At 46.2% G+C, this 125,561-nt stretch overlaps 1 protein-coding gene across 2 annotated transcripts; it reads left to right on the top strand.

Moving 5' to 3' along the window:
* Positions 1 to 12,130: 12,130 nt before the first annotated feature.
* Positions 12,131 to 95,056, top strand: LOC143767236 (uncharacterized). Of its 2 annotated transcripts, XM_077255421.1 has the most exons (8): positions 12,131 to 12,236; positions 73,473 to 73,555; positions 74,513 to 74,662; positions 74,792 to 74,971; positions 75,054 to 75,177; positions 75,261 to 75,358; positions 83,429 to 83,519; positions 91,692 to 95,056. In XM_077255421.1, the coding sequence occupies exons 3-8, from the start codon at positions 74,585 to 74,587 to the stop codon at positions 93,209 to 93,211; spliced, it is 2,091 nt and encodes a 696-aa protein (XP_077111536.1). In that variant the 5' UTR covers positions 12,131 to 12,236; positions 73,473 to 73,555; positions 74,513 to 74,584; the 3' UTR covers positions 93,212 to 95,056. The 2 variants fall into 2 exon arrangements, with proteins under 2 accessions (XP_077111536.1, XP_077111535.1); XM_077255420.1 differs by lacking the exons at positions 12,131 to 12,236; positions 73,473 to 73,555 and adding an exon at positions 74,270 to 74,307.
* The last annotated feature ends 30,505 nt before the right edge of the window (positions 95,057 to 125,561 follow it).

Genomic DNA, 125,561 nt, shown 5'->3' with positions numbered 1-125,561 from the left:
TGGCGAAAAAGATAAATTTTGTATTTTCAGGGAGGGTTGTAAATTATTGTTTTCTCTTAGACTCTGCTCATCTGGGAATGAGACTCAGCGGGTAGAGATTATTATCTCCTTACTTAGGAAAGGACCCAATCTTGAGCTTTCTCGCTGCCCCCTACTGCCCCTGAATGGATGTCGGTAAATAGGTTCTTTGAGGCCCTAGGACTTATCTATGATGAACCGGACCGTGTCAGGTTGGCAGAGGACACTTTTATGGGTCTGGTTCAGGGAAAGTGCTCAGCCGAGTGGTACAGCTCCGAGTTCCGTCGATGGTCCAGTGAGGTGTCCTGGGATGACTCCGTACTGAGATGTCAGTTCAGGAGTGGACTGTTGGATTATCTGAAGGAAGCTCTGGCTCTCCATCCTCCCAGCTCATTGGAGGATGCTATGATTCATGCTAGAGGCATGGATCGAAGGCTGCGGGAGAGAGGTGTTACACAGCAAGAGGTTCTGTTTCTCCCTGCTGGTCCTGTTGTTTTGCCTCCGTTTGAACCTATGGAGGTGAAGGCCGCCAACCTCGAGGAGAATAAGAGGAGGCGGCGACGTGTAGGAAATCTGTTTTTTTACTGCGGAGATCCCAGACATTGGAAAAAGGACTGCCCCTACTGTCCACTGACTACCAAGGCTGAGTCTGGGTGATTGTCATGGAAGTCACCCAGACTCTCAGTACCTTTTTCTGCAGTTTCAAAAATTTTGTTGGAAGTTGAACTTTGTTGAGGGAGTGGCTCCACCCCCACTTCTGCCTTCATGGAATACGGGTCGTCCATGAACTATATTGACTCTGACTTGGTATCCAAGTGTAAGTTAGGGACAGTTAGGCTGGAGACTCCTATTCATATTTTTGCCATTGACAAAACACCTCTGGCTAAGAATGTCATCAAATTTGTTTCAGAGGAGTTATTCCTTAAAGTTAGTTCCCTGCACCAGGAACGTATTTCTTGTTTTGTTATGGACAATCTGCTTACGGGACTGGTGTTGGGGTGCCCCTTACTACAATTACATAATTCTGTGATAAACTGGGAATCTCGGGACATTGTTAAATGGGGTCCTAATTGTCGTAGAAATGGCCTCACTACTGTACTTGTGTCATCTGTCAGTCTGGAGGGTATTCCTGTGTACCTGAAGGACTTTGAGGATGTGTTCTCTGATTCGATTGTGCTGTTGATCTTGTTCCCGGTGCCAAATTACCCAAAGCCCATCTGTGCAACCTTTCCTGCCCTGAACGGGCCGCTATGAAAGAGTATATCTCTGAAAGTCTCCGTAAAGGGCACATTCGGCAAACTGTCTCTCCTGTGGCGGCGGGGTTCTATTTTGTGAAGAAAAAGGATGGTGGTTTACGGCCATGCCTTGATTTGCAAGAACTGAATAAAATCACTATAAGAAACACTTATCCCCTCCCACGTATACCCGATTTGTACAATCAATTGTTGGGGCAAGGTGGTTCACTAAGTTGGACCTCAGGGGAGCATACAATCTCATCCGTATGCGTGAGGGGGATGAGTGGAAAACTGCATTTCTCACCTCTGAGGGTTTGTTTGAGAATTTGGTTATACCCTTTGGCCTGACTAACGTGCCATCAGTGTTCCAGAATTTCACGCTTTCTCAGATTTTATTGGGTGTTTCATTGTAGTTTATTTGGATGACCTTCTCATAAATTCTTCTGACAAACAGTCACATAAGCCTCCTCCGGGCGGTTCTTCTGAGGCCTAGGGAGAACTCATTATTTGCTAAACCAGAGAAGTGTTCATTTTTTGCTCAAGAATTATCCTTCCTTGGGGTCATTTTGTCTGCAGAGGGGTTTTGCGTGGACCCTAAGAAGGTACAGGCTATTGTGGATTGGGTGCAACCCAGAGATCTTCACCGTTTTCTGGGTTTCGCTAATTATTATAGAAGATTCATTAAGGGGTTTTCTCCGGTGGTCAAACCCTTCACTGGTTTAACTCGCAAGGGGGCTGATCTCAAGAATTGGTTAGCTCCAGCTGTGGCGACATTTTCTTCCTTAAAGAACTGTTTCATGTTCCACTGTAATGGTTCAACCTGATTTGTCTAAACCATTTATCGTACAGGTGGATGCCTCAGAGGTGGGAGTGGGGGTCTTTGTTGTCTCAGGGGCCCACCACGTTGACTAACTTAAGACCCTGTGCCTTCTTTTCGAGAAAATTTTCCTCTGCTGAGAGGAATTATGACGTGGGTAACCGGGAGCTATTGGCCATTAAATTGGCGTTTGAAGAATGGAAGCATTTTTTGGAGGAGGCTGTCCATCGTATTACTGTCATTACTGATAACAAGAACCTGTTTTACATCGAGTCCGACAAACTTTTAACCCCGAGACAGGCAAGGTGGTCACTTTTTTTTCCCCTATTTCAGTTTTCTATTACATTCAGACCGGGGTCCAAGAATGTGAAGGCTGATGCTTTGTCTCGTAGCCTAGATCCAATATCACCTCCTAAACCTCCTTCCTCCATTCTTCAGCGTGGAGTGGTGGTGGCTGCAGTGTCCTCGGCATTGGAACGGGAGATTCATGAGGCCCAATCTCTTGCTCCTTAGTCCATACCTGATAAAAAGCTCTTTGTTCCTGTTCAGTATCGATTAAGGGTGCTTTGGGAGTTCCATGACTCGGTTCTGAGTGGGCATCCTAAAATCTCAGTTCTTGGGATCATGGGGTCAGACCCCAAAGATTGGAAAGTTCTCAGGATAGGAGATTACTTGGGGTAATCCATTTAAATGGGTTTTCCAATATGTTTTTATTTTCCCATAGAAAAACTAAAAATAATAAGCCAGTATTGACTCTCCCAAAGACCAATTTTGCCTCTCCGAGAACAGGACAGGAGAAGTGGTACTGTGCAGTGTATATATACAGGACAGGAGGAGTGGTACTGTGCAGTGAATATATAAAGGACAGGAGGAGTGGTACTGTGCAGTGTGTATATATAGGACAGGAGAAGTGGTACTGTGCAGTGTATGTGTGTATATATATATATATATATATATATATATATATATATATATATATATATATATATATATATATATATATATATATATACACACACACAGGACAGGAGGAGTGGTACTGTGCAGTGTATATATATATATATATATATATACAGGACAGGAGGAGTGGTACTGTGGAGTGTATATATACAGAAATGGAGAAGTGGTACTGTGCAGTGTATATATACAGGACAGGAGAAGTGGTACTGTGCAGTGTATATATACAGGACAGGAGAAGTGGTACTGTGCAGTGTATATATACAGGACAGGAGACGCACTGTGCAGTGTATATATACAGAACAGGAGGCGTACTGTGCAGTGCATATACAACACAGGAGTGGTACTGTGCAGTGTACATATAGAGGACAGGAGGAGTGGTACTGTGCAGAGTATATATAAAGCACAGGAGGAGTGGTACTGTGCAGTGTATATATACAGGACAGGATGACTGGTAATAATAATGTAATAATATAATAATCTTTATTTATATAGCGCCAACATATTCCGCAGCGTTTTACAGTTTAACAGCTTCAAACACAACAGTCATAAGTAACAATGTTAACAATACAATAATTAAAGCAACACAAGATGACCCTGCATGTGAGAGCTTACAATCTACAATGAGGAGGGCATATACAAAGTACAGGTGTGTATTTACAATGATGTATTTACAACAATGGCCCAGCCATCTTCAGGGAGTGGGGGATAGATGGAAGTAGTGAAAGGGCTGCACCAGGGGCGTAACTACCGCGGTCGCAGGGGTCGCAATTGCGACGGGGCCCGCAGTGCTTAGGGGCCCACCCAGTCCAGCAGACTGGGCGGGCTCCTAAGAACTCTAAGCTACAAAATGGGCCGCCGGCCCTTTAAATAATTCTTCCTTACAGGCCCTGCTGCGCGTGCACTCGCGATCACGGGTGGGACTGCACTTGACCCGCAGCAGAGCCCCTCCACCGCAGAGAGCCGCACACCACTACTATAGCTGCCACTGCTCTGTGCGCACAGGACCTGTGATGAGGTCACAGGAGGGGAGGAGTTGGAGTCACATGATCAAGGGCTTCCGTGTAGTGCAGGACAGTAGTGCAGTGCTGTTTGTCATCGTGCTGGAGGGTAAGCTTTTGTGTGAGGTCAGGAGGGGTTTGGGTGGATGTAGCAGAGCAGTGTGTGTATGAGGTGTACAGAGCGGAGCCGTGTGTGTATGAGGTGTACGGAGCGGAGCCGTGTGTGTATGAGGTGTACGGAGCGGAGCCGGGTGTGTATGAGGTGTACGGAGCGGAGCCGGGTGTGTATGAGGTGTACGGAGCGGAGCCGGGTGTGTATGAGGTGTACGGAGCAGAGCCGGGTGTGCATGAGGTGTACGGAGCAGAGCCGGGTGTGCATGAGGTGTACGGAGCAGAGCCGGGTGTGTATGAGGTGTACGGAGCGGAGCCGGGTGTGTATGAGGTGTACGGAGCAGAGCCGGGTGTGTATGAGGTGTACGGAGCAGAGCCGGGTGTGTATGAGGTGTACGGAGCGGAGCCGGGTGTGTATGAGGTGTACGAAGCGGAGCCGGGTGTGTATGAGGTGTACGGAGCGGAGCCGGGTGTGTATGAGGTGTACGGAGCAGAGCCGGGTGTGCATGAGGTGTACGGAGCAGAGCCGGGTGTGCATGAGGTGTACGGAGCGGAGCCGGGTGTGCATGAGGTGTACGGAGCGGAGCCGGGTGTGTATGAGGTGTACGGAGCGGAGCCGGGTGTGTATGAGGTGTACGGAGCAGAGCCGGGTGTGTATGAGGTGTACGGAGCAGAGCCGGGTGTGCATGAGGTGTACGGAGCAGAGCCGGGTGTGTATGAGGTGTACGGAGCAGAGCCGGGTGTGTATGAGGTGTACGGAGCAGAGCCGGGTGTGTATGAGGTGTACGGAGCAGAGCCGGGTGTGCATGAGGTGTACGGAGCGGAGCCGGGTGTGCATGAGGTGTACGGAGCGGAGCCGGGTGTGCACGAGGTGTACGGAGCGGAGCCGGGTGTGTACGAGGTGTACGGAGCGGAGCCGGGTGTGTACGAGGTGTACGGAGCGGAGCCGGGTGTGTACGAGGTGTACGGAGCGGAGCCGGGTGTGTACGAGGTGTACGGAGCGGAGCCGGGTGTGTACGAGGTGTACGGAGCGGAGCCGGGTGTGTACGAGGTGTACGGAGCGGAGCCGGGTGTGTACGAGGTGTACGGAGCGGAGCCGTGTGTGTACGAGGTGTACGGAGCGGAGCCGTGTGTGTACGAGGTGTACGGAGCGGAGCCGTGTGTGTACGAGGTGTACGGAGCGGAGCCGTGTGTGTACGAGGTGTACGGAGCGGAGCCGTGTGTGTACGAGGTGTACGGAGCGGAGCCGTGTGTGTACGAGGTGTACGGAGCGGAGCCGGGTGTGTACGAGGTGTACGGAGCGGAGCCGGGTGTGTACGGAGCGGAGTCGGGTGTGTACGAGGTGTCGCATCTCTGCTTCAGGAAAATGGCCGCCGCGATCTCCATCTGGGCACGCGCGGCATCCTGCGGCCATTTTCCTGAAGCCGCGGCCAGCAGAGCGCCGCTTCTGCGCACGCGCGGCCAAAGGAAGATGGCCGCCCCCACGATCACCAATGAAATGTCGCACATCACGCTATTTTCACTCCCCTGTGCAGTGGATTCGGGACCTTGGGCATGCGCACACCACTACGCCACCAACGGAAAACTAAGCAAGATCTGGGGGAAGACACCACGCCCATCTGACCAGACCAGCCTGATTGACAGGCGAAAACGACTACTTTGGTAACGTATTTCGGCAGCATAGGTGGGGAATCGGGGTCCACAAAATACACTATTGCAATGCACAGCTCAGGCCCTATTTAACAGTATTTTTATCTCATACGGAAAAAACGGGGTGACAGGTGCCCTTTAAGAGAAAGCCAAAATAAACCCGGGACAGAAGGCGAGAGCAGGGGGGAGGTGCGGGACAGAGCCGCTTTAGGCTAGTTTCACACTAGCGTTAACTGCAATACGTCGCAAATGCGTCGTTTTGCCGAAAATACGCATCCAGCAAAAGTTCTTGCTGGATACGTTTTTTCGTCATAGACTAACATTAGCGACGCATTTGCGACGCATTGCCAAACGTTGCGGCCGTTTTGCGACGCTTGGGCGTGTGGTAGTGGACCGTCGGGAGAAAAAAACCTTACATGTAACGTTTTTTGCTCCCGACGGTCCACTTTTTCCGACCGCGCATGCGCGGCCGGGACTCCGCCCCCACCTCCCCGCACCTCACAATGGGGCAGCGGATGCGTGGGAAAAATGCATCCGCTGCCCCCGTTGTGCGGCGGAGACCACGCTAGCGTCAGGAACCTCGGCCCGACGCACAGCGACGGGTTGTTCCCGACGCTAGTGTGAAACTAGCCTTAGTCAGGAGAAGCTGAGGAGCTGCAGCCGGTTTACATCAGCCACCCCTGTACCAGAGAGGAGATTGTGAGTTGTGTATATGAGCTGGTATCTCTGGTGTGTGTGTGTGTGTGTGTGTGTGGTATCTGTAGTGTGTGTGTGATATCTGTAGTATGATGTGTGTGTGTGTGTGTGATATCTGTAGTGTGTGTATGTGTGTGTGTGTGTGATATCTGTAGTGTGTGTGTGTGTGTGTTATCTGTAGTGTGTGTGTGTGTGATATCTGTAGTATGATGTGTGTGTGTGTGTGATATCTGTGTGTGTGTGATATCTGTAGTGTGTGTATGTGTGTGTGTGTGTGTGTGATATCTGTAGTGTGTGTGTGTGTGATATCTGTAGTATGATGTGTGTGTGTGTGATATCTGTGTGTGTGTGTGTGTGTGTGTGTGTGATATCTGTAGTGTGTGTGTGTGTGTGTGATATCTGTAGTATGATGTGTGTGTGTGTGATATCTGTATGTGTGTGTGATATCTGTAGTGTGTGTGTGTGATAACTGTAGTATGTGTGTGATATCTGTAATATGATGTGTGTGTGATATCTGTAGTGTGTGTAATAACTGATGTGTGTGTGTGTGTGATATCTGTAGTGTGTGTATGTGTGTGTGTGATATCTGTAGTGTGTGTGTGTGTGATATCTGTAGTATGTCTGTGTGTGTGTGTGATATCTGTAGTGTGTGTGTGTGTGATAACTGTAGTATGTGTGTGATATCTGTAATATGATGTGTGTGTGATATCTGTAGTGTGTGTAATAACTGATGTGTGTGTGTGTGTGTGTGATATCTGTAGTATGATGTGTGTGTGTGTGATATCTGTAGTGTGTGTGTGATATCTGTAGTATGTGTGTGTGTGAGGCAGCGGCGTAACTACTACGGTCGCAGCTGCAAGCGGCTCTGGCAGGTCAGGGGGCCGTGAGTCCCCTTGAGCCTGTCTCCCTTATGCTTGTGTCCCCATGTGCCAGTCTCCCTTGCCCATTAGTCCCTGTGTGTCCCCATGTGCCTGTCTCCCTTGTCCCCTTATGCTTGTGTCCCTTGTCCCCGTGTGCCAGTCTCCCTTGCCCATTAGTCCCTGTGTGTCCCCTTGAGCCTGTCTCCCTTATGCTTGTGTCCCCGTGTGCCAGTCTCCCTTGCCCATTAGTCCCTGTGTGTCCCCATGTGCCTGTCTCCTATGTCCCCTTGTGCTTGTGTCAGTCTCCTTTGTCCCCTTGTGCTTGTGTCAGTCTCCTTTGCCCACTAGTCCCTGTGTGTCAGTCTCCCTTTCCCACTTGTCCCTGTGTGTCCCCTTGTGCTTGTATCCCTTGTCCCCTTGTGTCAGTCTCTTGCTCACTAGTCCCTATGTGTCCCCTTGTGCCTGTCTCCCTTGTCCCCTTGTGCTTGTCCCTTGTCCCCGTGTGTCAGTCTCCCTTGCCCACTTGTGTCAGTCTCCCTTGCCCACTAGACCCCTTGTATCCTTCTCCCCTGCCTCCTAGCCCCCATGTGTCCCCTAGTGCCTGTCTTCCTTGCCCCCTTGTTCCCTCTCCTCTGCCCCCTCGTCACCATTTGCTCGTGTCTTTGTCACTGCCCCTGTATGGAGGGGCTGCATTATACTATGAGGGGGGCTGCATTGTATTCTATGGGGCTTACATTGAATTTTATGGCGGGGGGGGCCCCATTTGGAAGTTCGGACCGGGGCCCATAACTTTGTAGTTACGCCACTGGGCTGCACACAAACAATATAACTGATTAGGGAACATGATAGGCCGCTCTGAACAAATGTGTTTTGAGGGAGCGCCTAAAACTATGCAAATTGTGGATGGTACTAATTTCTTGGGGTAGAGCATTCCAGAGGATTGGTGCAGCACGGGAGAAGTCTTGGAGTTGGGAGTGGGAGGTACGGATTAGGGCAGAGGTTAGTCTAAATTCATTTGCAGAGCGCAGAGGTCGGTTAGGCCGATAGAGAGAAACGAGGGAGGAGATGTAAGGGGGTGCCGCACTGTGAAGAGCTTTGTGGGTGAGAACAAGTACTTTGAATTGTATCCTGTAATGAATGGGCAGCCAGTGTAATGACTGGCGAAGAGCGGACACGTTTGAGTAGACAACCCTGGCTGCTGCATTAAGGATAGACTGGAGAGGGGAAAGTCGAGTGAGGGGAAGGCCAATTAATAGAGCGTTGCAGTAGTCCAGGCGGGAGTGGCTGAGGGCGACAGTGAGGGTTTTTGTTGTTTCTATAGTGAGAAAAGGGCGGATTCTAGAGATGTTCTTTAGGTGTAAGCGGCATGAGCAGGCAAGAGATTGTATATGGTATGTGAAGGAGAGATCGGAGTCAAACATAACACCCAGACAGCACGCCTGCTGCCGGGGTGTTATTATGGTGCCACCCACGGAGAGGGAAACGTCAGGTTTAGGGAGGTTAGTAGATGGTGGGAGCAGAAGAAGTTCAGTTTTGGAGAGGTTGAATTTCAGATAGAGAGCGGACATGATGTCAGAGACTGCGGACAGACAGTCAGTGGTGTTCTGTAGTACAGCAGGAGTAAGGCGAAGGGATGACGTGTATAGTTGTGTGTCATCGGCATAAAGATGGTACTGAAAACCAAATCTGCTGATGGTCTGTCCAATTGGAGCCGTGTAGAGGGAGAAGAGATGGGGGCCAAGGACTGAGCCCTGGGTTACCCCGACAGTGAGAGGAAGAGGAGATGAAGTGGAGCCAGAGAACAAAACACTGAAGGAGCGGTCAGAAAGATAGGAGGAGAACCAGGAGAGAGCAGTGTCCTTAATGCCAAGTGACTGGAGCCTAGAGAGTAAGAGAGGGTGGTCAACAGTGTCGAAAGCTGCAGAAAGATCGAGAAGAATGAGCAGAGTGGTCACCGTTACATTTTGCCGTCAGAAGGTCGTTGGTCACTTTGATGAGTGCAGTTTCTGTCGAGTGTAGGGGGCGGAAGCCGGACTGTGAAGGGTCTATGAGGGAGTGACTGGAGAGGTAACGAGTAAGGCGTGAGTAGACTAGGCTCTCCAAGAGTTTAGAGATGAAGGGGAGGTTGGAGACTGGTCTGTAGTTATTTGTGCAGGATGGGTCGAGGGCAGGTTTCTTTAGTAACGGAGTAATGATAGGGTGTTTGAAGGAGGACAGGAAAATGCCTGAGGAGAGGGAGAGATTAAAGATTGTAGTTAGATGAGTAGTGATGACTGGAGAGAGAGACTGGAGGAGATGAGAGGAAATGGGGTCGGTAGTGCATGTAGTCGGACGAGAAGAAGAGAGGAGCCTGGAGACTTCTGTGATGGGATCAAATGAGGAGAGTGAGCCAGGGGAGATGCAGGGAGGGATGGGAGTCACTGACCTTGGTGATTGGGAGCGGATTTCCTGACAGATATTGTCTATTTTCTCTATAAAGTGGGAGGCCAGGTCATCAGCACAAATGTCTGTGATGGGCTTGAGCTTTTGGCCTGAGGAGGGAGTGAAAGGTGTCAAAGTTTCTTGGGGTTGTTGGATAGTGAGATCAGAGTGGTGAAGTAGGTCTGTTTGGCGATGAGAAGGGCAGAGTTATAGGTTTTTAACATAAATTTGAAGTGTATGAAGTCTTCTGGTGTGCGAGTTTTCCTCCATAAGCCTTCAGCACTCCTAGAGCATCGCTGGAGAAATCGGGTTTGCGATGTGAGCCAGGGCTGTTTTACTCTGTGCTTGGAGGTTCTGAGGGTGAGAGGAGCTACTTGGTCTTGGGTGGTTCTAAGAGTGTCATTGTAGTGATGTACCTGAAATTACCATTCAGGGTGCTTGCTGACACACAGAAAATCATTGCAAAATACTAAGACATTCAGGATCCAGGGAGAGCTGGGGATATTCACTGCATACCATTCAGGGTGCTTGCTGACACACAGAAAATCATTGCAAAATACTAAGACTTTCAGGATCCAGGGAGAGCTGGGGATATTCACTGCATACCATTCAGGGTGCTTGCTGACACACAGAAAATCATTGCTAAATACTAAGACATTCAGGATCCAGGGAGAGCTGGGGATATTCACTGCATACTATTCAGGGTGCTTGCTGACACACAGAAAATCATTGCTAAATACTAAGACATTCAGGATCCAGGGAGAGCTGGGGATATTCACTGCATACCATTCAGGGTGCTTGCTGACACACAGAAAATCATTGCTAAATACTAAGACATTCAGGATCCAGGGAGAGCTGGGGATATTCACTGCATACCATTCAGGGTGCTTGCTGACACACAGAAAATCATTGCAAAATACTAAGACTTTCAGGATCCAGGGAGAGCTGGGGATATTCACTGCATACCATTCAGGGTGCTTGCTGACACACAGAAAATCATTGCTAAATACTAAGACATTCAGGATCCAGGGAGAGCTGGGGATATTCACTGCATACTATTCAGGGTGCTTGCTGACACACAGAAAATCATTGCTAAATACTAAGACATTCAGGATCCAGGGAGAGCTGGGGATATTCACTGCATACCATTCAGGGTGCTTGCTGACACACAGAAAATCATTGCTAAATACTAAGGGTACTGTCACACAGTGCAATTTTGATCGCTACGACGGTACGATTCGTGACGTTCTAGCGATATCGTTACGATATCGCAGTGTCTGACACGCAGCAGCGATCAGGGACCCTGCTGAGAATCATACGTCGTAGCAGATCGTTTGAAACTATCTTTCGTCGCTGGATCTCCCGCTGTCATCGCTGGATCGTTGTGTGTGACAGCGATCCATAACCAGGGTAAACATCGGGTTACTAAGCGCAGGGCCGCGCTTAGTAACCCGATGTTTACCATGGTTACCAGCGTAAAAGTAAAAAAAAACAAACCGTACATACTCACCATCTGATGTCTGTCAGGTCCCTTGCAGTCTGCTTCCCGCTCTGACTGTGAGCGCCGGCCGGAAAGTGAGAGCAGATCACAGCGGTGACGTCACCGCTGCGCTCTGCCCTCACTGTACGGCTGCACTCAGTCAGAGCGGGAAGCAGACTGCAAGGGACCTGACAGACATCAGATGGTGAGTATGTACGGTTTGTTTTTTTTTACTTTTACGCTGGTAACCATGGTAAACATCGGGTTACTAAGCGCGGCCCTGCGCTTAGTAACCCGATGTTTACCCTGGTTACCAGCGAACCTCGGCATCGCTCCAGCGCCGTGATTGCAAAGTGTGACCGCAGTCTACGACGCTGGAGCGATAATCATACGACGCTGCGACGTCACGGATCGTGCCGTCGTAGCGACGAAAATTGCACGGTGTGACAGTACCCTAAGACTTTCAGGATCCAGGGAGAGCTGGGGATATTCACTGCATACCATTCAGGGTGCTTGCTGACACACAGAAAATCATTGCTAAATACTAAGACATTCAGGATCCAGGGAGAGCTGGGGATATTCACTGCATACCATTCAGGGTGCTTGCTGACACACAGAAAATCATTGCAAAATACTCAGACATTCAGGATCCAGGGAGAGCTGGGGATATTCACTGCATACCTGTGTGAAGAGAGGAGAGGAGATGATATTAGTTCTTTGCCATGGAATAACTGCTATAACTTAATGCTTTGCTGAATGCGTGCAACCCCACACATGCGTGCACCCCTAAGAATGAATCTAAATTAATAGGCCCCCAGTGCAGGGAGAGGACAGCGGGATTATGGGAGCTGGTTAGTTATAAATTAGGGTCAGCTGCTCAACACATCCTGGTGTGGATAGATGATCAAAGATGCAGTCCTGATAACATCTCTATATTAAAACCTCTTCTGTGATAAGCATCTACAGAGACCCCCCCCTGGAGCTACAACAGTGAGTACTGAAAACCATGTAACTGATAATGAATCCTAGCAAAGGAGTTGAATGACATGAAATTACCATTCAGGGTGCTTGCTGACAGAAAATCATTGCAAAATACTAAGACATTCAGGATCCATAAGAAATGTTATTCTTACACTCAGTTTTGCACTTGCAATCTCTCTTCTGGATCTCTCCATACCTCTGGGTAAAGGCTGCCAACACGGTTCAAAGAATCCACATCACCAGTGAGTTTTGTGTTTTGTCTGTTTATGTCCGTATGAGAGTTGAAGAATAGAGTATTAAGATGATAATTGTTATCTGTATTATTTGTCAATATCCTAATTGGTTATGTATTTGTTTAGTGTGTGTGTGTGTAATACAGAGCTGGGATAGGCTCTGTGCAGTGTTGTTGTTTTGGTCATTTTGGATTGGCAGTACATTATATGATGCTGTATTTTGTTTAAGGCCGTGGTTTTTGTTGTTTGGCCTTAAAGTGCTTTCAGAGTGTCAGTGGACACTGCTGCAGTTTTATTTATATAGAGTTGTGTTAATTCCAAAGTGCAAAATAGGCAGGCTGTGTGAACCTTGTATGTATGTCTATGAGCACCTCTGAATGAGATGAGAGGTGAGTAAATGAGTATAAAGGATAAATAAATAAATCCCTCCCTGATTGATGAGGGGTTCCATTAGGTGTGGTCCTCTGTATGTGACAGAAGACATTATTCAACTCAGTTTGAGCTGAATTAGGTGGAGTGATTGAGGTAAGGGATTTTCTTCTTGTAAAAATCAACTGAAAAGTGAAAGGAAAAAACAATCCCTGAATGAGCACGTATGAATGAATGATCACATAAGTATCATTACTTATCTAACTGTTGTTGAAGGTCCAGGATGAATGAATTGTGGATATTTTTAATGTACATTTAATTTACATCTGAGATTCAGTGAAACCCGTGTTAAATATGGTTTGACATTGGATAGGTTTCTATATGTGTTTTGGCCGGACGCGGTCAGGATCAGCTTATTCAAGTTATGCAATGATCTGCCTGAATAGAGAAACTGTTTTTAATTCCGAGAGGATGAATGTTTTGTAGAGATTAAGTCTGAAAACTGCTGCATTCCGTTTCTGTGTGGAAGACACCAAGCTCTTATCTGTGGTTAATACCTGATGGGAAGGGGAAGAAGCAAATCGCTGCGCGAATTGCTTGTGATTTCTCCTCTCTGTGCTGTGTGCCAGAGGAAGGGGGGCATGGAGCTGTGCATATTATGTCCTTGGTTTAGTACGTGCTGGGAGATTTGTGTTTAAAGCAATAGTACTGTATGTATTGAAGTAGAAAGAAATATTGTAAGTTGAAAGTGAAAAGAACTGTGCCTAGTTTTAGAAGGAAACTTGTAAGTGATTGTTTGGTTATCAGTGTGATTGAAAGATTGGTAAAAAGATTCTCCTGCTTCAAGTGAGTGATTGATATAGCAAATTGAGGATCAACGGAGGAGGTAGCCAACTGCACTGCTGATGTAGTAGGTGAGAGGCCTAACATATCTGGGCCTTCTTGCTACAGTCAGCTGGTGTTTGTTGCGGGTGAGAGGCAAGAAAAGCCTTCCCGCTCCATGGAGCTGAGCTGAAAGGTTAGAGGCTTAACACAGCTGGGCCTTCCTTTTCTAGCCAGTTGATCTAACGGGTGAGAGGCAGTTTTTAGCCTTCCCGTTACATCCTGTAGGTCTACCGGGAGAGAGGCAAGAAAAGCCTTCCCTCTAAATCTTGACACTCGCTCTGACTTGCTACGTGTGGCCACCCGTAGATGGTAAGGCACACTAAAAAGGGCATTTGCAGAATAAAGGTGAGCTGTCTGAGGAATAAGTTGAAGCCATGGGCAACTTGTTCTGTGTGTGCAGTCAGTGCCCCAATGGGATCCGCTATACAGATTGAAAAAGGAAGGAGTGAATGATGTGAAACCAATATTGAAAAAGGCAAAAATGCCAGTGAGTGGATGTTTGGATGTTCAAAAAGGCACAGACAAAGGAGGAAAATAGCAAGTGAATAAATGGCGTCTGAGAGAGTGCAGCAGGATGGAAGTAAGGTGTATTATGAATGTTTTAATGCTTAAAAGTCCGACTATGACTGACACATTACTGCTATGGTCATACCTTTGTATAACCAGAGACTCAGACAAGACAGATTTCTAAACACTTTGGTCAGACAAACCCAGGCTGGAGAAATACTTGTATGATCCGTGCTGCAACCCGACCTAAGAGAATTGCACTGAATCCTGTCCAGACAAGATCACATGTAGTGACATAAGAAGCTGACACAGGATAGTGGGTAGTGGGGACATAAACTTTTGGGAGTAAGCTGACAGTAATCCATCCTTTTGGGAAGGAGCTGTAGACCAGCATGTCATGTCACCCCCAACCGGTCATCTAGTCACCCCCACCACCAGAGAACCAACCACATCAGGTAGGGTAAGACAGATACAGGAGTATTATCTCTGGAGGCCCTCTGACTAGCTAGCTATGCTAAAACAATTGGCTGACCCTAAGAACCAACCTTTCCCATTTTACAGACAAATGACGACAATATGATAGACGTGAAGTGCACCTGAGCAGACCTAGAGAGTTGGTGAGCACAAAAGCAGGTGACGTACTAGGACGCAAATTAAGACTTTTACAGATGTGACAAAAGGAGAGTGTAGAGATGTACTTTGGACAGTTACAGCTGAAATGGGCAGACATGGGGTACAGTCCCATAAACCCACTTGATGTTAAAATATTGGTAAATACATTCATTGACGGTATGACCAAAGGCTTACGAGACACAGTACAGACAGCCAGACCAGAATGGAGAAATGTAGATCCAAAAGACCTGAAGGTTCCTAAAGTAGTTGAACAAACTAGGACAATAAGACGACGTGTCATGTATGCTGGAGTACAAGGAAAACAGTAGAGACGTAGTAAGGGACCTAAGGACTTAGAAACAGTAAAGTGCTGGAATTGTGGAGAAAATGGACACTCAGACCAATCTTCCACCTTCTTCACCTCCAGACTAGGAAACTGACAACCCAGTGACAAATGTGTGCCCTGTTCTTGTCCCCTCCGGACCTGGTCCTGCCTTGATGACCACCATACCAATGCGGGGAGGGAAAGAGATAGAATTCTTAATTGACACTGGGGCAGCTGGAACTGTGGTACACAAAGATTTGATAATGCCAGACATGATTACTGACGAGACTGTGGAACGCGTGAGGGTAGAGGGACACGCGACTGAAGCCCCTATGACTAAACAAATAAGACTAGAATCACGAAACAGCCAAGAGGTGCTTACAAACTTATTGTTAGTGACAATACCCCTATAAATTTGCTGGGAGCAGATGTGTTGAGTGCTATCCAGGCCACCATACAGTACTCTCCTGAGGGTATTACAGTCACAAGTACCTTTCATTTTAAGCACTTGGGGCAGAGGGACGCCAGGGTCTTCCACGTGCATATTATACCACAGGTAAATCATGCCCAATTATAGTTACATTTAATTCCATTCATTTGCCCGTTTAGTAGTTTTCCTTACACAAGATGGTATAGTTACCGTGTATTTCTAGGTTGTCTTCATATGATATATAGTTTTTTAGCCATTCATTATATTGGCTCAAACCATAGTCACTGTTTATTTGTCTTTTCCACTTCTTATGCCTTATCGCAAGCAACTGGCATTGATATTTGGTATTTTTCAAATCCCTTCTTTTGTATTTGGAACTGTTAGTTATGAATTTATATAGGGCTGCTACTTTCTTAGAATAAGCTTGTGCTTTGCTGTGGCCTATGACATTGTGCTCCCCCATTTTATGACTCAGCACATTTCGTAATTATATATATATATTTTAATATATATAATTTTCTTTTGGTAACATATTTTGTGAATCAAATTTAGTTCTTAAGGGGTACTCTACCCAATCAAATATGGGTGTAAATAATATTTGGACATTAATGTGTGATTTATATAAACACTTGTGTAATATTGCAGAACTGGTGTATATGGCAAGAGTAGTGAAAGTAGTACCTGACACCAGAATGTCTGAGGACGGGGAAAAGAGTCAGGTAACAGACACCGTTTGGGCAAGGGGAAGATCTGATGTGGGTTGGCTGCCCATTCCCCCTGTCATGATAAATTAAAAGAAGGAACCACTCCTCTTCGGTTAAAGCAATACCCCTTAAGTCTAGTCAAATCAATGGCCCTGAGCAGGGATATTTAAGAGTATATAAAGGCAGGGGTTCTAGTGCAGAGATCTTCTCCCTGCAACAACCCTTTGTATCCCATTAAGAAAAAAAAGGACCCAAGGGTTCCCCTGACACTTACAGAATAGTTCATGACTAACGGGCTATTAATGATGTTACAGTGAGTGTGACCTCAATTGTCCCTAATACATTCACCGTACGGTCACTGATCCCAGCTACATCAAAATGTTTCACAATCACTGATTTGGCAAATGCATTCTTCACCTCCTCCACAGATTGTACTGCTACAGTACGTGGATGACCTCCTGCTCTGCTGCCCGGACCAGATGTCCTTGCTGTGGCTTTTTAGCAGAAAAGAGTTGCAGAGTCTCACGTGACAAACTACAGTATTACAAACAAAAGGTGACATTTTTAGGCCACAATATTGCTAAAGGTACAAGACGCCTGATTAAAAGGAAAAAAAAAAAACAGGCAGTGCTGACAAAACAGCAAAGAGGAAAACAGAGACCGATAGCTTTCTACTCAGCACAATTAGACCCAGTGATTAGAGGGTCTCCTACGTGTGTCCGTGCTGTAAGAGCTGCTGTATTACAGCTAGGCATGTGAGCTCACACTGACTTTTTCTTTTGACAATTTGTTCCCCACATGAAATTAATGCCATATTCGTACAAGTTCAACTAAAACACCTGTCTATGGCTAGACAGGTCACACTTGAATGTGCTCAAATACTAATTCCTGAATACGTCACCCTCAAAAGATATAATATTCTGAATCCAGTCACTCATCTGCCTGTGGATTCAGAAAAGGGGGAATTTGGTGACAGTGTTGGCAGATGGGAAAGAAAAAAAAAAAGAGTACTTTGGTGACATGACGCACGAACATGACTGCATAGGAACTGATGAGTCAGGAGACAGTGGGTTTTACACATGTTCATGGAAAAAAAAACCTGTTCCTAATGCATATTTTGAGGTTTTTATTTTTGTAGATGGCTCCAGATACCACCAGGATGGGTGGTTCTACACTGGATATGCAGTAGTATCCTCACATGAGGTAATCCAAGCTCAACCACTCCCTCCTCACATGTCAGTGCAGGAGGCAGAGTTGAAGGCACTCACTGAGGCGTGTAGAGCTGCTGCAGGTAAAGTCGCTAATATTTACACAGATTCGTATTGTGCATGGGTAATATCCCATGATTATTGCCCTATCTGGAGAACTCAAACAAGGAATACGCACCACCAAGAACCATAAGTTAAAAAGTATACAGCTTTATTGAGAGATAAATATATAAAATTACAAGGGATGTAGCAGGGGTTAGCCAAAACAGGTGTAGAAACACAGAGAGGCCAGGCAACGAGCAGGCATGTATCTTTACAGATTAATGAAATTGCTCCAAAGTGTGTCAACTCCCCCGGAAGAAGGCTTGAGCGCCGAAACGCGCGTAGGGGACGGTGGGCTACACAGGGCTCCAGGCTTATCCAGGTAATACAACATGACTGGTTGATTTTTATCTTGAAACTTTTTGGTGGCGTTCTCAGAGGTGTTTACAGCCCCTCTGTTGCCCTTGATTGTTCCGTGGCGTGCACCTAATTTTTGGGTTGTATAATTATAATTATGAATTGACACACTTTGGAGCAATTTCATTAATCTGTAAAGATACATGCCTGCTCGTTGCCTGGCCTCTCTGTGTTTCTACACCTGTTTTGGCTAACCCCTGCTACATCCCTTGTAATTTTATATATTTATCTCTCAATAAAGCTGTATACTTTTTAACTTATGGTTCTTGGTGGTGCGTATTCCTTGTTTGAGTTCCGTCTATCTTTGCACTGAACCTTATCCTTATTGTTTCCACATTTATTATTGTGATGTGGATATTGGCCTTGTGTATATAGGCCCTATCTGGAGAAGCAGAATGTTTCTTACATCAGCCAATAAGCCCATTAAAAATGCAGAGCTGGTGAAACAATTAGTGGAGGCATTGACGTTACCAGTCCAGGTTGGCATCGTCAAGGTAAAAGCACACACGGACGGTGACTCTGTGGAGGTAGAGGGCAACAGAAGGGCGGACGAGGCTGCTAAAGTAGCAGCAAGGCAGCCTAGGGAGCAGTGGACGGTGGCAGGGAGTCAGCGTATTCCAGCCACACTGAGCCTAGATGTCCTGAAATCCCTCCAGCTGCCCAAACAGAGAAGGAACATGGGGAGAATGGGAGCTGAGCTGAACTCAAAAGAAGTTTTGGGAGAATAAGGATAAATTGTATATACCAAGGTCCCTGTTCCTAATTATGGCGCAAGCAACAGATGGCCCCACTCACACCTTAAAATGTCACATGTGTCCATGGTAGATGCCTTCTGGATCGCTCCTGGTTTCAGTTACGCAGCCGCAAAGCTAGTACAGTCATGCATCATCTGTGCACAGCACAACCCAGGTAAAACAGTAAAAATCCCTAAGAAAGCGACACCCAGGCCTCTCTACCCGTTTCAGAGACTGCAGACTGGCTACATACAGCTACCCAAGGTAGGAGTGTGTGGGAAAAAAAGAGGGATTTTTGGTACTTACCGTAAAATCTCTTTCTTTTAGCCTTCATTGGGGTACACAGGACAACCATGGGTGTATGCTGCTGCTGCTAGGAGGCTGACACTATGCAAAAAAAGGAAAAGGCGTAGCTTCTCCCTCTCAGTATACACCCACCGACAGGCACCAAGTACTGTTGTGAATTCCGCTCTTGGGCTCCCTCCGGTGGTTGTAAGTGGCACTTTTGTGAGTTCTGCTCTTGGGCTCCCTCCGGTGGTTTTGAGTGGAATGGCTGCTTCTTGGATTTAGCATCAGCAGCTGCTTCCACTGATCGTCTTTCTGGCTCGGCTATTTTAGTCTGGCCTTATCCCTCAGTCAATGCCAGTTGTCAATTGTTCCTGCTTGGAGTCACAGCTCTTTTGGATTTCCCTGACACTCTGACCAGTTCAGCAAAGATAAGTCCTTGCTTGTCCTTTTGCAGTCCACTTGTTGTGGACTTAATTGTTCAGCTTATTCTATGTTTTTCTCTTAGTCCAGCTTATCAGTATGGATCTATTCAGCTAAGCTGGAAGCTCTGGGCAGCAGATTTTGCCCTCCACACCTTTAGTCAGGTGTGGAGATTTTTACATTCTCTGCGGTGGACTTTTTCTAGTTTTTACTACTGACCGCACAGTGTTCTGTCCTGTACTATCTGTCTAGCTAGAATTGGCCTCCTTTGCTACATCTTGTTTCATTCTACATATGTCATTTCCCTCTTCACTCACAGTCATTATTTGTGGGGGGCTGTCTATCCTTTGGGAATTTTCTCTGAGGCAAGATAGCTTTCCTGTTTCTACCTTTAGGGGTAGTTAGCTCTTAGGCTGTGACGAGGTGTCTAGGGAGTGACAGGAACATCCCACGGCTACTTCTAGTGTTGTGTTAAGATCAGGAACTGCGGTCAGTATAGTTACCACCTGCTCAGAGCTCGTCGCATGTCGTTCCTAAATCACCAGTCCATAACAAAGTACCTCAGTTAGTGCAAAAAGCAGTAGGAGAAGCGACAGAACTCATAATAGTAAAAGTACCAACTAAGCTAGGGCCTCCAGGCCCTAAACACGGTACCAGAACAAATAAGTAGGGAGGGTGCTGTGTCCCCCAATGAAGGCTCCAAGAAAGAGATTTTACGGTAAGTACCAAAAATCCCTCTTTCTTTATCGCTTCATTGGGGGACACAGGACAACCATGGGACATCCAAAAGCAGTCCCGGAACAGGGTGGGTAGAAAAGAAATGAGAAAAGGTCTTAGGTCGGCTGGTGTGCGACCGCCGCCTGCAGTACCTTCCTACCAAGACCTGCATCGGACGAGGCTTGGGTATGAACCGGGTAGAACCTCGTAAACGTGTGCAAACACGACCAGGTTGCGGCCTTGCAAACTTGCAAGGCGGGAGCCTGGTGGCGAACAGCCCAAGAAGCTCCGACAGCTCTGGTGGAGTGAGCTCGCACCCCCGAAGGAGGACGTGCCTCATGAAGACGGTACGATTCTGAAATTGCCGAGCGAATCCAGCGGGAGATAGTGGATTTAGACGCTTGAAGGCCCTTCTGACGACCCTCGGAAACAACAAAGAGAGAATCGAATTGACGAAAGGGAGCGGTTCTAGAAAGATAGACCCGAATGGCCCTGACCACGTCAAGCTTGTGAATGGACTTCTGCAAAGGATGAGCCGGAGAAGGGCAAAATCATGGAAGGACTATGTCCTCGTTGATGTGGAAAGCCGAGACCACCTTGGGAAGGAATTTGGGAACCGGTCTAAGAACGACCTTATCCTGATGAAGAATCAGGAAGGGGGAACGGCATGACAGGGCTGCCAACTCGGAGACCCTCCTGATAGATGAAATGGCAATGAAGAAGGCGACCTTCCAAGAGAGAAGGGAAAAGGGCACGTCCTGAAGAGGCTCAAAGGGGGCAGCCTGAAGAGCACCAAGGACCAGGTTAAGGTCCTAAGGATCCAAAGTAGGACGGAAGGGAGGGGCGATATGCGCAACTCCCTGTAGAAATGTCCTAACCCGGTGAATGGAGGAAAGGTCACTATGGAAGAGGATCGACAGAGCGGACACTTGTCCCTTGAGTGTGCTTAGGGATAGGCCCGAACCGATACCAGACTGGAGGAAACCGAGGAGATCCGGAAAAGAAAAGGAAATTGGAAAAAACTTCATTAGTTTCACCCCCCCAGAAGAACACTTTCCAGTACCTATGGTAGATACGGGAAGACACCGGTTTTCTGGCTCTGATCATGGTCTGTATGACCTGGGGAGAGAGACCAGAGTTCTTCAAGACTGCGGCCTCAATGGCCCTGGCATTAAACTCAGCGACTGAGAACTCTGGTGGTAGAGAGGTCCCTGCGAGAGGAGGTCTGGCCGATCCGGGAGTCTCCAAGGAGTATCGGCAAGCATATTTACGAGCTCAGCGTACCACGGCCGCCTTGGCCAGTCCGGTGCTATCAGTATGACTGGAATCCCTTCCAACTTGATCTTCTTTACCACCCTTGGAATCAAGGGGAGGGGAGGGAACAGGTAGGGAAACTGAAACTGGGACCATGGAATTACCAGAGCGTCGTGGCCGATGGCAAGAGGGTCCCGGGATCTGGTGACAAACTGAGGGACCTTGTGGTTCATCTGGGACGCCATAAGGTCGACGTCCGGCGTACCCCAGCGAAGGCAAATTTGTTCGAAAACTGCGGGATGGAGAGACCACTCGCCCACTGCTAGACCCTGGCGACTGAGGAAGTCAGCTGCCCAGTTTTCGACCCCGGGGATATGAACGGCTGATATGGCCGGAACGTGGCGTTCCGCCCACCAAAGGGTCTTTGCCGTTTCTGCCATTACTTGGCCGCTGCGAGTGCTGCCCTGGTGGTTTAAGTATGCCACGGCCGTGGCGTTGTCTGACTGGATGAGGACGGGGAGACCCGTCAGAAGAGACTGCCAGTGTATTAGCGCAAGGAAGATTGCCCTGATCTCCAGAAGGTTGATGGGAAGAAGAGCTTCCTGGGTGGTCCAACGGCCATGAGCAGTGTGATGTCAGAAAACTGCTCCCCAAACGAGTAGGCTGGCATCGGTAGTGATGACCTGCCATTGAAGGGGAAGCAATTATATTCCTCTCAGGAGAGAGGAGGACAGCGTCCACCAGGTTAGGGACTGCCAAACCTGGGGAGGAAGGTGGATGGGGCGGTCCAGGGAATCCAAAGACCTGTTCCAGGTGGATAGGAGGAATAGCTGGAGAGGGCGAGTGTGGAACTGGGTGAAGGGAACAGCCTCCATGGAGGCCACCATCTTCCCCAGGACTCCCATGCAGAACCGAAGCGACCGGGGAGCTGGGCGTTTGAGCAGACGGACCGCTTTGAGGAGAATTGAGAACTTTTCCTCTGGGAGAAGGACCCGAGCTAAGTTCGTGTTGAACACCATGCCCAGAAAGGACAGTCGTTGGGACGGAATCAGGGAGGACTTGTTCCGGTTGATAATCCAGCTGAGACGGGTTAGGGTGTCCAGAGAGACCTGGAGACTCTGAGCACAGTCTAGACGAGAGGACCCCTTGATCAACAGATCGTCCAGGTAGGGGATAACGAGAATCCCCCTGGAACGAAGGAGGGCCATGACCGCCGCCATGATTTTGGTGAAAACCCTGGGGGCCGACGCTAAACCGAAAGGGAAAGCCGTGAATTGGTAATGATTGTCTTCAATTGCGAGGGAATCTCTGATGCCGTACACAGATGGGGACCTGAAGGTACGCATCTTGAAAGTCGACCCAGCAGAGGAACTCCCCGGGTTCCATGGCGGTGATCACTGACCGCAGGGATTCCATCCTGAAGTGGCGAGGTCAGACGTGGCCATTCAGAAGCTTCAAATCCGGGATAGGGCGGAGAGACCCGTCCTTCTTTGGGACTACAAAAAGGTTCGAGTAGAACCCGGAAAAACGTTCTTCAGAAGGAACGGGAAGTACAACTCCGGCGGCAACCAGAGACGCCACGGCTTGGAGCAAACCGGGTAAATGGGACGGTTGTTTCGGGGGACGAGAGAGAAAGAAGCGATTTTCCGGGAGGGTAGAAAATTCAATCTTGTACCCGGAGGTAAAAATGTCTCTAACCCAGGCATCGCTGATCACTGACAGCAAGGTGTCTTTGAAGAGAAGAAGCCTGCCTCCCACCCTGGGAATATAAAATAAACCTGGCACTCAACTTGTGGAGAATCTCTTTTGAATTTATTGACAAAAGAGAAGCTCAATAAATTCAAAAGAGATTCTCCACAAGTTGAGTGCCGGGTTTATTTTATATTTACATAAGGTGTGGGATCCTACCCGGGCACCCTCACGGGGTAGTGCATACGGTTCTTTCTCTTCCCATTCCCACCCTGGGAAGACTCCCAGGTGGGGCGACCCGTCACTTGGAACGGTATCTGTTGGAAAGAGGTCCGGACTGCCTGGGGGGAGGAGCCCTGAACCTCCACATGGGAGCTGGCTTGTAAGAGGGTTTTGCGATGAGGAATCTGAGGCTGCAAGCGGCCGAAATGGACGAAATGTCCGAGGACCCTTTGAGTTAAAGAAGCGTTTTGGCTTGGGCAGGGGGAGAGAGGTACTCTTGCCACCAGTCGCGTCAGAGATAATTTGATCCAGACGAGCACCAAAAAGCCTGGAACCTTGAAATGCTAAGTTGGTGAGAGACTTTTTGGAGGTAGCATCTGCATTCCATGCTTTCAGCCAAAGAATGCGGCGAATAGCGACAATGTTGCTGCTTGCCCTGGCCGAACAGGCTGCTGCATCTAGGGAGGCAGTGAGAAGGTATTTTCCTGCGTGGTTAATCTGGTCTGCGAGGTCAGCCAGCTCGGTAGGGGAGGCCGAAGCCAGATTGCCCCAGCGGAGAATCTTGGCCCAGGCAGAGATGGCCTTAGCCACCCAGGTGGAAGCGAAGCTGAGACAGAGGGAAGCACCCGCTGCCTCGAAAGCTGACTTGACCAGTGCCTCAATCTGTCTGTCCGATGCGTCCTTAAGTGACACGCCATCCGGTAAGGAGAGAGCCGTCTTGGAAGAAAGACGGGAGATCGGCGGATCGACCTTGGGAGACTCATCCCACTTAGAAAGAAGGTTGGCGCTAAAGGGATAGAGCACGTCGAGATGTTTTCTACCCGAAAAACGCTTTTCAGGATGTTCCCAGTGTTTAGACAGTGTAGACTCAAACTCATCATGGAGAGGGACGCTTCACCCGCTTAAAAGAAACAGGGGAATCCTGGGGAGAAGCCTTGTCTTGTTTTAGTTTGAGGATTTGCGAGATAGCCGAAATAAGACTATCTACGACAGCCTGCATGCTAGAAGTCTGGTCTGAATCAGAGTCAGAACCAGACTGGGAATCCACATCAGACGCAATGTCCTCCTCCGAAGAGGGGAATTGGGAGGAGGAGAGCAGTTTGAGCGCTGCGGAGGGACCCAGAGAACTAGATGAAGAGCCAGAAAGAGTCCTCTTTCTAGAGCGGCTGACTGATTTGTCTCCCTGAGGTTCAGGGTCAGGTGCGACCGACTCGCCATGGGGGACGGTCGGAGCAATGGTGGCTGTAGGTAGCTGTGGAAGACGTTCAAGCGCCTGGACCAGGGACTGAGACACCTTAGTCAAATCAGAGACCGACTGTGAGATAGCAACGGCCCACTCAGGGGGAGGGGGAGGGCCCCCATCCCGAGAGTCAGAAGCTTCCTGCGGGGTAGACATGGCAGGAGGACTGCAGGACTGGCAGAGAGGCGACGATTGGCCTACTGACAACTTTATCTTACAACGAGCACAGGAAGGGAGGCTCCAGAAGAGTTGAACATAAGGAGATTCTGCAGCGCTATACTACAAAAAAGACTAAGGGGCCTATATAACGTCGCAATCCTACCACACCACAGAGCAGAGTTATCTGTGTCCCCAACGCGCGATTCTCCTGTGCACGGAGCTGCAGAGACAGGAAGTGCCAGCGGTGAAGAAGGGGCGGAGCTGTGCTGTGAGAATAAGCCAAGGCTCCTGATAGGGCCGTGCCAAAAGGGAAGGGCGTGCCCGAGATGTAAGAGCCATCCTGAGTGGAGGAGGAAAAGAGCGCCCGAAGAGGGGGCGTGGCCGGCCGCGGCGGTGAAAACGAAAGTAAAAAAGCCGGGACTTTGTGTCAGGGAGAGTGTTATAGCAAATTTGTCTCGGGGTGAATTTAACCCCCTGTGTATATGCTGTGTCCGTTCCCAATTATTATCAGATGAGATATATTGAGCGCTCAAGAAAGAATGAATTCTGACACAAGGTGACAGTCTAACATTCCATCTCTGGAACTTTATTTCTTGATACATCGTTTTTTATAAAAGCGTATAAAAGGGAGTGGTTAGTAAATTAACATACAATTTAGCTATTATTTCATTGGCTGACTGAGTACATAATGCATTTAACTGAGTACATGGCATCTTCGAGCTATGGTCTACCTAGCAACAAGCTGATTTTGCACTCTCGGAAACATCTGTCACCCTTGTCCTGCTAGTCAGCAACATTCTGGGACATTAGTTTCGAATCATCTGCTTTAACTTCCCGTTTTTCTGGCGATCTAGACATAGCAGAAAGTCCCGAGGTCCGTCTTGCCTAACTCATGTGATTAAATTTGAGCAATTGATCATAAAGTAGCTGAATATATTTGCTTTTTATGTAAGGACATGATTTAAAGGGGTATACATGCAAGTGAAATCTACATGATATATATTTCTATCACAAGCCCCCCTTAGATATCACTTGCCCTAATCCTAGCCTCCTGTCCCAAAGCGCTGCAACTCTTTTGTGCTGCTGGCGAACTGACATATACCTAACGCACATGCCCTACACCGTACAGACGTTTCGCAAATGGGCGATCAGGAGATCTGTCCCTAAAGGGGGGTAGAAGCATGCATAGTCTCATATTGGCGAAGTTCTCCAATCAGTTCCACATATTCATCCTCATAGGGGTTGGAGGAGCCGTCAGGTGGGTGAATCTGGATTCGGATAGGTTCGTCCAGGAGGAGATGTGGCATCAGGTTTGTGGTTTCCTTGACTGTCTTTTCCATCATCCTGTGGATACAAGGGATTACGCAGCAACCAGAAATTATCACAAGAACAAAAATAACAAGTATGGCTGCCCCAATCTGTGCTAACAACCTTTGCCACCCACTCATCCATCCAAAGTACTGGTCCCAAGGATCTTTCACTCCTGAGTTTTGTTTCAATTCCTCTGATAGCTCGGTGAGTTTCTGTATCGCCACCATGACTTTACCATTGGGACCAGTATTTTCTGGGATGTAGGTGCAACAGGTGTCTTTGATCATTTTACAAACACCTCCTTTTTCAGCTAGAATCATGTCTAGGGCCATCCTATTCTGGAATGCCATGATGGAAGTGGGGCCCAACTGGATTGCCAGACCTTTTGGAGCATCTCGGGTGTAGTTAACAAATCTCTGCTGGTTGTAATACACATAATTTATCCAATCAACATTTTTGTTCACAGTTATTATTGGCAACAATGACTCAAATCCTGCCTTGACCTGGTCCCTGGCTTTAAATTCATCAGGTACCCCCCTAGGCACACCTACGGTGTCTATATAAACATGTGGATCAAAACTGCCTTTTGGGGCACTTGCCCGCTTTGGTCTGCTTACTGCAGTACTGGGTGAGGACTCATGGGTGTAGGGAAACAGATGGAAGGGCATCAGAATTTTCGCCAGTGCACATTGGCCTACCCAAACACCTTCCAGTCTACTACGTATCTTCATATCACCACAGATCCAGTATATGTCACCTAGGGAAACCACATGATTAATTAGGTTGTCAGTGGTGGTACTGTACTCTGAGCAGAACCCCTTAGTGAAGTTTTTTACATCCCTGTCAGCCCCTGTGCGTGTGTAACAAGTGTAATTACCAGGGTATATTGTTATTCCAGTCCTTGGGGGGGTGTCTTTAGTCATGAGTGGGTACTTAGACTTCCAGTGTTCACAGGATGCAGAATGAGATGAGTTAGTGTATATGCTGAGGAAACAGGCCTGCTGGGATTCTGGGATGTCAAGTGGCACTGTGCCCAGATGGGGTCTGGCTCCAGCACATGCATAACAGCCACTCCCATTATGCTGTTGGGCTGTGTATCTTACCCACTCTAGCCAGTAATTGGTTTCAGAGAACCCAGTCTCTACTGCTAAAGTCTCCTCATAGGTCGGGTCTGTCAGTACCATTACATTACTAGGGGTCTCCTGAGTCACATTGTGCTTGTCGGCTACATTTGCCAGCTTGAATTTTCCTGAGTACTGCACAGGGGGTTTGCGTTCACCACTTGGAGGTGTACTGCTCATTATATAAGTACCGGCATCACCTGGGGAGGGGTTTTCAATGCTAAGTATGAGTCGGTTGCATTCCCCCCTGGTGCTGCACCCTTTCCTGAAGGCCTGCTTTGTTAGGCGCATACTTGCCATCTTTATCTTTTCTGTTTAGGGCTGATGGGGGTTTGTATCCCCAACTGTCACCAGTGTTCCATGCTGCCGCTCCCCAGTATTCACATTTGTCTCCCCAATATTTATCTGCAACACAAATATACTGAGTCCCATGACCCAAGCTGTCCAGCAGTGTGGGTGGGCAGTGTACCACATCACAGTAATCAAACAGGTATGTAATTATATGTGCTGATGTATCAAACCAGAAAATGGTGTAGTCCTCATCCTTGGTGATCTCCCCTCCCAGAGGTGGGGCACGTGGAGCTTCTGCCCCCAGGATATGTATCACACAGAGGATATACAGGATCATTCTGGCTTTGGCGTATCTTCTGGTACGGGAGCCTTCTTGCAATGGGATGCGTGGATCCAAGTGGGTTTTTCCTCTAGTTTCACAGAGGTTGGTGTTGTCAGCAGCACTTGGAAGGGACCGTCAAATCTGGGGTCGAGTGTTCTCCTCACGAACTTCTTTACCAACACCCAGTCTCCTGGTTTCAGGGAGTGCGTACCGGGTACTGCTTCTGGATCTGGTAATGAAGAGAAAACTCGAGAATGGACATCAGCTAGTTTTTTGGACAGTTGAATTACATAAGCAGACAAAGTATCATATTGCATTGCCAACTGCTGAGGGAAGAATACCCCTAACCTAGGGCTGGACCCAAACAGAATCTCATGTGGTGACAGCTTTTCTGGGCCCCGGGGAGTGTGCCTTACACTAAACAGTGCAATGGGAAGGGTTTCGTGCCATGATTTGCGTGCCTCTTGGGCAACTTTCAACATCCTGTTCTTAAGTGTCCCATTTAGTCTTTCTACTTTCCCGCTACTCTGAGGGTGATAGGGAGTGTGTAGGCCTAAGTCTGACCCTACTGCTGACCAGATCTCCCTTGTGAGGTTTGCTGTGAATGCGTGACCCTGATCCCTCTCTATCACTTCTGGGACCCCGTATCTGCACACGATCTCTGAGAGCAGCTTCTTTGCAGTAGTCTTTGCTGACTGATTCCTCACTGTGAAAGCTTCTGGCCATCCTGAAAACCAATCCACGACCACAAGGGCATATTCGAAACCTCCACTTGGCGGCATCTGGATGTGGTCTATCTGGATCCTCTGGAAGGGGTATAGTGGTCTGGCAAGATGATGGGTGGGAACCTTCTCCATTCTTCCAGGGTTGCATTTGCCGCAGGTCAGACAGCTGCTTGCGAACTTGGCTGTTAGGGTGGAGATCCCTGGAGCGAACCAGTAAGCACCAATCAGATCATTCATCTTTGTCTTTGATCTGTGCGTGGGCCCATGTGCCCACTGGACCACCATAGGGTACATGCTTCGGGGTAAACAGGGTTTATAGTCCATTGAGTATACCCTTCCTTCTTGATGTGTTGCACCCTTCCGCATCCAACTCTCCTTCTCCTCCTTTGGAGCTTGCTCTTGCAACTTCTTGAATAGATTCCAAGACGTCATCTCATCTGGTGTCTTGTCCTCAGTTGCCACGTAGTAGCCGTCCGGCTCTACGACTTCTCCCACTTCTCCGCATTGTCTTCCTTTGGCGGCTTCTTTGGCTGCCATATCGGCCATGTTGTTGCCCCGTGCCTCTACTGTGTTCAGCTTTCCATGCGCTTTGTCTTTCAGTACTGCCACCATTTTTGGAAGTTGAAGTGCGCTCAGCAGGTCCTTAATGGCTCCATGATGCTTCAAGGTTGTTCCGCTTGCTGTGATGAAGTCTCTTGCAGCCCAGATGGGTCCAAAGTCGTGTGCTATGCCATGCGAGTACCTTGAATCGGTGTATATGTTCGCAGTTTAGCCTTCGTCAGTGCTATTAGTTCTGCTTCCTGGGCTGACAGGCTAGGCGGCAGACTTCTGGACCACAGGATTTCTTGATTGCTGGTCACTGCACATCCCGTGTGGAATCTTCCTTCATCATCTGCAAATCTGGAGCCATCTACGTAGAGGATCAACTCTGGGTTGGTCAGCGGCTCTTCTGCCACATTGGGTAGTCCTGCTGTTTCCTGTTGCATGATACTGAAGCAGTCATGGTCATCTGTCCGGAGCAAATCCAGATCCTTGTGGAAGGTATCGTGCAGATTTTGATCTGAGGGGTCCGTATTCGTATCCCCCCTTGGGAGTGGGAGTAGAGTGGCCGGATTGAGGACTGTACATCTGGAGATGGTGACGTTGTCAGACAGTAGTAGGGAGCACTGCAGGCGAAGATGTCTTGCGGTAGAGAGATGTTTTGGCTGGGTTTGGTTGAGAATTGCTGAGATGTCATGTGGAGCCAGGATTTCCAGTGGATGTCCAAGAATGATGTCAGCAGTCTTGTCCAGGAGGGCGTGTGCTGCAAATACTGCTCTCATGCAGGAGGGGGCTCCCCTTGCAACTGGATCCAGGCGAGCTGAGAAGTACATAAATCCCAAAAGAAAAAATGGAGTATAAGTCCAGGCCTTTTTGTAAAAAGGATATATCAAATAACTTTTTATTAAGCAATTTACATATACATATAACAACAAAAAATAATGAAAAAGCAATTCAGTAAAGGAACACAATTAGAAACACTGAAAAGACAGTGATATCCCTAAGGTACAACTGCAATAATATAACGTATAAGGTGCAAAAAATAGTGCAAGTCACAGGTTCAGTGTAAGATAGGGGCAACGGGTACCTATAATAAACCCTATAGTAGGGCTGCCATCAGGATAATCAGCGGGTACCGTGCACCAGATACCCCAACCCGCGCCCTCCAATCTTACCCATCATGCAGAGTACCGGGGGTCACCGTCCACGCCCCAGCTGAGAAGTAGCCTAGAGGTCTCTGTCTTCCCCCGTGAGTCTGTGTCAGGACTCCAGTAGCATGGCCTTCTTTCTCCATCAGGTAGAGACGGAATAGCTTCTTGTAGTCAGGTAGGCCTAGTGCTGGCGCTGAGACTACAGAGTCTTTTAGCTTTTTGAACGAACTGAAGGCCACATCTGTTAGCAGGAACGAGGTTGCATTCACGCAGTCATACAGAGGTTGCATTAGGACTGAGGCATCAGGGATCCAGGCTCTGCAATATGAAACTAGACCAAGGAAAGCTTGTAGCCCCTTTGGAGTTGTTGGAGGAGCCATCTCCTCCACTGTGGTCTTCCGATCATCTGTCAGGTGTTTCGTCTGGTGAGCAATGCAGTGCCCAAGGAATGTAACTCGCTTCAGACACCACTGGACTTTGTTCTTTGAGACCTTGCAGCGCTGTTCCGCCAGGTAGAGTAAGAGAGACACGGAATGTGTTTTACACGTGTCAAAGTCAACTGCACAGAGGAGTAGATTGTCCACGTATTGTAGCAGGGTCACTTCTGCATGTTCTGTGATCCAGTTGGCGAGAACTGTGGACATTGCTTTGGTGAATTGTGAGGGGCTGTTCTGGGCCCCCTGGGGCATCACCGCCCATGTGTACTGTGCCCCCTGATGCATGAAGGCAAACAGGAACTGATCGTCCGGATGGAGGGGAACACTGAAGAAAGCATTAGCCAGGTCGATCACCGTGAACACTGTTGCTGTGGAAGGCACATTTGAGAGCAGAGTGTGCGGATTCGGCACAATTGGAGTTTCAAACACTGTAGCGTCATTCACAGCTCTTAGGTCATGTACCTGTCTGAACTTGGCTGGCTCTCCTTTTACAGTCTTTTTCTTGATGGGGAAAAGCGGGGTATTGCAAGGAGGGGTGCAAGGGACAACGACCCCTATTTCCAGAAACACCTTCAATTGGTCTGAGACAGCTTGACTCTGGGCGATAGACAAGGGATACTGGGCCTTACGAGGATATGGAGTGCCTGGCTTGAGTGATACCCGCACCGGGGCAACTTGAAGTTTTCCCACATCTTGGGGTCCCTTGGACCATAGACTTTCTGGTACTACGTCCAGTACCTCCTTGGGTAGGCCTTCATCGGTTGCCTGAGGTTCCTGTAGGGCCGCCAGCATCACTGACTCTTCCTGGGTCAAAGGTGAAGAAAGGGTCACGGTCCCATCTTCCTGGAACACTATGGTTGCTTTCAGTTTTTGTAGTAGGTCCGCCCCCAGCAGGTTGAGTGGGCAGGTTCTCGACACCACAAACTGGGATAGGATAGAGTGTCCTGGCTGAGTGCACACGCTCAGAGGCTTTGTAAGCTGAGAATGTCTGACTTGACCATCAATGCCTACGCAAGACACAGAGGATTCTGATAGGCAGGTAGGGTCAGGGAGTTCCACATGTCTCATCACACTTCTGGCTGCACCAGTGTCCACAAGAAAAGATCTGACAACGCCATCCACTTCCAGGGTAATTTGAGGGGTTGGTCCTGCTGATGGGGTTTTGCATGGCAGGAGCGTGGTATCTTGCGGACCTGGCTTGCCCCTGTCCTATGGACGGGGTACTTCACTGTTTACTTCGGGGATCCTTTGGCTTGCTCTTCTGGGCAGGGTAGTTGGTGCTTTGCACTGATTTCGGTAATGGCCCAATTTGCCGCAGTTGTAACACCTGACACCTCTTCTGTATTGTGGTGTCTCTTCAGGGTCTACGGCCACCATAAGGGGTGTTGTCTTCCGCACTCCTGGTTGGGACTCGATCCCTTTGGCTACTGTGAGAAGGATGTCCATTGCTATTGACCTGTACTCGGGCCTAGCCACTATCAGTGGCTTCCTGATTGGCTCTCTGAGTCCATGCACAAAGGCCTGCGCCAACATTTGCCTGTGTATCTGGTCATGAATGGTGAAGCCAAGGTCCTGGAAGACCTGCATTACTCTGCCATGAAACTTCTCCACAGACTCTGTCTTCTCCTGACTCATGTCGTGTAAGCTGAGGGCCTGTCCGGCCAGCCTGCCTTTGGCCCACTCTCTGAGTTGTTCAATCAGCTTAGGCCCTGACTTCCAGGCATGTACATCTAGGTCTGCTGCAAGCTTGAAATGTTCCTTCATGATTGGCCAGAAAGCATCACCTGCCTTTATCTCCATCACAGCCCACAGATCATTCCAGGTGGCTGCATATGTGCGCTGGTTCTGCTGCATTCTTCTGTAGAATGGCATGGGGTGCATCTCTGGATCTGGAAGATTGTTGAGGATGCTGGTCACCTGATTTGGGGTTAAGTGCACATAGTGTAAAGGTGGTGCTTCTATCTGCCCCTGTCTTCTGGGTGCCTGTGGGTTCTTCTTTCTAGTGCTGGGCAGCATGTATGAAGTCCCTTCTTCGTCTTCATCAGAGGAATTGTTGTGATATTGTGTACTGGGGTCATGCAGTGGCTGATGGGTGGTTCTGGGAATTGCCTTTTTGCGAGAAGATGTCTCTCCACCCTGCTGAAACTGCAGAGGATTATAGTTCCATTGTGGTGTGAATGTTGGCTGCTCTGACCGGGGATACTGATCATCATCAGATGGTGGTGCCTGTGACCTCCCCCCTGTCCCCGGACCTGAGCTGCCTGCTGCTGGCTGAGGGGTGCTTTCTGCTGGGGGATCTCCACCTTCCTCCCCTGATAACATGACTGGTAGAGGCTGAACTGTATTTGGCACATAGAATGTTCCTTGTGCGGTGAGCACCGGATACAGAGAGACCACACTGCCCGAATCTGGCATCCGCCCAGCCGGCAACAAAGCAGGAGAAGGAGAGTGTGAAACAGGAGGAGATGCATGGTGCAGAGGAAGAGAGGGAAATAGAGATGTAAGGTGCGCAGAAGGTGGGGGTGAGGAGTGAGAGAGAGAGAGAGAAGGAAGCAAAGGGTGTGGTGGAAGAGAAGGGGGAGAGCATGAAGAGTGTGAAGAAGAGGGTGGGTGTGATGTAAGAGGAGGGGGAGAGCGTGAAGAGTGTGAAGAAGAGGGTGGGTGTGGTGGAAGAGGAGGAGGAGATGAGGGAGTAGAAGGACGGGGTGTGGAGTAATGAAGAGGAGGGGAAAGAGGAGGAGAGAGAGGAGGGGAAAGAGGAGGAGAGAGAGGAGGGGAAAGAGGAGGAGAGAGAGGAGGGGAAAGAGGAGGAGGAGAGAGAGGAGGGGAAAGAGGAGGAGAGAGAGGAGGAGAAAGAGGAGGAAGAGAGAGAGGAGGAGAGGAGAAAGATGGCAGAGAAAGACAAGGAGAGAACTCCTTCCTCTTTAATGTAGGCCGAGACGGCATCGCCAGAGCAACAGTGCCATCTCCCTGCACAACGGTTGGGCGGGGCGCACTACACACTGAGCAAGTCTCCCTGTACAATGGATTCTGTTGGGAGCAGACTGTACATACCCAATATTTTTCATCCCCATATGGGGGAGGTGCTGATGGTTTGACACCTTTCCCCACTTTGTACACATAAAAATCACTTCCTGACTCTTTCACATAACGTTCAGTGCTTCCCAAACGATTTAAATCTGTAGCCACTTTATACCATGCTGCTGCAGCAGACAGCAAATCAGTGTCAACTAGCTTCCCTTTCTTCCTTTTCAGAACATCATGCCACTCTGCAGCTTGAAGCCTGCCTCCCTGATGGATTTCCCATACTTTCATGAGCTGCTTGTAATTCTTCACATATTTTACACCTTTGTGCTCTGCCACGATCTGGGGGGCCGTTTTCTCATCAGGGAGCAAAAGGCTCTCCTGGCGCTTGGCCACTTTATTCCCCATTGCAAAAAGGAAAATGAAAAACACAATAAAAAAGACCTCTAGGAGGTACGTATATAAAAGCACGAAAAATAAAAGAAAAAACACACTTTCAAAAAATTGATGTAAAAAATTGAGACCAGAATTAAAAAAAACCATCAGAAAAACTCAAAATCTTTATACAAAAAAGGAAAGTATATATATATATATATATATATAAAAAAAAAACTATTCCTTTTTAAACAAAGAAAAAGGTAAAAAGACAGAAGAGAAAACTTTTTGGAAGAAAAAAAAAATTTGGAGAAAAGAAAAAGAAAACCTAAATAATACCAAAAACTTTACTTTAATAAAAACTTAGAACAAAAATCTTCAAATGACTAAAAGACAGATATATATATATATACACACACTGTATATTCTCCCCTCTGCGCTCAACGCAGTCAGAGACACACTTCCCCTTTCTAATACTGTAATATTATAATATGCAATGTCACTAAAATCACGTATCTGAAAACACGTATGTCACAACAAAAATGATAAGTACTATTTAATTTCGCTTTTTCTTCGGATAAATGCTATACCCTAGCTAGACTTCAAAAAGAAAAAGAAAAAAACAGTTGTGACAGTGTGATTTACCATGCATATTTCTCTGTCTAGAAAAAGGGGAAGTGAACAGGGAAGAGAGAGAGAGAAAAAAAAACAACTCAATTTTTCAACATTATAATTGTATGCACTTAAGCAACATTAACATGACATTTAGATACGAAAAAGACGTCCAGGAGAAATATCGATAAGCCCTCTTTATTATTCTGTGACACGTGCTGGCCGTTCTGGGAACAGACAATTATCAATCGCACTTGGCACGCATATGCCGGAAATCTACCACCCTCCGATCCGGTCGTCCTGACTGGCCGCCGGCTACGGGAATCTGTGGCAGCCCTCAAAGCTATCACCATCCGAGCCTGGAACCTGGAGCCACCTGCTCCGGAACTACCTGTTCCTTTCCTCTTGCACGGGAATCTGTGATAGCTTATTCAGCGATTTGACCTCCTGCCATCTGTTACCCAGAAACCACAAGCGTAAGCAGTCACTTTCCTTTTCCTCTCCTGGATCTCACACAAACAGAACAGATACACGGCACACAGCAGACACTTAAATCCCAGGGTTTGGATTAGAGGTATGGACCTTTTACGTCACCTGGGACTTGCGGCTACACTTGACAGGCTAAAGGTACAGACCCGGACTGGGCACAGGGGACATTCAGGTAAGATGACAGAATTTTCTTACCTTACTCTGATGGAGCTGCAGTCTCCGCCCCTTGCGCCGAGGCCGCAGCCGGCACCCTCGTCCTTCCGGTCAGAAATGTCCCCGATATCTTCGTCCTGCCCCACGTTGGGCGCCACCTGTTATAGCAAATTTGGCTCGGGGTGAATTTAACCCCCTGTGTGTATGCTGTGTCCGTTCCCAATTATTATCAGATGAGATATATTGAGCGCTCAAGAAAGAATGAATTCTGACACAAGGTGACAGTCTAACATTCCATCTCTGGAACTTTATTTCTTGATACATCGTTTTTTATAAAAGCGTATAAAAGGGAGTGGTTAGTAAATTAACATACAATTTAGCTATTATTTCATTGGCTGACTGAGTACATAATGCATTTAACTGAGTACATGGCATCTTTGAGCTATGGTCTACCTAGCAACAAGCTGATTTTGCACTCTCGGAAACATCTGTCACCCTTGTCCTGCTAGTCAGCAACATTCTGGGACATTAGTTTCGAATCATCTGCTTTAACTTCCCGTTTTTCTGGCGATCTAGACATAGCAGAAAGTCCCGAGGTCCGTCTTGCCTAACTCATGTGATTAAATTGAGCAATTGAGCAATTGATCATAAAGTAGCTGAATATATTTGCTTTTTATGTAAGGACATGATTTAAAGGGGTATACATGCAAGTGAAATCTACATGATATATATTTCTATCACAAGAGAGCGCTGCACATCTAGTCAGGGGAGTACTGCTGTGGTAAGGCTGAAGCGCTTGGTACCTGCATATCCGGTTCCACGGTAGCGTGGGGAGAGAGGATCGTCCAGGGGCCCATTGAGAGAGGGGTCGCTGGATACAGAATCCTTCATCCAGAAGACGGCCTCGACCCCAAAGACAAGGGGGAGGGTCACCGCTGGTGACCACCATCTTCCTCTCAGCCCACTCCGAGGAGAGGGGTGAGGGGGACTGTTTGGCAAGGACCGCCACCATATAGACCCTGGAGCACCTGGGAGGGTGACAGGGGATAATGTCCTGCTGGCGGTCTGAGAGCTGCGATGCGGACGACACCACACTGCTCGCTCAGCCGTCCTCCTGGGGAGGCAGGGTGGGAGATTTCACCCTGAATCCCTGAATGCTGTATCTGAAAAAGAAAGCCAAATCGTTAATAAAAACAACAAAACCTGTAAAGGAATTCAAGGTTAGCAGTGGATCTGAAGATCCAGGTCCGCCTCCTACAGACACTAAGCACAAACTGAGGTACTTGGTGCCTGTCGGTGGGTGTATACTGAGAGGGAGGAGCTACGCCTTTTCCTTTTTTTGCATAGTGTCAGCCTCCTAGCAGCAGCAGCATACACCCATGGATGTCCTGTGTCCCCCAATGAAGCGATAAAGAAAATGTCCTAGTATGTGTAGATCTCTTCTCTGGTTGGCTGGAAGCCTATCCGGTAAAATGTGCAAATGCTAAAGTGACTGCAGACAAACTGATGAAAGAACTGATCTGCATGTATGGTGTCCCAGAAACAATAGAGAGCGATAGGGACACACAGTTCACGGGAAAAATAATGAAGGAAGTCATGCTGGCCCTGGGAGTACAGCAAGCATATCATGCACCATATAGACAACAAAGTAGTGGGAAAGTGGAAAGACTAAATGGGACACTTAAACAGAAAATTCAAAGGCCATGGCAGACACAGGAAAGAGCAAGGTAGAGTGCTTGTCTCTTGCACTCTTTCTAGTCAGACACACTCCAAAGAGAAAGACAAAAATAGGAAAAAAGGAAAAAATGGGAAGAAAATAAGTCAGCTCACCAATCCCTCAACAGTGCAATGATGTCCACGCACGGAGCCGCCTTGGTCAAGGGCGTAGTCCAGAGCCAGCAATGAAAAAGAAAAAATCTCCAGCATGGATCTTCTAAAAGTCAATTTATTAGAAACACTTTAAAATGCAAACATTTGCAAAAAAAGAGATGGGGGTCCCAGGTGGTCAACGCTGACGCGTTTCGACCATCAGGTCTTAGTCATGGCATGAAAATGGAACCACATATTAACATTTTATACCACCTGGGACTCCCATCTCTCTTTTTTTGCAAATGTTTGCATTTTAAAGAGAAAGACAGGCTCGTCTCCTTTTGAAGTCCTGTTTGGCAGTTTGCCAAAGGCTGGTCTGTACTTCCCACAGGTGCTACAAATGCCACACGGTGCTATGACAGCCCATGTCCAGGCCTTGCAGAAAAGACTTAATGTGGTGCATAAACATGTGTTTTCATCCATTCCAGATCCTAATGCCAGTGCAGACATACATCAGCTGAACGCAGGTGATTGGGTGGTCATACACAGACACGTGAGAAGGAGCCTAGACCCATGGTTTGACGGCCCATTTTAAAGTCCAGCTGACCACATTCACCTCAGGGAAACTTGAGGGAAAGCCCACCTGGATCCATGCCAGTCACTGCAAAAAGATCTTTTCACTAGCAGAAAGACTGTTGTTCTAATCACCTTGTTGGCAGTGGTAGGATGTTTGCACCTTACAGAGACACTGGATAAACTTTTAAATGTTGACAAGGACAACAAACTTAATCAACATCTTGTTTTTCTCATAAAAGACGCGGAAGGACAAAAACTGCTGGACTGTTGGATCTGTGCACACAGCCCAGTATCTGCAAGGACTATGCTGTACTTAGCCTTACCCCAGGAGCCAAGGAAGGTATTAACACCACATTGCACACAATGAGACTTAGACTCAGATTTTCTTGGTTCCTTGAGGCTCTTAATAAGATTAATACAATAGAGAGACTCTTTTTTAAATCCAGCCAATTGGCTTAGCGGCCTAGAGGGATGGATTATTTTTGGTATTTTACAGACTTGTACGCAAATTTTGTTGCTTTGCTTATTGTTTTATGTGGCCGTAAAAGCGCTAATATATGTATTACCTAAGGCTGAACCTTCTGTAGTGTATCATAGGCCCCGTATGGCCACTGCTGATGGGGAGGTGAGTGTCCACACTGAGGGTGGATAGGCGAAGCAGGTAGAAAGCCCCCTTTTGGGTACTAGACTCATGAGACAGTAGCTCCATTGTGGACATCACCTGATCCTGTGGCAAAGGTTGTACCATTTACAAAAGGGGGAAATTGATATAGAAGGGTTAATGGTTTGCCTTTAAGTGCCTTTTATCTTTAATTGCTAGAATTACTAGAATCTGTTGACGCAGTAGTCTGATGGTCTCCTGTTGTGAATTCTGCTCTTGGGCTCCCTCCGGTGGTTATAAGTGGTACTGCTGCTCCTTTGGATCTCAGCAGTCATCAGGTGTTTCCACTTATTACCAATTCTGACTGGGCTATTTAGTCTGGCTAGATCCTTTAGTCAGTGCCAGTTGTCCATTGTTTTTGGAGGATTCACATCTCAGCCTGGTTTCTTCTGCTATGCTGTTCAAATCTACAAAGATAAGTTCTGGCCTTGTTTTTGCAGTCCACATGCTGTGGGCTTTATAGTTCAGTGCATTTCTATGTTTTTTCTTGTCCAGATTTTTCTGTGTAAGGATTTATTCAGCTAAGTTGGAATCTCTGGAGATGCAGAAATACCCTCCATATCTTTAGTTAGATGTGGAGATTTTGTATCTTCTGTGGTGGATATTTTCTAGTCTTTTAATACTGACCGCATAGTACTCTGTCCTGTCCTTTCTATTTTAGCTAGAGTGGCCTCCTTTGCTAAATTCTGTTTTCAGTCTGCGTATGTTATTTCACTCCTCTCTCACAGTCAATATTTGTGAGGGGCTGACTATCCTTTGGGAATTTTCTCTGAGGCAAGATAGTTTTCCCGTTTCTATCTTTAGGGGTATTTTAGTCCTCCGGCTGTGTCGAGGTGTCTAGGCCGTGGTACATCCCATGGCTACTTCTAGTTGCGGTGTTAAGTTCAGGGCCTACTGTCAGTATAGGTACCACCTTCTCCAGAGTACGTCTCATGCTGCTCCTAGGCCAACAGTTCATAACAGTACAACTGGCCCACAAAGAGTTAAATGCATCTCAAAAGAAGGGAAGAAAAGTGCTGAGCCATTTTTTTTTCTGTAGCCTGTTTTGTCTTTTCTTCCCCCTTTGCCTCTGGGTGGTGCAGGAGTTTGGCGCTGGCATGGATGTTCAGGGATTGGCTTCTCGTGTGGATCAACTTGCTGCAAGAGTACAGGGTATTTCCAATTATATTGTTGAGACTCCGGTTTTAGAGCCTAGAATTCCAACTCCTGATTTGTTTTTTGGGGACAGGTCCACATTTTTGAGCTTTAAAAATAACTGTAAACTGTTTTTTGCTCTGAAACCACGTTCCTCTGGCGATTCCATTCAGCAGGTTAAAATTGTCATCTCTCTGCTGCGTGGTGATCCTCAGGATTGGGCTTTCTCCCTGGAATCTGGGAATCCGGCCTTGCTTAATGTAGACACCTTTTTTCAGGCACTAGGGTTATTGTATGATGAACCTAATTCAGTGGATCATGCAGAGAAGACCTTGTTGGCCCTGTGTCAGGGTCAAGAAGCGGCAGAATCGTATTGCCAGAAATTTCGAAAATGGTCTGTGCTGACTAAATGGAATGAGGATGCTTTGGCGGCAATTTTCAGAAAGGGTATTTCTGAAGCCGTTAAAGATGTTATGGTGGGGTTCCCCACGCCTGCTGGTATGAGTGATTCTATGTCTCTGGCCATTGAGATTGATCGGCGCTTGCGCGAGCGCAGAGTTGTCCACACTATGGCGTTGTCCTCCGAGCGGAGTCCTGAGCCTATGCAGTGTGATAGGATTTTGTCTAGAGCTGAACGACAAGGATTCAGATGTCAAAATAGGTTGTGTTTTTACTGCGGCCATTCTGCTCATGTTATTTCTGATTGCCCTAAGCGTACAAAGAGAATCGCTAGTTCAGTTACCATCAGAACTGTACAACCTAAATTTCTGTTATCTGTGACCTTGATCTGCTCGTTATCGTCATTTTTTGTCATGGCATTTGTGGATTCAGGTGCCGCTTTGAACTTAATGGACTTAGAATTTGCCAGGCGCTGTGGTTTCCCCTTGCAGCCTGTGCAGAACTGTTATGATCCCAGTGGCAGAGGATCACAGGAACTACAAGCTAAGATACTAAATATAGAACAAGCTCTAGGGAGGTGGTAGCTGAACTGACCGCAAACCTGATCCTAACCAAACACACTAAAGGTAGCCGGTGAACGTGCCTAAAATCCTGGACGTCTCGACGCAGCCTGAGGAACTAGCTACCCCTAGAGAGAAAGAAAGACCTCACTTGCCTCAAGAGAAATAACCCCAAAGATATAGGAAGCCCCCAACAAATAATAACGGTGAGGTAAGGGGAAAACACATATGTAGAAATGAAAACCGATTCAGCAAATGAGGCCCGCTAATACTAGATAGCAGAAGACAGATAGTGAACTGTGCGGTCAGTAGAAAACCCTACAAAATATCCACGCTGAGAATACAAGAACCCCCACACCAACTAACGGTGTGGGGGGAGAAACTCAGCCCCCTAGAGCAACCAGCAAGCAAGGGAATCACATATCAGCAAGCTGGACAAGAAACATATTGAACACTGATGATCAAAAATGAACAACGGAAACTTAGCTTCTCTTGAAGAGACTGGTAGCAAGGTAGTCAGAAGGAATCAGAATAGCACTGAATACATTGACAGCAGGCATTGAACTGAGAGTCCAAGTGAGCTAAATAGAGACCAACCCACATATAACGAGACAGCTGATGCCAGCCACAACCCTGCAGAAAGACAACACTCACACAGTACCACTTGTGACCACAAGAGGGAGCCCAGAAATAGAGTTCACAACAGTACCCCCCCTTGAGGAGGGAGCACCGAACCCTCATCAAGACCCCCAGGGCGATCAGGATGAGCCGCATGGAAGGCACGAACCAAATCAGCCGCATGAACATCAGAGGCGACAACCCAGGAATTATCCTCCTGACCATAGCCCTTCCACTTAACCAAATACTGAAGCCTCCGTCTAGAAATACGAGAATCCAAGATCTTCTCCACCACGTACTCCAATTCGCCCTCAACCAGCACCGGAGCCAGAGGCTCAACAGAAGGAACCACAGGCACCACATACCTCCGCAACAAAGACCTATGGAACACATTATGAATGGCAAACGATGCTGGGAGGTCCAAACGAAAAGACACCGGATTAAGGATTTCCAAAATCTTATAAGGACCGATGAAGCGAGGCTTGAATTTAGGAGAGGAGACTTTCATAGGAACAAACCGAGAAGACAGCCATACCAAATCCCCAACACGAAGTCGGGGACCCACACCGCGACGGCGGTTGGCAAAACGCTGAGCCTTCTCCTGTGACAACTTCAAATTGTCCACCACATGGTTCCAAATCTGCTGCAACCTATCCACCACAGAATCCACCCCCGGGCAGTCAGAAGGCTCAACCTGACCCGAGGAAAAACGAGGATGAAAACCAGAATTGCAGAAAAAAGGCGAAACCAAAGTAGCAGAACTAGCCCGATTATTAAGGGCAAACTCGGCCAATGGCAAAAAAGTCACCCAATCATCCTGATCAGCAGAAACAAAACATCTTAAATAAGTTTCCAACGTCTGATTAGTTCGCTCGGTTTGGCCATTCGTCTGAGGATGGAAGGCCGACGAAAAAGACAAATCAATGCCCATCTTAGCACAAAAAATCCGCCAAAATCTGCACACAAACTGGGATCCTCTGTCAGACACAATATTTTCAGGGATGCCGTGCAAGCGAACCACATTCTGAAAAAATAAAGGAACCAAATCGGAGGAGGAAGGCAACTTAGGCAAGGGCACCAAATGGACCATTTTGGAAAAACGATCACACACCACCCAGATGACAGACATTCTCTGAGATACTGGAAGATCCGAAATAAAATCCATGGAAATGTGTGTCCAAGGCCTCTTCGGGACAGGCAAAGGCAAAAGCAACCCGCTGGCACGAGAACAGCAAGGCTTAGCCCGAGCACAAATCCCACAGGACTGCACAAAGAAACGCACATCCCGCGACAAGGAAGGCCACCAGAAGGACCTAGCCACCAAATCTCTGGTACCAAAAATCCCAGGATGACCTGCGAACACCGAAGAATGAACCTCGGAAATAACTCTGCTGGTCCATCTATCTGGGACAAACAGTCTCTCTGGTGGGCAACGGTCAGGTCTATCTGCCTGAAATTTCTGCAGCACTCGTCGCAAATCTGGGGAAATGGCAGACACAATCACTCCCTCTCTGAGAATACCAGCCGGCTCTGAAACTCCTGGAGAGTCAGGCACAAAACTCCTAGAAAGAGCATCAGCCTTCACGTTCTTCGAACCAGGAAGGTACGAAACCACGAAATCGAAACGGGAGAAAAACAACGACCAACGAGCCTGTCTAGGATTCAGGCGCTTGGCAGACTTGAGATAAATCAGATTTTTGTGATCAGTCAAGACCACCACACGATGCTTAGCTCCCTCGAGCCAATGTCGCCACTCCTCAAATGCCCACTTCATGGCCAACAACTCCCGATTACCAACATCATAATTCCGCTCGGCAGGCGAAAATTTTCTTGAAAAGAAGGCACAAGGCTTCATCACAGAACAATCCGAGCCTTTCTGCGACAAAACAGCCCCTGCTCCAATCTCAGAAGCATCCACCTCGACCTGAAAAGGAAGAGAGATATCAGGCTGACATAAGACTGGAGCTGAAGAAAACTGGCGCTTCAGTTCCCGAAAGGCTTCCACGGCCACATGAGACCAATTAGTCACATCAGAACTCTTCTTGGTCAAATCCGTCAAGGGCTTAACCACGCCAGAAATATTAGCGATGAAGCGACGGTAAAAGTTAGCAAAACCCAAGAACTTCTGAAGACTCTTAACAGATGTAGGCTGAGTCCAGTCGTGAATAGCCTGGACCTTGACTGGGTCCATCTCAATAGTAGAAGGAGAAAAAATAAAACCCAAAAAGGAAACCTTCTGTACTCCGAAGAGACACTTTGAGCCCTTCACAAATAAAGCATTAGCACGCAGGACCTGAAACACCATCCTGACCTGCTTCACATGGGACTCCCAATCATCAGAAAAGACCAAAATGTCATCCAGATACACAATCATAAATTTATCCAGATATTCTCGGAATATGTCATGCATGAAGGACTGAAACACAGAAGGAGCATTAGAGAGTCCAAAAGGCATCACCAAGTACTCAAAATGGCCTTCAGGCATATTAAATGCTGTTTTCCATTCATCCCCCTGCTTAATACGCACAAGGTTATACGTACCACGAAGATCTATCTTGGTGAACCAACTGGACCCCTTAATCCGAGCAAACAGATCAGACAATAATGGCAAAGGATACTGAAATTTGACCGTGATTTTATTTAGAAGACGGTAATCTATACAAGGTCTCAGAGAACCATCCTTCTTGGCCACACAAAAAAATCCTGCACCAAGAGGGGAGGAGGATGGGCGAATATGTCCCTTCTCCAAAGACTCCTTTATATAACTCCGCATCGTGGCATGTTCTGGTATAGACAAATTAAAAAGTCGTCCCTTGGGGAACTTACTACCAGGAATCAAATTTATAGCACAATCACAATCCCTATGAGGAGGCAGGGCACCGGATCTGGGCTCATCAAATACATCCTGGTAGTCCGACAAAAATTCAGGCACCTCAGAAGGAGTAGAAGAAGCAATCGACACCAAAGGAGTATCGCCATGAATCCCCTGACAACCCCAACTTGACACAGACATAGCTTTCCAATCCAAAACTGGATTATGGGCCTGCAGCCATGGCAGACCCAAAACGACAACATCATGCAAATTATGCAGCACAAGAAAGCGAATCACCTCCTGATGTACAGGAGTCATGCACATGGTCATTTGAGTCCAATACTGAGGCTTATTCTCAGCCAATGGTGTAGCATCAATTCCCCTTAGTGGAATAGGGAATTCCAAAGGCTCCAGGACAAAACCACAACGCTTAGCAAACGACAAATCCATCAGATTCAGGGCAGTACCTGAATCCACAAAAGCCATAACCGAGTAGGATGACAAAGAACAAATTGAAGTAACAGACAAAATGAACTTAGGCTGTATATTACCAATGGTGACAGGTTTAGCAATTTTTTTTAAGCGCTTAGAGCATGCTGAGATAACATGAGTAGAATCACCACAGTAAAAGCACAACCCATTTTGACGTCTATGACTTTGTCGCTCAATTCTAGTCAGAGTTCTGTCACATTGCATTGACTCAGGTCTCTGCCCAGAAAACACCGCCAGAGGATGCGCAGATTTGCGCTCCCGCAAACGCCGATCAATCTGAATGGCCAAAGTCATTGAATCACTCAGACCTGTAGGCGTGGAGAACCCCACCATAACATTCTTAATGGCTTCAGAAAGACCTTCTCTGAAATTTGCAGCCAGGGCACACTCATTCCATTGAGTAAGCACCGACCATTTCCTAAATTTTTGACAATACACCTCTACTTCATCCTGACCTTGAGAGAGGGCCAGCAAAGCCTTTTCTGCCTGGTTCTCAAGATAAGGTTCCTCATAAAGCAGTCCAAGCGCCAGAAAAAACGCATCCACATTAAGCAATGCAGGATCTCCTGGTGCCAGAGAGAAAGCCCAATCTTGAGGGTCACCGCATAACAAGGAGATAACAATTTTAACTTGCTGAGCGGAATCACCAGAGGAACGAGGTCTCAAAGAAAGAAATAATTTACAATTATTCTTAAAATTCAGAAACCTAGATCTATCTCCAGAAAACAACTCAGGAATAGGTATCTTTGGCTCAGGGCTATGAACAACAAAATCCTGAATGTCTTGCACCCTTGCAGCAAGATGATCCACACTAGAAGTCAGACTCTGAATATCCATGTCTGCAGCTGAGCTCAAAACCACCCAGAGATTAAGGGGATGAGAGAAGCTGGACAGACTGCAGCAAAGGGAGAGGAAAAAAAAAATTGTACTCAGGACTTCTTTTATCCCACTTCTGCGAAGCATTAAACACTTTTGGGCCTGCTGTACTGTTATGATCCCAGTGGCAGAGGATCACAGGAACTACAAGCTAAGATACTAAATATAAAACAAGCTCTAGGGAGGTGGTAGCTGAACTGACCGCAAACCTGATCCTAACTAAACACACTAAAGGTAGCCGGTGAACGTGCCTAAAATCCTGGACGTCTCGAAGCAGCCTGAGGAACTAGCTACCCCTAGAGAGAAAGAAAGACCTCACTTGCCTCAAGAGAAATAACCCCAAGATATAGGAAGCTCCCAACAAATAATAACGGTGAGGTAAGGGGAAAACACATATATAGAAATGAAAACAGATTCAGCAAATGAGGCCCGCTAATACTAGATAGCAGAAGACAGATAGTGAACTGTGCGGTCAGTAGAAAACCCTACAAAATATCCACGCTGAGAATACAAGAACCCCCACACCAACTAACGGTGTGGGGGGAGAAACTCAGCCCCCTAGAGCAACCAGCAAGCAAGGGAATCACATATTAGCAAGCTGGACAAGAAACATATTGAACACTGATGATCAAAAATGAACAACGGAAACTTAGCTTCTCTTGAAGAGACTGGTAGCAAGGTAGTCAGAAGGAATCAGAATAGCACTGAATACATTGACAGCAGGCATTGAACTGAGAGTCCAAGTGAGCTAAATAGAGACCAACCCACATATAACGAGACAGCTGATGCCAGCCACAACCCTGCAGAAAGACAACACTCACACAGTACCACTTGTGACCACAAGAGGGAGCCCAGAAATAGAGTTCACAACACAGAACCCTATTCCTTTGAGGGGCATTGATGCTACACCTTTGGCTAAAAATAAACCTCAGTTTTGGACACAGCTGACCATGTGCATGGCGCCAGCCCATCAGGAAGATTGTCGTTTTCTGGTGTTGCATAATTTGCATGATGCTATTGTGCTGGGTTTTCCATGGTTACAGGTGCATAATCTGGTGTTAGATTGGAAATCTATGTCTGTGACTAGTTGGGGTTGTCAGGGGTTCATAATGACGTTCCTTTGATGTCAATTTCCTCTTCCCCCTCTTCTGAAATTCCTGAGTTTTTGTCAGATTTCCAGGATGTATTCGATGAGCCCAAGTCCAGTTCCCTACCACCGCATAGGGACTGTGATTGTGCTATTGACTTGATTCCAGGCTGTAAGTTCCCTAAGGGCCGACTTTTCAACCTGTCTGTGCCTGAACATACCGCCATGCGGAGTTATGTTAAGGAGTCTTTGGAGAAAGGGCATATTCGGCCATCTTCTTCACCATTGGGAGCGGGTTTCTTTTTTGTTGCCAAGAAGGATGGCTCCTTGAGACCCTGTATTGATTATCGCCTCTTGAATAAGATCACGGTCAAATTCCAATACCCTTTGCCTTTGCTTTCTGACTTGTTTGCTAGGATTAAGGGGGCTAGTTCATTTACTAAGATTGACCTTCAAGGGGCATATAATCTTGTTCGTATTAAGCAGGGTGACGAATGGAAAACTGCGTTTAATACGCCCGAAGGCCATTTTGAATACCTTGTGATGCCATTTGGGCTCTCTAATGCTCCATCTGTGTTTCAGTCCTTCATGCATGATATCTTCCGGAATTATCTTGATAAATTCATGATTGTATATTTGGATGATATTTTGATTTTTTCCAATGATTGGGAGTCTCATGTAAAACAGGTCAGGATGGTATTTCAGATCCTTTGTGATAATGCCTTATTTGTGAAGGGGTCTAAGTGCCTCTTTGGAGTGCAGAAGGTTTCTTTTTTGGGCTTCATTTTTTCTCCCTCATCTATAGAAATGGATCTGGTTAAGGTTCAGGCCATTCATGATTGTAGTCCATGAGCCGGGCCAGATATCGGTACCACCCGGAGTGACTAATTTTCTTTGGTATTTTTAGGTAGATGCATGTCTGTAGTTTATTTTTTGATATGATAGCCCTTACATATACGTAGCTTATTAACCCCTTCAGCCCTAGGCCTATTTGTACCCAAGTGCCTAAGCCAATCTGACCTGTGCCACTTCATGGGCTAATAACTTTGGAACGCTTTCACCTATCCAAGCCATTCTGAGATTGTTTTCTCGTGACATATTGTACTTCACGTCAGTGCTAAATGGGAGTCAATATATTTTACCTTTCTATATAAAAAAATGCTAAATATTCGGAAATTTTGGAAAAATCGGCAATTTTTTAACTTTGAAATTCTCTGCTTTTTACAAAAATACTGATACCCCCCATAATAGTTATTAATTTACACTCCCCACATGTTTACTTCATATTGGCATCATTTTGAAAATGAAACCTTATTGTTTTACGACGTAATAGGGCTTATAGTTTTATGCGCAATTTTTCACATTTACAGCAAAACCCACTTTTCAAAGGACCAAGTCACTTCTGAAGTCACTTTAAGGGGCTTACATAACAGAAACCACCCATAAATTACCCCATTTTGCAAACTACACCCCTCAAGCTGTTCAAAACTCATTTTTAAAAACTGTTAACCCTTTAGGTGTTCCACAGGAATTTTAGCAGAATGAAGGCGAAATTTCAAAATTTCATTTTTTTTCCAGATATTACATTGTAATCCAATTTTACCTGCAACCTAGCAAGGGTTAACGGCAAACCCAAACTTGGTTACCCTAATTCTGCAGTTTATAGAAACACCCCACATGTACTCGTAAACTAAAGTATGGGCACACAGCACAGCTCAACACGGAAGGAGCGCTATGTGGTTTTTGGGTGGCGGATTCACTGGAAGAAATCTAGGGGGCCATGTCACATTTGAAGGCTGCCTGAGGTACCCCCACAGTGGAAACCCCAAAAAGTGACCCTATTTTGGAAACTACACCCCCAAGGAATCTTTTAGGGGGTATAGTGACCACTTTGACCCAACCAGTGTTTCACAGTAGTTGGAAACACTTGGTTGAGAAAATGGAAAAAGTGCATTTTTTACATGAAGGTGTCATTTTAGGCTCATTTTTTTATTTTTAAGAGGTGTACCAGCAAAAAATGCACCCCACTATTTGTTCACCAATCTCTCCCGAACACAACAACACCCGATATGTTGTCGTACACTGCAGTATTGGGGAACGGCAGGCCTCGGAAGGGAAGGAGCGCCAAATGACTTTTGGAGTGCAAATTTTACTGGAAGAAATCTAGGGGGCTATGTCACATTTGAAGACACCCTGAGGTGCCCCAACACACGCACACACACTGACACATACACGTTCTGTGCTGAACAGGACTCTCCGGTCTTCTCTGCAGAGCTCCTATCTCCCTCTGTAGAGGCTGACACCTATTTCAGGATGCAGGCCTTAGAGATCTGTGTGTTGAATCCGGTGTAATCGCTGAAGGATCAGTGTCTGGAGTGATGGACGGCCGGAGGTACAACAGAGCAGTGAGACTACACAAGCTGGTCTATGAAGCACTTATGAGGCTTGCATGGAAAAACTTCCTTCCATGGCTAGAAGAAAACCATGCAAGGGACCTTCACCATCTGGATGAAACACTGAAGAACATCACAAACTTTCGCATCAGTGTGTCGCAGGGATCCTTCGAAAAGCTCTTGGATAATGAATCTTGCACACTTACCCTGAAGCTCTTTCAAGTTTATCTTGAGACCCTCAGAAATGAACAACTCTCAGCATTCTGGATGTCATACTTGGACATGGTCGAGACCATGCTGGCCCTGGTTCGAGCTTCAAGAGAAGGCAACTGGATGCTTCACCTAGGAGCAATCCGACAGATGATACCATGGTGTTTTGCCTATGACAAGGTCAACTATGCCCGATACCTAACCTATTATTATGCCACAATGTCTCGGCTGCCCATAGAACACCCAGAGGTCCATGAATACTTCATGCAAGGTGGCTTTTCGGTCCAGATCGGTAGCAAGAATCCTTTTGGACGAATTCCTGTGGACCAGACCATTGAAGAGACAATCAACAAAGACACCCAGACACCAGGGGGCACAAAAGGCTTCAGCCTCAAAGTTGGAGCTGTTTCCAGGTTCTACCTGACATCAGAGTACCGCAGTATGTACTTGAGGCAGCTGAGGGCCCTGGTAGGCCAACAATATACTGACTTCAGCCATTCAGACCTACAGGTGTCTAGGATTAGAAGAGATGAAGCCGATGTCCAATCTTTCGTTCAACTGCTGGAGACAGGTTGGGTGAACCCCTTCAACAAAGAGCATAATGGTGAACTTATCAGTTTGTCAACAGCGACTGTAGCACCACCAGATGTAGCCAAAGACCTTCAAGGGGCATACAGTATAGGAGAGGATGCATATCAAACATTCAAGGATGAGCGTTTGGGTACCGATAAGCCAACTACATTGTTTCATGACAAGATGACGAAGAACAAACTTAAAACGTTCTCTAACATCCAAATGAAGACACGCAGACAAGGTCTTGGCAAGGAGGTAATTTTGAAGGCTGACAGAAACCTATTTGGCCAGATGATACTTGTAGCTGAGAACAGAAAGCTACAAATGAGTGATGTCTTGACTCATCCCCTGGGTCCATTGCCATGGGCACTTGCCAATGGTGATGGGTCTATCCGCAAGACCAACAAGGCTGCCCTCGCAAGGGAGTTGGAGAGGAATGCTCGTCCTGCAGAAGTGATCCCCGAGCCCTCTGCAACCATCATTGATGGGATGAGCCTGGTTCAGAAACTGAAGGGAAACAATGCAACATTTGGTCAGCTAGCAGGCACAGCAATGAGTCGCGCTATCCATGAGGGTGCTAAGAGCAAGCGCATTGATATTGTCTTTGACGTCTACAAGGAGACATCCATCAAAGATACAGAAAGAGTCAACAGATATGAAGGCACAGGGATCCATTTCAAGAACATTCAACATGGGCACAACATCCAGCAGTGGAAAAAGCTTCTAAGTAGTTCCTCCAACAAGGCAAGTCTCATAAAGTTTCTGGTAGAAGAATGGAAGGCGAAACACCACAGGGAGAAGCTTGAGGAGAAGGAGCTGTATGTCACATGTGAGCAGCTCTGCTTTAAGATCACCAAAGAACAGTGGGAAGAGGCTGCTGACCTTAAGTCAAATCAAGAAGAAGCAGACACACGCCTCCTTCTCCATGCTCTTCATGCAGCAGAATCTGGTTACAAGTCGGTCATCATCACTTCGGAGGATACTGATGTCATGGTCCTGTGTCTGGGCATGTGCCACAAAATCCCATCCCACCTGTTCCAGAAATGCGGTACACAGAACCGGACAAGATTCCTGGATATCACCACTCTGAGCCGAACATTGGGAGGCAGCGTATGTGATTCATTGATTGGTATGCATGCATTTACAGGCTGTGACACCGTCAGTGCATTCGCTGGCCGTGGGAAGATGACGACACTCAAGCAGTTGAAGATGAACAAGACATACCAGGATGCCTTTCAGGAAGTTGGTCGTTCATGGGAAGTGTCTACCGAACTTTTTGAGAAGTTACAGGAAATCACCTGCCACATGTACCTGCCAACTACCCAAACAACTGAGGTAAACAGGCTCCGTTATCAGCTGTTCTGTGCCAGACGTGGAGTGGTAGAGTCAAGTCAACTCCCTCCTTGCCAGGACTGCCTTTTCATGCATGCACTGCGTGCAAACTACCAGGCTGCGATCTGGAGGAGAAGTCTGCAGAGCCAGCCATGGGTTGCAAACCCAACAGACTGCGGTTGGATGATAGATAACGACGGAAAGCTTGTTGTCAAGTGGATGCAAGGGGCACCAGCACCAGAAGCTATTATACAGCTACTGTCCTGCAAGTGTGTGCGGTCATGTGAACTTCCTCAGTGTACTTGCCTCAGCAATGGCCTGAAGTGCACAGACATGTGCAGATTACAGACATGCCAGAACAAGGGTACTGAAGACGAGCCAGTAGAACAACAGTCAGATTCAGAGTCCGATGTTGAAGATATTATGGAGTAACATATATATATATATATATATATATATATATATATATATATATATATATATATATATATATGCACATGACATGTTCAGTGTGTATTTACATAACTTGGATTAAATTTTGTTACAAATACTACATCTAGTCACTCCGGGTGGTACCGATATCGTCATATTTGGTTCTTGGCTCATGCTAAAATTCCTGTGGAACACCTAAAGGGTTAACAGTTTTTAAAAATGAGTTTTGAACAGCTTGAGGGGTGTAGTTTGCAAAATGGGGTAATTTATGGGTGGTTTCTGTTATGTAAGCCCCTTAAAGTGACTTCAGAAGTGACTTGGTCCTTTGAAAAGTGGGTTTTGCTGTAAATGTGAAAAATTGCGCATAAAACTATAAGCCCTATTACGTCGTAAAACAATAAGGTTTCATTTTCAAAATGATGCCAATATGAAGTAAACATGTGGGGAGTGTAAATTAATAACTATTATGGGGGGTATCAGTATTTTTGTAAAAAGCAGAGAATTTCAAAGTTAAAAAATTGCCGATTTTTCCAAAATTTCCGAATATTTAGCATTTTTTTATATAGAAAGGTAAAATATATTGACTCCCATTTAGCACTGACGTGAAGTACAATATGTCACGAGAAAACAATCTCAGAATGGCTTGGATAGGTGAAAGCGTTCCAAAGTTATTAGCCCATGAAGTGGCACAGGTCAGATTGGCTTAGGCACTTGGGTACAAATAGGCCTAGGGCTGAAGGGGTTAATAAGCTACGTATATGTAAGGGCTATCATATCAAAAAATAAACTACAGACATGCATCTACCTAAAAATACCAAAGAGAATTAGTCACTCCGCTTGGTACCGATATCGTCAAATTTGGTTCTTGGCTCATGGACTATTGGATTCAGCCCACATCCGTGAAGAGCCTGCAGAAATTTTGGGCTTTGCTAATTTTTATCGCCGTTTAATTGCCAACTTCTCCAGTGTGGTTAAACCCCTGACCGATTTGACGAAGAAAGGTGCTGATGTGACGAATTGTCCCTCTGCGGCTGTTTCTGCCTTTCAGGAGCTTAAACGCCGATTTACTTCTGCCCCTGTGTTGCGTCAACCGGACGTTTCTCTTCCTTTTCAGGTTGAGGTTGACGCTTCTGAGATTGGGGCAGGGGCCGTTTTGTCTCAGAGGAATTCTGATGGTTCCTTGATGAAACCGTGTACCTTCTTTTCCCGAAAGTTTTCGCCTGCGGAACGCAATTATGATGTCGGCAGTTGTTGGCTATGAAGTGGGCATTTGAGGAGTGGCGACATTGGCTTGAGGGGGCCAAGCACCGTATTGTGGTCTTGACTGATCATAAGAATCTGATTTATCTCGAGTCTGCCAAACGGCTGAATCCTAGACAGGCTCGATGGTCCCTGTTTTTCTCACGTTTGGACTTCGTGGTCTCGTATCTTCCGGGTTCTAAGAATGTTAAGGCTGATGCCCTCTCTAGGAGCTTTTTACCTGATTCTCCTGGGGTCCTTGAGCCGGTCGGCATTCTGAAGGAAGGGGTGATTCTTTCTGCCATCTCCCCTGATTTACGACGGGTTCTTCAGGAATTTCAGGCTGATAAACCTGACCTCTGTCCAGTGGGGAAACTGTTTGTTCCTGATAGATGGACTAGTAATGTGATTTCTGAGGTTCATTGTTCTGTGTTGGCTGGCCATCCTGGCATTTTGGTTGGTAGGTCCTTTTGGTGGCCTTCTTTGTCACGGGATGTGCGTTCTTTTGTGCAGTCCTGTGGGACTTGTGCGCGGGCCAAGCCTTGCTGTTTCCGCGCTAGTGGGTTGCTTTTGCCTTTGCCGGTCCCTGAGAGACCTTGGACGCATATTTCTATGGATTTTATTTCAGATCTTCCGGTTTCCCAGAGGATGTCGGTTATCTGGGTGGTTTGTGATCGGTTTTCTAAGATGGTTCATTTGGTACCTTTGCCTAAGTTGCCGTCTTCTTCTGATTTGGTTCCGTTGTTTTTTCAGCATGTGGTTCGTTTGCATGGCATTTTGGAGAATATTGTGTCCGACAGAGGTTCCCAGTTTGTTTCTAGGTTTTGGCGGGCCTTTTGTGCTAGGCTGGGCATTGATTTGTCTTTTTCTTCCGCATTTCATCCTCAGACAAATGGCCAAACCGAGCAGACTAATCAGACTTTGGAAACTTATTTGAGATGCTTTGTGTCTGCTGATCAGGATGATTGGGTGGCTTTCTTGCCATTGGCTGAGTTTGTCGTTAATAATCGGGCTAGTTCGGCTACCTTGGTTTCGCCCTTCTTTTGTAATTCTGGTTTTCATCCTCATTTTTCTTCAGGGCAGGTTGAGCCTTCTGATTGTCCTGGTGTGGATTCTGTGGTTGACAGGTTGCAGCAAATTTGGGCTCATGTGGTGGACAATTTGGTGTTGTCTCAGGAGGAGGCTCAGCGTTTTGCTAACCGCCGTCGGTGCGTTGGTTCCCGGCTTCGGGTTGGGGATTTGGTCTGCTTGTCTTCCCGTCATGTTCCTATGAAGGTTTCTTCCCCTAAGTTCAAGCCTCGGTTTATTGGTCCTTATAGGATTTCTGAGATTATCAATCCAGTGTCTTTTCGTTTGGCCCTTCCAGCCTCTTTTTCCATCCATAATGTTTTCCATAGATCTTTGTTGCGGAAATATGTGGTGCCCGTTGTTCCCTCTGTTGATCCTCCTGCCCCAGTGTTGGTTGATGGGGAGTTGGAGTATGTGGTTGAGAAGATTTTGGATTCTCGTTTTTCGAGGCGGAAGCTTCAGTATCTTGGCAAGTGGAAGGGTTATGGCCAGGAGGATAATTCTTGGGTTGTTGCCTCTGATGTTCATGCTGACGATTTGGTTCGTGCTTTTCATTTGGCTTATCCTGATCGGCCTGGGGGCTCTGGTGAGGGTTCGGTGACCCCTCCTCAAGGGGGGGTACTGTTGTGAATTCTGCTCTTGGGCTCCCCCCGGTGGTTATAAGTGGTACTGCTGCTCTTTTGGATCTCAGCAGTCATCAGGTGTTTCCACTTATTACCAATTCTGACTGGGCTATTTAGTCTGGCTAGATCCTTTAGTCAGTGCCAGTTGTCCATTGTTTTTGGAGGATTCACATCTCAGCCTGGTTTCTTCTGCTATGCTGTTCAAATCTACAAAGATAAGTTCTGGCCTTGTTTTTGCAGTCCACATGCTGTGGGCTTTATAGTTCAGTGCATTTCTATGTTTTTTCTTGTCCAGCTTTTTCTGTGTAAGGATTTATCCAGCTAAGTTGGAATCTCTGGAGATGCAGAAATACCCTCCATATCTTTAGTTAGATGTGGAGATTTTGTATCTTCTGTGGTGGATATTTTCTAGTCTTTTAATACTGACCGCATAGTACTCTGTCCTGTCCTTTCTATTTTAGCTAGAGTGGCCTCCTTTGCTAAATTCTGTTTTCAGTCTGCGTATGTTATTTCACTCCTCTCTCACAGTCAATATTTGTGGGGGGCTGACTATCCTTTGGGAATTTTCTCTGAGGCAAGATAGTTTTCCCGTTTCTATCTTTAGGGGTATTTTAGTCCTCCGGCTGTGTCGAGGTGTCTAGGCCGTGGTACATCCCATGGCTACTTCTAGTTGCGGTGTTAAGTTCAGGGCCTACTGTCAGTATAGGTACCACCTTCTCCAGAGTACGTCTCATGCTGCTCCTAGGCCAACAGTTCATAACAGTACAACTGGCCCACAAAGAGTTAAATGCATCTCAAAAGAAGGGAAGAAAAGTGCTGAGCCATTTTTTTTTCTGTAGCCTGTTTTGTCTTTTCTTCCCCCTTTGCCTCTGGGTGGTGCAGGAGTTTGGCGCTGGCATGGATGTTCAGGGATTGGCTTCTCGTGTGGATCAACTTGCTGCAAGAGTACAGGGTATTTCCAATTATCTATCTTTTATTATTACTATTACTATTTATTTATTATTCTATCTTTAGGGGTATTTTAGTCCTCCGGCTGTGTCGAGGTGTCTAGGCCGTGTTAGGTACATCCCACGGCTACTTCTAGTTGTGGTGTTAAGTTCAGGGCCTGCGGTCAGTACAGGTACCACCTTCTCCAGAGTACGTCTCATGCTGCTCCTAGGCCACCAGTTCATAACAGTCTCCTCTCAAGGAGACCTCACATCTTATCATGTATGCTTTCAATAGTCAGCCACAACATGTTATGGGTGCATGGTAAATAAAGTATGACCTTGGGTGATGGTGGGGGCTACATGAGTTACATTGAAATGCATTTGTTGTAAATGGTATAAAACATTGCCTTGGTTTTTGATATATCAGATAAAAGTGACTTGCTCACAGGATATGTGTGAGGTGTCTTTTTGTCTCCAAGTGCGCTTGTAAAATGACGGGCGTAATTCCACAATTTGGCCTCACTGGTGATCTGACGTACTGACATTGGGTCAGAAGCAAACCGCTACAACATAGTATATACAGTACGTGTATGTCATCTCCCCTGTATATAGTATATACCTGTATGTCATCTTCTGTATATAGTATATACCTGTATGTCATCGCCTGTATATAGTATATACCTGTATGTCACCTCCTGTATACAGTATATACCTGTATGTCATCTATCCTGTATATAGCATATACCTGTATGTCATCTCCTCCTGTATATAATAGCTGTATGTCATCTCCACCTGTATATAGTATATACATGTATGTCATCTCCCCTGTATATAGCATATACCTGTATGTCATCTCTTCCTATATATATAGTATATACGTGTATATCATCTCCCCTGTATATAGTATACTAGATGGTGGCCCGATTCTAACGCATCGGGTATTCTAGAATATGCATGTCCACATAGTGTATTGCCCAGCCACGTAGTATATTGCCCAGCCATGTAGTATATTGCCCAGCCACGTAGTATATTGCCCAGCCACGTAGTATATTGTCCAGCCACGTAGTATATTGCCCAGTGACGTAGTATATTGCCCAGTGACATAGTATATTGCACAGCCACATAGTATATTGCACAGCCACGTAGTATATTTCCCAGTTACGTAGTATACAGCACAGACCCAGGTAGTATATTGCACAGCGACGTAGTATACAGCACAGAGCCACGTAGTATATTGCCGTGTATGTCATCTCCCCTGTATATAGCATATACCTGTATGTCATCTCTTCCTGTATATAGTATATGCGTGTATATCATCTCCCCTGTATATAGTATACTAGATGGTGGCCCGATTCTAACACATCGGGTATTCTAGAATATGCATGTCCACGTAGTGTATTGCCCAGCCACGTAGTATATTGCCCAGCCACGTAGTATATTGCCCAGCCACGTAGTATATTGTCCAGCCACGTAGTATATTGCCCAGTGACGTAGTATATTGCCCAGTGACATAGTATATTGCACAGCCACATAGTATATTGCACAGCCACGTAGTATATTTCCCAGTTACGTAGTATACAGCACAGACCCAGGTAGTATATTGCACAGCGACGTAGTATACAGCAGAGCCACATAGTATATTGCCGTGTCACGTAGTATATTGCCCAGTCACGTAGTATATTGCCCAGCCTCGTAGTATATTGCCCAGTGACGTAGTATACAGCACAGAGCCACGTAGTATATTGCCCAGCCACGTAGTATACTGCCCAGCCATGTAGTATATTGCCCAGCGACGTAGTATATTGCCCAGTGACATAGTATACAGCACAGAGCGACGTAGTATACAGCAGAGCCATGTAGTATATTGCCCAGCCACGTATGTCACAGGTTAAAAAATAAAAAATAAACATACTCACCTTCCGAGGGGTCCCTTGTAGTTCTGTCGCCTGTGTTCGGTTCAGGCGGCAGCTTCCGGTCCCAGGGTGTGATGACTGTTGTGAAATTGGATTCTGGGCTCCCCCGGTGGCCACCTGTGGAATTGAACTTGTGTGCATCATCCCCTCTGTTCACCTGCTCCTATCAGGATGTGGGAGTCGCTATATAACCTTGCTCCTCTGTCAGTTTCTTGCCGGTCAACAATGTAATCAGAAGCCTTCTGTGCTTGTTCCTGCTACTAGACAGTTAACTCCCAGCTAAGTTGGACTTTTGTCCTTGTGTGTTTTTGCATTTTGTTCCTGTTCACAGCTGCTGTTTCGTTACTGTGTCTGGAAAGCTCTTGTGATCGGAAATTGCCACTCTGGTGTTATGAGTTAATGCTAGAGTCTTAAAGGAATTTCTGGATGGTGTTTTGATAGGGTTTTCTGCTGACCATGAAAGTGTCCTTTCTGTCTTCCTGCTATCTAGAAAGCGGACCTCGATTTTGCTAAACCTATTTTCATACTACGTTTGTCATTTCATCTAAAATCACCGCCAATATATGTGGGGGCCTCTGTCTGCCTTTTGGGAAAATTTCTCTAGAGGTGAGCCAGGACTGTCTTTTCCTCTGCTAGGATTAGGTAGTTCTCCGGCTGGCGCTGGGCATCTAGGGTTAAAAAACGTAGGCATGCTACCCGGCCACTTCTAGTTGTGCGGCAGGTTTAGTTCATGGTCAGTATAGTTTCCATCTTCCAAGAGCTAGTTCTCATATATGCTGGGCTATGTTCTCTCGCCATTGAGAATCATGACAGTTTGACCGGCCCAAAAAAGGGTTAAATTACTGGCTGAGAAAGGAGAGAAAAAAGAAGTCTGCTACAATTTTTTTTTTTTTTTTTTTCCCTCTAGTTCTGAGTGTGCTCTTAATTGAATCACTTGCTAGTCTGCCTATACTGCAGCCTTCCTCTCTTTCTCTCCTTCTAATCCTTGAATGGCTCTGTGTTCACCTGTTTCAAATGGATCTTCAGAGTGTAGCTACAGGTTTGAATAATCTCGCCACAAAGGTACAAAATTTGCAAGATTTTGTTGTTCATGCACCTATGTCTGAGCCTAGAATTCCTTTGCCTGAATTCTTCTCGGGGAATAGATCTCACTTTCAAAATTTTAAAAATAATTGCAAATTGTTTTTGTCCCTGAAGTCTCGCTCTGCCGGAGACCCTGCACAGCAGGTCAGGATTGTAATTTCCTTGCTCCGGGGCGACCCTCAAGACTGGGCTTTTGCATTGGCACCAGGGGATCCTGCGTTGCTCAATGTGGATGCATTTTTTCTGGCCTTGGGGTTGCTTTATGAGGAACCTCATTTAGAGCTTCAGGCGGAAAAGGCCTTGATGTCCTTGTCTCAGGGGCAAGATGAAGCTGAAATATACTGCCAAAAATTCCGCAAATGGTCTGTGCTTACTCAGTGGAATGAGTGCGCCCTGGCGGCGATTTTCAGAGAAGGTCTCTCTGATGCCATTAAGGATGTTATGGTGGGGTTCCCTGTGCCTGCGAGTCTGAATGAGTCCATGACGATGGCTATTCAGATCGATAGGCGTCTGCGGGAGCGCAAACCTGTGCACCATTTGGCGGTGTCTACTGAGAAAACGCCAGAAAATATGCAATGTGATAGAATTCTGTCCAGAAGCGAGCGGCAGAATTTTAGACGAAAAAATGGGTTGTGCTTCTATTGTGGTGATTCAACTCATGTTATATCAGCATGCTTTAAGCGTACTAAGAAGCCTGACAAGTCTGTTTCAATTAGCACTTTACAGTCTAAGTTTATTCTATCTGTGACCCTGATTTGTTCTTTATCATCTATTACCGCGGACGCCTATGTCGACTCTGGCGCTGCTTTGAGTCTTATGGATTGGTCCTTTGCCAAACGCTGTGGGTATGATTTGGAGCCACTGGAGGCTCCGATACCTCTGAAAGGGATTGACTCCACCCCATTGGCTAGTAATAAACCACAATACTGGACACAAGTGACTATGCGTGTTAATCCGGATCACCAGGAGGTTATTCGCTTTCTGGTGCTGTATAATCTACATGATGTTTTGGTGCTGGGATTGCCATGGCTGCAATCTCATAACCCAGTCTGTCATGATCTCTGCAGGCAGAGATCATAGCAAGCCTATAGAGGGACAAGCTCTCGGAAGATGGAACTATACTGACCATGAACTAAGCCTGCCGCGCAACTAGAAATAGCCAGGTAGCATTTCCTATTTATCGCTAGATGCCCAGCTCTGGCCTAAGACCTAAATAGCTAGCAGAGGGAAATATAAGACCTGGCTCACCTCTAGAGAAATATTTCCAAAGAAGACAGTAGCCCCCCACATATAATGACGGTGAGTTCAGATGAAACAACAAACGCAGCAGGAAAATAGTCTTAGCAAATTTGAGGTCCGCTTACTAGATAGCAGAAGACAGATAGTATACTTTCATGGTCAGCAGAAAAACACTAACAAAACACCATCCAGAGATTACCTTAAACTCTGGCATTAACTCATAACGCCAGAGTAGCAATCCCTGATCAACGAGAGCTTTCCAGACACAGTAACAAAACTTCAGCTGTGAACTGGAACAAATAGGCAAAACAAAACTAGGACAAAAGTCCAACTTATCTAGTAGTAGTCTAGAAGCAGGAACAAGCACTGAGAGGCATCAGATAACATTGTTGACCGGCAAGAAACCACCAGAGAAATGAGCTTAAATAGCGACACCCACTACTGATGGAACCAGGTGAAACAGGAAAGAGGATGACAAGTCCAATTCCACAAGCGGCCACCGGGGGAGCCCAGAATCCAAATTCACAACAGTACCCCCCCCTCAAGGAGGGGGCACCGAACCCTCACCAGATCCACCAGGGCGACCAGGATGAGCCCTATGGAAGGCACGAACAAGATCAGAAGCATGAACATCAGATGCATTGACCCAAGAATTATCCTCCTGGCCGTAACCCTTCCAGTTAACCAGATACTGGAGTTTCCGTCTGGAAACACGAGAGTCCAAAATTTTCTCCACAACGTACTCCAACTCACCCTCAACCAACACCGGAGCAGGAGGCTCAACTGAAGGTACAACAGGTACCTCATACCTGCGCAATAACGACCGATGAAAAACGTTATGAATGGAAAAGGACGCAGGGAGGTCCAAACGGAAAGAAACAGGATTAAGAATCTCCAATATTCTATAAGGGCCGATGAACCGAGGTTTAAACTTAGGAGAAGAGACCCTCATAGGGACAAAACGAGAAGACAACCACACTAAATCTCCAACACAAAGCCGAGAACCAACACGACGATGACGGTTGGCAAAACGCTGAGTCTTCTCCTGGGACAACTTCAAATTGTCCATAACCTGCCCCCAGATGTGATGCAATCTCTCCACCACCGCATCCACTCCAGGACAATCCGAGGATTCCACCTGACCGGAGGAAAATCGAGGGTGAAACCCCGAATTACAGAAAAACGGGGACACCAAGGTGGAAGAACTGGCCCGATTATTGAGGGCGAACTCTGCCAATGGCAAAAAAGCAACCCAATCATCCTGGTCAGCAGAGACAAAACACCTCAGATATGTCTCAAGGGTCTGATTAGTCCGCTCGGTCTGGCCATTAGTCTGAGGGTGAAAAGCAGATGAAAAAGACAAATCTATGCCCATCCTAGCACAGAATGCCCGCCAAAATCTAGACACAAATTGGGTACCTCTGTCAGAAACAATATTCTCAGGAATACCGTGCAATCGGACAACATTCTGAAAAAACAGAGGAACCAACTCAGAAGAAGAAGGCAACTTGGGCAGAGGAACCAAATGGACCATTTTAGAGAAACGGTCACAGACCACCCAGATGACAGACATCTTCTGGGAAACAGGCAGATCTGAAATAAAATCCATCGAGATGTGTGTCCAAGGCCTCTTAGGAATAGGCAAGGGCAACAGCAGTCCGCTAGCCCGAGAACTACAAGACTTGGCCCGAGCACAAACGTCACATGACTGCACAAAGACTCGCACATCTCGTGACAGGGAAGGCCACCAGAAGGATCTTGCCACCAAATCCCTGGTACCAAAAATTCCGGGATGACCTGCCAATGCAGAAGAATGTACCTCAGAGATGACTCTGCTGGTCCAATCATCCGGAACAAACAGTCTATCAGGCGGACAACGATCCGGTCTATCCGCCTGAAACTCTTGCAAGGACCGCCGCAGATCAGGAGAAACGGCCGACAAAATTACTCCCTCCCTAAGGATACCTGTGGGTTCAGAATTACCAGGAGAGTCCGGGTCAAAACTCCTAGAAAGGGCATCTGCCTTAACATTCTTAGAACCCGGTAGGTATGACACCACAAAATTAAAGCGAGAAAAAAATAAAGACCAGCGCGCCTGTCTAGGATTCAGGCGTCTGGCAGTCTCAAGATAAATCAAATTTTTGTGGTCAGTCAATACCACCACCTGATGCCTAGCCCCCTCGAGCCAATGGCGCCACTCCTCAAACGCCCACTTCATGGCCAAAAGCTCCCGATTCCCAACATCATAATTCCGCTCTGCGGGCGAAAATTTGCGAGAAAAGAAGGCACAAGGCCTAATGACGGAGCAGTCGGAACCTTTCTGCGACAACACTGCCCCAGCTCCGATCTCCGAAGCGTCAACCTCAACCTGAAAAGGCAGATTCACATCAGGCTGACGCAACACAGGGGCAGAGGCAAAACGGCGCTTAAGCTCCTGAAAGGCCTCTACAGCATGAGGGGACCAATTAGCAACATCAGCGCCTTGTCTGGTCAAATCAGTCAGTGGTTTAACGACATCCGAAAAACCAGCAATAAATCGGCGGTAAAAGTTGGCAAAGCCCAAAAATCTCTGAAGACCCTTAAGAGAGGAGGGCTGAGTCCAGTCACAAATAGCTTGCACCTTGACGGGATCCATCTCAATGGAAGAGGGAGAAAAAATATACCCCAAAAAGGAAATTTTCTGGACCCCAAAAACGCACTTAGACCCCTTCACACATAAAGAATTAGACCGCAGAACCTGAAAAACTCTCCTGACCTGCTGGACATGAGAGTCCCAGTCATCAGAAAAAATCAGAATATCATCCAGATATATTATCATAAATTTATCCAGAAAATCGCGGAAGATATCATGCATAAAAGACTGGAAAACTGAAGGGGCATTAGAAAGACCAAAAGGCATGACCAAATACTCAAAGTGGCCCTCGGGCGTATTAAATGCGGTCTTCCACTCATCCCCCTGCCTGATCCGCACCAAATTATACGCCCCACGAAGATCAATTTTAGAGAACCACTTAGCACCCTCTATACGAGCAAACAAATCAGTAAGCAATGGCAATGGGTATTGATACTTAACAGTGATCTTATTCAGAAGCCGATAATCAATACATGGTCTCAAAGAGCCGTCTTTTTTTGAGACAAAGAAAAACCCAGCTCCCAAGGGAGAAGAAGATGGACGAATATGTCCCTTTTCCAAAGACTCCTTTATATATTCCCGCATAGCAGCATGTTCCGGCACAGACAAATTAAACAAACGACCCTTTGGATATTTACAACCCGGTATCAAATCTATGGCACAATCGCACTCACGGTGCGGAGGTAACGACCCAAGCTTGGGTTCGTCAAAGACGTCTTGATAATCAGAGAGGAACTCAGGGACTTCAGAGGGAATGGACGACGAAATAGAAACCAAAGGTACGTCCCCATGAATACCCTTACATCCCCAGCTCAACACAGACATTGCTCTCCAGTCCAAGACTGGGTTGTGAGACTGCAACCATGGCAATCCCAGTACCAAATCGTCATGTAAATTATACAGCACCAGGAAACGAATAATCTCCTGGTGATCCGGATTGATACGCATGGTTACTTGTGTCCAGTATTGTGGTTTATTATTAGCCAATGGGGTGGAGTCAATCCCCTTCAGAGGAATAAGAGTCTCCAAAGGCTCTAAATCAAAACCACAACGATTGGCAAAGGACCAATCCATAAGACTCAGAGCGGCGCCAGAGTCAACATAGGCGTCCGTGGCAATGGATGACAAAGAGCAAATCAGGGTTACAGACAAAATAAACTTAGACTGAATGGTGCCAATGGAAACAGACTCATCAAGCCTCTTTGTACGCCTAGAGCATGCCGATATAACATGAGTAGAATCCCCACAATAGAAACACAATCCATTCTTCCGTCTAAAATTCTGTCGCTCGCTCCTGGACAGAATTCTATCACACTGCATACTTTCTGGCGTCTTTTCCATAGACACCGCCAGATGGTGCACCGGTTTGCGCTCCCGCAGACGCCTATCAATCTGAATAGCCATTGTCATGGACTCATTCAGACCTGCAGGCAAAGGGAACCCCACCATAACATCCTTAATGGCATCAGAGAGACCTTCTCTGAAAGTTGCCGCCAAGGCGCACTCATTCCACTGAGTAAGCACAGACCATTTACGGAATTTTTGGCAGAAAACTTCAGCTTCGTCTTGCCCCTGAGATAGTGCCATCAAAGTTTTTTCTGCCTGAAGTTCCAAATGAGGTTCCTCATAAAGCAAGCCCAAGGCCAGAAAAAACGCATCCACATCGCGTAACGCAGGATCCCCTGCTGGCAATGAGAAGGCCCAATCTTGAGGGTCACCCCTGAGCAAGGAAATCACAATCCTAACCTGCTGAGCAGGGTCTCCAGCTGAACGAGACTTCAGGGACAAATAAAGCTTACAATTATTTCGGAAATTCTGGAAGCTAGCTCTATTCCCTGTGAAGAACTCCGGCAAAGGAATTCTCGGCTCAGATACCGGAGCATGTACCACAAAATCTTGTAAATTTTGTACTTTCATGATGAGATTATTCAAACCCGCAGTTACACTCTGGAGATCCATTATTGTCAGGTGCACACAGAGCATACAGAGATTAGGAGGAGAGAGAGAAAAAAGACTGCAGCAAGGCAGACTGGAGGAAAAAAAAAAAAAAAAAAAAATTCCAGCAGACTTCTTATAACTCTCCTTTCTAAACCTGGGTCTTTAACACTTTAGTGGCCGGTCAAACTGTCATGATCTCTGCAGGCAGAGATCATAGCAAGCCTATAGAGGGACAAGCTCTCGGAAGATGGAACTATACTGACCATGAACTAAGCCTGCCGCGCAACTAGAAATAGCCAGGTAGCATTTCCTATTTATCGCTAGATGCCCAGCTCTGGCCTAAGACCTAAATAGCTAGCAGAGGGAAATATAAGACCTGGCTCACCTCTAGAGAAATATTTCCAAAGAAGACAGTAGCCCCCCACATATAATGACGGTGAGTTCAGATGAAACAACAAACGCAGCAGGAAAATAGTCTTAGCAAATTTGAGGTCCGCTTACTAGATAGCAGAAGACAGATAGTATACTTTCATGGTCAGCAGAAAAACACTAACAAAACACCATCCAGAGATTACCTTAAACTCTGGCATTAACTCATAACGCCAGAGTAGCAATCCCTGATCAACGAGAGCTTTCCAGACACAGTAACAAAACTTCAGCTGTGAACTGGAACAAATAGGCAAAACAAAACTAGGACAAAAGTCCAACTTATCTAGTAGTAGTCTAGAAGCAGGAACAAGCACTGAGAGGCATCAGATAACATTGTTGACCGGCAAGAAACCACCAGAGAAATGAGCTTAAATAGCGACACCCACTACTGATGGAACCAGGTGAAACAGGAAAGAGGATGACAAGTCCAATTCCACAAGCGGCCACCGGGGGAGCCCAGAATCCAAATTCACAACACCAGTCCTCGACTGGAGAGCTATGTCTGTGTTAAGCTGGGGATGTAAAGGAACTCATGGGGACGTACCTTTGGTTTCCATTTCATCATCTATTCCCTCTGAGATTCCTGAATTCTTGTCTGACTTTCGTGACGTTTTTGAAGAACCCAAGGTTGGTTCACTACCTCCGCACCGGGAGTGCGATTGTGCCATAGACTTGATTCCGGGTAGTAAATACCCTAAGGGTCGTTTATTTAATCTGTCTGTGCCTGAACACGCTGCTATGCGAGAATATATAAAGGAGTCCTTGGAAAAGGGACATATTCGTCCTTCGTCATCTCCCTTAGGAGCCGGTTTTTTCTTTGTGTCTAAGAAAGACGGCTCTTTGAGGCCGTGTATTGATTATCGACTTTTGAATAAAATCACGGTTAAATATCAATATCCGTTACCACTGCTTACTGATTTGTTTGCTCGTATAAAGGGGGCCAAGTGGTTCTCTAAGATTGATCTCCGTGGGGCGTATAATTTGGTGCGAATCAAGCAGGGGGATGAGTGGAAAACCGCATTTAATACGCCCGAGGGCCATTTTGAGTATTTGGTGATGCCTTTTGGTCTTTCAAATGCCCCTTCAGTCTTCCAGTCCTTTATGCATGACATTTTCCGCGATTATTTGGATAAATTTATGATTGTGTATCTGGATGATATTCTGATTTTTTCGGATGACTGGGACTCTCATGTCCAGCAGGTCAGGAGGGTTTTTCAGGTTTTGCGGTCTAATTCCTTGTGTGTGAAGGGTTCTAAGTGTGTTTTTGGGGTTCAAAAGATTTCTTTCTTGGGATACATTTTTTCCCCCTCTTCCATCGAGATGGATCCTGTCAAGGTTCAGGCTATTGGTGATTGGACGCAACCCTCTTCTCTTAAGAGTCTTCAGAAATTTTTGGGCTTTGCTAACTTTTATCGTCGATTTATTGCTGGTTTTTCTGATGTTGTTAAACCATTGACTGATTTGACTAAGAAGGGTGCTGATGTTGCTGATTGGTCCCCTGATGCTGTGGAGGCCTTTCGGGAGCTCAAGCGCCGCTTTTCTTCCGCCCCAGTGTTGCGTCAGCCTGATGTTGCTCTTCCTTTTCAGGTTGAGGTTGACGCTTCTGAAATCGGAGCTGGGGCGGTGTTGTCGCAGAGAAGTTCCGACTGCTCCGTGATGAGACCTTGTGCTTTTTTTTCCCGTAAATTTTCGCCCGCCGAGCGGAATTATGATATTGGGAATCGGGAGCTTTTGGCCATGAAGTGGGCTTTTGAGGAGTGGCGTCACTGGCTTGAGGGGGCCAGACATCAGGTGGTGGTATTGACTGACCACAAAAATTTAATTTACCTTGAGTCTGCCAGGCGCCTGAATCCTAGACAGGCGCGCTGGTCGTTGTTTTTCTCTCGGTTTAATTTTGTGGTGTCGTACCTACCGGGTTCTAAGAATGTTAAGGCGGATGCCCTTTCTAGGAGTTTTGAGCCTGACTCCCCTGGTAATTCTGAGCCCACAGGTATCCTTAAAGATGGAGTGATATTGTCTGCCGTTTCTCCAGACCTGCGGCGGGCCTTGCAGGAGTTTCAGGCGGATAGACCTGATCGTTGCCCACCTGGTAGACTGTTTGTTCCTGATGATTGGACCAGTAGAGTCATCTCTGAGGTTCATTCTTCTGCGTTGGCAGGTCATCCTGGAATCTTTGGTACCAGGGATTTGGTGGCAAGGTCCTTCTGGTGGCCTTCCCTGTCACGAGATGTGCGAGGCTTTGTGCAGTCTTGTGACGTTTGTGCTCGGGCCAAGCCTTGTTGTTCTCGGGCTAGTGGATTGTTGTTGCCCTTGCCTATCCCGAAGAGGCCTTGGACGCACATCTCGATGGATTTTATTTCGGATCTGCCTGTTTCTCAGAAGATGTCTGTCATCTGGGTGGTGTGTGACCGTTTCTCTAAGATGGTCCATCTGGTTCCCTTGCCTAAGTTGCCTTCTTCTTCCGAGTTGGTTCCTCTGTTTTTTCAAAATGTTGTTCGTTTGCATGGTATTCCGGAGAATATCGTTTCTGACAGAGGGACCCAATTCGTGTCTAGATTTTGGCGGGCATTCTGTGCTAGGATGGGCATAGATTTGTCTTTTTCGTCTGCTTTCCATCCTCAGACTAATGGCCAGACCGAGCGGACTAATCAGACCTTGGAGACATATTTGAGGTGTTTTGTGTCTGCGGATCAGGATGATTGGGTTGCTTTTTTGCCTTTGGCGGAGTTCGCCCTCAATAATCGGGCCAGCTCTGCCACCTTGGTGTCCCCGTTTTTCTGTAATTTGGGGTTTCATCCTCGATTTTCCTCCGGTCAAGTGGAATCTTCGGATTGTCCTGGAGTGGATGCTGTGGTGGAGAGGTTGCATCAGATTTGGGGGCAGGTGGTGGACAATTTGAAGTTGTCCCAGGAGAAGACTCAGCTTTTTGCCAACCGCCGTCGTCGTGTTGGTCCTCGGCTTTGTGTTGGGGACTTGGTGTGGTTGTCTTCTCGTTTTGTCCCTATGAGGGTTTCTTCTCCTAAGTTTAAGCCTCGGTTCATCGGCCCGTACAAGATATTGGAGATTCTTAACCCTGTGTCCTTCCGTTTGGACCTCCCTGCATCCTTTTCGATTCATAATGTTTTTCATCGGTCATTGTTGCGCAGGTATGAGGTACCGGTTGTGCCTTCCGTTGAGCCTCCTGCTCCGGTGTTGGTTGAGGGTGAGTTGGAGTACGTTGCGGAAAAGATCTTAGACTCTCGTGTTTCCAGACGGAGACTCCAGTATCTGGTCAAATGGAAGGGATACGGTCAGGAGGATAATTCTTGGGTCACTGCCTCTGATGTTCATGCCTCCGATCTTGTCCGTGCCTTTCATAGGGCTCATCCTGATCGCCCTGGTGGTTCTGGTGAGGGTTCGGTGCCCCCTCCTTGAGGGGGGGGTACTGTTGTGAAATTGGATTCTGGGCTCCCCCGGTGGCCACTTGTGGAATTGAACTTGTGTGCATCATCCCCTCTGTTCACCTGCTCCTATCAGGATGTGGGAGTCGCTATATAACCTTGCTCCTCTGTCAGTTTCTTGCCGGTCAACAATGTAATCAGAAGCCTTCTGTGCTTGTTCCTGCTACTAGACAACTCCCAGCTAAGTTGGACTTTTGTCCTTGTGTGTTTTTGCATTTTGTTCCTGTTCACAGCTGCTGTTTCGTTACTGTGTCTGGAAAGCTCTTGTGATCGGAAATTGCCACTCTGGTGTTATGAGTTAATGCTAGAGTCTTAAAGGAATTTCTGGATGGTGTTTTGATAGGGTTTTCTGCTGACCATGAAAGTGTCCTTTCTGTCTTCCTGCTATCTAGAAAGCGGACCTCGATTTTGCTAAACCTATTTTCATACTACGTTTGTCATTTCATCTAAAATCACCGCCAATATATGTGGGGGCCTCTGTCTGCCTTTTGGGAAAATTTCTCTAGAGGTGAGCCAGGACTGTCTTTTCCTCTGCTAGGATTAGGTAGTTCTCCGGCTGGCGCTGGGCATCTAGGGATAAAAAACGTAGGCATGCTACCCGGCCACTTCTAGTTGTGCGGCAGGTTTAGTTCATGGTCAGTATAGTTTCCATCTTCCAAGAGCTAGTTCTCATATATGCTGGGCTATGTTCTCTCGCCATTGAGAATCATGACAGATGACATCACGGTCACATGACCGTGATGTCACTGCAGGTCATTCTTGCACAGGCGCGCAGGGCCTGCGATGACGTCGCGGTCACATGACCGTGACATCACGGCAGGTCCTTCTCGCGCAGGACCTGTGATGACGTCGAGGTCACATGACCGTGACGTCATGGTAGGTCCTTGTCGCACACCAACCTTAGCACCGGAACCTGCTGCTTGCATGGACGGGTCACCAGAGCGTCGGAAAGGCGGCGGAAGGTGAGTATATAAAGATTTGTTATTTTTTTAATTAATTTTAACATTAGATTTTTTTTACTATTGAGGCTGCATAGGCAGCCTCAATAGAAAAAAACTTGGTCACACAGGGTTAATAGCGGCGGTAACGGAGTGAGTTACCCGCGGCATAACGCAGTCCGTTACCGCTGGCATTAACCCTGTGTGAGCCGTGACTGCGGGGAGTATGGAGCGGCCACCGGGCACTGACTGCAGGGGAGTAGGGAGGGACTAATCGGACTGTGGCCGTCGCTGATTGGTCGCGGCAGCCATGACAGGCAGCTGGCGAGACTAATCAGCGACTTGGGTTCCATGACAGACAGATGCCGCAACCAATGAATATCCGTGACAGACAGACAGACAGAAAGACAGACAGACGGACAGACAGACAGACGGAAGTGACCCTTAGACAATTATATAGTAGATACCTGTATGCCATCTTCTCCTTGCTGTCAATTTGCCTCCAACACTTTTCCTTTCACTTTTTCCCCATTATGTAGATAGGGGCAAAATTGTTTGGTGAATTGAAACGCGCGGGGTTAAAATTTTGCCTCACAACATAGCCTATGACGCTCTCGGGGTCCAGACGTGTGACTGCAAAATTTTGTGGCTGTAGCTGTGACGGTGCAGATGCCAGTCCCGGACATACACACACACACACACACACACACACACACACACACACACACACACACACACACACACACACACACATTCAGCTTTATATATTGTACTAGCTGAAGAGCCCGGAGTTGCTTGGGCATAGTAAATATCTGTGGTTAGTTATAGCACCTGATCTCTTATTTTCCCATCATGCCTCTCATTTTCCCCCTCACATCTCTCATTTTCTCCTTTACACTTCTCATTTCCCCCTCATTCCTCTTATTTTCCCCCTCACTCCTCTCATTCCCCCCTCACTCCTCTCATTCCCCCCTAACAATTGTCATTTCGACCTCACATCTGTCATTTTCCAATCACTCCACTATTTTCTCTCACTCCTCTCATTTTGCAATCACACCTTTTTATTTTCACCTCACACCTCTCATTTTCCCTTATATATAGTATACACCTGTATGTCATATCCTGTATATAGTATATACCTGTATGTCATCTCCCCTGTAAATAGTATATACCTGCTGTATGTCATCTCCTCCTGTTTATAGTGTATATACCTATGTCATCTCCTCCTGTATATAGTATATACCTGTATGTCATCTCTTCTGTATATACTATATACCTGTATGTCATCTCCTCCTATATATAGTATATACCTGTATGTCATCTCCTGTATATAGTATATACCTGTATGTCATCTCCCCTGTATACACTATGTTCCAAATTATTATGCAACTGACATTTTTCTCGGATTTTCCTAAATGGTTGGTGCAAATGACAGTCAGTCTAATAAAAAGTCATCACCCGTTAGAGTATACATCGAATTTTACTGAAGAAACCTCCCAATGATAACAGTATAATCTCCAAATGAATAAAAACTTAAAATGCACTGTTCCAAATTATTAGGCACAGTAGAATTTCTAAACATTTGATATGTTTTAAAGAACTGAAAAAGCTCATTTGTGGAATTTGCAGCATTAGGAGGTCACATTCACTGAACAAAAAAGCTATTTAACTCCAAAACATCCTAACAGCCCAAGTTACATGTTAAACATAGGACCCCTTCTTTGATATCACCTTCACAATTCTTGCATCCATTGAACTTGTGAGTTTTTGGAGAATTTCTGCTTGTATTTCTTTGCATAAAGTCGGAATAGCCTCCCAGAGCTGCTGTTTTGATGTGAACTGCCTCCCACACTCATAGATCTTTTGCTTGATGATACTCCAAAGGTTCTCTATAGGGTTGAGGTCAGGGGAAGATGGTGGCTACACCATGAGTTTATCTCCTTTTATGCCCATAGCAGCCAATGAGGTATTCTTTGCAGCATGAGATGGTGCATTGTCATGCATGAAGATGATTTTGCTCCTGAAGGCACATTTCTGCTTTTTATACCATGGAGGAAAGTTGTCAGTCAGAAACTCCATACAGTATACTTTGCAGAGGTCATTTTCACACCTTCAGGAACCTTAAAGGGCCCTACCAGCTGTTTCTCCATGATTCCAGCCCAAAACATGACTCCTCCACCTCCTTGCTGTTGTCGCAGCCTTGTTGGGATATAGTGGCCATCCATCAACCATCCACTACTCCACCCATCCATTTGGACCATCCAGGGTTGCTCAACACTTATCAGTAAACAAGACTGTTTGGAAATTAGTCTTCATGTATGTGTGGGCCCAATGCAACCATTTCTGCTTGTGAACACTGTTTAAGGGTGGCCGAATAGTAGGTTTATGCACCACAGCAAGCTTTTGAAGGAGCCTACACCTTGAGGTTCGAGGGACTCCAGAGGCACCAGCAGCTTCAAATATCTGTTTGCTGCTTTGTAATGGCTTTTTAGCAGCTGCTCTCTTAATCCGATGAACTTGCCTGGGAGAAATCTTCCTCATTATGCCTTTATCAGCATAAACACATCTGTGATCGGATACAGCCACAAATCTCTTAACAGTACGATGATCACGCTTAAGTTTTCGGGAAATTTCTAATGTTTTCATCCCTTCACCAAGGCATTGCACTATTTGATGCTTTTCGGCAGCAGAGAGATCCTTTTTCTTTCCCATGTTAATTGAAAACTGTGACCTGCTTAATAATGTGGAACATCATTTTTAAGTAGTTTTCCTTTAATTAGAATCACCTGGAAAACCAAATATCACGTGTTTAAGATTGATTTCAGTGATACATTGAGCCCTGAGACACAATACCATCCACAAGTTTATTTGAAAAACAAAACAATTAAGTCTTTATGACACTTAAATCTAATTTGCATAATAATTTGGAACACAGTGTATAGTATATACCTGCCGTATGTCATCTCCTCCTCTATATACCTTTGTGTCATCTCCTCCTGTATATAGTATATACATGTCATCCCCTCCTGTATATAGTATATACTTGGAAGTAATCTCCTGTATATAGTATATATATGTGTATATATGTGTGTTATCTCCTCTTGTATATAGTATATACCTGCATGTCATCCGCACCTGTATATAGTATATATCTGTGTGTCATCTCCCCTGTATATAGTATATTCCTGTGTGTCATCTCCTCCTGTCTATAGTATATACCTGTGTCATCTCCCCTGTATATAATATGTATCTGTATGTCATCTCCTCCTGTATATAGTATATACCTGTGTCATCTCCCCTGTATATAGTATATACCTGTGTGTCATCTCCCCTGTATATAGTATGTACCTGTATGTCATCTCCCCTGTATATAGTATATACCAGTGTGTCATCTCCTCCTGTATATAGTATATACCTGTTTGTCATCTCCCATGTATATAGTATATATGTGTGTGTCATCACCTCCTGTATATAGTATATACCTGTATGTCATCTCCTCCTGTATATAGTATATACCTGTGTGTCATCTCCCCTGTATATAGTATATACCTGTGTAATCTCCTCCTGTATATAGTATATATCTGTGTGTCATCTCCTCCTGTATTAGACCTCGTTCACACGTTATTTGCTCAGTATTTTTACCTCAGTATTTGTAAGCTAAATTGGCAGCCTGATAAATCCCCAGCCAACAGGAAGCCCTCCCCCCTGGCAGTATTTATTAGCTCACACATACACATAATAGACAGGTCATGTGACTGACAGCTGCCATATTTCCTATATGGTACAGTTGTTGCTCTTGTAGTTTGTCTGCTTATTAATCAGATTTTTATTTTTGAAGGATAATACCAGACTTGTGTGTGTTTTAGGGTGAGTTTCATGTGTCAAGTTGCGTGTGGCGACATGCATGTAGCTACTTTTGTGAGATGAGTTTTGTGTGGCGACATGCTTGTAGCAACTTTTTGTGTGTCGAGTTGCATGTGACAGGTTAGTGTAGCAAGTTGTGGGTGTTTGTGTAGTGCGTTTTGAGTATGAGCAAGTTTTGTGTGAGGCAACTTTTGCATGTATTGCAACTTTTGTGCATGTGGCAATTTTTCCGCGTGTGCAAGTTTTGCGTGTGGTGAGTTTTGCGTGAGCTTAGCCTTGCATATGGTGAGTTTTGCGCGTGGCAAGTTTTGAGCGGCGACTTTTGTGTTTCGACTTTTATGTGGCGAGGTTGGTGTATGTGTGGTGAAATGTGTGCTGAGGGTGATATGTCTTCAAGCACGTGGTAGTGTGTGGCGCATTTTGTGTGTGTGTTCATATCCCCGTGTGTGGTGAGTATGCCATATCGGGGCCCCACCTTATCAACTGTACGGTATATACTCTTTGGCGCCATCGCTCTCATTCTTTAAGTCCCCCCCCCCCCTTGTTCACATCTGGCAGCTGTCAATTTGCCTCCAACTCTTTTCCTTTCACTTTTTCCTCCATTATGTAGATAGGGGTAAAATTGTTTGGTGAATTGGAAAGCGCGGGGTTAAAATTTTGCCTCACAACATATCATATGGTGCTCTCAGGGTCCAGACGTGTGACTGTGCAAAATGTTGTGGCTGTAGCTGCGACGGTGCAGATGCCAATCCCGGACATACACACACATACATTCAGCTTTATATATTAGATATACAGCAGTCTATACACATTATATAGGTGATACAGTGATTATATACAGCAGTGTCACTTATATATCGTATATACAGCAGTCTATACACATTATATAGGTGTAACTGCTGTACATACATTAACAAAAATTATCTTGGGTCTCACCCAGGTCCCTGAGATGGGGGGAGTATGAAGAGCTGAGGAGGGTCCTGTCCAGCCTCGGTGGTGAAGAGGAGCGGATCCCAGGAATTGGTGAGGAGTCTCCTCTGATGCTGGTACAGGCCGGCCAGTGTCACAGATGGAGGCGCCCTATGCGCGGCGGCCTTTACAAATATCTTGACCCCCTGTGCGCACGCGTGATCTCCTGCTTGCCCGCCCTGACCCGGGCCGCAACCGCGCACACAGGAGAACGGCGGCCGTGCTCGCACACTGACGACAACAAGATAACACGTACACAAAGGACCTAACTCATAAGTTTAAAGGTCCGGCGGCCTACTGTGTGGTGGAGATCTGTTGGCCCATCGGGCATCTGCCGCCTGGGCAGATTAGCAATCCGGGCCTGGTCTGAGGGAAATAGAAAGAAAAAACTTAATTGAACAAAAATGACATCACTGAGCAGTGGGAAACATTGTGCAGTCAGATGAGTCCAGATTTCTGTGCTGATTAGTGGGTCAGAATCTCATACAAGCAGCAGGAATCCATGTGTCCTTTCTGTCAGGTGCAGTAATGGCGGGAATGTGTTCTTGGCTCATCCTGGGCCCTTTATTATCTCTGGATGGATGTTTGGACATTAGGGCTTACAGAAGCATTTTGGCCAATCAAGTTCATCACTTCATGGCAGCTGTTTCCCCTACAGTAAAAGGACAATGCACCTTGTCACAATGGCCACTAGTCATAGAGGCCCCTGATCATGTGACCCCTGACTCCTCCCCTCCTGTGACCTCATCACAGGTCCTGTGTGCACAGAGCAGCCATATATGTGGTGTGCGGATCTGCAGGTGGAGGTAGGTGCTGGAGATTCACCATTAACCCCCTCAGTGCTGCGCCTGTGATAAATCCCTGTATGTGACTATAATGGGACTGTGTGTTATACCGGGGGCAGGACGGGGCCATGACTGGATGTAGTGATCATGTGACGCCGGTAACAGCTCCGGAGATTTCTTACATGGGATCTTTATGATGTTACATCGTCATCTTCTCCCCATTCAGGTCCCTAAAATATTGGATCCTCTCAGTGGAGATCTTCTATATAAGAGAATTCTCCTGAGTGACCCTACAAGGATGGATAGGGACAGGGACAAGATGGCGGAGAGGATATTACACCTCACCCTAGAGATCCTCTTCCGTCTTACTGGAGAGGTGAGAGATCCTGATGACGTCACATTACATCATTCTTATCTATGGGAATAACAGATGGACAGAACTGGAGAGGTGAGGACTCTGGAAATGTCTGTAGTGAGGTTTATTAATGTGTCTCTCCATAACCAGGATTACACAGTAGTGAAGAAGACCTCTAGTGAGCGCTGTCAGGACCCTGTGTCTGAGGGATGGGGAAGACCCCTGAGCCCAATCACGGGGCCTCCACCTCACCCCCTGATACATGAGGACATCAATGACCAGAAGATCCTAGAACTCACCTACAAGATGATTGAGCTGCTGACTGGAGAGGTGACACTGCTGGGAATGCTGGGACATTATACAGTAACGCTATGGAGGGATCGGGGGATGACGGTATCATTGTATGTGTCAGGTTCCTATAAGGTGTCAGGATGTCGCCGTCTATTTCTCCATGGAGGAGTGGGAGTATTTAGAAGGACACAAAGATCTGTACAAGGACGTCATGATGGAGGTTCCCCAGCCCCTCACATCACCAGGTAATAGACAGCACTAAATACACATGGCCTAAAATTATCTGAATGTAAAGAATGAATTCAGTCCCTGTATGTGTTTCTTCCAGTTCTATCCAGTGAGAGGACAACACCAGAGAGATGTCCCCGTCCTCTTCTTCCACAGGACTGTAAACAAGAAGATCCCGATGTTCCTCAGGATCATCAGGTAGATGGAGAGAAGGTGTCATGAAATCTCCCCTATGATGTCTATAAAGCTATGAAGGTCTTGTGATCATGCTTGTTTTATCCCCCAGTATTATACACCGAACTGCCAATTTATTAGAAACACTGACACTTTCTTTATCAAAACTTTCCAGTATAGAGAATAGAAAAAAACCATAAGAGGACAAAAAAAATTCCACTATTCAAGACAAAAAACCAATGCACAGGCAAAGGTGCTTACCTGTCTGAGGCCTCCAACTAATTACACTAACCAGAGTGCAGCAGACCCAAGTTAAGCTGGTGGATGACAGATTCACAGGTGCAATAATACCAATACTGTAGCCAGCCTACAATCAGGATTTGGCCGCCTGGCACACCTGTGCAAAAATGATCTGTATGTGGCATGTTCACACAGAAATACAAAGCATATGGCTCTGGCCTATTAGTAACGCAATATAGTGGGCCAGCCATTGCTATCATGCATCCTGTGTGAACAGAGGCCACAGTATACAGAGCCATCTAGGGTCCAGCTGCACCCTGAAAAAATGATGTGTCCAAAAACATAACAATGTATGTAAGGTATTAGTTGGTATTATGGCCACAATACTGTAAGCCGGCAACCCGCGTCAAGGGTCCTCACATATTGCCGGTCCTAACGCTAACAACAAGAAAAAAAACCATAAGAGGACAAAAAAAATTCCACTATTCAAGACAAAAAAAAACAATGCACAGGCAAAGATGCTTACCTGTCTGAGGCCTCCAACTAATTACACTAACCAAAGTGCAGCAGACCCAAGTTAAGATGGTGGATGACAGATGCACAGGTGCAATAATACCAATACTGCAGCCAGCCTACAATCAGGATTTGTGTTATGATCCCAGTGGCAGAGGATCACAGGAACTACTAGCTAAGATACTAAATATAGAACAATCTCTAGGGAGGTGGTAGCTGAACTGACCGCAAACCTGATCCTAACCAAACACACTAAAGGTAGCCGGTGAACGTGCCTAAAATCCTGGACGTCTCGACGCAGCCTGAGGAACTAGCTACCCCTAGAGAGAAAGAAAGACCTCACTTGCCTCAAGAGAAATAACCCCAAAGATATAGGAAGCCCCCAACAAATAATAACGGTGAGGTAAGGGGAAAACACATACGTAGAAATGAAAACAGATTCAGCAAATGAGGCCCGCTAATACTAGATAGCAGAAGACAGATAGTGAACTGTGCGGTCAGTAGAAAACCCTACAAAATATCCACGCTGAGAATTCAAGAACCCTCACACCAACTAACGGTGTGGGGGGAGAAACTCAGCCCCCTAGAGCAACCAGCAAGCAAGGGAATCACATATTAGCAAGCTGGACAAGAAACATATTGAACACTGATGATCAAAAAATGAACAACGGAAACTTAGCTTCTCTTGAAGAGACTGGTAGCAAGGTAGTCAGAAGGAATCAGAATAGCACTGAATACATTGACAGCAGGCATTGAACTGGGCGTCCAACTGAGCTAAATAGGAAACCACCCACCTATAACGAGACAGCTGATGCCAGCCAGAAACCTGCAGAAAGACAGCACTCACACAATACCACTTGTGACCACAAGAGGGAGCCCAGAAATAGAGTTCACAACAGTACCCCCCCCCCCTTGAGGAGGGGGCACCGAACCCTCATCAAGACCCCCAGGGCGATCAGGATGAGCCGCATGGAAGGCATGAACCAAATCGGCCGCATGAACATCAGAGGCGACAACCCAGGAATTATCCTCCTGACCATAGCCCTTCCACTTAACCAAATACTGAAGCCTCCGTCTAGAAATACGAGAATCCAAGATCTTCTCCACCACGTACTCCAATTCGCCCTCAACCAGCACCGGAGCAGGAGGCTCAACAGAAGGAACCACAGGCACCACATACCTCCGCAACAAAGACCTATGGAACACATTATGAATGGCAAACGATGCTGGGAGGTCCAAACGAAAAGACACCGGATTAAGGATCCCAAAATCTTATAAGGACCGATGAAGCGAGGCTTGAATTTAGGAGAGGAGACCTTCATAGGAACAAAGCGAGAAGACAGCCATACCAAATCCCCAACACGAAGTCGGGGACCCACACCGCGACGGCGGTTGGCAAAGCGCTGAGCCTTCTCCTGTGACAACTTCAAATTGTCCACCACATGGTTCCAAATCTGCTGCAACCTATCCACCACAGAATCCACCCCCGGGCAGTCAGAAGGCTCAACCTGACCCGAGGAAAAACGAGGATGAAAACCAGAATTGCAGAAAAAAGGCGAAACCAAAGTAGCAGAACTAGCCCGATTATTAAGGGCAAACTCGGCCAATGGCAAAAAAGTCACCCAATCATCCTGATCAGCAGAAACAAAACATCTTAAATAAGTTTCCAACATCTGATTAGTTCGCTCGGTTTGGCCATTCGTCTGAGGATGGAAGGCCGACGAAAAAGACAAATCAATGCCCATCTTAGCACAAAAAATCCGCCAAAATCTGGACACAAACTGGGATCCTCTGTCAGACACAATATTTTCAGGGATGCCGTGCAAGCGAACCACATTCTGAAAAAATAAAGGAACCAAATCGGAGGAGGAAGGCAACTTTGGCAAGGGCACCAAATGGACCATTTTGGAAAAACGATCACACACCACCCAGATGACAAACATTCTCTGAGACACTGGAAGATCCAAAATAAAATCCATGGAAATGTGCGTCCAAGGCCTCTTCGGGACAGGCAAAGGCAAAAGCAAACCGCTGGCACGAGAACAGCAAGGCTTAGCCCGAGCACAAATCGCACAGAACTGCACAAAGGAACGTACATCCCGCGACAAGGAAGGCCACCAGAAGGACCTAGCCACCAAATCTCTGGTACCAAAAATCCCAGGATGACCTGCCAATACCGAAGAATGAACCTCGGAAATAACTCTGCTGGTCCATCTATCTGGGACAAACAGTCTCTCTGGTGGGCAACGGTCAGGTCTATCCGCCTGAAATTTCTGCAGCACTCGTCGCAAATCTGGGGAAATGGCAGACACAATAACTCCCTCTCTGAGAATACCAGCCGGCTCTGAAACTCCCGGAGAGTCAGGCACAAAACTCCTAGAAAGAGCATCAGCCTTCACGTTCTTCGAACCAGGAAGGTACGAAACCACGAAATCGAAACGGGAGAAAAACCATGACCAACGAGCCTGTCTAGGATTCAGGCGCTTGGCAGACTCGAGATAAATCAGATTTTTGTGATCAGTCAAGACCACCACACGATGCTTAGCTCCCTCGAGCCAATGTCGCCACTCCTCAAATGCCCACTTCATGGCCAACAACTCCCGATTACCAACATCATAATTCCGCTCGGCAGGCGAAAATTTTCTTGAAAAGAAGGCACAAGGCTTCATCACAGAGCAATCAGAGCCTCTCTGCGACAAAACAGCCCCTGCTCCAATCTCAGAAGCATCCACCTCGACCTGAAAAGGAAGAGAGATATCAGGCTGACATAAGACTGGAGCTGAAGAAAACCGGCGCTTCAGTTCCCGAAAGGCTTCCACGGCCGCAGGAGACCAATTAGTGACATCAGAACCCTTCTTGGTCAAATCCGTCAAGGGCTTAACCACGCCAGAAAAATTAGCGATGAAGCGACGGTAAAAATTAGCAAAACCCAAGAACTTCTGAAGACTCTTAACAGATGTAGGCTGAGTCCAGTCATGAATAGCCTGGACCTTGACTGGGTCCATCTCAATAGTAGAAGGAGAAAAAATAAAACCCAAAAAGGAAACCTTCTGTACTCCGAAGAGGCACTTTGAGCCCTTCACAAATAAAGCATTAGCACGCAGGACCTGAAACACCATCCTGACCTGCTTCACATGGGACTCCCAATCATCAGAAAAGACCAAAATGTCATCCAGATACACAATCATAAATTTATCCAGATATTCTCGGAATATGTCATGCATGAAGGACTGAAACACAGAAGGAGCATTAGAGAGTCCAAAAGGAATCACCAAGTACTCAAAATGGCCTTCAGGCGTATTAAATGCTGTTTTCCATTCATCCCCCTGCTTAATACGCACAAGGTTATACGCACCACGAAGATCTATCTTGGTGAACCAACTGGACCCCTTAATCTGAGCAAACAGATCAGACAATAATGGCAAAGGATACTGAAATTTGACCGTGACTTTATTTAGAAGACGATAATCTATACAAGGTCTCAGAGAACCATCCTTCTTGGCCACAAAAAAAAAACCTGCACCAAGAGGGGAGGAGGATGGGCGAATATGTCCCTTCTCCAAAGACTCCTTTATATAACTCCGCATCGCGGCATGTTCTGGTATAGACAAATTAAAAAGTCGTCCCTTAGGGAACTTACTACCAGGAATCAAATTTATAGCACAATCACAATCCCTATGAGGAGGCAGGGCACCGGATCTGGGCTCATCAAATACATCCTGGTAGTCCGACAAAAATTCAGGGACCTCAGAAGGAGTAGAAGAAGCAATCGACACCAAAGGAGTATCGCCATGAATCCCCTGACAACCCCAACTTGACACAGACATAGCTTTCCAATCCAAAACTGGATTATGGGCCTGCAGCCATGGCAGACCCAAAACGACAACATCATGCAAATTATGCAGCACAAGAAAGCGAATCACCTCCTGATGTACAGGAGTCATGCACATGGTTACTTGAGTCCAATACTGAGGCTTATTCTCAGCCAATGGTGTAGCATCAATTCCCCTCAGTAGAATAGGGAATTCCAAAGGCTCCATGACAAAACCACAGCGCTTAGCAAACAACAAATCCATCAGATTCAGGGCAGCACCTGAATCCACAAAAGCCATAACCGAGAAGGATGACAAAGAACAAATTAAAGTAACAGACAAAATGAACTTGGGCTGTATAGTACCAAGGGTGACAGGTTTAGCGATTTTTTTTAAGCGCTTAGAGCATGCTGAGATAACATGAGTAGAATCACCACAGTAAAAGCACAACCCATTTTGACGTCTATGACTTTGTCGTTCAATTCTAGTCAGAGTTCTGTCACATTGCATTGACTCAGGTCTCTGCCCAGAAAACACCGCCAGAGGATGCGCAGATTTGCGCTCCCGCAAACGCCGATCAATCTGAATGGCCAAAGTCATTGAATCACTCAGACTAGTAGGCGTGGGGAACCCCACCATAACATTCTTAATGGCTTCAGAAAGACCTTCTCTGAAATTTGCAGCCAGGGCACACTCATTCCATTGAGTAAGCACCGACCATTTCCTAAATTTTTGACAATACACCTCTACTTCATCCTGACCTTGAGAGAGGGCCAGCAAAGCTTTTTCTGCCTGATTCTCAAGATTAGGTTCCTCATAAAGCAGTCCAAGCGCCAGAAAAAACGCATCCACATTCAGCAATGCAGGATCTCCTGGCGCCAGAGAGAAAGCCCAATCTTGAGGGTCGCCGCGTAACAAGGAGATAACAATTTTAACTTGCTGAGCGGAATCACCAGAGGAACGAGGTCTCAAAGAAAGAAATAATTTACAATTATTCTGAAAATTCAGAAACCTAGATCTATCTCCAGAAAACAACTCAGGAATAGGTATCTTTGGCTCAGACATAGGGCTATGAACAACAAAATCCTGAATGTTTTGCACCTTTGCAGCAAGATAATCCACACTAGAAGTCAGACTCTGAATATCCATGTCTGCAGCTGAGCTCAAAACCACCCAGAGATTAAGGGGATGAGAGAAGCTGGACAGACTGCAGCAAAGGAAGAGACAAAAAAAAAAAATGTACTCAGGACTTCTTTTATCCCACTTCGATGAAGCTTTAAACACTTTTTGGCCTGCTGTACTGTTATGATCCCAGTGGCAGAGGATCACAGGAACTACTAGCTAAGATACTAAATATAGAACAAGCTCTAGGGAGGTGGTAGCTGAACTGACCGCAAACCTGATCCTAACCAAACACACTAAAGGTAGCCGGTGAACGTGCCTAAAATCCTGGACGTCTCGAAGCAGCCTGAGGAACTAGCTACCCCTAGAGAGAAAGAAAGACCTCACTTGCCTCAAGAGAAATAACCCCAAAGATATAGGAAGCCCCCAACAAATAATAACGGTGAGGTAAGGGGAAAACACATACATAGAAATGAAAACAGATTCAGCAAATGAGGCCCGCTAATACTAGATAGCAGAGGACAGATAGTGAACTGTGCGGTCAGTAGGAAACCCTACAAAATATCCACGCTGAGAATTCAAGAACCCCCACACCAACTATCGGTGTGGGGGCAGAAACTCAGCCCCCTAGAGCAACCAGCAAGCAAGGGAATCACATATTAGCAAGCTGGACAAGAAACATATTGAACACTGATGATCAAAAAATGAACAACGGAAACTTAGCTTCTCTTGAAGAGACTGGTAGCAAGGTAGTCAGAAGGAATCAGAATAGCACTGAATACATTGACAGCAGGCATTGAACTGAGCGTCCAACTGAGCTAAATAGGAAACCACCCACCTATAACGAGACAGCTGATGCCAGCCAGAAACCTGCAGAAAGACAACACTCACACAATACCACTTGTGACCACAAGAGGGAGCCCAGAATTAGAGTTCACAACAGATTTGGTCGCCTGGCACACCTCAGCAAAAATGATCTGTATGTGGCATGTCCACACAGAAATACAAAGCATATGGCTTTGTATTTCTGTGTGAACATGCCACATACAGATCATTTTTGCACAGGTGTGCCAGGCAGCCAAATCCTGATTCTAGGCTGGCTGCAGTATTGGTATTATTGCACCTGTGCATCTGTCATCCACCATCTTAACTTGGGTCTGCTGCACTTTGGTTAGTGTAATTAGTTGGAGGCCTCAGACAGGTAAGCATCTTTGCCTGTGCATTGTTTTTTTTTGTCCAGTATAGAGAATACTAATAACTAGTGTAATATAAAATAAAGTTTTCATTTTTCTGTCTAAAACCACATTAGAATGGGAATTTTGAGCACTTCACCTAGGCATGGTTGTCAGTGAAATTTTGAAAAACTCCTAACCGCTTCAGTTTTTCTTGTCAAAAGTATTAGTACTGAGAACATTATGATTGAGGGAAAAAACACAATGAAAGGGGATCTATAGGACATACACGATTTTTTGAGGAAGATATAAATAATATGTGAGGCAGTGACCGGTGTTACATGTGAGGGTCACTGTATGTTCACGCCAGGATGTGCATGAAGGCGTATTGAGGCCATTGGAGTGCATTGCAGTCACAGGCGTAGCTGTGATTACAATGAAAAATAAAAGTGAGTGTTAGTCTTGGACAAGCTATTTGTCCAGGGCAGATTTAAGAACACCTGCTGGACTTTTGATTTGAAACTGACTACAGAATGGTAGTGTGGCAGTCCGTTTCCTTCCTGGCCTGGTTTTCCATGCGGCCGAAGGCTCCAGGTTCTTTGGTTAAAAGCCCTGCAGTAAAGGGTTTGGGTGTGTCAGGGTCAGTTAGGCCTGGGTCAGTCCTAATGTCTCGAATGTCAATACCCGGCACCGCCGCTGGCACTCGGGATCTGAGCGTGCTTCTGCATAGAAATACATGCAGTCGCACGCTCCTGTCCTAGTGCCGACGGCAGTTCCGGGTATTGACATGTGAGACTTGTGTGAGTACGGTAGAAGGACAATGCATTATGACACAATGATCCACTAGTCAAGGATTGATTCCAGGAATATTAGAGAGTTTTTGTTGCTTCCCTGGACTTCATAGTCCTCATGTTTTAATCCTATAGCGCATCTTCAGGATGAGATGAAAGATACTATTTACAACATATCAGAATCTCCGTATTGTTTGTGGATGGGCCAATAATCCCACAGAATTACTTCTTCATCTAGTGGAATCTATTACAATCTGAATTGCTGAGGATCTGAAAAGACAACGCGTTTGTCTCTAATAATGTGGCCATTCAGTGTGTGTTCTATACTTGGTGGAGATGACAGGGTAAAGCTGATCATAGACATTAAATGTTGTCTGGATCTTCCCTCAGTTTTCTGGTTATGATTTTTTCATCTTTCTCTGGCTATTAAAATGTTTCTTTCAGGGTAAATATCTGCCCCGTATTAATACTACAGAGACATATATGAGAGGTGATGAGCGGTGTAAAGAGGAGATTCCCACAGATAACCGCACAGGTGAGTATAACCTAAAAAACAATCAGTGCCAGGAGCGCACATCGGGTTGGCTCCATCCCAGAGGGAGCACAAATCCTTTATGGGTATTTATTTATGCGCCATGATTGTGCTTATAATAATATATGATTATTTTGTGACATGTTCGGACATTTCATCTCTTGCACACATCTGGTCAGTTTACATTATCTGTCTTGCAGCACATGATAATTATTATTATATTACATTATATGGTGATCTGCTGCAGACTTCTACAATGTCTGGTATAACCCTGTTTTTTGTAAACCTACTATCATCCACTCTGATCATTACATAGTATATTTTTCCCCTAATTAAACACGTTGATTATGTGTCTGTATTCCTAAATCTTAAACAGATTTTGGTTCCCTTCTTCATTTTTCTACAATCATGTTCTTACATTCTTCTTCCCTCTTGTATCTAGTGATTTTTTTACATTACTCTTGTTCCATTTTTTTACTTTATATTTTACATATGTGATAAAAGATATTGATGGTTTTTACTTCACTCTTTTACTTCTAGTAGTGATTTTTTTTCAGTTATAGCTCTATAATCATGGCCCTCTTTTGGTACCATGAAATGTCAGGCACTTAACCTTTTTAGGTCATTTTGTTTTTGCCTCTTTTGAAGCAGAAGAGATACTTCTGTATTCACAGTCCTGTTTAATACAGGGCACTCAGTGGTTGTCTGTTAATATACTTTTGAAATTTGTCAGAGACAGGGATCCGAACTCAAGACCCCTGATATGAAAGGTAGAAACATTACTAGGGAGCCACAGGCTGTACTCTTCTGGAGAATTTTCTCAGCCTAAAAACCTCAGAAGAATACTTCTTTACATGCATAATATAACGCTATATACAGATATCATGCCAGAGCATTATAAGTGCTGAAAAGTAATCACCAGAGATTTCTAACTAAGGAATTATTTTGAAAAATTATACAAAATCATCACAGTAAACATGGACATATGTTGTGTCCCTGTAATTGTAACAACATTTACAATATAGTGATTTATGGTGATCGGTAAATAGTGTGAATAAAAATTACACCTTTGTTTACATTCATATTATATAAATATATATTTTTAACAGCAAAAAAAGCTTATCACTTATATAGTATAATAGTAATAATAATAATAATAATAATAATAATAATAAAGGAACCCAGACAGACCACAATTAATAGGCCCACTCGGCTTCTGTTTGCTTCAGTTGTGCAACAGATCTATTTTGGACATAAATTCCATTTTCCTGAAAAGAACAGTCAAAACTCAGAAACTCAGGTGTGAACACACTGCAAAGCTGTCTGGCCAAAAATGGAAAAATGGATACATGTCTGGGTTTGATCCGCTTGATTGAATTTGCCCAATCAAGGGAATGGGTCTGCATTTCCAGATCGTACTCGCATGTCATCCAGGGTATCCTGGTTCATTAACTGACTCAGAATATTGTATGTTGACATTTCTTTCCTCGTGAACCACAAGACTCCAATATTTTTACGATGGAGAACTTCATAGTGTGAATATGTCCCATGGAGAGGGGAAGAATGATGGATAAATCATATACCTGCCTGGCAGTCAGTGTGCTTGGTTGTGGTAAACAGCCATAGAAATTGAAGAAGGTGAGGGGTAACGTAACTTCAGCTGTGCGAGTTCATGAGAAATCAAAACGTACTATATCATGTGAGCAGAACTGGAGAAACATCCCGAGATAAAAAGGTTTGAATGTGGATGAGGTGAAAAAAAAAGCTATGAAGGTTTCTGATGAGCAGTACAGCACCATGCAAATACAGATATGTGGAGCTTTATTACCACAGAGGCTTAGTCACCTATGTGGTTACCTATTTGTTGTACACAAAAGGTGTCCGTAGCCTTTAAGCTAGGTGATCTTTGAAAGAACCAACAACTGTGAACCATTAATGACTGAGGACACTGCTGCAAATTAATTTCTTTATTGCTTCATTGGGGGACACAGGACAACCATGGGTGTATGCTGCTGCTGCTAGCAGGCTGACACTATGCAAAAAAAGGAAATTAGCTCCTCCTTCTCAGTATACAGCCACCGACAGGCACCAAGTATCTCAGTTTGTGCTTAGTGTCTGTAGGAGGCGGACCTGGATCTTCAGATCCGCTGCTAACCTTGAATTCCTTTACAGGTTTTGTTGTTTTTATTAACGATTTGGCTTTCTTTTTCAGATACAGCATTCAGGGATTCAGGGTGCAATCTCCCACCCTGCCTCCCCAGGAGGATGGCTGAGCGAGCAGTGTGGTGTCGTCCGCATCGCAGCTCTCAGACCGCCGGCAGGACATTATCCCGTCACCCTCCCAGGTGCTCCAGGGTCTATATGGTGGCGGTCCTTGCCAAAACAGTCCCCCTCACCCCTCTCCTCGGAGAGGGCTGAGAGGAAGACAGTGGTCACCAGCGGTGACCCTCCGCCTTGTCTTTGGGGTCGAGGCCGTCTTCTGGACGAAGGATTCCGTATCCAGCGACCCCTCTCTCAATGGGCCCCTGGACGATCCTCTCTCCCCACCCTACCTGTGGACCCGGACATGCAGGTACCAGCGCTTCAGCAGCCGCTTTACCGCAGCAGTATCCTGACTAGATGTGCAGCGCTCTCACCCTGACACAAAGTTCCAGCTTTTTTACTTTCATTTTCACCACTGCGGCCAGCCACGCCCCCTCCTCTGGCGCGCTTTTTCGGCGCTCTTTTCCTTCTCCACTCAGTATGGCTCTTACATCTCGGGCACGCCCTTCCCTTTTGGCGCGGCCCTATCAGGAGCCTTGGCTTATTCCTCTCAGCACAGCTATCGCTGGCACTTCCTGCCCCTGCAGCTCCGTGCACAATAACTCACTACGCCTGTGCTCATTGTAAGATAAAGTGGTCAGTAGGCCAATTGTCGCCTCTCTGCCACTTCTGCAGTCCTCCTGCCATGTCTAACCCGCAGGAAGCTTCTGACTCTCGGGATGGGGGCGCTCCCCCTCCCCCTGAGTAAGCCGTTGCTATCTCACAGTCGGTCTCTGATTTGACTAAGGTGTCTCAGTCCCTGGTCCAGGCGCTTGAACGTCTTCCACAGCTACCTACAGCCACCATTGCTCCGTCCGTCCCCCATGGCGAGTCGGTCGCACCTGACCCTGAACCTCAGGGAGACAAATCAGCCAGCCGCTCTAGAAAGATGACTCTTTCTGGCTCTTCGTCTAGTTCTCCGGGTCCCTCCGCAGCGTTCAAACTGCTTTCCTCCTCCCAATTACCCTCTTCGGAGGAGGACATTGGGTCTGAGGTGGATTCCCAGTCCTGTTCTGACTCCGATTCAGACCAGACTTCTAGCATGCAGGCTGTCGTAGATAGTCTTATTTCGGCTATCTCGCAAACCCTCAAACTAAAACAAAACGAGGCTTCTCCCCAGGATTCCTCTGTCTCTTTTAAGCGGGTTAAACGTCCCTCTCGCTCCTTTACTACTCATCCCATGATGAGTTTGAGTCTACCCTGTCTAAACACTGGGGACATCCTGAAAAGCGTTTTTCGGGTAGAAAACATCTGGACATGCTCTATCCCTTTAGCGCCGACCTTCTTTCTAAGTGGGCTGAGTCTCCCAAGGTCGATCCGCCGATCTCCTGTCTTTCTTCCAAGACGGTTCTCTCCTTACCGGGTGGCGCCTCGCTTAAGGACGCATCGGACAGACAGATTAAGGCACTGGCCAAGTCAGCTTTCAAGGCAGTGGGTGTTTCCCTCTGTCCCAGCTTCCTGGGTGGCTAAGGCCAACTCTGCTTGGGCCAAGATTCTCCACTGGGGCATTTTGGCTTCGGCCTCCCCTACCGAGCTGGCTGACCTCGCAGACCAGATTAACCACGCAGGAAAATACCTTCTCACTGCCTCCTTAGATGCAGCAGCCTGTTCGGCCAGGGCAAGCAGCAACATTGTCGCTATTCGCCGCATTCTTTGGCTGAAAGCATGGAATGCAGATGCTACTTCCAAACAGTCTCTCACCTACTTAGCATTTCAAGGTTCCAGGCTGTTTGGTGCTCGTCTGGATCAAATTATCTCTGATGCGACTGGTGGCAAGAGTACCTCTCTCCCCCAGTCCAAGCCAAAACGCTTCTTTAACTCAAAGGGTCCTCGGACATTTCGTCCCTTTCGGCCGCTTGCAGCCTCAGACTCCTCATCGCAACAAGAGCGCCCCGCTATCACGGGCGAACACAGAAAACCCTCTTACAAGCCAGCTCCCATGTGAAGGTCCAGGGTTCCACCCCCCAGGCAGTCCGGACCTTGTTCCAACAGATACCGTTCTAAGTGACGGGTCGCCCCCACCTGGGAGTCTTCCCAGGGTGGGAGGCAGGCTTCTTCTCTTCAAAGACACCTGGCTGTCAGTGATCAGTGACGCCTGGGTCAGAGAGATTATTACCTCCGGGTACAAGATCGAATTTTCTACCCTCCTGAAAAATCGCTTCTTTCTCTCTCATCCCCCAAAACAACCGTCCCATTTACCCGGTTTGCTCCAAGCCGTGGCGTCTCTGGTTGCCGCCAGAGTTGTAGTTCCGGTTCCTTCCGACGAACATTTTTCCGGGTTCTACTCAAACCTTTTTTGTAGTCCCAAAGAAGGATGGGTCTCTCCGCCCTATCCTGGATTTGAAGCCTCTGAACGGCCACGTCCGACCTCGCCACTTCAGGATGGAATCCCTGCGGTCAATGATCGCCTCCATGAAACCCGGGGAGTTCCTCTGCTTGGTCGACTTTCAAGATGCGTACCTTCATGTCCCCATCTGTGTACAGTATCAGAGATTCCTCCGATTCGCAATCGAAGACCATCACTACCAATTCACGGCTCTTCCTTTTCGGTTTAGCATCGGCCCCCAGGGTTTTCACCAAAATCATGGCGGTGGTCATGGCCCTCCTTAGTTCCAGGGGGATTCTCGTTATCCCCTACCTGGACGATCTTTTGATCAAGGGGTCCTCTCGTCTAGACTGTGCTCAGAGTCTCCAGGTCTCTGGACACCCTTAACCATCTCGGCTAGATTATCAACCGGACCAAGTCCTCCCTGATTCCGTCCCAACGACTGTCCTTCCTGGGCATGGTGTTCAACACGAACTTAGCTCGGGTCTTTCTCCCAGGGGACAAGTTCTCAGTTCTCCTCAAAGCGGTCCATCTTCTCAAACGCCCAGCTCACCGGTCGTTTCGGTTCTGCATGGGGGTCCTGGGGAAGATGGTGGCCTCCATGGAGGCTGTTCCCTTCGCCCAGTTCCACACCCGCCCTCTCCAGCTATTCCTCCTATCCACCTGGAACAGGTCTTTGGATTCCCTGGACCGCCCCGTCCACCTTCCTCTCCAGGTTCGTCAGTCCCTAACCTGGTGGACGCTCTCCTCCTCAATCCTGAGAGGAAGATCATTTCTTCCCCTTCAATGGCAGGTCATCACCACCGATGCCAGCCTACTCGGGTGGGGAGCAGTCTTCCGACATCACACTGCTCAGGGCCGTTGGACTACCCAGGAAGCTCTCCTTTCCATCAATCTTCTGGAGATCAGGGCAATCTTCCTTGCGCTAATACACTGGCAGTGTCTTCTGACAGGTCTCCCCATCCACATCCAGTCAGACAACGCCACGGTCGTGGTGTACTTAAACCACCAGGGTGGGACTCGCAGTGCCCAAGTAATGGCAGAAGCGGCAAAGATCCTTCGGTGGGCGGAACCCCACGTTCCAGCCATATCAGCCGTTCATATCCCCGGGGTCGAAAACTGGGCAGCCGACATCCTCAGTCGCCAGGGTCTAGCAGCGGGCAAGTGGTCTCTCAAGCCCGCAGTTTTCGACCAAATTTGCCTTCGCTGGGGTATGCCGGACGTCGACCTTATGGCGTCCCGGATGAACCACAAGGTCCCTCACTTTGTCGCCAGATCCCAGGACCCTCTTGTCGTCGGCCACGACGCTCTGGTAATTCCATGGTCCCAGTTTCAGTTTCCCTACCTGTTCCCTCCCCTCCCCTTGATTCCAAGGGTGGTAAAGAAGATCAAGATGGAAGGGATTCCAGTCATACTGATAGCGCCGGACTGGCCAAGGCGGCCGTGGTACGCCGAGCTCATAAATATTCTTGCTGATACTCCTTGGAGACTCCCGGATCGGCCAGACCTCCTCTCGCAGGGACCTCTCTACCACCAGAGTTCTCAGTCGCTGAGTTTAATAGCATGGCCGTTGAGGCCGCAGTCTTGAAGAACTCTGGTCTCTCTCCCCAGGTCATACAGACCATGATCAGAGCCAGAAAACCGGCATCGTCCCGTATCTACCATAGGTACTGGAAAGTGTTCTTCCGGTGGTGTGAAACTAATGAAGTTTTTCCAATGTCCTTTTCTCTTCCGGATCTTCTCGGTTTCCTCCAGTCTGGTCTCGATTCGGGCTTATCCCTCAGCACACTCAAGGGACAAGTGTCCGCTCTGTCGATCCTCTTCTAGAGTGACCTTTCCTCCATTCACCAGGTTAGGACATTTCTACAGGGAGTTGCGCATATCGCCCCTCTCTTCCGTCCTCCTTTGGATCCTTGGGACCTTAACCTGGTCCTTGGTGCTATTCAGGCTGCTCCCTTTGAGCCTCTTCAGGACGTGCCCTTTTCCCTTCTCTTGGAAGGTCGCCTTTCTCATTGCCGTTACATCTAATAGGAGGGTCTCCGAGTTGGCAGCCCTATCCTGCCGTTCCCCCTTACTGATTCTTCATCAGGATAAGTTCATTCTTAGACCGGTTCCTGAATTCCTTCCCAAGGTGGTCTCGGCTTTCCACATCAACGAGGACATAGTCCTTCCATCATTTTGCCCTTCTCCGGCTCATCTTTTGGAGAAGTCCTTTCACAAGCTTGACGTGGTCAGGGCCATTCGGGTCTATCTTTCTAGAACCGCTCCCTTCCGTCAATTCGATTCTCTCCTTGTTGTTTCCGAGGGTCGTCGGAAGGGCCTTCAAGCGTCTAAATCCACTATCTCGCGCTGAATTCGCTCGGCAATTTCAGAATAGTACCGTCTTCACGAGGCACGTCCTCCTTTGGGGGTGCGAGCTCACTCCACCAGAGCTGTCGGAGCTTCTTGGGCTGTTCGCCACCAGGCTTCCGCCTTGCAAGTTTGCAAGGCCGCAACCTGGTCATCTTTGCACACGTTTACGAGGTTCTATCGGGTTCATACCCAAGCCTCGTCCGATGCAGGTCTTGGTAGGAAGGTACTGCAGGCGGCGGTCGCACACCGGCCAACCTGAGACCTTTTCTCAATTTCTTTCTACCCACCCTTTTCCGAGACTGCTTTTGGACATCCCATGGTTGTTTTTTGTCCCCCAATGAAGTGATAAAGAAAGAGGGATTTTTGGTACTTACCGTAAAATCTTTCTTGGAGCCTTCATTGGGGGACACAGCAACCTCCCTACTTGTTTGTTCTGGTACCGTGTTTGGGGCCTGGAGGCCCTAGTTGAGTTGGTACTGTAACTATTATGAGTTCTGTCGCTTCTCCTACTGCTTTTTGCACTAACTGAGGTACTTGGTGCCTGTCGGTGGGTGTATACTGAGAGGGAGGAGCTACGCCTTTTCCTTTTTTTGCATAGTGTCAGCCTCCTAGCCGCAGCAGCATACACTGTGTCCTGTGTCCCCCAATGAAGGCTCCAAGAAAGAGATTTTACGGTAAGTACCAAAAATCCCTCTTTTCAGATCCCCAGTGCTCCCATATTCATGATGGAATCCAATGCTTTCTGTTGACTTCCAATACATATAAAATAGTATAAAAAACTTCTCATCTTGTATCTATCGCTTAGTTTCTTTTTATAAAAAAAATGCAAAACCTACACTTGCATATAAGCCCTTGCTTATTGTTACATGACCATACTTCTGTGCTCTATGCTAGATGCAAGTATATACCTGTCAGGAAGTGTATGAGAGATGAACACTATCTATTAGCACTGAATTGCAGTTAAATTTATAAGGGTCCACTGAACATGAAACTGCAAATGATTGGTGGCAGGTGAAGTGAAACCAGAACCTACAGCTTCAACAAATATTGAAAAATCACAACCTGGTGGCCTAACATAATAATCTACTAGTCCTTGGGTATTAGTCACCTGTCTTAGTCATACGATATAGATAATATAAATATTAATATAATTTCAATGTAGTGTTATTGACAAATAATAATTTTATTCTTGGCAGATGCCGGTACCAGGAGCTCAGAGGAACATCTGATATTTTCAGACTTTGCAGTAGGGGATCAAGGTATCACATCAGATACATATGAAGACCATGTAGTTATCACAGATATACCTCAAGCCCTTCTTAGGAAAAATCTATCATCTGATCCTTTTAAACGGGTCCTTTCTTCTACTTCATTAAAGGAAAATATGAAAAACAAAAAACACAAAAGTACTGATGAACATGAAGTAGCTCACACAGGGGAGAAACCATTTTCATGTTCAGAAACTGGGAAATGTTACAATACTAAATCAAGATTTCTTTCACATCAGATGCGTCACTCAGGGAACAAGCTATTTTCATGTTTAATATGTGGGAAATATTTTGAAAGGAAATCAGATCTTGTTTCACATCAAAAACCTCACACAGGGGAGAAGCAATTCTTATGCTCAGAATGTGGGAAATGTTTTAGTGAAAAAAAAAACCTTGTTAAACACCAGAAAACTCACACAGGGGAAAAAACATTTTTATGTTCAGAATGTGGGAAATGTTTTATAGATAAATCACATCTTGTTACACATCAGAGAACTCACACTGGGGAAAAGCCATTTTCATGTTCGGAATGTGGGAAATGTTTTAGATGTAAATTCGATCTTATTACACATCAGAGAAGTCACACAGGGGAAAAACCATTTTCATGTTCAGAATGTGGGAAATGTTTTAATGAGAAAAAAGCTCTTGTGACACATCAAAAAACTCACACAGGGGAGAAACCGTTTTTATGTTCCGAATGTGGGGATTGTTTTAATCAGAAATCACATCTTGTTAGACATCAGAGAACTCACACAGGGGAAAAGCCATTTTCATGTTTGGAATGTGGGAAATGTTTTAGATGTAAATTCGATCTTGTTACACATCAGAGAAGTCACACAGGGGAAAAGCCATTTTCATGTTCAGAATGTGGGAAATGTTTTATAAAGAAATCATATCTTGTTAAGCATCACAGAGCGCACACGGGGGAAAAGCCATTTTCATGTTCAGAATGTGGGAAAAGTTATAAAGATAAATCACATCTTGTTACACATCAGAGAACTCACACGGGGGAAAAGCCATTTTCATGTTCAGAATGTGGGAAATGTTTTAATGAGAAAAAAGCTCTTGTGACACATCAAAAAACTCACACAGGGGAGAAACCGTTTTTATGTTCCGAATGTGGGGATTGTTTTAATCAGAAATCACTACTTGTTAGACATCAGAGAACTCACACTGGTGAAAAGCCATTTCCATGTTCAGAATGTGGGAAATGTTTTATAGATAAATCAAATCTTGTTAGACATCAGAGAACTCACACACGGGAAAAGCCATTTTCATGTTCAGAATGTGGGAAATGTTTTATAGATAAATCATATCTTGCTAAACATCAGAGAACTCACATATTGGAGAAGCCATTTTCATGTTTAAAATGTGAGAAATATTTTAAAAGGAAATCAAATCTTGTTTCGCATCAAAAAACTCACAAAGTTCAGGTAGATGCTATTTGATTAAAATGGTCATCTATCCAAAGTTGCTATACTTATTCCAAGCTATTCTGCTGCTATTGTCACAACCAGATATTAAACAATTAAATGCAGCATTTAGGAGGTTCATATGGGGTGAGAAGGGAAGAACGCTTATAGGATTGCTCAAGCTACAATTGCCCAGAAGAGAGGGAGGAATTAATTTTCTGGATATTGGAAGATACAATCTGGCAGCTAACTTTAGGTACATTGTGAATTGGATTTGCGGGGTCTCCCATTTTGCCAACGTACAATTGGAGCAACAGTTGACCCCTTGGGTGTCACCGCTCTGATCTATCTGGGTAACGATGAGCTCCCTGATATTAGAGAGCACTCGGTTTTGTGGCAAACTATTTTGACATGGAGGAGTGGGAGAAAAACCTGTGGAGGGACAGGAGATCTGTCTCCCTTTCAGCCATTTCTAAGCAATCCTAAACTTATGAATAATTGTCTAACTGTACATTATGTAACCTTGGCAAAACAGGGATGCACTTAGTTGCTTATGTCTCTTCATCAGGCTATGCGCGCTGACATGTTGGATCAGAATTTCTCCCTACTATCTTTTGAAACAATAACACAGCTCTTTCCTTTTTTTAGGCACAGGCCATTCCTCTTCCTTTAGGCACGTAGCCTAACCTAAAAATATACTTGTGTTAGAAAAAATAACACTTCTTTACTTTTTCAAGTAAGAGCACGGTGAGGATAGAAAGGAAAGCAATATTGAATTGTGTGGATAAAACAAATCTTGTTTAATGTCCATTCAAAAAATGATTACAAAAATGAAGAAAAGTTCATATCACTAAAAATTAAGTATTAAAATTATAGAAGAGAAATCAAGCATTCATTGATCTTACATATGATGTGGTCCGTGTGGAGATTCTCAAGGTATGAGCATCTCCTGAACAAAGTCGGGTCTGCTTTATATACTATTTTGACCCACTTACATTGGTTTCTATTTTTCTATCTCCTAACCACATATGGTGACCTATCGCTATGTTCGTAACTTCTACCATATTAGAAGAACACTAGTAACTTGCACAATATGCATATTAGTTCTGTACATTACCTCATTTTAAAATGCTTAAGCATATTGCTTGTGTGACCTTTAAAAGAACCGTTTGTTATCTCCATATAGCCACATTTTGGCAGTTCTGACAAGTGTCCTTTAACTATGACATACAGAGCACAGATGTATCGGCCAAAATCCTCTGAATAACTCAGTCACAAACTACCCAGAGTCTCTGCTAGTCTCTCTCTAGTTGGACTCTGTATCCGTTAAGTAATGTTCTACATTTTTATTATTGATATATTAATAATTTACAGTCCCCCCCTGATTTTGATTTGAGAAATATCATAATCAATCCTAAACTCATTCTCTCACCATTCGTATCACATTAATTCTTTATTCTGAAAGCCTTGTATCAACATCTGTTTTGAATGTCATCGGAATTTTGAAAACAAAAATAAAAATTAAATCCGTTATATTTTTCCGTTTTAACATCTCTCTAAAAATATCATCTTCCTTTTTCATTTGTCTTTATCTTTTTATAAATGTTCTTAATTTTACACATAATAACTATTTGATACATTATACACAGCAAAACTATAATAAATATAATAACAGTAGGATTAGGTAATACATTTCCTGCTGCCATTTTCGCTGAAGACTGTGACCAACTATTTATTGATTTTCCTAAATTTCTCCACCAAGATGCGCCTGACATACTCGTCCATTCATGTTCAATATCATTTAAATTCCTTTGTTCATGTCTGAATACTATTTCAGCTTCTTTTAGTTGTTTAGTTAACAAATGTAACAAACCCTTGTCTTTATCTCATTTGTCCACATATTACAGGGAAAATTATTTATTTGGGACAAATTGAACTGTATTGGAAGGATTTTTAGATTTCTTGAGCCTATTAACGCGTAACATTAACCCCTTCCCGACCTGTGACACAGCGTATGCGTCATGAAAGTCGGTGCCAATCCGACCTGTGACGCATATGCTGTGTCACAGAATGATCGTGTCCCTGCAGATCGGGTGAAGGGGTTAACTCCCATTTTACCCGATCTGCAGAGACAGGGGGCGTGGTACTTCAGCCCAGGGGGGGTGGCTTCACCCCCCCCCCCGTGGCTACGATCGCTCTGATTGGCTGTTGAAAGTGAAACTGCCAATCAGAGCGATTTGTAATATTTCACCTATGAAAATGGTGAAATATTACAATCCAGCCATGGCCGATGCTGCAATAGCATCTGCCATGGCTGGAGACCCCGATCTGCCCCCACCCCACCCCACCGATCGCCTCCCCAGTCGTCCTTTTTGCCCCGATCTCCGTTCTGCTCCCCTCCTCCCTCCTGTTGGCTCCCCCGGTCCTCCTGTCCGCTCCCCAGGTCCTCCAATCCCCCCCCCCCCCCCGTGTTCCGGTCCCACCCCCCCATACTTACCTAGCTCCGATGTCCCTCCCGGTGTCCGGCCGTCTGCTTCATGGGCGCCGCCATCTTGGAAAATGGCGGGCGCATGCGCAGTGCGCCCGCCGAATCTGCCAGCCGGCAGATTCGTTCCTGCACATTTTGGACGCTGTGATAAGTTCTATCACAGTGATCAAAATAAAAAAAATAGTAAATAAATCACCCCCTTTATCACCCCCATAGGTAGGGACAATAATAAAATACAGAAAATATAATTATTTTTGTTTTTCCATTAGGGTTAGGGGTAGGGTTAGGGGTACGGTTAGGGGTAGGGTTGCACTTAGGGTTGCACTTAGGGTTGCACTTAGGGCTAGGGTTGCACTTAGGGTTGCAGCTAGGGTTGCACTTAGGGTTGCACTTAGGGTTGCACTTAGGGCTAGGGTTGCACTTAGGGTTGCACTTAGGGTTGCACTTAGGGCTAGGGTTGCACTTAGGGTTGCACTTAGGGCTAGGGTTGCACTTAGGGTTGCACTTAGGGCTAGGGTTGCACTTAGGGTTGCACTTAGGGCTAGGGTTGCACTTAGGGCTAGGGTTGCACTTAGGGTTGCACTTAGGGTTGCACTTAGGGCTAGGGTTGCACTTAGGGTTGCACTTAGGGCTAGGGTTGCACTTAAGGCTAGGGTTGCACTTAGGGCTAGGGTTAGAATTAGGGTTAGAATTAGGGTTAGGGTTGGAATTAGGGTTAGAATTAGGCTATGTGCACACGGTGCGGATTTGGCTGCGGATCCGCAGCGGATTGGTCGCTGCGGATTCGTATCAGTTTTCCATCACGTTTACAGTACCACGTAAACCTATGGAAAACCAAATCCGCTGTGCCCATGGTGCGGAAAATACAGCGCGGAAACGCTGCGTTGTATTTTCCGCAGCATGTCAATTCTTTGTGCAATTCCGCAGCGTTTTACACCTGCTCCATAATAGGAATCCGCAAGTGAAATCCACACAAAAAACACTGGAAATCCGCGGTAAATCCGCAGGTAAAGCGCAGTGCGTTTTACCTGCAGATTTTTCAAAAACTGCGGAAAAATCCACACAAATCCGCAACGTGAGCACATAGCCTTAGGGTTGGAATTAGGGGTAAGACTAGGGTTAGGGGTGTGTTGGGGTTAGGGTTGGGATTAGAGTTAGGGGTGTGTTGGGGTTAGTGGTGGAGTTAGAATTGAGGGGTTTCCACTGTTTAGGCACATCAGGGGGTCTCCAAACGCGACACGGCGCCACCATTGATTCCAGCCAATCTCGCGTTGAAAAAGTAAAATGGTGCTCTCTCCCTTCCGAGCCCCGACGTGTGCCCAAACAGTGCTTTACCCCCACATATGGGGTACCAGCGTACTCAGGAGAAACTGATCAACAATTTTTGGGGTCCAATTTCTCCTGTAACCCTTGGGAAAATAAAAAATTGCAGGCTAAAAAATTATTTTTGAGGAAAGAAAAATGATTTTTTATTTTCACGGCTCTGCGTTATAAACTTCTGTGAAGCACTTGGGGGTTCAAAGTGCTCACCACACATCTAGATAAGTTCCCTTGGGGGTTTAGTTTCCAAAATGGGGTCACTTGTGGGGAGTTTCTACTGTTTAGGCACATCAGGGGCTCTGCAAACGCAACGTGACGCCCGCAGAGCATTCCATCAAAGTCTGCATTTCAAAACATCACTACTTCACTTCCAAGCCCCGGCATGTGCCCAAACAGTGCTTTACCCCCACATATGGGGTACCAGCGTACTCAGGAGAAACTGATCAACAACTTTTGGGGTCCAATTTCTCCTGTAACCCTTGGGAAAATAAAAAATTGCGGGCTAAAAAATTATTTTTGAGGAAAGAAAAATGATTTTTTATTTTCATGGCTCTGCGTTATAAACTTCTGTGAAGCACTTGGGGGTTCAAAGTGCTCACCACACATCTAGATAAGTTCCCTTGGGGGTTTAGTTTCCAAAATGGGATCACTTGTGGGGAGTTTCTACTGTTTAGGCACATCAGGGGCTCTGGAAATGCAACGTGATGCCCGCAGAGCATTCCATCAAAGTCTGCATTTCAAAACGTCACTACTTCACTTCCGAGCTCCGGCATGTGCACAAACAGTGGTTTACCCCCACATATGGGGTATCACCGTACTCAGGAGAAACTGGACAACAACTCTTGGGGTCAAATTTCTCCTGTTACCCTTGGGAAAATAAAAAAATCAGGGCTAAAAAAATTTTTTTGAGGAAAGAAAATGTATTTATTATTTTCACGGCTCTGCGTTATAAACTTCTGTGAAGCACTTAGGGGTTCAAAGTGCTCACCACACATCTAGATAAGTTCATTTGGGGATCTAGTTTCCAAAATAGGGTCACTTGTGGGGGGTTTCTACTGTTTAGGCACATCAGGGGCTCTGCAAACGCAACGTGACGCCCGCAGAGCATTCCATCAAAGTCTGCATTTCAAAACGTCACTACTTCCCTTCCGAACCCTGACGTGTGCCCAAACAGTGGTTTACCCCCACATATGGGGTATCAGCGTACTCAGGAGAAACTGGACAACAACTATTGGGGTCAAATTTCCCCTGTTACCCTTGGGAAAATAAAAAATTCAGGGCTAAAAAAAAATTTTTGAGAGAAGAAAAATTATTTTTTATTTTTATGGCTCTGCGTTATAAACTTCTGTGAAGCACTTGGGGGTTCAAAGTGCTCACCACACATCTAGATTAGTTCCTTGGGAGGTCTAGTTTCCAAAATGGGGTCACTTATGGGGAAGCTCCAATGTTTAGGCACACAGGGGCTCTCCAAACGCGACATGGTGTCCGCTAATGATTGGAGCTAATTTTCCATTCAAAAAGCCAAATGGCGTGCCGTCCCTTCCAAGCCCTGCCGTGCACCCAAACAGTGGTTTACCCCCACATATGGGGTATCATCGTACTCAGGACAAACTGGAAAACAACATTTGGGGTCCAATTTCTCCTGTTACCCTTGGGAAAATAAAAAATTCTGGGCTAAAAATCATTTTTGAGGAAAGAAAAATTATTTTTTATTTTCACGGCTCTGCGTTATAAACTTCTGTGAAGCACTTGTTGGTTTAAAGTGCTCACTATGCATGTAGATAAGTTCCTTGGGGGGTCTAGTTTCCAAAATGGGGTCACTTGTGGGGGAGCTCCAATGTTTAGTCACACAGGGGCTCTCCAAACGCGACATGGTGTCCGCTAACGATTGGAGCTACTTTTCCATTCAAAAAGTCAAATGGCGCGCCTTCCCTTCCGAGCCTTGCCATGCGCCCAAACAGTGGTTTACTCCCACATATGAGGTATCGGCGTACTCAGGAGAAATTGCCCAACAAATTTTAGGTTCCATTTTATCCTGTTGCCCATGTGAAAATTAAAAAATTGAGGCTAAAATAATTTTTTTGTGAAAAAAAAGTACTTTTTCATTTTTACGGATCAATTTGTGAAGCACCTGAGGGTTTAAAGTGCTCACTATGCATCTAGATAAGTTCCTTGGGGGGTCTCCTTTCCAAAATGGGGTCACTTGTGGGGAAGCTCCAATGTTTAGGCACACAGGGGCTCTCCAAACGCGACATGGTGTCCGCTAACGATGGAGATAATTTTTCATTCAAAAAGTCAAATGGCGCTCCTTCCCTTCCGAGACTTACCATGTGCCCAAACAGTGGTTTATCCCCACATGTGAGGTATCAGTGTACTCAGGAGAAATTGCCCAACAAATTTTAGGATCCATTTTATCCTGTTGCCCATGTGAAAATTAAAAAATTGAGGCTAAAATAATTTTTTTGTGAAAAAAAAGTACTTTTTCATTTTTACGGATCAATTTGTGAAGCACCTGGGGGTTTAAAGTGCTCACTATGCATCTAGATAAGTTCCTTGGGGCGTCTAGTTTCCAAAATGGGGTCACTTGTGGGGGAGCTCCAATGTTTAGGCACACGGGGGCTCTCCAAACGCGACATGGTGTCCGCTAAAGATTGGAGCCAATTTTTCATTCAAAAAGTCAAATGGCGCTCCTTCCCTTCCGAGTTCTGCCGTGCGCCCAAACAGTGGTTTACCCCCACATATGAGGTATCAGCGTACTCAGAACAAATTGGACAACAACTTTCGTGGTCCAGTTTCTCCTTTTACCCTTGGGAAAATAAAAAAATTGTTGCTAATAGATCATTTTTGTGACTAAAAAGTTAAATGTTCATTTTTTCCTTCCATGTTGCTTCTGCTGCTGTGAAACACCTGAAGGGTTAATAAACTTCTTGAATGTGGTTTTGAGCACCTTGAGGGGTGCAGTTTTTAGAATGGTGTCACTTTTGGGTATTTTCAGCCATATAGAACCCTCAAATTGACTTCAAATGTGAGGTGGTCCCTAAAAAAAATGGTTTTGTAAATTTTGTTGTAAAAATGAGAAATCACTGGTCAAATTTGAACCCTTATAACTTCCTAGCAAAAAAAAAATTGTTTCCAAAATTGTGCTGATGTAAAGTAGACATGTGGGAAACGTTATTTATTAACTATTTTGTGTCACATAACTCTCTGGTTTAACAGAATAAAAATTCAAAATGTGAAAATTGCAAAATTTTCAAAATTTTCGCCAAATTTCCATTTTTTTCACAAATAAACTCAGAAATTATCGACCTAAATTTACCACTAACATGAAGCCCAATATGTCACGAAAAAACAATCTCAGAATCGCTACGATCCATTGAAGCGTTCCCGAGTTATTACCTCATAAAGGGACACTGGTCAGAATTGCAAAAAACGGCAAGGTCATTAAGGCCAAAATAGGCTGGGTCATGAAGGGGTTAATACTTCCTTCCTTCTTTGTGAAAGTTTTCACATTTCCCTCAATACAATATATACAGTACCTATTGTCAGATTTTCAGCATGTGCACAGGATGAAAAGAATTCAGAAACCACTTCTTTATCAGACATAACTTGGAAACAAGTCTTATTAGCGCTTATTGGTGTCACCAAGTCATGTATCGTGTGTACATTCTCAACTCTGGCATGACATGAGGTATGATTATGGAAACATGAATGATAAATGACTTTATCCTGTCCAGGGAGACACATTACCTTAGAAACAAAATTTAAGCATGAAGAAATGTCCAATTGTTCAGTGTTTGTGCCATCAAATGCAAAATCTGTGTCCTGTAATTGATAATATAGCAATTGTGTGTGACTAACAGGAATTCCCAGAACAGTTATAGGAACCAGGGTTTCTTCTCTTCCCGACACTGGAATCAGTGATGTTCCTCCACAAATGTTCTGTTCACATCCTAACCACTTATTTACCCACAAATCTGATTTGATGCAAAATTATATTCGGTAGGCAAATTTCTCATTAATCCTAAAGGTGTAATTCCACTTTGTAATGCTTGTGCAATCATTTTCAGAATGGTGGTATATTCAATCTGAATTTCTAGACATGTCTTGGTCACTTGAGATTCCTGTTCACTTTCTATTAAAGCTAAAGTAGCATCTTGTAGATGTGATACAGTAGATCCCAATGCAGCAGCAGTGTTCAAAACCATCTTTTCAAGGACTTGATTCAAACTTTTCTGAATCTTTACCCCTTTCTCTCCAATATACCCAATATTTTCCAGATCTGATTTAAGTGTATGTATATCCATAGTGTTAATTAAACATCCCACTGTTCCTAATCCCCCCAAAAATACCTTCCAATGCTCCCCTCTTACTTCTAACTTGTGCTGAGGTTCTTTTTCCAAACCATTGTTCTATTCCCATTTCCATGTTAAAGGGAACCTGTCACCCCGTTTTTTCGGTATGAGATAAAAATACTGTTAAATAGGGCCTGAGCTGTGCATTGCAATAGTGTAGTTTGTGGACCCTGATTCCCCACCTATGCTGCCGAAATACGTTACCAAAGTAGTCGTTTTTGCCTGTCAATCAGGCTGGTCTGGTCAAAAGGGCGTGGTGTCTTCCCCCAGATTTTGCCTAGTTTTCCGTTGGTGGCGTAGTGGTGTGCGCATGCCCAAGGTCCCGAATTCTCTGCCAGGGGATTGAAAAGAGCGCGATGTTCATTCAATTCATTGGTGATCGGTGGGCGCGGCCATCTTCCTTTGGCCGCGCGTGCGCAGAAGCGGCGCTCTGCTGGCCGCGGCTTCAAGAAAATGGCCGCGGGATGCCGCGCATGCGCAGATGGATATGGCGGCGGCCATTTTCCTGAAGCCGAGATGCGAACTCTGCTTCAGGAAAATGGCCGCCGCGATCTCCATCTGCGCACGCGCGGCATCCCGCGGCCATTTTCCTGAAGCCACGGCCAGCAGAGCGCCGCTTCTGCGCACGCGCGGCCAAAGGAAGATGGCCGCGCCCACCGATCACCAATGAAATTAACGAACATCGCGCTCTTTTCAATCCCCTGGCAGAGGATTCTGGACCTTGGGCATGCGCACACCACTACGCCACCAACGGAAAACTAAGCAAAATCTGGGGGAAGACACCACGCCCTTTTGACCAGACCAGCCTGATTGACAGGCGAAAACGACTACTTTGGTAACGTATTTCGGCAGCATAGGTGGGGAATCAGGGTCCACAAACTACACTATTGCAATGCACAGCTCAGGCCCTATTTAACAGTATTTTTATCTCATACCGAAAAAACGGGGTGACAGGTGCCCTTTAATGAGATGTGATTGACATTGGGGATATCTAGAAGAGATTTTCCAATTAGACATGTTAAAAGTCCATATCATAGTCATAAACACTCCATCTCGTAATAGAGGTTTAGACAGGAATTGGTTAATTTGGAAAGGAGTAGCTGGTTGAAATCTTGTCTGTGTGCATACATTATCTACTGCAGACCATACATTTACATCTTTACATTGTATAATTATTTTTCGTTAAAACACATTGGTAAAGTCCAGAATCCTTAGGAGATGGATTATCTACTGAAAAAATAAAATTCTTATTTAACCATCTCACATTACCGGATTGACCTCTGTGTATAACATTTGTTGGACCATTTGAAAAATTACCCAAAAATAATCTATCTTTGGTCCAAGTTAACAGAGATTCCGAAGGTAACTCTAACCTTGTGTTGCATTTTAATAACAAGGAGACATATTTTCTTGGCTATGTACTGCTTTTGGGGTAACCCTTACTTCTGGAGCTATAGTATGTGTTACTGTAAAAATTACAGGTACTTGTACTGGTTCTCTAGTTATCTGGAAGTTCCATGTTTTTACCCAATCTTCTTCTCCTTCTGTAATAGAAAGTAATGAAGGATCCCAAATTTTTCCAAAAAGTTGTGTCCTTAACCAAATAACTGTTATGGATGTTCCAACTTTCACTTTTGTGATCATATCATTTGTAATATCACCTGACCACACAGCTTTTTCTTCACCTCTTATCTCTATATTCCAGTATAACACATCTGTAGGATTACATTCCCATGTGCCTGTCTTATTATTGTGTACATAATCTCCTTGTAACTGTATAAACCCAGTCTTAGGTCCTGTGGTAGCATGTAATATTATGTCAGTGTCATGTATGAAGTGTAGCTCAATACAGCAATTTACACCATAACCCATGCAAATGTTTCCAGTAATATCTACTGAATCATCCGGTATGTCTTCATCTATAAGGCTTTGTAGACTTGATCCTCTTAGTTTTCGTGAATGTAGAGTTCTTTTGAAAGGTTCATTCACTTCACTAGTATTTGTTCTACTATGTAAAATATCTCCTGCGTAGATCATAGTTGAACTAGTACAAAGTAGCAGAAATGTGATTCCCATCAGATAGTAACTTTTCCTGGGAAATGTCTTCTTCTCTTGAAGGATTGGTGTTGAATTCCTTCCGTCAAGGACATGGTGTTTCGTATGCAAGCTCTTATTCGAATCCATTTTTTCCTAAAAGAAATGCAGTATCATTATTTCTCCTATGCCTCATTGGGGGACACAGGACCATGGGTGTTATGCTGCTGCCACTAGGAGGACACTAAGTAAACACAGAAAGAATAGCTCCTCCACCGCAGTATACACCCTCCTGCTGGCTCTCAGTGAACCTGTTCTTGCTTAGTGTCTGTAGGAGGCACTTGGGTCTGTTTCAGACCCCACCGTTTTTATTTTAATTTTCGATTTTTTGTTCTATTTTTTCCTTTAACGGAGCGAATGGGGGCGACGGATCCTTTCTAGGCTCCGATCTCCCCCGAACCATCAACAGGCAAGTACGTGGAGCGTTCCTCCCGTATCCTTTCCTGCAACGTTGGATGCCAGCCCTGAGCTCACATTACGGGCGACGGTTCCTTCGCGTTCCGATCTCCCCCCTCCATAGCTGGCGACCACATGGAGTAGCCCTCCATCTACCTCTCCTGGAGCCAGGTGCATAGCCAGACATGATATATATGGCGTCCGTGCAGCCCCCCTCTGCATCACCACTGATATAGCGGATGATGTATGGCGGCAGAAGCTCTCCACCCCCTCCCTGACTATGGCGACGGTGGATTGAGCACCGGCCCACCACATCTACCGTGAGTACACTGCGGGGGCCGAGGCGCTGGGGGTCCTGGTCCCCGGGGTATGGGAGGTTCGCACCTTAAGCCTGTGTCCGTGGGTGGTCCTTAGTGCGGCAACCCCACGAAGGAGTGCAGCTAATGATGGCGCTAACAGTGGTCGCGGCGCTGCAGGCTGCAACGGCAGAGGGAAAAAAAAAATTCCCTCAATTCAGGCCAGAGTTTTGGCCATGCCCACCGGTAGTTAGCCCCGCCCACTTTTTCTGGCGCTTCTCGTTTTCTGTGATGAGCTCCCACTTCCTGGTCTCGGTGGCCATCTTGGGTCACCCACAGCCCTGATGCTGCAGCACTGCTCCAGCATTTCCTATCACAGCCCTCAGGACTAGCGTTTTTCTCTGCCTACACTGCGGACCTGCCCTGGGGACTCAAGACACAGGACCTGGGTAAGCTGCAGACACATAGCTTAACCCTTCCCCTGCCAGTAAGCGCTTTCCTCCAGGCTTTACTATGTCTCAACCAAAGCCTCACAAAAAGTCTGGGAAAACCCACACTGTATTTTTCGCTGCATGTACCTCTTGTAAGATATTATTACCCCGGGGTCACAATACTGCATTATGCACAGCTTGTGAACCGGTGACGGCTCAGAAACCACCTGTTGCTGATACTGAACCCAGTGAGCCTAGTCCCCCTGAGTGGGCTACCTCCCTTACCCGGTCTATGGCATCCCTGGCAAAAGCGTTAGACTCGTTCCGAGACCTTTCCTCTAACCAGGGCACTAATACAGACGATGCTTCCGATGGTCAGAACCCCTCGTACTCCAGGGGTCGTACCTTGCTAAGGAGTTCTCACTCTTCCAGGAAATGGACTCATGCCATATCCCCAGACCATCAATGGTTTTCGGGTTTTGAGAGCTCCATTTCTCGCTCCCCTTCCATTGGGGCTAGTAGAGAACCTGTTTCAGAGGATGATTCTGATACGTCCCTAAATCAGGAATTTCATCACGATCAGGAGACTCTCTACTCTCTAATTGAGTCAGTGAATAAGGCTTTGAGACTTTAGGAGGAACCCTTATCTAAAACGGATCATGCCGTGTCCTTTAAGAGGACCAAACGAGCTCACGAGTGTTCGCCACTCATCCCGAGTTTAAGCAAATTGTTGAATCTCACAGGATCCGTCCAGATAAACGATTCACAGGGCAGAAACCCATGGAGTCCAAATATCCCTTTGCCCAGGATCTAAGAAAAGATTGGTCATAATCTCCCCCAGTAGATCATCCGGTATCGCGCCTGGCTACCAAATCTGTTTTATCCTCCTTGGGGGCTCCTCTATCAAAAATCCAACCGATCATAAGATCTACAATATGGCGGGTTCAGCCTTTGAAGCCTCAGCGGCTGTACTCTTTCTATCTTTTGCCGCTATGTGGGTGGCTAAGGCTATGACCCACTGGGCTAAGGTCTTGTCTTCAGCATTACTGGATACCAATCTTCCCCCCGAGATAGCAGACCTCGCTACTCAGATAGCCAGAGCTGGAGATTTTGTAGTCACCTCGTCCCTGGATGCCGCTGACTGCGCTTCTCAAGCAGCAGCAAATGCCATCACCATCCGGAGGTCCTTATGGGTCAGGGACAGGGGTGCGGATTCTACTTCCAAAAAGTCATTGACTTCTCTCCCATATCAGAGCGGTCGCTGTTGTGAATTTGGTTTCTGGGCTCCCCCGGTGGTTTCTGGTGGTACTGCACTTGTGTGCTTCATCTCCTCTGTTCACCTGTTTCCATCAGGATGTGGGAGTTTTCTATTTAACCTTGCTCCTCAGTCATTTCTATGCCGGCCAACAATGTTACCAGAAGCCTTCCTGTTGCATGTTCCTGCTCCTAGACTACTATCAGATAAGTTGGACTTGTAGTCCTAAGTTTGTTTTGCATTTTTGTTCCAGTTCTCTGTGATTGAATATTTCTGAGGCTGGAAGCTCTTGTGAGCTGAAATTGCCACTCTGGTGTCATGAGTTGATATTAGAGTCTTAAAGTAATTTCAGGATGGTATTTTGAAAGGGTTTTCAGCTGACCGTGAAGTTCCCTTTTCTGTCTTCCTACTATCTAGTAAGCGGACCTCAATTTGCTAAACCTATCTTCATACTTCGTATGTCAATTTCCTCTAAAATCACCGCCAATATATGTGGGGGCTACTGTCTGCCTTTTGGGGAAAATTTCTCTAGAGGTAAGCCAGGTCTGTATTTTCCTCTGCTAGGGTCAGTCAGTTCTCCGGCTGGCGCTGGGCGTCTAGGGATAAAACGTAGGCACGCTACCCGGCCACTGTTAGTTGTGCGGTAGGTTTAGCTCACGGTCAGCTCGAGTTTCCATCTTCCAAGAGCTAGTCATTTTGTATGCCTTACTACGTTCTCTTGCCATTGAGAACCATGACAGGTCGCCTTTTTGGCGAAAAGCTCGACCAGTTAATTTCTGACGCCACTGGAGGGAAGAGTAAATTTCTTCCACAACAAAGACCCTCTCGGCCCTTTCGGAACCTGCAACCACAGGCTCGTTCCCGATTTTTTTTTTCGTTACAACTCAAACTGGTCCTCTACCTCCACATCTCCCGGTTCCGGCCGGGCACAACGTGAGACAGGTTCACAGGCCTCTTTTAAGCCTTCCCCTTCATGGAGTGGCAGGCCAAGGCAGCCGGGATCGAGAGGTGCCAGAATGGGCAGACCTTCCACACAATGACTCACTGCGGTATCTGGGGGACACCCTCAAAGTAGGCGCCCGCCTGCTTTCCTTCAGTGCCGTGTGGCTCTTGGTCATTCACGATGAGTGGGTCCACGATCTAGTGTCCTCCGGATACAAGATAGATCTTTTATCTCATCCTCCAAACCGTTTTTTCCAGTCTTCTCCCAGGGCAAAAGCATCAGAGTTCTTCAAAGCTATAAGCTCTCTGAGAAAAGACGGAGTTATTATTCCGGTCCCTCAAAGCGAAAGGTTTCAAGGTTTTTATTCAAACCTCTTCATTGTTCCAAAGAAGGATGGTACAGTACGGCCCATACTGGACCTAAAACCGCTGAACAGGTTCGTCAGGATACAACGGTTCCGGATGGAATCGCTTCGTTATGTCATCGCCTCCATGGAAAAAGGCGAGTTCTTGGCATCTATAGACATCCAGGACGCATACCTCCACATTCCTATTTTACTTTCTCACCAAAGGTTTCTTTGCTTCGCAGTTCAGGAAGATCACTTCCAATTCGTTGCTCTGCCCTTCGGCCTCGCCACCGCTTCCAGGGTATTCACCAAGGTCATGGCGGCTGCCGTGGCCATACTCCACACCTGAGGAGTGGTGGCGCTCCCGTATTTACACGATATCCTCATCAAAGGCTCCTCTTTCCGCTCCTGCAAGGAAGCCGTGGCCATCACAATAGATACCCTTTCTCGCCTGGGTTGGAAGATGAACTTCAAAAAATCTTCCCCAGTACCGGCTCAGCGAATTTCCTTTCTAGAAATGATACTCGACTCGTCCCGGTGGTTGGTTCTTCTTCCCCCGGAAAAGATCTCAGTCTTACAGCGAGAAGCTCAGAAGCTCTCTCGGCCTCGCTCTCACTCTCTGCGCTTCAGTATCAGAGTCCTCGGCAGGATGGTAGCAGCTATGGAGGCGGTTCCATTTGCCCAACTACACCTCCGTCCTCTACAGCATGCCCTCCTGGCTGTTTGGGACAGGAACCCGTTCTCCCTAGACCGTCGGTTCCTCCTTCCCCAGCGAGTCAGACAGTCTCTCAGGTGGACATTGAAATCCTCCCTGAATCAAGGGAAGTCTTTTCTTCCAGTACACTGGCTGGTTGTGATGACAGGCGCCAGTCTTCTAGGCTGGGGAGGGGTGTTCCTTCATCACAGTGCTCAGGGATGCTGGTCCCCCCAGGAATCACGCCTTCCAATCAACATCTTGGGAATCCGGGTGATCAGGCTGGCACTTCTCTAGTTCCATCCCTTCCTAGCAGGTCGCCCAATCAGGATTCAGTCTGACAATGCCACTGCAGTGGCATACATCAACTGCCAAGGGGGAACCCGCAGCAGGGCGGCCATGACAGAGGTAGGCCACATCCTCCAATGGGCCGAGGAAAACCGCTCAATGATCTCTGCGGTTCACATCCCGGGAGTGGACAATTGGGAGGCAGACTTCCTCAGTCAGCAATGCCTCAACTCCGGGGAGTGGTCTCTACATCTGGATATCTTCCACCAGATCTGCTGTCGTTGGGGAACCCCGGACATGAATCTGATGGCCTCACGGCTGAATTCCAAGGTTCCCGACTTCATGGCTCGGTCCCGCGATCCGGCAGCCATCAGGGCAGATGCTCTTGTACTCCCGTGGCATCATTTTCGGCTTCCGTACATATTTACCCCGCTTCCTCTCCTACCGAGAGTCATCAAGAAAATCAGAGCTGAGAGGGTACCGTGTTATGATCCCAATGGCAGAGGATCTCTGATATTCCGGCAAGATAGCAAAAATATAAATACTGCTCTAGGGAGGTGGAAACTGGGCTAACCGCATACCTGATCCTGACACAAACAACTAAAAGTAGCCGGTGAACGTGCCTACGTTGGTTCTAGACGTCTCGAGCCAGCCGGAGAACTGACTACCCCTAGAGGGAAAAAATAAGACCTCGCTTGCCTCCAGAGAAATTGAACCCCAAAGATATAGAAAGCCCCCAACAAATAATAACGGTGAGGCAAGAGGAAAACACAAACGTAGAGATGAACTAGATTCAGCAAAGTGAGGCCCAATAGTCTAGATAGCAGAAAATAGATAGTGGACTATGCGGTTAGCAGAAAACCCTACAAAACATCCACGCTGAACATTCAAGAACCCCCACACCGACTGACGGTGTGGAGGGAGAATATCAGCCCCCTAGAGCTTCCAGCGAGTCAAAATCAAATGTAAAGCAAGCTGGACAAAAACACTGAATAATGCAAACAATCCAAATTGTACAAAACAGACTTAGCTTTTCTTGCGTGAGGCAGACTGAAAGGAATCCGGAGGAGACCAAATAGGTCTGGATACAACGATGCCAGGCAAGAGACTGAGTCCAGAGGAGGCTCAAATAGGAAACACCCGCTGTTTAACGACACAGCTGGAGCTCAGGCCTGCAACAAGACATACCTAACACAATACCGTTAGTGACCACCAGAGGGAGCCCAGAAACACAGTTCACAACAGTACCCCCCCTTGAGGAGGGGTCACCGAACCCTCACCAAGACCCCCAGGGCGATTAGGATGAGCAGCGTGAAAGGCATGAACCAAATCAGCCGCATGAACATCAGAGGCGACAACCCAGGAATTATCCTCCTGACCATAGCCTTTCCACTTAACTAAATACTGGAGTTTCCGTCTAGAGATACGAGAATCCAGAATCTTCTCCACCACGTACTCCAACTCGCCCTCAACCAAAACCGGGGCAGAAGGCTCAACAGCAGGAACCATAGGCACCACGTACCGCCGCAACAAGGACCTATGGAACACATTATGAATAGCAAAAGACGCTGGAAGGTCCAAGCGAAAAGACACCGGGTTAAGGATTTCCAAAATCTTATAAGGACCGATAAAGCGAGGCTTGAACTTAGGAGAGGAGACTTTCAAAGGAACATGCCGAGAAGACAACCAAACCAAATCCCCAACACGAAGTCGGGGACCCACACCGCGGCGGCGGTTGGCAAACCACTGGGCCCTGTCTTGTGACAATTTCAAATTGTCCACCACATGGTTCAAAATCCGCTGCAACCTATCCACCACAGAATCAACCCCAGGACAGTCAGAAGGTTCATCCTGACCTGAGGAGAAACGAGGATGAAAACCAGAGTTGCAGAAAAAGGGTGAAACCAAGGTGGCAGAACTAGCCCGATTATTAAGGGCAAACTCGGCCAGTGGCAAAAAGGTAACCCAGCCGTCCTGATCAGCAGAAACAAAACATCTCAAATAAGTCTCTAACGTCTGATTAGTTCGCTCGGTCTGGCCATTAGTCTGAGGATGAAAAGCCGACGAAAAAGACAAATCAATACCCATCTTAGCACAAAAGGATCGCCAGAATCTGGACACAAACTGGGATCCTCCGTCAGATACAATATTCTCAGGGATGCCATGCAAACGAACCACATTCTGAAAGAACAAAGGAACCAAATCAGAGGAGGAAGGCAACTTAGGCAAGGGCACCAAATGGACCATTTTAGAAAAACGATCGCACACCACCCAGATGACAGACATCTTCCGAGACACCGGAAGATCCGAAATGAAATCCATGGAAATGTGCGTCCAAGGCCTCTTTGGGATAGGCAAGGGCAAAAGCAACCCGCTGGCACGAGAACAGCAAGGCTTAGCCCGAGCACAAATCCCACAGGACTGCACAAAAGAACGCACATCCCGCGACAAGGAAGGCCACCAAAAGGACCTGGCCACCAAATCTCTGGTACCGAAAATCCCAGGATGTCCCGCCAACACCGAAGAATGAACCTCAGAATTAACTCTGTTGGTCCATCCATCAGGGACAAACAATCTCTCCGGTGGACAACGATCAGGCCTATCAGCCTGAAATTTTTGCAGCCCTCGTCGCAAATCTGGGGAAATGGCAGACAAAATTACTCCCTCTCTGAGAATACCAGCCGGCTCAGACTCCCGGAGAATCAGGCACAAAACTCCTAGAAAGTGCATCAGCCTTCACGTTCTTCGAACCAGGCAGGCACGAGACCACAAAGTCAAAACGGGAGAAAAACAACGACCAACGGGCCTGTCTAGGATTCAGGCGCTTGGCAGACTCGAGGTAAATCAGGTTTTTATGATCAGTCAAGACCACCACACGATGTCTAGCTCCCTCGAGCCAATGTCGCCACTCCTCAAATGCCCACTTCATGGCCAACAACTCCCGATTACCAACATCGTAGTTCCGCTCAGCAGGCGAAAATTTCCTTGAAAAGAAAGCGCATGGCTTCATCACGGAGCCATCAGAACTTTTTTGCGACAAAACAGCCCCTGCACCAATTTCAGAAGCATCAACTTCAACCTGGAAGGGAAGAGAGACATCCGGCTGGCACAAGACTGGCGCTGAAGTAAACCGACGCTTCAGCTCCCGAAAGGCCTCCACGGCCGCAGGAGACCAATTCGCAACATCAGAACCCTTCTTGGTCATATCCGTCAAAGGTTTAACCACGCTGGAGAAATTAGCGATAAAACGACGGTAAAAATTAGCAAAGCCCAAGAACTTCTGCAGGCTCTTAACAGACGTGGGCTGAGTCCAGTCATGAATGGCACGGACCTTAACTGGGTCCATCTCCACAGTAGAAGGGGAAAAAATAAAGCCCAAAAAAGAAACCTTCTGTACCCCAAAGATACATTTTGAGCCCTTCACAAATAGAGCATTCTCCCGCAAAACCTGAAACACCATCCTGACCTGGTTCACATGGGACTCCCAATCATCAGAAAAAACCAAAATATCATCCAGATAAATAATCATAAATTTATCCAGATATTTCCGGAATATGTCATGCATGAAGGACTGAAACACAGAAGGAGCATTAGATAATCCGAAAGGCATCACCAGGTACTCAAAATGACCCTCAGGCGTATTAAATGCCGTTTTCCATTCATTTCCCTGCTTTATGCGCACAAGGTTATACGCACCACGAAGATCTATCTTGGTGAACCAACTGGATCCCTTAATCCGAGCAAACAAATCAGACAACAATGGCAAAGGATACTGAAATTTAACAGTGATCTTATTCAGAAGACGATAATCAATACAAGGTCTCAGAGACCCGTCTTTCTTGCCCACAAAAAAGAATCCTGCACCAAGAGGGGACGAGGATGGGCGAATATGTCCCTTCTCCAAAGACTCCTTTATATAACTCCGCATCGCGGCATGCTCTGGCACAGATAAATTAAAGAGTCGTCCCTTAGGAAACTTACTACCAGGAATCAAATCTATAGCACAATCACAGTCCCTATGAGGAGGAAGGGCACTGGACCTGGCCTCATTAAATACATCCTGAAAGTCTGACAAAAACTCAGGGATCTCAGAAGGAGTAGAAGAAGCAATAGACACCAATGGAGAATCGCCATGAATCCCCTGACACCCCCAACTAGACACAGTCATAGCTTTCCAATCTAAAACTGGATTATGGGCCTGTAACCATGGCAGACCCAAAACGACAACATCATGCATTTTATGCAGTACCAAAAAACGAATCACCTCCTGATGTACAGGAGTCATGCACATGGTCACCTGCGTCCAATACTGAGGTTTATTCTCTGCCAATGGCGTAGAATCAATTCCTCTAAGAGGAATAGGATTTTCCAAAGGCTCCAGGACAAAACCGCAGCGCTTGGCAAACGACAAATCCATCAGACTTAAAGCAGCACCAGAATCCACAAAAGCCATAACTGAGTAAGAAGATAATGAACAAATTAAAGTCACAGACAAAATAAACTTAGGCTGAAAAGTACCAATGGCGACAGGATTAACTTTTTTCTTTAAACGTTTAGAGCATGCTGAGATAACATGTGTTGAATCACCACAGTAGAAACACAACCCATTTTGATGTCTATGATTTTGTCGCTCAGCTCTGGTCAGAATTCTGTCACATTGCATAGAATCAGGTGACCGTTCAGACAGCACCGCCAAAGGATTAACAGATTTGCGCTCCCGCAAACGTCGATCAATTTGAATGGCTAGAGCCATTGAATCATTTAGACCTGTAGGGATAGGAAACCCCACCATCACATCTTTAATGGCTTCAGAAAGACCATTTCTGAAATTTGCGGCCAGTGCACACTCATTCCATTGAGTAAGCACGGACCATTTCCGAAATTTTTGGCAATATACCTCAGCTTCGTCTTGACCCTGAGAGATAACCAGCAACATTTTTTCAGCCTGATTTTCAAGATTAGGCTCCTCATAAAGCAAACCAAGTGCCAGAAAAAACGCATCAACATTCACCAATGCAGGATCTCCTGGCGCCAGAGAGAAGGCCCAATCCTGAGGGTCGCCGCGCAAGAAGGAAATAACAATCTTAACCTGCTGAGCGGAATCACCAGAGGAACGAGGTTTCAGAGACAGAAACAATTTACAATTATTCCTAAAATTCAGGAATTTAGATCTATCTCCAAAAAACGGCTCAGGAATAGGTATTTTTGGTTCAGACATAGGGCTATGGATAACAAAATCCTGAATGCTTTGCACCCTAGTAGCAAGCTGATCCACACTAGAAGTCAGAGTCTGGACATTCATATCTGCAGCAGAGTTTCAGCCACTCAGAGAAAAAGGGGATGGAAGAAGCTAGGCAAACTGCAGCAAAAAAACCCCAAAAAACTCAGAACTTCTTTTTAATCCCGCCTCTGCGATGCATTAAACATTTTCTTTAGGCCTGGCATTCTGTTATGATCCCAATGGCAGAGGATCTCTGATATTCCGGCAAGATAGCAAAAATATAAATACTGCTCTAGGGAGGTGGAAACTGGGCTAACCGCATACCTGATCCTGACACAAACAACTAAAAGTAGCCGGTGAACGTGCCTACGTTGGTTCTAGACGTCTCGAGCCAGCCGGAGAACTGACTACCCCTAGAGGGAAAAAATAAGACCTCGCTTGCCTCCAGAGAAATTGAACCCCAAAGATATAGAAAGCCCCCAACAAATAATAACGGTGAGGCAAGAGGAAAACACAAACGTAGAGATGAACTAGATTCAGCAAAGTGAGGCCCAATAGTCTAGATAGCAGAAAATAGATAGTGGACTATGCGGTTAGCAGAAAACCCTACAAAACATCCACGCTGAACATTCAAGAACCCCCACACCGACTGACGGTGTGGAGGGAGAATATCAGCCCCCTAGAGCTTCCAGCGAGTCAAAATCAAATGTAAAGCAAGCTGGACAAAAACACTGAATAATGCAAACAATCCAAATTGTACAAAACAGACTTAGCTTTTCTTGCGTGAGGCAGACTGAAAGGAATCCGGAGGAGACCAAATAGGTCTGGATACAACGATGCCAGGCAAGAGACTGAGTCCAGAGGAGGCTCAAATAGGAAACACCCGCTGCTTAACGACACAGCTGGAGCTCAGGCCTGCAACAAGACATACCTAACACAATACCGTTAGTGACCACCAGAGGGAGCCCAGAAACACAGTTCACAACAGTACCGGTAATCCTGATTGCGCCAGATTGGCCACGCCAGGCGTGGTACGCGGAACTAGTTCAACTAGTTGCCGACGTTCCCTGGCGATTACCGAATCGCACAGATCTGCTATCTCAAGGCCCCTTTTACCACCAGAACTCGGAGGCTCTGTGTTTGATGGCATGGCCGTTGAGTCCTGGGTCCTAATCCAGGCAGGTTTCTCTCCAGAAGTCATAGCTACCATGATCAATGCTAGAAAGCCTACGTCTATTCGTATCTATCATCGCACTTGGAAGACTTTCTTTTCATGGTGTAGCGACCGAGGACGTTCTCTACATTTTTCAATCCCTTCCATTCTCGAGTTCTTACAAACAGGTTTGGACTTGGGTCTCGCGCTTAGTTCTCTCTAGGGGCAGATCTCAGCCCTGTCTGTTGTCTTCCAACGCAGGATTGCCAACAGATTACAGGTCAAGACGTTTATTCCGGGAGTCTCTCATCGGGCGCCCCCCTATAGGATGCCGTTGGAACCATGGGATCTTAATCTGGTCCTCGGAGTTTTGCAACAGGCTCCTTTCGAACCTCTACAGGAGGTTTCCCTGTCTCTCCTTTCATGGAAAGTTGCTTTTCTAGTTGTGGTCACCTCTATCAGATGAGTCTCCGAGCTGGCGGCTCTGTCCTCTCAAGTTCCTTTCCTGAATTTTCATCAGGATGAGGTGGTTTTGAGGACATCCCCGTCTTTTCTACCGAAAGTTGTATCCTCTTTTCATCTCAATGAGGAGATTGTCTTACCCTCACTCTGTCCGGCACCAGTCCATCGTATCGAGAAGGCCCTTCACACACTGGATTTAGTGAGAGCTCTTAGGAGATACGTCTTTCCGCAAGTCAGATGCCCTATTTGTGCTCCCGGAAGGACTGAGGAAAGGGTTTCCCGCTTCCAAGGCGACAATAGCCAAATGGATCTGTTCGGCTATTCAGGAGTCCTACCGAGTCAGAGGTCTTCCTGTCCCAGCAGGGATTAAGGCTCACTCCACTCGGTCAGTGGGTGCGTCTTGGGCCATCCGGCACCAAGCTTCGGCAGGACAAGTTTGTAAGGCTGCGATTTGGTCCAGCCTGCATACCTTTACAAAACATTACCATATTCACTCTCAGGCCTCGGCAGATGCGACCGTCGGCAGACGAATTTTGCAGGCGGCTGTGCCGCATCTGTAACTTGTGGGTGCAAGTAGCAATTGCAGTTAATTGTTTCCCACCCAGTGACTGCTTTAGGACGTCCCATGGTCCTGTGTCCCCCAATGAGGTGTTGGAGAAAAGGAGATTTTTGTGTACTCACCGTAAAATCCTTTTCTCCGAGCCAATCTTTGGGGGACAAGGCACCCACCCTGTTAGCCTATTGGCTTTGTTTTTTTGTTGAGTTAACTTGGTTTTTGACATAGTTCATCCTTGTTAAGTTTTACGCTCCTACTGCTTTGTTACCGAACTGGTTCACCGAGAGCCAGCAGGAGGGTGTATACTGTAGGGGAGGAGCTATTCTTTCTGTGTTTACTTAGTGTCCTCCTAATGGCAGCAGCATAACACCCATGGTCTTGTGTCCCCCAATGATTGGCTCGGAGAAAAGGATTTTACAGTGAGTACACAAAAATCTCCTTTTTGCAACATACAATTTGCATTAATCGACATGTACCCACACTTTTTTGTTGTCTGAGGGTATCTTTAACCACATTAGATGCTCGTTGCACAAGAATCATGACTTGTCCCATGGTTTCAATGATCTCAAAGGGACCTTCCCAGTTACTTTCCCAAGGTCCATTCTTCCTGAAAGTTTTAATCATCACTAGAGCCCCTTTCTTGAATTTGGATTCATAAGTTGGCCCCATTCTCTGCATTCTTGATGCAGCAGGTGGAAGAATCGTTTTCAAGTTTTCCTGCAACAATTGCAACCATTTGCACCTTGCATCTTTTTTGAGGTGTGGACAAAAATGGTTCATGTGGAAAAATCAATGGCATTTTTCTTCTTGTCATAAGTTCAAAAGGAGTAAACTGGGTTGTGGAAGAAGTTGTAACTCTCACACTCAACAGTACAAAAGGTACAGCATCAACCCAAGTGTTGCCTTTGTCCAATAACATCTAGGCAATTCTGGATTTTATTGTTCTGTTCATCCTTTCCACAATACCAGCAGACTGTGGATGGTAAGGTACATGGAACTGTTGTTGTACCCCTAGAATAGTACAAACTGCTTGCATGATTTTTCCTGTAAAGTGACTTCCTCTATCAGAGGTGATCATTCTTGGGATCCCCAAGTACAAAAGACATCATTAACTAATGCTCTAGCTGTAGAAAAAGTATCATCTTTCCTGACAGGTAAAATTTCAACCCATTTATTAGAAAAGACATCTATTACAACCAATGCAAACCCCGTTTTCACAAACAAAGGGAGGTTTGGGATCAACCCGGGAAGCAACAAGTGATGTGTCTTTTTCTTGTTCTTCCACAAAAGAAGGGATATGCCTGTCTGTTCTTTGAACTGCTAAAATCTCAAGTTTCAGGTTGAAACACTTCTCCTGTCAGGGCTGCCTCTTTGGCTAACCTATCTGCGGTGGCATTTCCAACAGATTTTTTTTTCATCAGATTTTTTATAGGCAGGGACTATGACAATAGCAAAACCATTAGGGGTTTTTGATGCTATTTCAAAAATTGTTTTCAGTGTGTCACTATGTACAAGAGTCTTATTAGAAGAATCTACATAGACTCTTCTTTCCCAAACTGGCAAATAATCTGTCAGTAATCTAACAACATAAGAGCTATCACTGTAGATTACAATGGGACACTGATCATCAGCTTCGTTCAGCTGTAGTACCATTTTTACCGCTTCTAGCTCTGCCCTTTCAGCTGCAAAATGACTTTGTAATGTGTGTTTTACAACCTTTCCTCTTTTGGGATAAAAAATGGCATTATTATTACTATTATATATTTATATAGCACCATTAATTCCATGGTGCTGTACATGTGAAAAGGGGTTACATACAGGGTTATAGATATCATTAACAGTAAATAAATTTACAATGACAGATTGGTACAGAGGGGAGAGGTCCCTTACATCCCCATTATCCCTTACATTCTTCAGGATAATGGGGAAGAGATAGGAGGTCGGTGTGCTGCAGCACTGGTGGTGGTGAGGCGGCAGCTCGGGTGGTTGGTGGGGTGGCAGCGGCTCAGGTGGTTGGTGGGGCGGTAGAATGGTTATTGCAGGCTGTAGACTTTCCTGAAGAGATGGGTTTTCAGGTTCCGTCTGAAGGATCCGAGGGTGGTGGATAATCGGACGTGTTGAGGCGTGGAATTCCAGAGGATGGGGGATATTAAGGAGAAATCTTGAAGGCGGTTGTGTGAGGAACGAATAAGTGGAGGAGAGTAGGAGGTCTTGGGAGGATCGAAGATTACGTGAGGTAAGATAGTGGGAAATTAGTTCAGAGATATAGGGAGGGGACAGGTTGCACTAAAATAGCTAAAAAATCAGATGTGGCTGAAGCCCGCCAATAATGTTAGAAAAAATAACACTTTTTCAAGTAAGAGCACGGTGAGGATAGAAAGAAAAGCAATATTGAATTGTGTGGATAAAACAAATCTCGTTTAATGTCCATTCAAAAAGTGATTACAAAAATGAAGAAAAGTAAGTTCATAGCACACAAAATTAAGTGTTAAAATTATAGAAGAGAAATCAAGCATTCACTGATCTTACATATGATGTGGTCCGTTGTTGTGAATTTGGATTCTGGGCTCCCCCGGTGGCTACTGGTGGAATTGAACTTGTGACATCATCTTCCCTGTTCACCTGTTCTGATTAGATCTGGGTGTCGCTATATAACCTGGCTTCTCTGTTAGATGCTTGCCGGTCAACAATGTTATCAGAAGCCTCTCTGTGCTTGTTCCTGCTCCCAGACATCTACTAGATAAGTTGGACATTCGTCCATGTTTTGTTTTTGTATTTTGGTTCCAGTTCACAGCTGCAGTTTCGTTACTGTGTCTGGAAAGCTCTTGTTGATCAGGAATTGCCACTCTGGTATTATGAGTTAATGCCAGAGTCCTAAAGTAATTTCTGGATGTGTTGTGTTAGGGTTTTCTACTGACCATGAAAGTATGCTTTCTGTCTTCTGCTATCTAGAAAGCGGACCTCAAATTTGCTAAAACTATTTTCCTGCTGCGTTTGTTGTTTCATCTCATATCACCGCCAATATATGTGGGGGGCCTCTGTCTCCTTTTTGGGCATTTCTCTAGAGGTGAGTCAGGTCTTATATTTCCCTCTGCTAGCATTATTTAGTTCTCCGGCCGGCGCTGGGCATATAGGGATAAAAAGTAGGACATGCTACCTGGCTACTTCTAGATGATGCGGTAGGTTTAGTTCATGGTCAGTATAGTTACATCTTCCAAGAGCTTGTTCCTATTGAGGCTTATGCTAGTTCTCTGGCCATGGAGATCATGACAGTTTGACCGGCCCACTAAAGGGTTAAAATCCTTGGCTGAGAAAGGAGAGAAATAAGAAGTCTGCTGAAAATTTTTTTTTTTTTTTTTCTCTAGTAGTTAGTGTGCTCTTAATTGGATCACTTGCCAGTCTGTCTATGCTGCAGTCTTTCTTTTTTTTTCTCTCTCCTTCTAATCTTTGAATGGCTCTATGTTCACCTGTCTATAATGGATCTACAGAGTGTAACTGCAGGTTTGAATAATCTCGCCACGAAAGTGCAAAGTTTGCAGGATTTTGTTGTTCATGCTCCGGTATCAGAGCCGAGAATTCCTTTGCCGGAATTCTTCTCAGGGAATAGATCTAGCTTTCAGAATTTTAGAAATAATTGTAAGTTATTTTTGTCCCTGAAATCTCGTTCTGCTGGAGACCCTGCACAGCAGGTTGGGATTGTGATTTCCTTGCTCCGCGGCGACCCTCAAGATTGGGCTTTTGCATTGGCACCAGGGGATCCTGCGTTGCGCAATGTGGATGCGTTTTTTCTGGCCTTGGGCTTGCTGTATGAGGAACCTCATTTGGAACTTCAGGCAGAAAAAACTTTGATGTCCCTATCGCAGGGGCAAGATGAAGCTGAAATTTACTGCCAAAAATTCCGTAAATGGTCTGTGCTTACTCAGTGGAATGAGTGTGCCTTGGCGGCTACTTTCAGAGAGGGTCTTTCTGATGCCATTAAGGATGTTATGGTGGGGTTCCCTGTGCCTGCAAGTCTGAATGAGTCCATGACAATGGCCATTCAGATCGATAGGCGTCTGCGGGAGCGCAAACCAGTGCACCATCTGGCGGTGTCCACTGAGAAGACGCCAGAAAACATGCAGTGTGATAGAATTCTGTCCAGAAGCGAGCGGCAGAATTTTAGACGGAAAAATGGGTTGTGTTTCTATTGTGGGGATTCTACTCATGTTATATCAGCATGCTTTAAGCGTACTAAAAAGCTTGATAAATCCGTTCCCATTGGCACTTTACAGTCTAAATTTATTTTGTCTGTGACCCTGATTTGCTCTTTGTCATCTATTACTACGGACGCCTATATCGACTCTGGCGCCGCTTTGAGTCTTATGGATTGGTCCTTTGCCAATCGTTGTGGGTATGATTTAGAGCCTTTGGAGACTCTTATTCCTCTGAAGGGGATTGACTCCACCCCATTGGCTAATAATAAACCACAATACTGGACACAAGTGACTATGTGTATTAATCCGGATCACCAGGAGACTATTCGTTTTCTGGTGCTGTATAATCTACATGATGATTTGGTGCTGGGATTGCCATGGCTGCAGTCTCACAACCCAGTCCTTGACTGGAGAGCTATGTCTGTGTTGAGCTGGGGATGTAAGGGGACTCATGGGGACGTACCTTTGGTGTCCATTTCATCATCTATTCCCTCTGAAATCCCTGAGTTCCTGTCTGATTATCGTGACGTCTTTGAAGAACCCAAGCTGGGTTCACTACCTCCGCACCGTGAGTGCGATTGTGCTATAGATTTAATTCCGGGTAGTAAATACCCAAAGGGTCGTTTATTTAATCTGTCTGTGCCTGAACATACTGCTATGCGAGAATATATAAAGGAGTCCTTGGAAAAGGGACATATTCGTCCATCGTCATCTCCCTTAGGAGCCGGTTTTTTCTTTGTGTCAAAAAAAGACGGCTCTTTGAGACCATGTATTGATTATCGGCTTTTGAATAAAATCACGGTTAAATATCAATACCCATTGCCGTTGCTGACTGATTTGTTTGCTCGCATAAAGGGGGCCAAGTGGTTCTCTAAGATTGATCTCCGTGGGGCGTATAATTTGGTGCGGATCAGGCAGGGGGATGAGTGGAAAACCGCATTTAATACGCCCGAGGGCCACTTTGAGTATTTGGTGATGCCTTTTGGTCTTTCTAATGCCCCTTCAGTCTTCCAGTCCTTTATGCATGATATTTTCCGCGATTTTTTGGATAAATTTATGATAGTGTATCTGGATGATATTCTGATTTTTTCGGATGATTGGGACTCTCATGTCTGGCAAGTTAAGAGGGTTTTTCAGGTTTTGCGGTCTAATTCTCTGTGTGTCAAGGGTTCTAAGTGCGTTTTTGGGGTTCAGAGAATTTCCTTTTTGGGATATATTTTTTCTCCCTCTTCCATTGAGATGGATCCTGTCAAGGTTCAAGCTATTTGTGATTGGACGCAGCCCTCTTCTCTTAAAAGTCTTCAGAAATTTTTGGGCTTTGCCAACTTTTATCGTCGATTTATTTCTGGTTTTTCGGATGTCGTTAAGCCATTGACCGATTTGACTAGACAGGGTGCTGATGTTGCTAATTGGTCCCCTGATGCTGTGGAGGCCTTTCAGGAGCTTAAGCGCCGTTTTTCTTCTGCCCCTGTGTTGCGTCAGCCTGATGTGACTCTTCCTTTTCAGGTTGAGGTCGACGCTTCTGAGATCGGGGCTGGGGCAGTGTTGTCGCAGAAAAGTTCTGACTGCGCCGTGATGAGGCCTTGTGCCTTCTTTTCCCGTAAATTTTCGCCCGCTGAGCGGAATTATGATGTTGGGAATCGGGAGCTTTTGGCCATGAAGTGGGCGTTTGAGGAGTGGCGCCATTGGCTCGAGGGGGCCAGACATCAGGTGGTGGTATTGACTGACCACAAAAATTTGATCTATCTTGAGACCGCCAGGCGCCTGAATCCTAGACAGGCGCGCTGGTCATTATTTTTCTCTCGGTTTAATTTTGTGGTATCGTACCTACCGGGTTCTAAGAATGTTAAGGCGGATGCCCTTTCTAGGAGTTTTGAGCCTGATTCACCCGGCAGCTCTGACCCCACAGGTATTCTTAAGGAGGGAGTTATCTTGTCAGCCGTTTCTCCAGACCTGCGGCGGGCCTTGCAGGAGTTTCAGGCGGATAGACCGGATCGTTGTCCGCCTGATAGGTTGTTTGTTCCTGATGATTGGACTAGTAGAGTCATCTCTGAGGTACATTCTTCTGCATTGGCAGGTCATCCTGGAATTTTTGGTACCAGGGATTTGGTGGCAAGATCCTTCTGGTGGCCTTCCCTGTCACGAGATGTGCGAGGCTTTGTGCAGTCTTGTGACGTTTGTGCTCGGGCCAAGCCTTGTTGTTCTCGGGCTAGTGGATTATTGTTGCCCTTGCCTATTCCTAAGAGGCCTTGGACACACATCTCGATGGATTTTATTTCAGATCTGCCTGTTTCTCAGAAGATGTCTGTCATCTGGGTGGTGTGTGACCGTTTTTCTAAGATGGTCCATTTGGTTCCCCTGCCCAAATTGCCTTCTTCTTCCGAGTTGGTGCCCCTGTTTTTTCAAAATGTTGTTCGTTTGCATGGTATTCCTGAGAATATCGTTTCTGACAGAGGAACCCAATTTGTGTCTAGATTTTGGCGGGCATTCTGTGCTAGGATGGGCATAGATTTGTCTTTTTCGTCTGCTTTTCACCCTCAGACTAATGGCCAGACCGAGCGGACTAATCAGACCCTGGAGACATATCTGAGGTGTTTTGTGTCTGCTGACCAGGATGATTGGGTTGCTTTTTTGCCATTGGCGGAGTTCGCCCTCAATAATCGGGCCAGCTCTGCCACTTTGGTGTCCCCGTTTTTCTGTAATTCGGGGTTCCACCCTCGATTTTCCTCCGGTCAGATGGAATCCTCGGATTGTCCTGGAGTGGATGCGGTGGTGGAGAGATTGCATCATATCTGGGGGCAGGTGATGGACAATTTAAAGTTGTCCCAGGAGAAGACTCAGCTTTTTGCCAACCGTCACCGTCGTGTTGGTCCTCGGCTTTGTGTTGGAGATTTGGTGTGGTTGTCTTCTCGTTTTGTCCCTATGAGGGTCTCATCTCCTAAGTTTAAGCCTCGGTTCATCGGTCCGTATAAAATATTGGAGATTCTTAACCCTGTTTCCTTCCGTTTGGACCTCCCTGCATCCTTTTCTATTCATAACGTTTTTCATCGGTCGTTATTGCGCAGGTATGAGGCACCGGTTGTGCCTTCCGTTGAGCCTCCTGCTCCGGTGTTGGTTGAGGGTGAGTTGGAGTACGTTGTGGAAAAAATCCTAGACTCCCGTGTTTCCAGACGGAGACTCCAGTATCTGGTCAAGTGGAAGGGATACGGCCAGGAGGATAATTCTTGGGTCACTGCATCTGATGTTCATGCCTCTGATCTGGTTCGTGCCTTTCATAGGGCCCATCCTGATCGCCCTGGTGGTTCTGGTGAGGGTTCGGTGCCCCCTCCTTGAGGGGGGGGTACTGTTGTGAATTTGGATTCTGGGCTCCCCCGGTGGCTACTGGTGGAATTGAACTTGTGACATCATCTTCCCTGTTCACCTGTTCTGATTAGATCTGGGTGTCGCTATATAACCTGGCTTCTCTGTTAGATGCTTGCCGGTCAACAATGTTATCAGAAGCCTCTCTGTGCTTGTTCCTGCTCCCAGACATCTACTAGATAAGTTGGACATTCGTCCATGTTTTGTTTTTGTATTTTGGTTCCAGTTCACAGCTGCAGTTTCGTTACTGTGTCTGGAAAGCTCTTGTTGATCAGGAATTGCCACTCTGGTATTATGAGTTAATGCCAGAGTCCTAAAGTAATTTCTGGATGTGTTGTGTTAGGGTTTTCTACTGACCATGAAAGTATGCTTTCTGTCTTCTGCTATCTAGAAAGCGGACCTCAAATTTGCTAAAACTATTTTCCTGCTGCGTTTGTTGTTTCATCTCATATCACCGCCAATATATGTGGGGGGCCTCTGTCTCCTTTTTGGGCATTTCTCTAGAGGTGAGTCAGGTCTTATATTTCCCTCTGCTAGCATTATTTAGTTCTCCGGCCGGCGCTGGGCATATAGGGATAAAAAGTAGGACATGCTACCTGGCTACTTCTAGATGATGCGGTAGGTTTAGTTCATGGTCAGTATAGTTACATCTTCCAAGAGCTTGTTCCTATTGAGGCTTATGCTAGTTCTCTGGCCATGGAGATCATGACAGTCCGTGTGGAGATTCTCAAGGTATGAGCCATCTCCTGAACAGAGTCGGGTCTGCTTTATATACAATTTTGACCCACTTACATTGGTTTCTATTTTTCTATCTCATAACCATATATGGTGACCTATTGCTATGTTCATAACTTTTACTGTGGCACCCCAGGAGTTTGGGTACCACAGTAGTGCTGCCTTCCTCTCTGGTGGGAGGGTAGTGCTATGCCTGGAGACAAGTGAGATTCCCTTTGGTAGGTTACCACACACATACAAAACACCTTCTAATTCCAGGCCAGGAGAGGAAGCTCAAAACCCTGTTTAAGGGCAGCTTCCCTGAATAAAGATCCTGGTTTGGAGGAGGAGTTCAGTTAGTACAGAGAGTCTGTGTGCGAGGACCGAAAGGGACGGAGTACAGTGGAGACACAGGACTCCGGGAGGGGACTAGATAGGCCCCTTGGGAGTCTGAGCGCAGAAAATCCAGGTACCGGGAGCCCGAGCCTTTTGTGGAATATAAGACAGCAGAACCGGTGGGCATTGAATTACATGGACTTTGCCCATATTCATCTGTGGCACAGCAGCACGTTGGAGCCTGGAGTCACCGTGAAAGGACCCCAGTAGGCACAGCTCAAGCTGCCTGCCATACAGGTACCTGTCCCTGGCCAGGAAAATGATTAAGGACTTTGTTTAGGACACTTAGTGGAAGCAGGGACCTCAGAGACAATAAGCGCAGAGTGGAAGGCTCCTACCTGACCTGCCAAGGAGATTCCACTTGTCTCTGGAATACCCGGACTTCTACTTCACCTGTTGCCAGTGCTGTGGCCTGTCACCAACAAGTAAACCAGGTAAAGACTTACATCCTGTCTCCTGCATTTATTCACCGGCTATACCATCTGCGCCAAACACCATAGGACCCCTGGGAACCCCGCTTCACCTGGGGGAAGTGTAACATCTGGGCTGCCGCAGCATCCCCCGGGGGACCCCAGTAATGCAGCGTCAGTCCCCCTATTGACCGAACCCCACAGGTGGCATCACGGCAAACTTTGAACATTTAACCCCCTTTAACGTTGATGTCCAGGGCCATGGACTGGGTCGCAGCCACGTTACATCCCACGTTGCGACCGGACCCGGTACCGAATACCCCACTGCCCTGTAGGCAGGTCACTACCATATTAGAACACTAGTAACTTGCAGAATATGCATATTAGTTTTGTACATTACCTCATTTTAAAATGCTTAAGCGTATTGCTTGTGTGACCTTTAAAAGAACCATTTGTTATCTCCATATAGCCACATTTTGGCAGTTCTGACAAGTTTCCTCTAACTGACATACAGAGCACAGATGTATCTGCCAAAATCCTCAGAATAACTCAGTCACAAACTACCCATAGTCTCTGCTAGTCTCTCTCTAGTTGGACTCTGTATCCGTTAAGTAATGTTCTATATTTTTATTATTGATATATTAATATTTTATAACTAGTGGTAGGAAAGACACAGCTCAGATGAATAACATGGAGGTCTTTCTTAAAACCTTTAGATTGCAGAATGCTTCAACGAGCAAAATATACTCCATACGTCATCGTTGGTCTTGGGAGGGGAGAGACACCGGGCCTTCTAGATGGGTAATTTAGATGCTACGATGTCACAGAAGAAATTTATTCCCTATAGTAGTTACGCAGACATGGCTTCATTGATTGTCCATAGGGCATACATCACTCCGTCAATGCAGGACAAAATTTCACCTACAACATTGTATACATGCTCAAAATGTGGAATACACAACACAGACATCCTCCACCTGTGGAGTTGTCCAGGAATACAAGATCTATGGCTTAGGAT

The sequence above is a fragment of the Ranitomeya variabilis genome, chromosome 4 (genome assembly GCF_051348905.1).
Source record: "Ranitomeya variabilis isolate aRanVar5 chromosome 4, aRanVar5.hap1, whole genome shotgun sequence".
Taxonomy (NCBI): Eukaryota; Metazoa; Chordata; class Amphibia; order Anura; family Dendrobatidae; genus Ranitomeya; species Ranitomeya variabilis.
This window is presented reverse-complemented; position numbering and strand designations above follow the sequence as displayed.

Excerpts from the sequence above, each read along its gene's own strand:
- LOC143767236 (XM_077255420.1), top strand. The coding sequence starts at position 74,281 with ATGTGGTGTGCGGATCTGCAGGTGGAG. Across the intron at positions 74,972-75,053 it reads TTGAGCTGCTGACTGGAGAG|GTTCCTATAAGGTGTCAGGA; the intron begins GTGACACTGCTG and ends TGTATGTGTCAG. Across the intron at positions 75,178-75,260 it reads CCAGCCCCTCACATCACCAG|TTCTATCCAGTGAGAGGACA; the intron begins GTAATAGACAGC and ends TGTTTCTTCCAG.